The following is a 144,179-nucleotide window of genomic DNA, read 5'->3' as shown; positions in this document are numbered from 1 at the left end:
GATCTTATCTGGCATCAATGGGAGGAGAGGCCCTTGTTCCTGTAAAGGCTTGATACTCCAGTGTAGAGGAATTATAGGGAGGTGAGGCAGGAGTAGGTAGGTGGGTTGGGGAACACCCTCATAGAAACAGAATAAGGGGAGATGAGATAGGGGGTTGCAGAGGGGAAACCTGGAAAAGAGATACCATTTGAAACATAAATAAAATTTTAAAAAGGAAAAGAAAAAAGAAAAAAAAAAAAAAGAAAAGAAAAGAACCTGACACTCCATGATTAAAAACAAACAAAACTAACAAACAAACAACAAAAACACAACATCTATCTACAAACCCAGCCCCCAACCCAGAAATTATTAGAATAAAAACTCCCAGCATAAAGGGATCTGCAAACCTATAGGTGGAACAACAATATGAACTAACCAGTACCCCAGAGCTCTTGTCTCTAGCTGCATATGTATCAAAAGATGGCCTAGTCGGCCATCAGTGGAAAGAGAAGCCCATTGGTCATGCAAACTTTATATGCCTCAGTACAGGGGAACGCCAGGGACAAAAAGTGGGAGTGGGTGGGTAGGGGAGTGGGGGGGGAGGGTATGGGGGACTTTTGGGATAGCACTGGAAATGTAAATGAGGAAAATACCTAATAAAAAATATTAAAAAAAAAAAACTCCCAGCATGAAGGCTAACTCTACTCAAGAACATACAAGGAATAAATAATCCCAATCATCAAATAAAAGGAGGGGGAATACACAAACACACACACACACACACACACACACACACACACACACACACACCACTATTATAAGTAATATAAATCAATAAACACTGTGCATGGATATCTTTAGCATTAAAGGTCTTTTTTATTATTTTCTTAGATATTGTCTTTATTTACATTTCAAATGCTATCCCAAAAATTCCCTATACCCTCCCACCACCCTGCTTCCTTACCCACCCACTCCCATTTCTTGGCCCTGGCATTGCCCTGTACTGGGAAATGTAAAGTTGCAGGACCTAGGAGCCTCTCTTCCCAATGATAGCCAACTAGGCCATCTTCTGCTACATATGCAGCTAGAGATACAAGCTCTGGGGGATACTGGTTAGTTCATATTGTTGTTCCACCTATAGGGTTGCAGACCCCTTCAGCTCCTTCGGTTCTTTCTCTAGCTCCTCCACTGGGGCCTTATGTTCCATCCTATAGCTGACTGTGAGCATCCACTTCTGTCTAGACACTATTGCATATGCCAGCAAGATTTTGTTGAAGGGACCCTGATATAGCATTAAAGGTCTTACTCCCCCAATTTAAAGATATAAAATAACAAAATTTATAATAAAGTGTCCATCCTTCTCCTGCATCCAAGAAATATACTTAATATCAAGGATAGATATCATTTTAAGGTAAAGATGAAGAAAATTATCACAAGCAAATGGACCTAAGAAAAAAGCAAAGCCATTTTAGTATCTGACAAATAGAATTTAGATCAAACCTAATCAGAAAGGTACATTCACTAAAACAACATTATAATTGTTTAATTTAATTTAATATTTTAACTTATTTGCATCCCAATCACTGCCATGTCCTCTCCCAAAATCCTTTCCTCTCCTCTGTTCCTTTCTCCTCTGAGCAGATGGGGATCGTCCTGGGTATCCCCCTACATTGGCACATCAAATCTCTGCAAGGCTATGTTTCCTCCCCTACTGAGGCCAAGCAAGGCAGCCCAACTAGAAGAACCTATGCCAAGGACAGGCAGTAGCTTTTGTGATAGCCTCCTCTCCAGTAGTTCAGAACCCACATGAAAACCAACCTGTACATATGCTACATCTGAGCAGGGAGGCTTAGGTCCAGCCCATGGACATCATTATAAATTTTAACATTTATGCCACCATCACAAAAGGACCCATATTCCTAAAAGAATATTACTAGACTTTAACTCACATATTGATCCACACACACACTGATAAGAGTAAATATCAGCTGCCTCTATTTTGCTGACAGGTAATCTTGACAAAAACTAAACAGAGACATGCTGGGGGTGATGGATGCCGGGGCCTAGCAAACACAGAAGTGGATGATCACAGTCAGCTATTGGATGGGTCACACGGCCCCCAATGGAGGAGCTAGAGAAATTACCCAAGGAGCTAAAGGGAACTGCAACCCTATAGGTGGAACAACAATATGAACTAACCAGTACCCCGGAGCTCTTGTCTCTAGCTGCATATGTATCAAAAGATGGCCTAGTCGGCCATCACTGCAAAGAGAGACCCATTGGACTTGCAAACTTTATATGCCCCAGTACAGGGGAACGCCATGGCCAAAAAGGGGGAGTGGGTGGGTAGGGGATTGGGGGGGTGGGTATGGGGGACCTTTGGGATAGCATTGAAAATGTAAATGAGGAAAATACCTAAAAAAAAAAAAAACAAATAGCCCTAAAAATATAAACAGAGCATTACACCCAAACACAAAAGAATATACCTTCTTTACAACACCTCTAGGAAACTTCCTCCAAAGTGGACCAGGTACTAAGACACACATAAAAAATGAAAAATTAATAAATAAAATATAAAAAAATCTCAAGAGATAGAAGAAAATTGAAATAACACCTTAAATTCAATCTGACACATGAGGATTAAAACTGAATATTAACGACAGAAACAAGAGAAAACATAAAAACATGGAAACTGAATAACTTACTCCAGAATAAAAAAAGAGTCCAGACAGGAATTAGGAAAGAAATTAAAACCTTTCTGAGATTGAATAAATGAATACAGAAGACACTCAAACTTTGGTATATAATGAACACTGTTGTAAGAGTCAAACTTATACCAGTAAATGTTTACATTAAAAAAAGAAACTGTCCCCACCTAGGGATTCATCACTCCATATACAGTTACCAAACCCAGACACTGTTGTGGATGCCAAAAACTGCAGGCTGAAAGGAGTTTGATATGGCTGTCTCCTGAGAGGCTCTGCCAGAGCCTCACAAATACAGAGGCAGATGTTAGCAGCCAACCATTGGACTGAGCCCAGGGTCCCTAATAGAGGAGTTAGAGAAAGGGATTGAAGGAGTTGAAGGGGTTTGCAATCCCATAGGAGGAACAACAATATCAATCAACCAGACCCCCAGCAGAACTCCCAGGGACTAAGTCATCAACAAAAGAGTACACATGGCTCCAGCTGCATATGGATCAGAGGATAACCTTGTCATGCATCAATGGAAGGAGAGGTCCTTGGTCCTATTAAGGCTAGATAGATGCCCCAGTATAGGAGAATCGAATCGAGGGCAGGGAGGTGGTAGTGGGTGGGTGGGTGGAGGAACACCCTCATAGAAGCAGGGATGGAGGATGTGATTGGGTGTTTCCAGGAGGGAGGGAAACTGGGGAAGGGGATAACATTTGAAATGTAAATAAAATAAGAAAATATCAAATAAATAAATAAATAAATAAATAAATAAATAAATAAAAGTTGTCATTTCAGAAGAAGACATCCTGTTACAGATGATCGTGTACCACCATGTGGTTGCTATGAATGAAACTCAGGACTGCTGGAAGAAGTCAGGATGCCTCAATCCCACATTGGAAGGAGAAGAGAGCAATTATGAGAGGGAGAAACAAGAGAGGGACCTGAGTGGAAAAGGGGACAGGGAGGGTAAGAGGGGAACATGGTCAGGTATTGGATAGGGGAAAAGGACTGAAGCCCTGAGGGCCAGCAGAAAGAATGGAAACAGGTAATCTCAGGAGGTAGGAAGTGGGGATACCCTCCACAGTGTACCACAGACAAGGGAAGTGAGAGTCTCTCAGGACTCAAAGGGAAGGAACTTAGATGACAGACCCTACAGTAAGGATAGGTAACTTGTATAGTCTTCCTTCTGCAGAAAGACAGGGCATCAAGTATGCCATCCCACAGTCAAAAACTCTGACCCATAATTGTTCCTGTCTGAAAGAAATGCAGGGACAAAAATGGAGATGTTCCTGAGGAGAAGGAAGTCCAGTGACAGGCCCAAAGTGGAATTCAGCTCTAGGGGATGATCCAAGGCCTGACATTATTACTGAGGCTATGGAGTGCTCACAAAAAGGACCTAGCATGATTGCCTTCAAAACACCCAATAAGCAACTGAAAGAGTTAGATGTAGATATTTACATTCAACCAATGGACAGAAGCTGCAGATCTTTGCGGTTGAATTACGGAAAGGCTGAAAGAAGCTGAGAAAGAGGGTGACACTGTAGGAGCACCAGCAGTCTCAATTAACCCGAATTCCCAAGTTCTCTCAGACATTGAACCACCAACCAGGCAGCATATACCAGCTGCTGTGAAGCCCCCAACACATATTCAGCAGAGGACTTCCAGGTCAGGGTTAAGTCAGAAAAGATGCACCTAACCCTCATGATACTAGAGTATTCAGGGAATGGAGAGGTATGGCTTGGGTGGATGGAAGGCGGTGGCATCCTTGTGGTGACAGGGGATTGAGATATGCAATGTGGAATGGTCAGAGGAGGGAGAGAAAGAAAGATAAAATCTGGAGTGTTAAAAAAAAAAAGATTAAATAAAATTAAAACAGAAATTAAATAAACTAACGAAATGTTCAAAGTCCTTAGTCATCAGGAAAAAGCAAATCAAAACAACTATGAACCCATCAGAATGTCTATTATCAAATACTCAAGCAACAGCACATGCAGGTGAGAATGTGGAGTAATAGGAACACTTCATTGTTGATGTTAGTGAAAACTTGTACAATCACTTCACAAATCAAAGTGGAGATTTCTGAGAAAGCTGGGGATAATTCAATCTCAAGGTCCACATATACCACTTCTGGGAATATACTCAAAAGTTCCTCCAACATCCCACAAAGACACTTGCTGAACTCTATTCATAGCAGTTTTATTATTTTTTTCCATTTTTTATTAGGTATTTAACTCATTTACATTTCCAATGCTATACCAAAAGTCCCCCATATCCACCCACCTCCACTCCCCTGCCCACCCACTCCCCCTTTTTGGCCCTGGTGTTCCCCTGTACTGGGGCATATAAAGTTTGCAAGTCCAATGGGCCTCTCTTTCCAGTGATGGCCGACTAGGCCATCTTTTGATATATATGCAGCTAGAGTCAAGAGCTCCGGGGTACTGGTTAGTTCATAATGTTGTTCCACCTATAGGGTTGCAGATCCCTTTAGCTCCTTGGCTACTTTCTCTAGCTCCTCCATTGGGAGCCCTATGATCCATCCATTAGCTGACTGTGAGCATCCACTTCTGTGTTTGCTAGGCCCCGGCATAGTCTCACAAGAGACAGCTACATCTGGGTCCTTTCAATAAAATCTTGCTAGTGTATGCAATGGTGTCAGCGTTTGGATGCTGATTATGGGGTGGATCCCTGGATATGGCAGTCTCTACATGGTCCATCCTTTCATCTCAGCTCCAAACTTTGTCTCTGTAACTCCTTCCATGGGTGTTTTGTTCCCAATTCTAAGGAGGGGCATAGTGACCACACTTCAGTCTTCATTCTTCTTGAGTTTCAAGTGTTTAGCAAATTATATCTTATATCTTGGGTATCCTAGGTTTGGGGCTAATATCCACTTATCAGTGAATACATATTGTGTGAGTTTCTTTGTGAATGTGTTACCTCACTCAGGATGATGCCCTCCAGGTCCATCCATTTGGCTAGGAATTTCATAAATTCATTCTTTTTAATAGCTGAGTAGTACTCCATTGTGTAGATGTACCACATTTTCTGTATCCATTCCTCTGTTGAGGGGCATCTAGGTTCTTTCCAGCTTCTGGCTATTATAAATAAGGCTCCTATGAACATAGTGGAGCATGTGTCCTTCTTACCTGTTGGGGCTTCTTCTGGATATATGCCCAGGAGAGGTATTGCTGGATCCTCCGGTAGTACTATGTCCAGTTTTCTGAGGAACCGCCAGACTGATTTCCAGAGTGGTTGTACAAGCCTGCACTCCCACCAGCAATGGAGGAGTGTTCCTCTTTCTCCACATCCACGCCAGCATCTGCTGTCACCTGAATTTTTGATCTTAGCCATTCTGACTGGTGTGAGGTGGAATCTCAGGGTTGTTTTGATTTGCATTTCCCTGATGATTAAGGATGTTGAACATTTTTTCAAGTGCTTCTCTGCCATTCGGTATTCCTCAGGTGAGAATTCTTTGTTCAGTTCTGAGCCCAATTTTTTAATGTGGTTATTTGCTTTTCTGAAGTCCACCTTCTTGAGTTCTTTATATATGTTGGATATTAGTCCCCTATCTGATTTAGGAAAGGTAAAGATCCTTTCCCAATCTGTTGGTGGTCTTTTTGTCTTATTGACGGTGTCTTTTGCCTTGCAGAAACTTTGGAGTTTCATTAGGTCCCATTTGTCAATTCTCGATCTTACAGCACAAGCCATTGCTGTTCTGTTCAGGAATTTTTCCCCTGTGCCCATATCTTCAAGGCTTTTCCCCACTTTATCCTCTATAAGTTTCAGTGTCTCTGGTTTTATGTGAAGTTCCTTGATCCACTTAGATTTGACCTTAGTACAAGGAGATAAGTATGGATCGATTCGCATTCTTCTACACGATAACAACCAGTTGTGCCAGCACCAATTGTTGAAAATGCTGTCTTTCTTCCACTGGATGGTTTTAGCTCCCTTGTCGAAGATCAAGTGACCATAGGTGTGTGGGTTCATTTCTGGGTCTTCAATTCTATTCCATTGGTCTACTTGTCTGTCTCTATACCAGTACCATGCAGTTTTTATCACAATTGCTCTGTAGTAAAGCTTTAGGTCTGGCATGGTGATTCCGCCAGAAGTTCTTTTATCCTTGAGAAGACTTTTTGCTATCCTAGGTTTTTTGTTATTCCAGACAAATTTGCAAATTGCTCCTTCCAATTCGTTGAAGAATTGAGTTGGAATTTTGATGGGGATTGCATTGAATCTGTAGATTGCTTTTGGCAAGATAGCCATTTTTACAATGTTGATCCTGCCAATCCATGAGCATGGGAGATCTTTCCATCTTCTGAGATCTTCCTTAATTTCTTTCTTCAGAGATTTGAAGTTTTGATCATACAGATCTTTCACTTCCTTAGTTAGAGTCACGCCAAGATATTTTATATTATTTGTGACTATTGAGAAGGGTGTTGTTTCCCTAATTTCTTTTCAGCCTGTTTATTCTTTGTATAGAGAAAGGCCATTGACTTGTTTGAGTTTATTTTATATCCGGCTACTTCACCGAAGCTGTTTATCAGGTTTAGGAGTTCTCTGGTAGAATTTTTAGGGTCACTTATATATACTATCATATCATCTGCAAAAAGTGATATTTTGACTTCCTCTTTTCCAATTTGTATCCCCTTGATCTCCTTTTGTTGTCGAATTGCTCTGGCTAATACTTCAAGTACTATGTTGAAAAGGTAGGGAGAAAGTGGGCAGCCTTGTCTAGTCCCTGATTTTAGTGGGATTGCTTCCAGCTTCTCTCCATTTACTTTGATGTTGGCTACTGGTTTGCTGTAGATTGCTTTTATCATGTTTAGGTATGGGCCTTGAATTCCTGATCTTTCCAAAACTTTTATCATAAATGGGAGTTGGATCTTGTCAAATGATTTTTCTGCATCTAACGAGATGATCATGTGGTTTTTGTCTTTGAGTTTGTTTATATAATGGATTACATTGATGGATTTTCGTATATTAAACCATCCCTGCATCCCTGGAATAAAACCTACTTGGTCAGGATGGATGATTGCTTTAATGTGTTCTTGGATTCAGTTAGCGAGAATTTTATTGAGGATTTTTGCATCGATATTCATAAGAAAAATTGGTCTGAAGTTCTCTATCTTTGTTGGATCTTTCTGTGGTTTAGGTATCAGAGTAATAGTGGCTTCATGAAATGAGTTGGGTAGAGTACCTTCTACTTCTATTTTGTGAAATAGTTTGTGCAGAATTGGAATTAGATCTTCTTTGAAGGTCTGATAGAACTCTGCACTAAACCCATCTGGTCCTGGGCTTTTTTTGGTTGGGAGACTATTAATAACTGCTTCTATTTCTTTAGGTGATATGGGACTGTTTAGATGGTCAACTTGATCCTGATTCAACTTTGGTACCTGGTATCTGTCCAGAAATTTGTCCATTTCGTCCAGGTTTTCCAGTTTTGTTGAGTATAGCCTTTTGTAGAAGGATCTGATGGTGTTTTGGATTTCTTCAGGATCTGTTGTTATGTCTCCCTTTTCAGTTCTGATTTTGTTAATTAGGATTTTGTCCCTGTGCCCTTTAGTGAGTCTAGCTAAGGGTTTATCTATCTTGTTGATTTTCTCAAAGAACCAACTCCTCGTTTGGTTAATTCTTTGAATAGTTCTTCTTGTTTCCACTTGGTTGATTTCACCCCTGAGTTTGATTATTTCCTGCCGTCTACTCCTCTTGGGTGAATTTGCTTCCTTTTTTTCTAGGGCTTTTAGATGTGTTGTCAAGCTGCTAGTATGTGCTGTCTCCCGTTTCTTCTTGGAGGCACTCAGAGCTATGAGTTTCCCTCTTAGAAATGCTTTCATTGTGTCCCATAGGTTTGGGTACGTTGTGGCTTCATTTTCATTAAACTCTAAAAAGTCGTTAATTTCTTTCTTTATTCCTTCCTTGACCAAGGTATCATTGAGAAGAGTGTTATTCAGTTTCCACGTGAATGTTGCCTTTCCATTATTCATGTTGTTATTGAAGATCAGTCTTAGGCCATGGTGGTCTGATAGGATACATGGGACAATTTCAATATTTTTGTATCTATTGAGGCCTGTTTTGTGACCAATTATATGGTCAATTTTGGAGAAGGTCCCGTGAGGTGCTGAGAAGAAGGTATATCCTTTTGTTTTAGGATAAAATGTTCTGTAGATATCTGTCAGGTCCATTTGTTTCATAACTTCTGTTAGTTTCACTGTGTCCCTGTTTAGTTTCTGTTTCCACGATCTGTCCTTTGAAGAAAGTGGTGTGTTGAAGTCTCCCACTATTATTGTGTGAGGTGCAATGTATGCTTTGAGCTTTACTAAAGTGTCTCTAATGAATGTGGCTGCCCTTGCATTTGGTGCGTAGATATTCAGAATTGAGAGTTCCTCTTGGAGGATTTTACCTTTGATGAGTATGAAGTGTCCCTCCTTGTCTTTTTTGATAACTTTGGGTTGGAAGTCGATTTTATCCGATATTAAAATGGCTACTCCAGCTTGTTTCTTCAGTCCATTTGCTTGGAAAATTGTTTTCCAGCCTTTCACTCTGAGGTAGTGTCTGTCTTTTTCCCTGAGATGAGTTTCCTGTAAGCAGCAGAATGTTGGGTCCTGTTTGTGTAGCCAGTCTGTTAGTCTATGTCTTTTTATTGGGGAATTGAGTCCATTGATATTAAGAGATATTAAGGAAAAGTAATTGTTGCTTCCTGTTATTTTTGTTGTTAGAGTTGGCATTCTGTTCTTGTGGCTGTCTTCTTTTTGGTTTGTTGAATGATTACTTTCTTGGTTGTTCTAGGGCGTGATTTCTGTCCTTGTATTGCTTCTTTTCTGTTATTATCCTTTGAAGGGCTGGATTAGTGGAAAGATATTGTTTGAATTTGGTTTTGTCGTGGAATATTTTGGTTTCTCCATCTATGGTAATTGAGAGTTTGGCCGGGTATAGTAGCCTGGGATGGCATTTGTGTTCTCTTAGTGTCTGTATAACATCTGTCCAGGCTCTTCTGGCTTTCATAGTCTCTGGTGAAAAGTCTGGTGTAATTCTGATAGGCCTTCCTTTATATGTTACTTGACCTTTCTCCCTTACTGCTTTTAATATTCTATCTTTATTTAGTGCATTTGTTGTTCTGATTATTATGTGTCGGGAGGAATTTCTTTTCTGGTCCAGTCTATTTGGAGTTCTGTAGGCTTCTTGTATGATCATGGGCATCTCTTTTTTTATGTTTGGGAAGTTTTCTTCTATTATTTTGTTGAAGATATTAGCTGGCCCTTTAAGTTGAAAATCTTCATTCTCATCAATTCCTATTATCCGTAGGTTTGGTCTTCTCATTGTGTCCTGGATTACCTGGATGTTTTGAGTTAGGATCCTTTTCATTTTGTATTTTCTTTGACTGTTGTGTCGATGTTCTCTATGGAATCTTCTGCACCTGAGATTCTCTCTTCCATTTCTTGTATTCTGTTGCTGATGCTCGCATCTATGGTTCCAGATCTCTTTCCTAGGGTTTCTATCTCCAGCGTTGCCTCGCTTTGGGTTTTCTTTATTGTGTCTACTTCCCCTTTTAGTTCTAGTATGGTTTTGTTCATTTCCATCACCTGTTTGGATGTGTTTTCCTGTTTTTCTTTAATGATTTCTACCTGTTTGGCTGTGTTTTCCTGCTTTTCTTTAAGGGCCTGTAACTCTTTAGCAGTGCTCTCCTGTAATTCTTTAAGTGACTTATGAAAGTCCTTCTTGATGTCCTCTATCATCATCATGAGAAATGTTTTTAAATCTGGGTCTAGATTTTCGGTTGTGTTGGGGTGCCCAGGACTAGGTGGGGTGGGAGTGCTGCGTTCTGATGATGGTGAGTGGTCTTGATTTCTGTTAGTAGGATTCTTACGTTTGCCTTTCGCCATCTGGTAATCTCTGAAGCTAGCTGTTTTAGTTGTCACTGTTAAGAGCTTGTTCTTCAGGTGAATCTGTTAGCCTTTATGAGCAGACCTGGAGGGTAGCACTCTCCTTAGTTTCAGTGGGCAGAGTATTCTCTGCAGGCAAGCTCTCTTCTTGCAAGGCAGGTACCCAGATATCTGGTGTTCGAACCAGACTCCTGGCAGAAGTTGTGTTCCACTCACTAGAGGTCTTAGGATCACGTGTGGAATCCTGTGTGGGCCCTTGCGGGTGTCAGGCGACTCAGCTGGCAAGGTAGCCCGGGGCTCGAGTGGAGTGGAAGGGGTTTGTGCCCCAGATCAAGCCCGGGTAGCCTGCTTCCCTATGTACCGCAGTCTCAAGTTCTGCGCGATTGGCTTGGGGCAGGCGCTGTGTTCCACTCACCAGAGGTCTTAGGGTCCCGTGGGGAGTCCCGTGTGGGCCCTTGCGGGTGTTGGGCAAGACTCTGCTGGCAAGGTAGCCTGGGGCTCGGGGCTCGAGTCTCGAGTCGAGCGGAAGGGACTTCGCAGATTTATTTTTAATAGCCAGAACTAAAAAAAAAAAAAAAAAAAAAAAAAGAAAGAAAAAGAAAATGAAAGCAAAACAAAACAAACAAACAAAAAAAAAAACAATAAAAATGTCCCCAAACTGAGGAGTGGATAAAACAAACAAGCAAAAAAATCATACAAACAAACAAACAATAAGATGTGTTACATCTAAACAATGGAATAGTATTTAGCTATTAAAAACATAGACATATTTCTCTACATCCTCGCCAGCATCTGCTGTCACCTGAATTTTTGATCTTAGCCATTCTGACTGGTGTGAGGTGGAATCTCAGGGTTGTTTTGATTTGCATTTTCCTGATGATTAAGGATGTTGAATATTTTTTCAAGTGCTTCTCAGCCCTTCAGTATTCCTCAGCTGAGAAGTCTTTGTTTAGCTCTGCACCCCATTTTAATGGGGTTGTTTGAATTTCTGGAGTCCAGCTTCTTGAGCTCTTTGTATATATTGATTAGTCTCCTATCAGATTAAAGAGTATCTGGACGATATCATCCTGAGTGAGGTAACCCAATCACAAAAGAAGTCACTTGATATGCACTCACTGATAAGTGGATATTAGCCCAGAAGCATAGAATACCCAAGATACAATTTGCAAAACACAAGAAAATCAAGAAGAAAGAACACCAATATGTGGATACTTCATTCCTCCTTAGAATAGGGAATAAAATACCCATGGAAGGAGTTACAGAGAAAAAGTTTGGAGCTACGACGAAAGGATGGACCATCCAGAGACTACCCCACTGGGAGATCTATCCCATAATCAGCCACCAAACACAGACACTATTGCATATGACAGCAAGATTTTGCTGAAAGGACCCTGATATAGCTGTCTCTTGGTAGGCTATGCCAGTGCCTGGCAAATACAGAAGTGGATGCTCACAGTCATCTCTTGGATGGAACACAGGGCCCCCAATGGAGGACCTAGAGAAAGTACTAAGAAGCTGAAGGGGTCTGCAACCCTATAGGTGGAACAACAATATGAACTAACCAGTACCCCCCAGAGCTTGTGTCTCTAATTGCCAATGTAGCAGAAGATAGCTTAGTCATCCATCATTGGGAAGAGAGGCCCCTAGGTCTTGCGAACTTTATATGCCCCAGTGCAAGGGAACACCAGGGCCAAGAAGTGGGAGTGGGTGGGTAGGGAAGCAGGGCGGGGGGAGAGTATAGGGGACATTCGGGATAGCATTTGAAATGTAATTGAAGAAAATATCTAATAAAATTTGGAAAATAAAACCAAATACGTCATGAATTTTGCAGGCAAATTGATCACACTTGAGAATATCATCCTGAGTAACTTACCTTGGTCACAAAAACACATGCATGATATGGACTCACAAGTATATATTAACCATAAAATGGGGAAGCCATGTTACACTTCACAGACTCAAAAACCTAAAGAAGAAAGAAATCGCAAGATTGTATCTCACTCTGAATGGAGAATAAAATATACATAAGAGGCAAATGGAGGGAGGGAACTGAGGGGGAGGGTGATGGGGAGAGGGAATATGAGGTTGATGGCCAGGTAAGAGAAGGACAAGAGAGATGGCTATATGGCCACGAAAATGAATAGATACTTGCAAGTGACAGGGGTAAGAAGATGGTGGGCATCTAAAGAGCATGAGAGAGAACTGTGACAAAGGAGGCACCCAAGAATCAAAGAAGATGACTATAGCTGTGATGCACTACCTTGGGGATATGCAACCTGAAGAGGTTGCCACCTGTAGTCAGGCAATAACCCCAGTAGACTGATGGAGACACCAACCCACTTACAAAATTTTAAAGTCCAAATTTATTCTATCTATAAAAAAACGCAGGGATGGGGGATGGAGCAGAAACTAAGGGAATGGACAACCAATAACCAGTCCAACTTGTCACCATGCACAAGCATCAATCCCTAACACTACAAATGATACTATTTTTTTGCTTCCAGAGAGCAGTTTACCCTGAGAGGTTCTGTCCAGCACCTAACTCTGACAGATTTAGACACTCACAGACAAACAGTGGATAGAGCTTGGGGACTCTTTATAGAACAATAGGAAGTATTGCAGGCCCCAAATGGGATAGAAACTCCACAGGAAGACCAACAGAATCAACTCACCTGGACCCTTGGGGCTCTCAGAGCCCTATCCCACTGAACCACCAAACAAAGAACATACACATGCTGGATTTTAACCTCCCTGCACATATGTAGCAGATGTGCATCTTGGTCTTCATGTGAGGCACAAAAAAACTGCAATGGGGGCTAATTAAAAGTTGTTGCCTATATGTGAGATGTGTTCTAGATGGGCTTTGCTGGCTTCAATGGGAAATGAAGCCCCTAACATCGCACAGACTTGAAATGTCATGGTGTGTGTATATGGGAGGAGGGGGGAAAGGGCAGGAAAAGAAAGAAAGAAAGAAAGAAAGAAAGAAAGAAAGAAAGAAAGAAAGAAAGAAAGAAAGAAGAAAGAAGGAAGGAAGGAAGAGGGAGAAAGAGAGAAAGAAAGAAAGAGAAAAAGAAAAAGAGTCACAGGAGTAAGTTTAATTGTAAGGACAAGACACACATGGCAAAAACCTGTATTTCCATAGAGTCACGTTATTAACAACAGGTGAAGTAAACTCACACCTATCCACTACCCCTGAGTGGAGCACTAGAAACATTCCAAGAACAATTCTGTGTTTGAAGAAACAGAGGCTACAAGATTCACAACATGTTTTCTTGGGGCTTTCTCACAAGCATTCAGAAGCCTCACACTACTCCATTCTTGTGCTATGTTCTGGAAGTCGTGCATAAATGTTTCTATTGCAGGAGCTTGCATGACTTATCATGAAGTAAATATCCTCAGTTTACTTCACATTGTTCAAGAAAAACAAACTGATTCAGTCAGCATTGTAAAGTGAATCATATTCAAATTTATAATTGTTGATAGAGTAATAATGTTTGAAGACTAAATGTTTTTCTCAATCTTTTAGTTAAGTGCTTGTTCTAAAGGAGTAAGTAGGATGATATTTAAATGCAGAGAAAAAAATCTGTATAATCACATTCACCATTAACCGACTGAAACCCTGATACCTTGCATCGATGGATACTTCTGCTATTCACTCAATCTATCAATTCCTATATTACAAAATTTGTCAATACATATTTTAATATATTCTAAAATGTAATAACTATGTGTTGTGTTCAAATTCTGTAATAAAGTTTTAAAGACTGCTTTTCTATTCTTGGGAGTTAGCAAGCCTTAGGGGACAGAAGACCAGCAGAGCAAAACCATCTAAAATAAATGAACAAAACTCAACTCACAGAAACTGAAGCAAGAATCACAAGGCCTACATGAGTCTACAAGAAATCTTTGTATATATACTAGGGATATGTAAACGGGTGAGTTTCTGATTCTTTTGCCTTGTGTTGGGCTCTTTTATTTTGCTTTAGCTTAGCTTATCCAATGCTAATATAATGGTTTTAGCTTTATCTTACTGTATTTTATTTTGATACATTGTATTGTTATCTCTAAGAAGCCTGCTCTTTTCTAATGGGAGAATGAAAAGGACTGAACCCAGATGTCAGGAAATGGGTGTGTCTGTGTGTATGTGTGTGTGTGTGTGTGTGTGTGTGTGTGTGTGTGTATGTGTTTGTGTGTGTGTGGTGGAGAGGAGCTGAGAGGAGTAGAGGGAGGTAAATTATCAGAATGTATTATAATACAAAAGAATTTATAATTAATAAACGGAAGGAGAAAGAAAATATAATGATTCATTTGTAAAAAGGAAAAGTGCTAATATTTAAACCTCAAACTCTAAATAATAGCAAGAAAATAAAATAGATTAGTATTTTATATTTATCTTAATGGTTTTTATAGTGAAATTGTAGATGATACAATGAATTCTTTTAAAGAATGTATTTTATATTTAACTATGACTCTGAAATAAGCATCATTGTGATGGGAAAATAATATACAAATTTTCAATATTGTCTGACCTCCCTGTGGATGTAGCTTTTTAACTCTATTCAGTAAAGCACATTCCTTTTTAAAGTCTCCTGTGATTTTTGCATGTTGGTCTCTAAAGTTCACAGTGTTAATGAAATTGCATTTTTCGTGTATACCTTTGACAGGTAACAAAGAAATAGGTATTGAGAACATTTGGCGATGAATGTGGATTTCAAAATGTTTTGTAAAAAATTCCTCCTTTTTTTGAACAGTTATCATTACTGATATCTATCTATCTATCTATCTACCATATACCATATATTTTTGTGAAAATTAGATGTTTAATAAACATACCAATGGTTCAATGATTGTTAAAAGAAAACATTTTTAAAAGCAAAAGATTCACTTTCTTAGTTAGAGTCACACCAAGGTATTTTATATTATTTGTGAGTATTGTGAAGTGTGTTGTTTCCCTAATTTCTTTCTCAGCCTGTTTATCCTTTGTGTAGAGAAAGGTCACTAATTTGTTTCTTAGTTTTATATCCAGCTAGTGCACTGAAGCTGTTTATCAGGATTAGGAGTTCTCTGGTGGAATTTTTAGGATCACTTATATATACTATCATATCATCTGCAAATAGTGATATTTTGGCTTCTTCCTTTCTAATTTGTATCCCTTGATCTCCTTGTGTTGACGAATTTCTCTGAATAGGACTTCCAGTACTATATTGTATAGGTAGAGAGAAAGGGGGCAGCCTTGTCTAGTCCCTAATTTTTGTCTAGTCCCTGGTGGGATTGCTTCAAGTTTCTCTCCATTTAGTTTGATGTTGGCCACTGGTTTGCTGTATATTGCTTTTTATCATGTTTATGTATGTGCCTTGAATTCTGGATCTTTCAAAGACTTTTATCATGAAGGGGTGTTGGATCATGTCAAATGCTTTCTCAGCATCTAAGGAGATGATCAGCATCTAAGGACATGATTTTGTCATTTTGATGTGTTCTTGGATTCAGTTTGCAAGGATTTTATTGAGTATTTTTGCATCGATATTCATAAGGGAAATTGGTCTGAAGTTCTCTTTATTTGTTGGATCTTTGTGTGGCTTAGGAATCAGACTAATTGTGGCTTCATAGAATGAATTGGGTAGAGTACCTTCTGTTTCTATTTTGTGGAATACTTTGAGGAGAATTGGAATTAGGTCTTTTTTTGATGGTGTGATAGAACTAAACCCATCTGATCCTGGGCTTTTTTTTTTTTTTTTTTTTTTGGAAGACTACTAATGACTGCTTCTATTTCTTTGGGGAAAATTGGACTTATTTAGATAGTTAATCTGATCCTGATTTAACTTTGGTACCTGGTTTCTGTCTAGGAAATTGTCCATTTGATCCAGGTTTTGCAGTTTTGATGAGTATAGTCTTTTTCTGTAGGATCTGATGATGTTTTGGATTTTCTCAGGTTCTGTTGCTATGCCTCCTATTTCATTTCTGATTTTGTTAATTAGGATACTGTTCCTGTGCCCTCTAGTTTGTCTGGTTAAGGGTTTATGTATCTTGTTGACTTTCTCAAAGAACCACCTCCTGGTTTGTTTGATTCTTTGTATACTTCTTTTGTTTCTGCCTGGTTGATTTCAGCTATGAGTTTGATTATTTCCTGCCTTCTACTCCTCTTGGGTGAATTTGCTTCCTTTTGTTCTAGAGCTTTTAGGTGTGTTCTTAGGCTTTGCAGAAATAAAGCAAAATGGCTACTAATTAACAAAATCAAGGGAAGAAATCATGAAACATATGGCTTTCTAAATGTGTGTCAGTTTGTGTGTGTGTGTATTCATTATATAGTTGTGCTCAACATTCTCCAATCAGAAAATCATCAGGCTATGTCTATTAATGACCATTGAGAAGCTTGTATCCAGTAACTTCTTTCAACACATGCTTTGTAGAATTCCATCCACCCTGGCTTGACCTGTGCCTGAATGATAAAACAGGAGTCTTCCTCTGCTCTCGGTCAGGAAACCTGGGTATTTCTTCAAGCAGTTCCTACTACAATGCAAATCAAACTAACAGAGATACCTGATTCTCTTTCTAGGAAGAAAGAAAAGGTTTCAGATAAAATGTATCATCCCACTGAAATACCTGTGTGCAGTGGCTGATGTGGACCTAGTCAAGAAAAATGAAATCTGAAATGTTTTGTCCACCTTTCGGTAAGATGTACAGCTTGGACCTGTACAAGAGGATAGCTATAGATGCTTATAAAATATTTACAGTGATCAGCTTAAAATGAGCTACTAGCAAATTAATTTTACTATAGTGTGTTTTTATTGCATTTGAGCAGATCCATTAATGAAGCAAAGAAGGGTATCAAGAAAAATTTCTCACTGGAGATATTTACTAAAGACATCACAAGCTGGGACAGTGTATGTGAATACAATTCCAAAACTAATATTTGAAGTTCATGACTAGCAGAGATATAGGCAGTTTGTATAGTAATGGAAGATAGAGATATAAGAAGAGGGTGGAGGAGAGACATAGTAAGAATATACATATATGCAAAAGCTATATGTGTATGGCATGTACACATGTGTTTTTTATATTATAAGGAATATTTAGAAAGCAATATTAAGCTAGATTGATCCACATTCCAAAGCAACAAATGAGAATAATTATTTTTTGGTAAATGACTATAAATTACGTCAGTTAGTTGCAACAACATACATTTCCAAGCCAAGTATTATTAGAATTAAACTGCTTTACCCCCTGAGTTCTTATTGCTTATATATTAACTTTTGTGTTGCTCAACTATTATTTATTAGAAAATATTTCTGTGTAATCAAAATGATTGTTATTATATAAGATAACCATAAACAGAGCAATATATTATCAAGAATTAATTTGGTCTCCACATTCCCATGTTTCATAACATTGTATCACTCTACCTCTGTCCTCTGCTCTTTCAGTGTGTCTCTGTGCATCCTCACACCTGCTTTGGAAGGACAACTACATAATCATGGCTCTTTATCCGTGTAGTTATTTGAATGTTCTAGGCATAGGGTTGGTTATCTTTTTATGTAACTTCAGTTTAGAAATCATTTTTATTAACTTACCATTGGTGTGTGTGTTTGTGTTTGTATACAGTGCTTAGGATAAAATTCATGACCTAATACATACTACATAGTAGTTTTATCATTGAGTTACACACATAGCTATTAAATAATTGTCTATTTTTCTAATAGTTATATTATTGGTCCATTTTAACTATTGGGATTAGTGGAGATCAAAAATTTAATTGTTATATTGCATGCAGAGTATTGAAGAGCATTCCTACTGTAAATCAGAATATAATATAGAGGATCACCATCTCTCAGACTTTTATAAATGCTAATGGGTATAAAATGTACCTAGAGTCAATATTCTAACATGTCACTGTTGAAATTTTTCTAAGCAAAAAATGTATATAATGATCACCATGCAATTTGATTTTCATACTTTTTAGGTTAACAAAATAATAATTGGAGAGAATAGTGTACTATAAAACTAATTTCTAACCAGTGACATAAATTAGGAGAACACTCACTAGCTTGGTTGAATCATATGTGTCCTAAGGACAGAGAAGAGCAGAAGAGCAGGTAGTCCTCCAGGAAATGTTCTCTTGCCTCTGCTGCTTGATTTCAGCTATGGCAAATGTTCAGTATTGTACAAGAGCAATCTTCCTGATGTCTTACAACGCCATTGTGACTTAGATCCAATGCCTTTAAAGTAAACATTTTTTACTGATTTTCACCCATGACTCTCATGCTTTCATATTTATCCTGACATTATATTGAAAACATTTTATGTAGTTCAGAAATTTGGTAATAGATACTTTTTTTAGCTATTCTTCATGTGATGATATGTTTATTTCCCTTTGGTCCTTGAAGAGATGTTTTCAGAACATGTAAACATTCTTCTAATTTAAATAAATATCCTCCATTACTCTTGTTTCTATGTGTTCTCTAGTGATTATTCAGCAATGATCTTTCATTTATTTTTCTTTGATTTTATGTTTACAGTTTGGTCTTTTAGCTTTGAGGGTTCTTTGAATCATCCATGTATTTCATTCCACTTAAGATAAACCTGTATTTTTTCCTATTGAGGAATTAGGAAGATGTTTTTTCTATTCTTAAGAATTTCTTTTCCTCTCAATTTTCCTTTTTTTTTCCTCTCTTATTCTTAGGATTAAACAAAGATCCCTCAGACTTCTGTTTATATTTTAAAATACATAGATGTGGATGATTTTAGAATCATCTTTATTTGATAATTTTATATAAGTATAGAAATCCACTTCCAAATCACCTGCATGAATCCCAAGATATCCCCAAACCTCTCCCTACTTTTGAGCATATCTTCTCCTACTCTTGACTTCAAGTACAAATATATAAAATATTGATATTTTAATTTAATATTGTATAGATAACAATTGACTGCACTGTCTTCATGAGTCAGTGCCTATGCCATGGATGGAGGACAGCATTTTGCTACATGGCTTTAAGTAATCTGTTTTGAAATTCATACCTTGTTAATGATAGCAACACCTCTTTGTTTCAAATTTAGTTTATTAATATGCATTTTCCATATTTACAGGGTTTTTATTTTTATTTGAGGTTATAATTATTTTTTCTAGATTAAACATATTTTATGTATCATTGAACAATTATTAATAACCTATTTTTTCTCATATTAGGATCATGTGATCTACTATAAGGTTGATTTTCTTTCCTGAGAATTAGTTACATATCCCTGGTTCACCACAAGTCACGAAATATTTTAACATATACAAAACAATCCCAGTTGTCTTTTCATTTTCATTCTTTTAAAACTGTATTTTTAGAACTATTTTATTTAAAAAGACTCTATCTCTTGAAATTTGTCTGTCTTATAAACAACATAACCACCAGGAAGAAATGCATATATGTTAGCAATCATTAGTTAGATCTTAATATGTTTAAAATGCTCTGAGAACATAATATTTTACAGTAAAGTCAATTAAAATTCTATGTGAATTATTTATCTCATGTGGTTCTCTATAATACTTTGTTGTTTTTAAATTGTACAAAAGTTTTCAGATATTCAGCAAAATATTAGAAGTTTTCTTTAAATTTATCATGCTCACTCTGTGCGTGTGTGTGTGTGTGTGTGTGTGTGTGTGTGTGAGAGAGAGAGAGAGAGAGAGAGAGAGAGAGAGAGAGAGAGAGAGAGTTCATGAACTTCTGTGTTCATGTATGTGGTATTCAAATGTGTCCTTCTAGAATATATAATTTCTGAGCCTTAAGCTATATTTTCACCCAGAGGTCACTAACTCTACATTCTGAGCAAATGCACACATAGGTGCCTTACTTTTTATATTATAACCACAAGGACAGAGATGTTCTTATGCACTCTAAGGTTTTCTCATATTTGTTATTCTATAGATAACAAGATGTAAAATCATTTAGTGTAAGGTGTCCTTGCTCATAAAACTCAAATAACCTAGCATGTTGTGATAGGGTCTTGGATGAATCTTCAGCAAGGCCCTCTCTCTCTCATACACAAACACACACACACACACACACACACACACACACACACACACAAACACACAATTATGTTCATGCTAATAGGTTATGCCCAGCCATTATAAGACAACAACATCAACAATAACAACAACAACAACAACAAAACCTGTGTGAAAGAGTTTGCTAATGAAGTGGTTCCTTTGGTCTTCGTTCAAGGTTGTTTATGGATAGCAAGGGTGACTTGTGCTATGCTTTTTATTTATGGGATTGTTACCTAGATAGAATGCTTATTGCAGATAGCGGACACTATAGAAGCTATCTTCATAAAGACATTTCTGCACACTGTCATACACTTGGTAATGTATTAGAATTCCAGTATATCAATGGTATCTACTAAGAATCCTATCATTTGATTTCATGCTATTTTCTTCTCGCTGTCTTCCTAGGTCTCTGTAGCAGATTCTAAATGTAAAAGGCAGTAGAGAGTTAATAATACAAGCACCTTGCTTGTTCTTGGGAGTATTAAGTGATGTAGTAATTCTAAAATATTCATTTTGGGCTCCTAGTTCTATCATTATTATACATTTCAATACTATATATCTCTATACCATCTTACTATATACAAAGAGTGATATGGAGAGAGTACTCACTCGTTATTTTGTTTGTTTTGTTTCTAATTTTTCTTTTGTTTTTGTCTTTTCTTTTCTTTTTTTTAAATTGCAGCTGCCATTTATCCAGATTTTCCTAAAACTGTGCAAATGCTGTGCATGAAAGTAATTGTGTAAAATGATGAAAGTCTAGATGGGGAGGAAGCAAAGGGTTGTGCTCTATTTTAACCACCCTCCCTGCCTGTCTGCTGCTATCATGAAAGAAAGTCAGGATGCTGAGCTCCTGTACCCATGGCTACCCAGTCTTCCTTTATCATACACAAGGTGTTACAATTATATTTGAATACCAAGTGCCCACATAGTTAATTATGTGATAAATATATTAGACTGATAGTCTTCCAATGTTATCTCAAGGGAAGAAAACAAGATGTTTATTCTATATTTGAGTTCTCACTACAGATTATAGATTATAAGTAATGTTTAGGCAATAATTTGATAATCATGAGCTTCAAGTTATTTTATACAATTCTTTTCTGTACTTTTCATAGCCTTTATGTGTAACAGCAACAAACATCTATACAGTGGATGATATATTTGAGAAATTACTACCAATGATGACAACAACTGTAAGTTATTTTCAAGTTACTTTGAGTTAAAATTGAGTTTTGGTTTTTCGATCCACATATGTGCAAATGAGTATGCCTATAAATAATACAGATGAAATTGAATCATGATAAATTTACAAATCACATTTTACAATATTCTCCTTTTGGAACTAAAGGAATCTACGATATAATAATAGTTTTGAGAGGGACTTTTTTCTTGAACCTTTTTCTACATTTCCATACCAATGAAACTCATAACCCAATGGTATTGAGCTATACTTTTCCCATCATTAGACGATAAAGATGCATTGTAATAAAGTGAGATTAGTTGGTTGTATGCACATACCTGATTTAAAGTACGACACTCTTAGAGGCAACAAAACCTTTTCTTTCTTTCTTTCTTTCTTTCTTTCTTTCTTTCTTTCTTTCTTTCTTTCTTTCTTTCTTTCTTTCTTCCTTCCTTCCTTCCTTCCTTCCTTCCTTCCTCCCTTCCTATCTTTCTCTTCATTAACATTTTATTGCCATTCTTTTATGGTGTAAGATTCCTCTCTTCTCCCATTCCTTCTTTTTTTTCATTCTCTGTGTGTGGATGTGTAATTGTGCATAGTCTGGTTTGTTTTGCTGCTTCTTTTAATCATTGATAAATGTATCTGTATTTTCTGCTATATTATTTCTTTCTCCATACATAACTGTATATTTGGTCTTTCTGTTTTTAAATGTGTATATCTGTAATTCTATCTATCTATCTATCTATCTATCTATCTATCTATCTATCATCTATCTATCTATCTATCTATCTATCTATCTAATCTATCTATCATCTATCTATCTATCTATCTATCCATCTATCTATCATTCTCTCTGTGTATATTTCTCTGTAGGTGTGTTTATGCCCCTTCATATCACTTCCTGTGAGTTTGTATGATAACTCTCAGAGTGTAAGTCTATTTTCCTATCTCTGCCATTCTATCTTTCTCTGTCTATCTCACTCTTTCCTCTCTTTGTATATTTGGATGGGTAGAGTTTTGAGTATCTGCCTGAATAGATTTTTGTCTCCTAGTGTAATACTTAAGAACTGTATGGAACAATCCCTTGGTTTAAATCATGAATCATCAAGAAAGTACAATTAATGATAACTACAATTAGAGAATATTATCATTTTACTGGCTCCTGGAGGTTGCTAACTATTTCAAAAAAAATGTTCTACTTATATGATTGTTTCAAATGGATCCATAACTCGGTATGCAATTATTATGTTGTGGAACTTCTTTCCAGTTTGTGTCCTATTTTCCAAGTTAGACACATTTTTTTCTTCTCCAAAGACACACTCTCTCCAAATGAAAGCCAATGTTGTGTGTACTCCTAGCTATCCTCAAAGCCTTTCTCTTTTTTGCCTATTTTTCTCAAAGTTGCCGAAGTAACCATATCTTTCAAATCCTGTTTAGGTAGTCATCCTAATCATTGTGAATATATAACTCTCTGAGTACTAGGTTGTGTGCTTATGTCAAATCAACGTCCAATATTCCACTGACAGACTGGAGAGACCTATATGAGTCATTTTTTAATAATATTGGTCTTGGTTAGTGTTGATGGCTGAATATAATTTCTACTATGGATCAATAGACCAAGGTTCCCTTAGAGAGGAAAGGCAAGTACCTCAGGGTTTTCTCCTGAAATCATTCCTGAGGGTTGGAACCTGTGGTCAGAAGACATTCCATTGACACTGGTCTTAATAATTTCCCTCCTGGAGAGCTGGAAATTGTAAGTAAAGAAAACCACTAGATTCTTCAAGACTCTCCTGTCAGATTATTTTTGATGGTTGGTTCTTTTTGGCTCTCAGAACATTAAAGATAACCAACTATGGTTCTGTCCTGGCCATGAGGAAGCTCCAAGAGCACTCCAAGGTAAATAACAGAGAAATCCAAGGAAGGACTAGGTGAGTTCAGAGGTCTAACCCTGAAATCTCAATGTTTTCATTATTTAGTCTTAAATATAAATACACCAGAAAATAAAATAACTAAACATTATTTCATTTATTAAATTCATAATTAATAACTTTATTATAGCCCTCAAGCACATGAAAACATCTCATTATAAAAGAATGTGGCCTGACAAAGAAGTAACAGAAACTTTGTGTTGTCTATTTTAGAAACACAATTTTCCTAAAAAAAAAAAGAAACAAAACAAAACTCTAGATATTATGTTTATGTAGAAAATAACTGAAAAAATTTTGTTAGTCATTACAGAAAATCTTACTAGCAAAAGAAGTTTTTCATTTTTCCCAACACTCACGTGATAGCTCAAAGGCATTCATAACTCCAGTTTCAGGGCAACAAATTCCCCGGTCTGATCTGCTCAGGTATCAGGTTCAATAGGGTATAAAGACATACATCAGAGGAAAACTGTTACAAACAGAGACAAAACAAAACAAAAACAAAACATCTGAAATGAAAATGAAAACACATTAAAAGAACAATTCAGTGCCTTTAAGGAAACTGTGATCACAAGACTTTCTTCTTTTGCATGAATGTGAAGCTTTCTCATAAGCAGTAAGAAATTCTGCAACTTAAAAAAAAATATTGTTTTGGGTGGTGGGAGCACTTTTGACTCAGGATTTTAAAATTGGGCTGGTGAGATGGCTCAGCATGTTAAAGCACTAACTGCTCTTTCTAAGGTCCCAAGTTCAAATCCCAACAACCACATGAAGGCTCACAACCATCTGTGCAGCTACAGTGTACTCATATACATAAAATAAATAACTAAATCTTAAAAAAAAAAAAAACTGGAAAGGGGAAGGTGACAGCAGGAGGTTGGAGCAAACATCCCACAAAGTTTTGCAATGTAGCTGAGGACAATGACTGTACATTGCTTTCTTTCTTTCTTTTTTTAAAGTCATTCTAAGTATTCATGAAATATATGGTTACAGGAAGTCCCTCACCCTCCCAAAAGCCAACTCCAATTCTAAGAGGAGGATGGCCAAGTCCCTGCCCTGATTCTACACCGGGAAAGGTGAAAGCATTGCTTCTGCGTAAAATAATTAACGCAAAAATTTTAAATCTTCCACCTTAATACTTACTTCTTTTATTAAACATTTTATTGGGTATTTTCCTCATTTGCATTTCCAATGCTATCCCAAAAGTCCCCCATACCCTCCCCCCCACTCCCCTACCCACCCACTCCCACTTCTTGGCCCTGGCGTTCCCATGTAATGAGGCATATAAAGTTTGCACGACCAATGGGCCTCTCTTACCACTGATGGCCAGATAGGCCATCTACTGATACATATGCAGCTAGGGACACGAGCTCCAGGGGTTACTGCTTAGTTCATATTGTTGTTCCACCAATACGGTTTCAGATCCCTTTAGCACCTTGGATACTTTCTCTACCTCCTCCATTGGGGGCCCTGTGATCCATTCAATAGCTGACTGTGAGCATCAACTTCTGTGTTTGCTAGGAACCTGCATAGTCTCACAAGAGACAGCTCTATCTGGGTCCTTTCAGCAAAATCTTGCTAGTGTATGCAATGGTGTCAGCGTTTGGAAGCTGATTATGGGATGGATCCCCTGCATATGGCAGTCTCTAGATGGTCCATCCTTTCATCTCAGCTCAAAACTTTGACTTTGTAACTCCTTCCATGGGTGTTTTGTTCCCATTTCTAAGAAGGGGCAAAGTGTCCACACTTTGGTCTTTGTTCTTCTTGAGTTTCATATGCTTTGTATCTTGTACCTTGGGTATTCTAAGTTTCAGGGCTAATATCCACTTATCAGTGAGTACATATCACATGAGTTCTTTTGTGATTGGGTTACCTCACTCAGGCTGATGCCTTCCAGGTCAATCCATTTGCCTAGGAATTTCATAAATTCATTCTTTTTAATAGCTGAGTAGTACTCCATTGTATAAATGTACCTCATTTTCTGTATCCATTCCTTTGTTGAGGGACATCTGGGTTCTTTCCAGCTTCTAGCTATCATAAATAAGGCTGCTATGAACATAGTGGAGAATGTGTTCTTATTACCAGTTGGAATATCTTCTGGATATATGCCTAGGAGAGGTATTGCTGGATCTTCCTTTAGTACTATGTCTAATTTTATGAAGATTCACCAGACTGATTTCCAGAGTGGTTGTACAAGCTTGCAATCCCACCAGCAATGGAGGAGTGTTCCTCTTTCTCCACACCCTTGCCAGCATCTGCTGACACCTGAATTTTTGATCTTAGCCATTCTGACTGGTGTAAGATGGAATCTTAGGGATGTTTTGATTTGCATTTTCCTGATGATTAGGGATGTTGAACATTTTTCAGGTGCTTCTCAGCCATTTGGTATTCCTCAGGTGAGAATTCTTTGTTTAGCTCTGAGCCCCATTTTTTAATGGGGTTATTTGATTTTCTGGAGTCCACCTTCTTCAGTTCTTTATATATATATTAGATTATAATATATATATATACATATATATATATATACATATACATATATATATATATATATATATATATATATATATATATTAGATATTAGTCCCCTATCTGATTTAGAATAGGTAAAGATTCATCCCCAGGCTATTGGTGTCCTTTTTTTTTAATTTTTATTGATGGTGTCCCATGCCTTACAGAAGTTTTTGCAATTTTATGAGGTCCCATTTGTCAATTCTCGATCTTACAGCACAAGCCATTGCTGTTCTATTCAGGAATTTTTCCCCTGTACCCATATCTTCGAGGTGTTTCTCCACTTTCTCCTCTATAAGTTTCACTGTCACTGGTTTTATGTGGAATTCCTTGATCCACTTAGATTTGGCCCTAATACAAGGAGATAGGAATGGATCAATTCACATTCTTCTACATGTTAACCACCAGTTGTGCCACCATCATTTGTTGAAAATGCTGTCTTTTTTCCACTGGATGGTTTTAGTTCCCTTATCAAAGATCAAGTGACCATAGGTGTGCGGTGTGGGAAGCCACATGTGCCATTGCAGGGAGGCACTGGCTACCACTGGCCACCACCCATGAATTTGGGTAAACAACCAATGTGCGCATGTGCATAAGAGTTTTTTGCCGAGTCACTGCCTGGCCTGACGCATATTAATGAGGTACTGGTAGCATAACTAATCAGGTATGGACATGTCACTCCTAGGCCTATATAAGCAACACCATGTCTGGGCTCTGGGTCTTACTCTTCATGCTGAAACTAGCATAATAAAGCATTGCTGCAGAAGGATCCGGTTGTCTGCGTGTGTTCTTGCTGGTGAGAAGATAGTGCACGCAAGAAGTGGCGCCAAAAACTGGGAATGCCTTACCATCGCTGGCGCTGAGGAGACCCTCCGTTTGCGGTGTGGATTCAGAACTGCAGCCAGGTTAGTTTTTCAAGGTAAGCGCTGAGAGGCATGTTTGTTTCTGGCCTTTCTCCACAACTAGAATAGGCAGTGGACGCCTTCGTAATTGTTCTTGTGGCACTTATCCTTTTCCTTATAGTGAAAGCAGGACAGGGAGTGCTGGAGGAGGTTCAAGACAGCATGTCAGAAACAGAGCAGGATAAAAGATTAGGAGCTAAAAAAAAAAAAAAAAAAAAAAAAAGGGTATACCTAAGAAAAAAGGCCCTTCCACGGACCCTGGATCCGAGGAAGTGAGAGAACGGGGAAAGGATGCCCCAGGAGAGAAGTGAGAGGAGCGGGGGGAAAAGAGGCCCCCCAAAAGAAGAGCCTTTATCCTTTAAAGGAACTTGAGGCTCTGGGACTTGATGGTTCAGATTCAAGTGAAGAGCTTAGTCCCACTGATGAGGAAGATTTGGAGGAGGAAGCAGCTCGTTATGAGAAAGAGAGATATCATCCTGAATATTAGAGAGGAATTAGAGAGGAAGTCCAAAAGGAATTAGAGAGGAAGTCCAAAAGGAATGGAAGCAAGGGTCAGGTCTTTGTTCGGTCTTCAGGCCCTAGTGCCCCTCCACCTTATGTGGAAAATTTTCACTTAGATACTTTTATCCCTTGAGACAAGTGGCAAAAATTACAGGAGATGTTTCCTGTCTTTGAGGCAGTGGATGGAGGACGAGTTCACACATCTGTGGAGCACATACAAATCAAAGAACTTGCCGAGTCGGTTCGTAATTATGGAGTTAGTGCCAATTTTACTTTATCTCAAGTCGAAGGACTTGCTACTTTGGCCATGACTCCGGGAGACTAGCAAATGGTGGCAAAGGCTGTGCTCACTAATGTGGGACAGTATTTAGATCGGAACGCCTTCCTTATTGAATATGCAAATAAACAGGAAGTAGCTAACTTTGCTGCAGGAAATCCAGCATGGAATAGAGATATGCTGCTTGGTCAAGGTAGCTTTGCACAACAACAGACAGGATATCCAGTGCAGGTATTTGAGCAGGTGAATCAGATTGCCATAAGGGGATGGAAATCATTGCCCACTGGTGTTGATGGTGTTGCAGAACTCCAGAGAGGCAATGAGGCTCTGAATCAGGTAAAAGAGGAGTGCTCTCAATTGATTTGGGAGAGAGGGTCTGTTTGTGTTTCCTCATGATCATCGACAACAGCTGTGGGTCCCAGAATGGCTGACCAGAGCAATTCAAAACAAGCAGAGCTATGAGGACGTGGAAGTTCCTGTGGCTGGAGTTGCTCCTGCTAGTGAGAACTGAAGAGCTCTGTGCTCCTGAAACAATGCCGTTGACACATTCGGTTGTTTCCTCAATTCTTTACATCTAATGCTAGATTTTAAGCCTTAGTGGAACTCGACTAGAACCCATCATTGTTGGCAATTTTACCTCTTGGCTTACCTCTGCATTTTCTTACTTTAAGGAATGGGTGGGAGTGATTTTGTTTGGTGCTGCCATATGCTGTGGACTGGTGTTCATGCTCTGGTTGGTATGCAAATTCAGAACCCAACAAAAACGTGACAAGGTAATTATAATTCAGGCACTTTTAGCTATTGAAAACGGCACCTCCCCTGAAGTTTGGTTATCTATGCTCAAGAATTAGACGACATCTGAGTTCTCTGCTCTTGCACCCCACGGATTTATGGATCCATTGCACTGGGAGGAGAGAGATTCAACGATCATTGATCCTTGCACATCGCTGAGGTTTCCTCATTGCACACAATAGGGTGATCATGATTTCCCACTAATTCATTTTTTGGCTGGCCTCTTTTGTGGAGTTCACCCTAGGACATTTAGCAGTTACTGTCACACAGCACTGCAGTATCCGGAGACGGGCAATTTTCCTGGTGCACAGACCAACCTAAGACAAGGGGCCCAGTGACAATAGGGTTACCCTATGACAGGTAAGGCTGTGACATTAGAGGAATGACCTAAAACAGGAGCCGTGGCGGATGGACATAATTGCATAGGCCTAGTCCAGCATCATTTTATTAAAACAAAAAGGGGGAGATGTGGGAAGCCACATGTGCCACTGCAGGGTGGCGCTGGCTACCACTGGCCACCACCCATGAATTTGGGTAAACAACCAATGTGCGCATGTGCATAAGAGTTTTTTGCCGAGTCACTGCCTGGCCTGACGAATATTAATGAGGTACTGTTAGCATAACCAATCAGGTATGGACACATCACTCCTGGGCTATATAAGCAGCACCATTTCTGGGCTCTGGGTCTTACTCTTCATGCTGAAGCTAGCATGATAAAGCATTGCTGCAGAAGAATCCAGTTGTCCACGTGTGTTCTTGTTGGCAAGACAATAGAGTGCGACAGTGTGGGTTCATTTCTGGGTCTTCATTTCTATTCCACTGGTCTATTTGTCTGTCGCTATACCAGTACCATTCAGTTTTTTTCACAATTGCTCTGCAGTACAGCTTTAGGTCAGGCATGGTGATTCCACCAGAGGTTCTTTTATCCTTGAGAAGAGTTTTTGCTATCCTAGGTTTTTTTATTATTCCAGATGAATTTGCAGATTGCTCTTTCTAATTCGTTGAAGAATTGAGTTGGAATTTTAATGCGGATTGCATTGAATCTGTAGATTGCTTTTGGCAAGATAGCCATTTTTACTATATTGATCCTGCAAATCCATGAGCATGGGAGATCTTTCCATCTTCTGAGATCTTCTTTAATTTCTTCAGAGACTTGAAGTTCTTTTCATACAGATCTTTCACTTCCTTAGTTAGATCACGCCAAGGTATTTTATATTATTTTTGACTATTGAGAAGGGTGTTGTATCCCTAATTTCTTTCTCAGCCTGTTTATTATTTGTGTAGAGAAAGGCCATTGACTTGTTTGAGTTAATTTTATATCCAGCTACTTCACCGAAGCTGTTTATCAGGTTTAAGAGTTCTCTGGTGAAATACTTCTTAATTTTTGTTTTTAAACTCCGAATGCTCAGCCATGTGGTTCTCCTTTTTCTGTAACCTAATTGATGTATGATGGCTTTGGTCTCCCTCAGAGTGAGTTGAGTTGTTGAGGCAGCCAGGGCTGGCCTGTACACTGACTTGAGACCATTTTAATAAAAGTGAACACCTTAAAAAATGTTCTGTTTATTCCAAACTATGTAGATTACACTTTGTAATAAATATTATTAATGTAACCAAATCTCTGAGGCCACGTGATATATACAATTAACATGTCGCTATGACCAGCTATTCCCCAGTGAATTAGAGACTATATTCAGATTATTGGAGACTTCTTCTGAATCACTTGCTATTCGTTCTATTGAATTTTACTAAATTATTGCCAAGTAAATTATGATAATAAAATGATCATCAACATTTGTATAAGATTTGAAATTAAGAGATCATCAAGTGTGCTTGCAAGGGTGATCTTTCAAAAGCTAACAGAGAGGTGAAGTTCTGATGCCTAAAGTGACCTTCAGACAAGTGAAAGTAAAAATGTCTTTTAGAGATCAGAGAACATTGTCATTCAAAATTTTCTCATGTATCATGAAAATAATCTGTGGGAATATCTTGATTATTTGAAGGAAACTGAAACTGAACTACTTTTATTTCTCTTCAATATATTTTTTCAGGATTTTAATACACTAGCTAATAACCAGCCCAAACTCAACCCACACGTTTGACTTTATTTTCCTGTATACAAGACTGTATTGCTATTGAGTCTAGGCAGGTAATGAACCCTCAGTCCTTATTGTTTCAATCAAATGAACGCTGAAAATACAGGCATGTGCCAAAATCATCTGGTCTTTTTGCTGTTTATGAGTTGGGCACAGTAGCAGTACTCAGTCAGTGCAAAGACAAATGTGGAGTGGCAAGTCCTGAAATAAATTTATAGAGTGAAATGTGTCAACCTGATAATGTACTAATTCTAAAATTTGGAAGTTTTGGATGTCATGGATGTTTAAGAAATCCCAAGAACTTAATATTCTTGTTAGTTTCTCACAATCATTTTGAATGTGAATTTCAACCAACAGGCCATATGCTTATATGTATCTCTCATGTCCAGATTTTTCCTAAGTGACCCTTTGGAAGGATCTAGAGTCCTGTCATCTCAATGTTACTGTAAATCTTGCTCTGATTTTAGCACTGGCATTCTGTCTTTTTCAGAAGTAAAGGCAAATCAAGACTTTACTCATATTGGTGATTCATCAGAAATGGACAAAGCAAGGTTTCATATTTTCTAGAAAACCATATCCACAACACAGCACATACTCTCTAATTTTTCTTTAGAGAAGAAATAACTTAAAACAGGGGAGAGCCCATCAGGCACCTGGATTTAATTCCAATTTTTTATTTGTAATTCTAGCCTAGAGTCACTGTTTACTGGAACAGTCTAAAAATGGTGTTGTGAGAAATGAATTAATCTTACTGCTTGTGAGAAATCTTCACACACACACAAACAGGAAAAAAGTCATGTGACCGCATTTTCCTTAAAGACACTGAATTGTTCATTGAATGTGTTTTGGTGCCCTTGCTAGGTGTAGCATATAGGAGAGAGTTTACTTCAACTGCTGTTGTTCATATGCCTCTATGGAGAAACATGGTTTATCTCATCCAGCTTTGTGATTGCACTTTCCTCTGGCGACTCTTCTTAACCCTCAGAGTACAAATTATCTGATTTGATGAGAAAAGTTATCTATTGCAAACATCTTCATCCTGCCCCATTATTAGGCCACATTATGCCAGGTCCATGCCCCGAACTAGAGTATTAAAAAACTGTTGTGTGTCCAGAGGGCTCATGTGTTTTCTACAGCATACAAATTCAACCTGACCATTGTCAAAGAGAACAGCAATAGAAGGAAGCAGAGGCCATTCCACTTCACTGATTCCAAAAAGCCTGTCCTCATACTGGGAAAGGAAATGACTTTTATAAATGTGACCATAATAATGAGAGAAAACAAAGCTGGAAATAGAAGTGCTTGAGATGGCTAATAGAATTTCTTATGGAGTGCTAGCATCCAAGCATATGAATGTGTGTGTATGTGTGTGTGTGTGTGTGTGTGTACATATATATGTATACATAATATTAATATTCATATTAATCAATTTAAATATTTCACACATGCTATATATATATATACACTGTATATACAGTATGTGTGGGTGTATACATACATATATATATATATACTGCATATACTTCACTTAATATGAAGCTAGACACTAGACAAATAAAGTAAGTTTTTTTATGATATAAAAATTTTATTGATATCAAGACTATTTAATACTGTCAAAGTAGAACACAGCAAAAAACCTGCCATACAAAGTGCTCTGATGGGCCTAAATAAAGTGATGAATTGAAAAATTTCTCCTTGATTTTAGAGTTCTCAGCTTACAGATCCTCACTTTATCATAATATCCTGTAAGTCTCCTAATGCTTGGGGTGTACAGTCTACATTGTCCAGAGGGAGAATGAGACATAAGATAGAGCAGTGCATGCTAAGTCCCATTGGAAGGGTTGCTCACACTCTTTATGAATAGTTTAAATTAATATCATTTTATTATAGGCTACGAGTATCCACATGATATTATAATGACCAACCTTCAAAATACCTTCAGTAGATGGAACTCAAGAACTTTTACAGCTTTTTCCACCTTACCTGGTTGGTTTGTGAAAGACCTAAACTTGGATAACAGGGGCAATTCGTCTTAAAGCCCTGGGAGTCAGCTAGAAGCCAGCAGCAAAGTAAGTCCTACACCTTCCTTCAAATACTGTCTCAGTTCCCATTTCCATTTTTCATAAACTATCAATGCATTTTGTCACTTTATTGCTTAGGGGAGGTGCACTGTAGAAAAGAAACCTAAAACAAAATAATACCCTCCAGCTCCAGCTTGAGATCTCTATATTCTGATATCAAGACTGAGGTCGATTATAGGAAGAACATTCCATTTATTCCAGACAGCTAGGCAACATAAGCTGATTTGCCATGACACTATATGCATCAACGTGTATTTGCACACATCTTTTACCTCATTAGAATATTATTTCAAATAGTTTCATGATTAAAGCAGAAAAGGACCCAAGAACTGCATTTAAACTCTTGTATTGCAAGAGACACAGAAAAGTTAAAATCTTAGAGTTGAAAATGATCTATTTCATAGTAAAGTAGAAGTAACCATATTCAACTACATCAGTCTATTATCTAATTTCAGTTCACATGAAAAGCATATTTTTGTGTGTCTTCTACACCTGCATCTGTATTCCAAATAGACCTAATACTTAAGTTCGGGGGAGTTTGAAATCGATTTAACATTTTTTTTTTCAAAAACAGCATTATTTCCCCCATTACTCTTATGTACTCTCTTTATTGCTTTTAAGTTCTTGTTTTTCTATAAATATTGTTGTTGTGTGTTTATATATATATATATATATATATATGAATACATGTGAATACGAACACATACACACACACACTAAATCTCATATATCTTAGTCCATGTCATAATACTTGAGTATTTCAGACCTTACTATTTCATTTTAGACAAATAGCCAGTATGTTCTACACTGAGAAAGACTGTTTAATTTATATTTTTATATGACTCCTTTGTTTACTTTTAATATTTTTTTCAAGTAGCATATGTAAGAAATCATTATTGTTTGATTTTTTTAAAAGAAGTCTTAGAAGAGAAAAATAAACTTTGATCTCAACTTTGAACTTCCACTACTGGAACCATGGTCCAGAGTTTGACAAAATAGTCATGTATATATTCTTATGACAAGCACATACTGCTGATGAGAGAGATGTAACAATGGTTCTTTTAACAGCTCAACAAGAAAACTAAGAATGGGAAGAGCTTCACTATGATATTTGAAGACAATAGAAAACTTACTGATGTGAATAGAAGTGAGGGTAGCTATGAAAACAGATATGATTAGTGAAGCAACTAACCCTATATGTAGCTTAGGGAACTTGCTCAATTAGATATCAGTCATCTTATAATGCAGTGCAACTTAGCATCATCTTGTGAGAATTCCGACTGGATCATGTCTTAGAGAACACTAGATCATTTCTTAGAGACATCTCACAGATAAATAACAGTGCAAAGTACGGAGAAGAAGAATACATAGACACCATAGGTTGCCTAACCCATTACAACAGGGATATTATGCAACTGAAATGTGTTTTTATAAAAGAGCCATGTAAATTAAACTATTCCATTTAATGGTCTCATCTCCTCCTTAGATGCAAAGGAAAGAAGTCAAAAGAAAAAAGACCTTTTTTTGACATCCTGCACTGTGTCCTACCAGGACAAACTGCACTGTACCAAAAGTTAATAGAGGAAAACTCTTTGGTAAAGAGCTGGGTTCCATTTGTCATGAGGGAAAATGGCCCACAGTAATTCGGGTAGGTCTCACATGGTTCATTTCTGGCTCTCCTAAGGACAATCTGATAAAAAAATAAGTGTTGCCCAATCTTTTAGGGTTAACATTACATTGGGATGTGTACTAGAAAAGATTGAGGCACAAAACCAGTTCGAGCTCCTCCTTGTCAATGCCAGACCTTGCACTGCACCTGTGCACAAAATGGCCTGGTTCTCATGAGCACATAGTGCTCTGTGCTGCATAAGGAGTGATAGGAATTTCCCTTTCTTCCTTCCAGGACATCCTATAACTCATTAGAGAGAAAGGCCCCACAACAGAGGGCATATTCATGATATTTCCTAATGAAACATCGTGCAAAGCCTTAAAGGACAAATTTGATTCTGGGGAAGAGGCAGATATAAAAAAGCACTCGGTGCAAGAAGCGGCCCGAATCTTAAAGGTAGGGAAAATCCTTGCATCATCTACCTTCAGGATTCCCCTGAGTATACATGAGTAGTTTCTTCATCATGCATTCCCTCAGTGGTAGCAGATAAATAGAGAAATCTGGTAGGCTCAAAGGTTCCTCGGCTATTCACAACATAAGGAATAGGAACTCAAACAAAGATCCAGTCAGAATGAGCAGTAATATCACTAAGTATCCTTCATTGGATTTTTTATGGCCATGTAGAGGGTCACTTCAAGCATGCATACAAGCATCACCTGATATGCATGCCTAGTCAGATGCATTTGACTACCAGTGTTCTTCATTCTCTGTCTCTGTCTCCTTTTTCTGAGAGACAAGTTTCTCTTCCTCAGTATAGAGGATGTGACTCCTTCACGGTTTTCTTTGCCACATGTACCAAGTAGGAACTCACTATCTGTTTGCCTCTATCTTATGAAATATTGGTACCCAAATGCAGGGCTTTATAGCTGTGAAGCAAGTATTCTTCATCACACTGCCGTACATTCAGCAGCAAAAAAATTATATTTTTATTTTATTATTAAAATTAAAATTCAACTACATCATTTCACTCCTTCCATTCCCTTTGTTTCCCTTCAATCCCCGTCTTCTCTTCTGCTAAGACACATGGACCGTTTTCAATTACTGTTATTACTATATAGATAAAAGTGAGTTCTTAAATATGTTCAAACAACCTAAGGAGTCCATTATCTTTGGTAGTATATGGACTATTTCTGAGCTAACCAACTGTGATTAGCTTACAAATTAGGGGGTTCCCTTAGAGAAACACTAATTTTCTCACTCTTTGTAGTATTTATGTGCATGTATTTAATCTAGAAGTTTGTCTTCACAAGATTTACTGATTCCCACTTAGTGTTACTAACGTGGATGATGCTTTGTTCAGAAATTGTTTTGACAAGCATATTATATTCTTGGACTATCAAAAGTGAAGCCTCTGCCACATTTCTAGGACACCCAGTCTCAAAGCACTTTTCCTGATTCTCTGATGTACAATCTTTCTCACGCTTTTAACCAATGTTTGGAACCCAAGGTTCAGGAGTTAGTTTGTAATATGTATGCAGTGGGGCTTGGAGCCACCAGATGTTTTGTTTTCTATACTTTAAATAGCTGTAGTTGTCTGTGGTAGTCTCTATCCACTGCCGAGAGAAGCTTCTTTGATGTATGGGTAAGGGCTACATTATCTGTAAATATTACCTTAAATATATACGACAAAATTTGGAATCATGCTTGTTTAGTGGAATGCTGATAGGACCTTCTTGAAGAGCCATGACCTCATGTGATCCCATGCTTCCAATAATTTATATGATTTATTGTATATAAATAAATACAACTTATATACAATAGATAATAATTTAGTATGGTTGCCTTTGTTGTACGTATCATAATTGAATATTTCTATCATTTAAAAATGGTATTTGATCTGAGGTATTGATCTCTTAGGTGTACTAGTTTGCTCAGCTGTCTAATAGAGGCACATTGATATAAGAAGAGATTTTTCTGCAATTCAAGCACATCTGAAAATCTGCCCTTAGGTTTCCGGTTTTGATGGAAAAAACTTACTGGGCTTACATATCAGTCAACATTCTACTTTGGAGAAAGTTTGGGAGCTGGGAAGAAGGTTGGAACTAAACTAAATTTATAGTTGACTATGTTTTGAGTAATCTCCATAATTTATTTTTCTGCAAAATATTTCTCACTATATATAAGGAATTTCTTCAAACTATTGAAGGAAGTCTGCTGACTTCTCAATTATACAACCAGTGGCTTGCTGTACCTGCAAAGGTTAATGACAAAGAGAAATTAGCAGCAGTGCAGAGGTAATGGTTGGCAAATTGCATCAACAAAATAGAAGTAATGTTTGCTTACACACATTAGAGACTATATATCACAGAAGTATTCAGTAAAAATACTGACTGACAGAAAAAGGTTGCAATTGTTCACAAACATGTAAGGCATTTTTAAACAGAAGTGTGACTTGGGGAGTCACAGCGGACCATGCTTATGATTATCAGCTTGGTACTCCAGTTAAACCTGTCATTCTCTCCCGAATCTGGGGACACATTTCAAGAAATATTTGGAGCATACACTCTTACTTCCATTATATTCATGAAGGTCCACACATAGCATATAATTACTCTGTCTTCATCATATTTTCAAATTGAGTAAACTTGTTTTAAAATAACTGTCTCTTTGTTCATTCTTACAGAAAAACTCCCAGGACCTAATGCTGTTCTTCTGAGGCAACTTTTTAAAATATTATATAAAATTGCAAGAAATTCTTCTGTTAATCAAATGCCATCTTACAGTCTATCTGTTGGGGTAGCGCCATATATCTTATGCCTTCCTAGATACCACAATAAAATACTGTAAAATGATATTGCTGAAAAGAAATTTAGACATGAACCTTAAGCCTTTGAGAAGCATTTTCACAGAGACAGGAATATAGGATTATCCTGAGATTCTGGGTTATTTTGTTGTTGATCAGGATGGTTTTGGTTTTGGTTTAGTTTAATTTTGTAAAAAAAAAAAAAAAAAAAAAAAAAAGTACACTTTCCAATGAGGCTCTTCTGGAGAGGAAAATCATTGGTGCATTTTACCTAAGTAAAATATAAATGAGTATTTGAGCTCAATGACTCAGTCTCTTGTCAGTTGTGATTTAGAATAATTATCCTTAGATATAAAAATGTTGTGAAATGATAAAAAAAATCCTTGATAATGGGTTCATCAATCAAGACTGAATTCTGATGTAATCAGTGTAGAATGTGTGAAATTCTACTTGTTTTCACAATGGTTTCCTCAACAAAACAAAGGCAATGTAATTTTAATTGTTTTTTTTTATCAGATATGGTCATTATAACTCCTGATTAGTGTGATTAAATATACCCTTGCTATCATGATGTTGGTTATGACTGGTTTAGAGAAATTATAGGGTACACTTTTGTATTGGAGCTGCCTTTCAAATACTACAGTAAAATATTGAAACTTCTACAGTATTGGGATCAAATGATTATTTTGATTCCCAGTATTTGAGTTTCTGATTAATTATGAACTGACCAACTGCCCTGAAAGGAATATATTGTAGGGCAGCCTAACTGAGAAAGAATATTCCTCGTATTGTATAGGATCAAATATCAGAAGGAAAAATAGGGTTCCAAAGAACCTGCCATTGGAGATCTAGTTTCCTCCAAATAGGCATTATTTCAAATACCTCCCAACACAATAAACCTGAGGATCAAGCATTACCATTATCTGCACTGAGCTGTCAGAATGTTACTGTTCAGATGAGTTTGCCTATCTCTTGCTTTTAAGTCAGTCCATGGGAAATTTCAGGAGGACTGTGCCCACATTCAGACATCATCTTCCCTCCTTAGTTGAGCCTTTCTATAAGCATCCTACAAATGTGCACAGGCAAGAATACATCAAAGACAACCAAAATTACTCACGTGGACACTATGTGTCACATACTGGCAATCACAAGGTGAAAACTGCAAATGATTCCTCTTATATAGTATTGCACTGTGATGATCGCACTTGAACATCTGATCTCTCAATAACCTCTTAAATTTCTAAAAAAAAAAAAAAAAAAAAAATCCTACTCCTATATTTTATTACAACTAACCCTTCCTCAGAAATTTGAACTACATATTTTAAGCCACCAAGACTCATAAGTAAAATGTGATTTTCAACCATGGAAAATGACAGAGACCCTCTGTGTTTGTCCCATTTTGTCACAGATTTCCTTGGTAACATTTATGATTGAAAACTGTCCAAGAAATTTTGGAAGAGACATGGTTTCAGTTTGTTATGAAACATCACCATTTCATCCACAAGGAGCAAAGACCTCATGTTCCCAGAATCCATCTAACACCAGGAACATAAAAGAAACAGAACATGGACTCAGCAGCTGCCCCAGTGGAAGGACATGCACCCTTGGCCACTATGCACTGCTGATAAATCCAGCTGCTCCTCTTCTCTATGAGGTCATCACAGGTGTGTATAGATGTTCTACTACCATAACTTAAATATTGAGTCATTTATCACTGAAACTATGAATTATGACAAACAGCAATGAAGAAATTACTAAACGATGTGAAGGGAAACTTCACCTGTGGGTCATAGATAATTCCCCATTGTAAGAAATTGCCTCCAAAATTTGGTATCTCTTTCCACTGGTCCTGAACTTATGTAAGAGGTAAATCTCAGAAATGATATTAAGTAATTAACTAAGGATATGTCACTTACTTTGATATATTGAGTATTAATTTGCATGTATATAGTACATAAAACAGTAATTCAATACCAAATTGGGTTTTCGCTATGTAAAAGCTCTGGCTGTCCTTAAACTTCCTTTGTGCATCAGGCTGCCCTCAAACTCACAGAGATACTCTTGGCTCAGATTCTAAGATCTGGGTATAAAGACACATGCCAACATGCCTTTATAATTCTAATAATAGCCTTAGAAAGACTTATAGTCTCATATAACTCTTATAACAGAGAATAATATTCCTATATGGCACACATAGACACTATGATCTCAGATTTGAGTTCTCAGTTTGGGGTTGGGGGAATCAAAGATTTTAAAAGAAGTTTAGTCATGCAAGTTTTGTTGTGAGGTGCAGACACTGATGTTAACAGTTGCCTATGGTTGTTCAGACAAAAAGCCACACAGGTGTACTTAAATCATGGTGCTATTTTATTGCTTGACTCTAATACCTATATGCATAGCCTTCAAGGCAAACACAGAATTTACTTTGTATACCAGAAGTATGGGTCATACACAGCTAGATATCCAATGCCTTATAAAGCAATGTCATTATTATAAATGTTGTGATACTGATTAGTTATTTTCTATGTATTTGTGGTGATATTTTTGGTGATGCATAAGGCATTCATGATATAAAGTGTGAAGGGCATGCAAGGGCTAAATGGATTCATTTACAACAAATAATGATTTTCATTCTTTAGTAGATACAGAGAAACAAGAAGGCGATATATATACAACTCACCAAGCACCTTCTCAAACTCCACCAGTACCAATAAAAAAACCCAACTATTTTCTAAATTTCCACCCGTTGTTTGCTTGGACAGAATGCTACCTGCTCCAGTATTTGTGAGTTTCATTTTGGGTTTCTACAGCTGTCTTATTTCACATAATTTCTGTGAACCTTTGTTCTAATTAAATTATTTCATCAAACTGATGAATATATAGATAAACTATTCAGAATAGTAAGATACTTTTAAAATAGAAATGAATCCAACTGAGGTTTGAGTCTTCTAATTTAAAGAAAAATGAAAGAAAGAGAAAAGAAATAGCATCCCCATGTTTTGCACCGATTTCAGCAAAAACCCAAATTCATCAGCTTGTTTGACAAAATGGATCGTTGGAAGTGACCCGCGGATTCTCCAGGTATCAATTATTTCAGCTGTGTTTTGACTCCATAGTACTCTAGAGTCTCCGTTAATATCATTGCCTCTGAGATTACTCAATCTTATAATTAAAAATATTAATAGAATTTTATTTGATGTTATCAATTAATTAGATATACACTTGTTCTTTTCTATATATTGATCTTTTTATACTACTGGACTATGTAAATTTGCCACCTAATATGGCTTAGTCTATTTTAAATATGCTATGAGATTTCCACTGGAAACACTCTGTCTTAGTCAGGGTTTCTATTCCTGCACAAACATCATGACCAAGAAGCAAGTTGGGGAGGAAAGGGTTTATTCGGCTTACACTTCCATACTGCTGTTCATCACCAAGGAAGTCAGGACTGGAACTCAAGCAGGTCAGAAAGCAGGAGCCGATGCAGAGGCCATGGAGAGATGTTCTTTACTGGCTTGCCTCCTCTGGCTTGCTAAGCCTGCTCTCTTATAGAACCAAGACTACCAGCCCAGAGATGGTCCCACCCACAAGGGGCCTTTCCCCCTTGATCACTAACTGAGTAAATGCCTTTCAGTTGGATCTCATGGAGGCATTTCCTCAAATGAAGTTCCTTTCTCTGTGATAACTCCAGCTGTGTCAAGTTGACACAAAACTAGCCAGTACAATTGACCCCTTGTCAACTTGACACACAAACACATCACTAGTAAGCCTCAGCCCTTACATTCTTATTCATCCCCAAGATCTAAATAACTTTAGAAGTCCCACAGTCTTTACATATTCTTAAAATTTCAATTTCTTTAAAATATCCATCTCTTTTAAAATCCAAAGTCTTTTTACAATTAAAAGTCTCTTAACTGTGGGCTCCACTAAAACAGTTTCTTCCTTCAAGAGGGAAAATATCAGGGCACAGCCACAATCAAAAGCAAAAGTCAATCGCCAACCGTCCAATGTCTGGGATCCAACTTACGATCTTCTGGGCTCCTCCAAGGGCTTGGGTCACTTCTCCAGCCATGCCCTTTGTAGCACACGTGTCATCCTCTAGGCTCCAGATGCCTGTACTCCACTGCTGCTGCTGCTGCTCTTGGTGGTCATCTCATGGTACTGGCATCTCCAAAACACTGCATGACCCCTTCAGTCCTGGGCCATCAATTGCAACTGAGGCTGGACTTTCACCAATGGCCTTCCATGGCCTCTCATAGTGCCAAGCCTCAGCTGCTCTGCTCAACTCCTTCATGCCTTCAAAACCAGTACCACCTGAATGACCCTTACACATTACCAAGTCCAGCCACAGCACAAGGTACAACTTTGGCTATATCTGGAACACAGCCACTGTGCTCTCAGAAAACACTTCCCAGAAGATGTCACCTCAATGATGCTGGTCTCTTCTTAATCACCGCTAATTTCTTAGCTCCAGCTAACCAGCATCAATAGTCCCAGTAATGCAAAGTTTTTGCTTTAGTAGTTCTGGTATCTTGTTAATCACAGCTGATTCTTCAGCCCCAGCTAACCAGAACTACAGAATCTTCACAATCAAAACAGGAATGGCCCTGAAAAGAGTCTTTAATTTTCCCTCTGAAATTTCACACACCAGAGCTCCATCTTCTGCAGTGTTCTCAACATTATCTTCCAAGCTCCTACACAACATCTGACAGAGCTCTTAACAACGGATGGATCTTCAAGCCCAAAGTTCCAAAGTCCTTCCACAGTCCTCCCCAAAACATGGTCAGTTTGTCACAGGAATACCCCACTCCACTGGTACCAATTTGTCTTAGTCAGGGTTTCTATTCCTGCACAAACATCATGACCAAGAAGCAAGTTGGGGAGGAAAGGGTTTATTCGGCTTACACTTCCATACTGCTGTTCATCACCAAGGAAGTCAGGACTGGAACTCAAGCAGGTCAGAAAGCAGGAGCCGATGCAGAGGCCATGGAGAGATGTTCTTTACTGGCTTGCCTCCTCTGGCTTGCTAAGCCTGCTCTCTTATAGAACCAAGACTACCAGCCCAGAGATGGTCCCACCCACAAGGGGCCTTTCCCCCTTGATCACTAACTGAGTAAATGCCTTTCAGTTGGATCTCATGGAGGCATTTCCTCAAATGAAGTTCCTTTCTCTGTGATAACTCCAGCTGTGTCAAGTTGACACAAAACTAGCCAGTACACACTCATTTACTGTACAGCATCTATTTTATCCCTATGAGTGTGCCAGGATTTGTGCTGCATGTGAACAAGTTTAGACATGTAAGAATTACTGTCCATTCCTTGGGTATTTTAGAGCAGAATTTTCTGTTATCAATAACTCTAATCATGTAATATATTGAAGAGAGAAAATACGGAGTAAATCTGTGTATGGTCATCTTTTTTACAGAATGAAACCATGGAAGAATAATTGAAATTTGCTTGGGTTCTTACATGAGACAGCATCTTTAGATATAGATAGTGGAAAATAAGAAGTCACAGATGTAGGAAATAAAATTCTCAGAAGTAGGCCGGGTGTGGTGGCACATGCCTTTAATCCCAGCACTTGGGAGGCAGAGACAGGAAGATTTCTGAGTTCGAGGTCAGCCTTGTCTACAAAATGAGTTCCAGGACAGCCACGCTATACAGAGAAACCCTGTCTCAAAAAACAAAACAAAACAAAAACAAACAAACAAACAAAAAGTCTCAGAAGAATAGGGGAAAAAAAGTTTCTCATAAATAACAACAGTTCAAAATAGCTAGTCCACCACATAACGTAAAATAAGTTATGAGAGAGTTAGATGTTGCTGTCTGTCCAGTACAAACATGAACTTCTTTTCCTTCTGTCCAAAAAAATAGAGCAGCACTTTAACTTTTGCCAGATATTGCCATCCTAACCTCACGTCAAATAATGATTTAGCCTAACCTACTTCTAAATAGTCTACTGTCCTTAACTTACCAGGGAGCAGCAGTAACTCTAGAACAAATATCATTGTTTTACTTTTATTTGAGCCATGATCTGAGTTTGTCTTTCAGTAAAGTGTGGAACTATGACCCCAGACATCAAGAGAAAAGATAAGGCTCTGAGAGTAGGCATGTTATATAACAATAGACAAAGGTACTGAATGCTCCCTCCTTGGCCCTCCTGTTTGCCAAGTGTGTCTGTCTCTCATTGCCAGAAACCTGGGACTACATAATAGAGAATAAAGAGAAGATCAGTAACTGAAGGTGGACATGTGTAGTGAGAGCATTTTAAAAATAGATGAAACTCTGGGGATATTCCATTCTCCTGATTTGTTGTCCTTGGTACAACATGAAAGTTAATTGTGGTATTTCATGAACAAAGACACTTTTCTGTCCTTCAAAAAAGCTGCTGCCTACAATTAGTTTAAATACTTGAAATTTACACATTTTAAGGAATGGATGTGAAACTGTGAGACCTTCTCACATGTAAAACAGGGTGCTCAAGTATGAACATTCATCACTATTTCAGGTGGTCCTGTACACAGACATGTATAAGTATATTGTAACTTAACTCCCTGTGAACTGAAAGTACCAATTCACAAAATTATACAATCAGAATGAGATATTTTCTGGCCCTGCCGTTTTTTATTTTTATTTCTTTATTTTTATTAGATATGTTCTTCATTTCCATTTCAAATGCTATCCTGAAAGTCCCCTATGCCTTCTCCCTGCTCTGCTCTCCAATCTACCCACTCCAGTTTCCTGGCACTAACATTCCCCTGGACTGGCCCTGCCATTTTTTGACGGTTGCTTATTTTCAGGAAGAACACTTGGGTTTTTATTTCTTTGTTTTGTTGTTTTTTTATAGTTACTGTTTTTTTTTTACTGTTATTATTTTTATTATCCATTTATTTATTTATTTGTTTGTTTGTTTATTTATTTATTTATTTATTTAGTCATTTTACATCTTGGATGCTGCCCTCAACCTCTTTACCCTTCACAGAGTCTCTTGCCTTCTCCTCTGAGCAGGTTAGGGTTCCCTGGGTTGTGCTCACACCCTGGCACATCAACTCTCTTCAGCTTAGCGCATAACATATCATTTCATTCTGAGGCCAGTTGGTGAAGGGTTTCCACAGATGGTCAAGAGCTTTAGGGATAGCCCACTCCACATGTTGTGGCACCCACATTTAGACTGAGCTGCATATTTCCTACAAATAGTGCATAATGCAGCTTATATGCTTTTTGGTTGGTAGTCAGTCCTTGGTAGCTCCCAATGGTCCAGATTAGTTGACCTTGTTGGTCTTCCTGTGTTGTCCCTATCTCCTTCAGGGCCCTGAATCCTTTCCCCAACTCTTATTGAAATAAGAGGCCCTGAGCTCCATCCAATATTTGACTGTGGGACTCTATCTGTTGTAGTCAGGTGCAGGGTGAAGCCTCTCAGAGAGCACTTATGATGGGCTCCTATCAGGATGTCCCCCATAGAATCTGGCCTCTTTTGAGACAGACAGAGCTTCATGCTGTGAAGCAGTGTGAAGGTAGTAGTAGTGTGGACTGGAAGCCAGGAAAGGCAATTAAAACTGACAGTAGGGCTATTTCATTAATACTGCAGCCAGAATTCTGCTACTTTGATTCTAGACTTATGAAGAACACATGAGTTCCTGCCTATAGTTTTCACTTCTGAGCCAAGATTCTGGGACATATTGGGAATCTACTAAGGAAGTAGAGTATCAACCAGTAGTTCTTAGCTTTCCTAGTCCTATGAAACTAATGTAGCTCATCATGCTGTGGCCACACCAAACCAGGACATATTTTGTTATTTCATGAATGAAATTTTGCTACTATTATGAATTATAATATGTAATGTATGGAATATCTGATATGCAGAATATATGACATGTGAAAGCCAAAATGATTGTGACACACAAGTTGAGAATCACTGGTCTAAACTGCCATTTTTAAACAAAAATGTTTCTCAACTACTTTCTACAATGTACTTTGACCATTAATTTTCTTGTGTGTGTTTGTGTGTGTGTTTTTTTTTTTCATTAAAACGGATTGTATTAGAAGTATAGATGGAAGCTTGTTTTCTTTAGATTTATATGAAAATTGACTTAGTGTCCTTGATGAAGAATTTCTGATTGGAAAATTTTGTGCTATGCAAAGGTGATGATAGAGTAAACACTTGGGGAACTGCACAAAGGTAAAAGCATTGATTTGAAGGTACAGAGGTTTGATTTTCTGGCTTTCTTTCTCTCTTTCTTTCTTTTTTTCTTTCTTTCTTTCTTTCTTTATTTATTTACTTATTTATTTATTTTTGGTTTTTTGGTTTTGGTTGGTTAGTTGGTTGGTGTTTGTTTGTTAGTTTGGTTAGTTGGTTTTTCAAGACAGGGTTTCTCTGTGTAGCCCTGGCTGTCCTGGAACTCTGTAGACCAGGCTGGCCTCAACTCAAAAATCTGCCTGCCTCTGCCTCCCAAGAGCTGAGATTAAAGGCGTGAGCCACCACCACCCAGCTCAAGGTCCATAGCTTTGTAATTACAGGATTAAAAACTGGAATGATCTCCCATGCCAAGAGATTTTCTCAGACATGAATAGTCACATTATAAACTGCAAAAGGGTTGTAACGTGTGTAATCCCACCACTTCAGAATCCTCTACATTATAACTATCATGGTTTGGAAGACAGTCTATGCTACTCAGTTGGTGCCGGTCAGCCTAGAGTACTGGCTTGAGTTCCTGTGTGAGACAAATTAAAATATTATGTATGTATAATACCTCTGGGTTAATTACATCCTAATGGTATTGTAAATATTGCACATGTTAAATATATGCCAGTGATTAGAACATAAGGATATTACTAAGTTTGTCTTTCTCAACAATAACTACCTAGAGAATTCTGGGTCAGGTATAGTTTTGACTTCTTCGAGTCATTTTCCTGTACTATACTCCATAGAATGATCTCTTAAGTAACTGGAACTTTGAGCTCGCATTTCTACCCAGGATTCCTGCAACTCTGCCTTACCTATAGCAGAAGCTTTCATAACTACATTGCACAGGGACACTAGTGTGCTTTCGGGTCCTTGCGTTCCAGAGTGTCACAAGATTGTTACATGGATTCATACTACATTAGATACTAAATATGTCCCCTTGGTGACTGGAAACCTGGTTCACTGTTTAACAGTAATATGTTTCTATACACAAAACACACATGACTTGCAACATTCTTCATTCATTTTATTTCCAGGGAACCTGACACCTCGCTCTGGATTCTGTGTGTAGCAATTATGTTGTGTAGTACACCGAAATCCATATGTAATTTTTTTTTAATTTCCCATAATTTTATAAGGAGAATTGATTTGCAGAAAATATTTTATGCAGTACTTTAGCTATATATTCTTACTTCTTTTGAATTCTGATTATCTCTGTGCTGGTCTACAAAACATTTACCCCACCTTTCTTTATATTCAGAGTTTTGTAAGTTACATTACATATAAGACAATCAACAGTCAAATTCTTCTTTTTCTATGTTTAGCATCCTACTCAAGATGCCACAAGCAAACTACCTGCTGCTCAAGGAGCTGGTCTGAGTGGTTTTAAAAATTAAAACCTCTACCAGGAATCACCTAGACTCCTACATCTTATCTGTCCGCATTTCCCCACATGTGTTGTGGGACCCAACTTGTAGTAACTCGTTATTTGGGAGTGACCACTCAAAAAAGATAAGGGGATCTGATTTTTCCCTTTGGGAACAAAGTCCTCATGGTGATCCAGGAATTGGGAACACCTCTGAATTTTACTGCTGTTAAAGGACACTGTAGGACTGCATTCCACTGGAGTGGGAGATGCATTGATTTAGTTCTGGAAGGATTGGGAAGGGAGATTGTTTATGTAGTTTCAAGTAAGGGAATAATTTTTTTGTTCTTTCATTCTTTTCTTTTCCTTTGCTTCCTTTCAAATATTGATTTTAGATATTGATGTTTTAGCCTATAATATGTTGTGTGTATAATGTTATTCCAGGAAGACTACAGTGCAGTTGAAAAAAATCCTGATTACCCTGTGTTTTGTTTGTTTGTTTTCCATTATATCCATATTTTGGAGCATATAATGGTTATGCTTCATAGTGGTGAAACTATTATAATTATGAAATATCACCCCAACTGCATTGCTGGTAATATCACATTGTATAAAATTATACATATAATTTTATATATACATGTATATATTGTATATATATATACATATATAATTTAAATATGTTATATAATGAATAATGTTAAAATGTAGTGTATGTTATATAATATACTTTCTGTTATTTTAGCGTTAACTCTTACTTATAGAAAATGGAATAGGTTATATTTGCATAATTTCAGGGACAGTCTTATGTACCTCAGGTTTTCTGTAGCTCTTAATTGTACTGTAAGGGCATATGCGTTAATATTTTTCATTACTTTAATTATTTACTTTATATCCTGATAGCTTTACCCTCCTCTAAGTCCCATCCTCACAACCTTCTCCACCCTCTATTTAATTTTAATTTAAAACTTTTCTCAATTTTTAATTTATTTTTAAATCTTGGTTGGAAGTTACCAGAGGGGAGGGTCTATATGGAAGAACTGGAAAATGAATATTACTGGGTTACATGATGAGAAATTTACAGAGAAACAACAAAGAACATACATTTTGGAAAGGAGAAAATACCGACAAAAAAAAAAAAGACAGCAACAAAAGAGAAAAGAAAACAATGGTATATTTTAACGAGTAGTTTCCATAAATAAGGTTCACAGGATGGAAGTCTTGGTGGTGTTTCTCACAATGGAGTAGCATAGGTCATGGAATAGCTTGTTCAATTTAGAAACTGTCTTGATTTGCTACTATTGTTAAAATGAAATATTGATGAAAAGCCACTTATGGAGGAAAGGTTACACTTCATGATATATTTCTAGTTACCAGTTAACTGCTGAGAAATGTCAAGGCCCAAACTGAAGCAGGGCAGGAACCTGGAACCTGGAGGCAAGAACTGAAGCAGAACCTGAATAGGAGTGCTGCCTCCTGGACATTACCTCATCTTTCTTTGTCTGAAAAATAGCTCAAAAGTGTGACCATCATAGAGATCTGGAGCATACAAATTCCATTGTTAATCAAGACAGTATCCAATAGACTTCCCTACACAACAGGTCAGTCTGGTGGAAGCATTTTCTCAACAACTATTTCTCTTCTCACCAACTTCTTCTCTTAGTCATTTTTCTATTGCTTTAATAAAACACCAGGACTAAGGTAACTCATAGAAATAAATGTTTATTTGGGACTTAGAGCTGTAGAGAGATTACAGTCCTTCAAAGTCATGACAGAGGAGCATGGCTGCAGGAAGAGGAGCATGGCTCTCATCTTAGGCAACAAACATGAAGCACAGAGAGTACACTGCAAATGACACCTGGCTTCAGTAAACATAAATTCTAACCAATGGCATACTTCCTCCAGGAAACCAAGCCACTTAAAACACTTAAAAGGTGTCACAAAAATGGTATCGTATATTGTGATGCCTGGAATAAGACCAGCATCCCATGCAAACTGTCACAGTGAAACTCCACCTCCTCCTCACATCATGGCAAATAATCACCAATTCAAGAAACCCTTTGAAGTCATTAATTTGATCCACACATGGTTATTTTGGCAGCATATCAGCTCTGATATCTTACCTTGCTTTAGTAGTTCCTCCATTTTTTTTGCAATATGTATGAAATTTTAACCAGGTTAAGTTAATTGCAAAGAACTTAGAGTCTCCATTTCACAGAGGATTCGTTTCACAAGTTCATATTTGCTCGTAGTAACTGCTATTTTCCTCAACATTTATATTTCAATTTTTTATTGATTTCAATTTTGTAAACTCTGTAAAATGACAGAGGATCTTGTTTTTGCCTTGTTGTTACAGATGTCAATTATCCAAATCATGATTGACAACTATGTAGATATATTTGGCAAAGATGACAATATCATTTGCAATGATAATCAAAAGAGGTCAGATGACATAAAGTCTTCAGCAAATACTGCTGGTAAGTCACTTATTATGAAAAAAAGCCATAGATAGCCTCACTGGGAAATGTGAATACTGAAGAATTAAAGATTTTATCTGCTGCTCCTCAGGAGAAAGGTTCTACACCTTAAGAGAAAATTTAATTAGTCATTAACTGGATAGAAGGTTGATATCATTCCCTGATTTCATAAATTTGTAAATATCAGAGCACCACTGGTGCATATCATATTAGAGTACAGGAAAAGTTTTTTTTTAAACAATACTTAAATTATATAGGAATATATGTAATACATAGGTATGCCCATAGAAACAGACATATACATACTCACATACATATATTTGATATATGTATGATAGAGAGACTCCTTATTTAACCTGTGTAAGAATTCCAGAATATTACCTGCTGTATTTCTCACCTTTCTTCCCATGGTCTATAAGTCTTGAGGGATAACTTAGATATGAAATTACTTTTTAAAAGATCACTTAGAAACAATTATTTGTTTTAAAATTCCATTAAACATACTACAAGATTTAACCATGTACCAATATACTTTATTATCCTTGAACAACAAAAAAAAGATATTTGTTTAATTTTATTTGAGAAATAATCTTGTCAAATGCTTAGCTGATCCACTACAACAAATATATGTGAAAAATCATAAAGAGGATAAAACATACCTGATTTAACAGGTAACAGCATTCAAACTCAGATACATTGTTAACTCAAGTAAATCTTTGTGCAGAGTTCTGAATATATGCTGACAAACTAGTCTTATTTAAAGTGGGGTGAATCTATCATTTGAGACTGTCTAATGGTGACATTTTTATGTTTCATTTAGCAGGGGACAACTAAACAACTGCAACATATAACTTCCCACAACAGAAACTTCTTCATGACTAAAGAAGGTATCAGTCATTCTATTTCAATGTTCCCTTCTACCTCCCACTTAACCATAGCAGAAAGGATTATTACAAGGAACAACTTCAGTTTTATATTTAGCCATATTATTTGTTACAAATAGTTTCATTCACTATATTTATTTTTACATTGTGTATTACATACTCTTATCTATTATAATAAATGGTATAAAATTATGTTATTGCTTAGACTCCATTGTGCCTGACTCATGATTCCCCAATGACTTTGGAAAATGGTATTTTCAGTATTCTCCTCTACATCTGTTACTCAGGTACTTGTGTTCATGTGACAGATCCACTAGAATAGCTTTATTAATTTTTTCTTCCAAAGTATAATCAAAATGACATTCTAAGTACTGGTCAATAAATGAAAGTTGGGGATTTATCTGAACAAATTCTTCCAGATTCTCACCATAAAACAGTCCTCATGGTTAAGAATCAACTATTTAGTAGTACAATATAAATCCAACTCTCTACTGTGCATTGTATTAACATTTTTAAAAATAAATTATACTCCTATTTCTGTGAAAAGGAATTATAGAAAATTATTTACGTTAGGAAAAGTAGCTCATTAATTGAGGATTCAATATACCATCATATAGCAGTTCTGATGTCAGTAGTTTGTCGGGACTAAAGTCTCTCACATAGTTGAGAAGCAGAGGACAATGAATGTTCATATTCAGTAAGCTTCTTTTTATACATTCCAGGAACCATGAAATTAGTAGTACAACCCAGTTATATTGTTAGTTTGTCCACACTAGTTGCTTAAGCATTGACAGAAACTAACAACATTAAATAGTTCAGAGATAATTCTAAATAAAATTCCAAACAATCAAAAATAATCATCAAACAAGATTAGTTAGAGGTGAATCACATTTTTAAGAATATATGAATGTTCAAAGTCCTTAGTGATCAGAGGAATGCAAATCACAATGACCCCAAGATTCCACCTTCCACCAATCAGAATGGCTAAGATCAAAAACTCAGGTGACAACAAATGTTGTTGAGAATGTGGAGAAAGAAGAACACTCATCTGTAGCTGGTGGGATTTCAAACTGGTACAACCACTCTGGAAATCAACCTGGAGATTCCTCAGAAAATTGGAAATAGATCTACCTGAATATCCAGTAACACCACTCTTGGGAATATACCCAAAGGATGCCCAACCATGCCACAGACACACATGTTCCACTATGGTGGCTTTGTGATAGCCAGATGCTGGAAACAGCCCAGATATCCCACAACAGAAGAAGGAATGGATACAGAAAATGTGGTTCATTTATATAATGGACTACTCGGCTATTAAGAATGAGGACATGCTGAGTTTTGCAGGGAAATAGATGGAACTAGAAAATATCATTCTGAGGGAGGTAACTCAGGCCCAAAAAGACATGAATGGTATATATTCACTAATAAGTGAATATTAGCTGAAAAAATAAAGTACAAAATACCCAAGATACAGTCCACAGAACTCAAAACGGTCAACAAGCTGAAGGTCCCATGTGAGAATGCCTCAGTTCCTCTTGGGAGAGAGAAGAAAGCAATCACGAATGGGAAGGGAGAGACAAACCTGGGAGGGAAAGTGGACAGGGGAGATAGTGGGGGGAAAAAGAAAAGCTGATCTGGGTTTTGTAGTTTGGAATTAACAGATATTCCTAGCGTGTTGTTCAGTAGTGAACAAAAGATACCTGTGTCAAAAAGAGATAGGAAAAGGGCAAATATTAGACTCTGTCCTCTAACATAAATAAGCTCAAAACTCTAATTATATTGACAGTTGCACATGCATCTCATATACTCAGAAACCCACATAGGTACAGAGTGTATTTATTATAGTACCTCTCTTCATGAACTGAGACCTTGATCTCAAAGTCAAATATTCTTTGTTCATCGTTTGTCTCCCTAGAAAGGGTCTGTGGTTCAAATTTGTGATGTGGAAGTCACAGAGAAAACCTCCAGTAAAGAAATTCATAGCTACCACTTATTTATACGACCCACCTAATCTCCCATTAACATAAATTCTAAATGTTTATTACTATTGTTATTTTAAATTTTATTGAAAATTGAATTATAGCATTGTGAGCTCTCTTTCCTCACTTCAGTCCACTGCACACGCCCCATTCTCAAACTTGTTGCTTTAATATTGTTATATGTTTGCTTATTTGTTTATGTTGTGGCTATAAAAATATGACAACAACTTGAGTTCACCTTTCTCTGTTTATGGTTTCCAAGGAAAACAGTCTGTATTGGACAAACCATTAGAGTATTACTTATAGAAATGGCTAATATTCTGCCTGTTATCTTTAGTTGCCTATAATTTTTGGCATATTAATTATGACCACTGCATTAACATTGCATTGATATTGCCATTATTATGGGTTTGCATCCATTTTTCTGAGATTTCACAACAACCTTTCAGGTATGCCAGCTCTTAGTCTTAGTAACCCCACTTCTGAAAAGTTCCCTGAGGTATAGACACTGCTGCTATGATGTGCATGTATTCGTTGGTGCAGCATTTTCCACAATCCACTGATCTCTTCATTGTGTCCAGTTTTTGCTTTCTCTGATGGTCCCGATTTCCTGTACAAAGAGCTTCTTTGATGAGAGTTGATGGCTTACCTTGTTTGTGGGTATAGGAATAATATTTAGGGGCTGGAGAGATGGCTCAGCGGTTATGAGTACTGACTGCTCTTCCGAAGGACCTGAGATCAATTCCCAACAAACACATGGTGTCTCAAAAACATCCATAATGAGATTGGATGCCCTCTTCTGGAGTGTCTAAAGAGAGATACACTATACTTATATATAATAATAAATAAGTCTTTTAAATAATTTATTTAGAATACTGCTGTAAGGAATTGAGCTGATCTAGTAAATTAATGTGATAAATTTTCAGGTCCATGGCCTCATAAACTTCTGACTAGATTTCTAACACCAACCATGATGTCAATCCTGTTGAGAGAAATCCTTACAATTTTTAAAGTATTTCAAATTATTTCCCCAAAATGGTACACCTTGGCATTCTCTCAGGGTTGAGGGGTTGCATGTCTCTTGCCAAATAAATCTTACGTGAATGTCTCTGAATTTAACTGATTCAAGCAGGGTATGACTTAGAAACCTCTTCTTCACAAAGAATAAACAGGCTGAGAAAGAAATTTGGGAAACAACACCCTTCTCAATAGTCACAAATAATATAAAATATATTGGCATGACTCTAACTAAGGAAGTGAAAGATCTGTATGATAAAAATTTCAAGTCTCTGAAGAAAGAAATGAAAGAAGATCGCAGAAGATGGAAAGATCTCCCATGCTCATGGATTGGCAGGATCAAATTTGTAAAAATGGCTATCTTGCCAAAAGCAATCTACAGATTCAATGCAATCCCCATCAAAATTCCAACTCAATTCTTCAACGAATTAGAAGGAGCAATTTGCAAATTCATCTGGAATAACAAAAAACCTAGCATAGCAAAAACTCTTCTCAAGGATAAAAGAACCTCTGGTGGAATCACCATGCCTGACCTAAAGCTTTACTACAGAGCAATTGTGATAAAAACTGCATGGTACTGGTATAGAGACAGACAAGTAGACCAATGGAATAGAATTGAAGACCCAGAAATGAACCAACACACCTATGGTCACTTGATCTTCGACAAGGGAGCTAAAACCATCCAGTGGAAGAAAGACAGCATTTTCAACAATTGGTGCTGGCACAACTGGTTGTTATCATGTAGAAGAATGCGAATTGATCCATACTTATCTTCTTGTACTAAGGTCAAATCTAAATGGATCAAGGAACTTCACATAAAACCAGAGACACTGAAACTTATAGAGGAGAAAGTGGGGAAAAGCCTTGAAGATATGGGCACAGGGGAAAAATTTCTGAACAGAACAGCAATGGCTTGTGCTGTAAGATCGAGAATTGACAAATGGGACCTAATGAAACTCCAAAGTTTCTGCAAGACAAAAGACACCGTCAATAAGACAAAAAGATTGCCAACAGATTGGGAAAGGATCTTTACCTATCCTAAATCAGATAGGGGACTAATATCCAACATATATACAAAACTCAAGAAGGTGGACTTCAGAAAATCAAATAACCCCATTAAAAAATGGGGCTCAGAACTGAACAAAGAATTCTCACCTGAGGAATACCGAATGGCAGAGAAGCAACTGAAAAAATGTTCAATATCCTTAATCATCAGGGAAATGCAAATCAAAACAACCCTGAGATTCCACCTCACACCAGTCAGAATGGCTAAGATCAAAAATTCAGGTGACAGAAGATGCTGGCATGGATGTGGAGAAAGATGAACACTCCTCCATTGTTGGTGGGATTGCAGGCTTGTACAACCACTCTGGAAATCAGTCTGGCAGTTCCTCAGAAAATTGGACATAGTACTACCGGAGGATCCAGCAATACCTCTCCTGGGCATATATCCAGAAGATGCCCCAACTGGTAAGAAGGACACATGCTTCACTATGTTCATAGCAGCCTTATTTATAATAGCCAGAAGCTGGAAAGAACCCAGATGCCCCTCAACAGAGGAATGGATACAGAAATTGTGGTACATCTACACAATGGAGTACTACTCAGCTATTAAAAAGAATGAATTTATGAAATTCCTAGCCAAATGGATGGACCTGGAGGGCATCATCCTGAGTGAGGTAACACATTCACAAAGGAAGTCACACAATATGTACTCACTGATAAGTGGATATTAGCCCAAAACCTAGGATACCCAAGATATAAGATACAATTTGCTAAACACATGAAACTCAAGAAGAATGAAGACTGAAGTGTGGACACTATGCCACTCCTTAGAAGTGGGAACAAAACACCCATGGAAGGAGTTACAGAGACAAAGTTTGGAGCTGAGATGAAAGGATGGACCATGTAGAGACTGCCATATCCAGGGATCCACTCCATAATCAGCATCCAAACGCTGACACCATTGCATACACTAGCAAGATTTTATAGAAAGGACCCAGATGTAGCTGTCTCTTGTGAGACTATGCCGGGGCCTAGAAAACACAGAAGTGGATGCTCACAGTCAGCTAATTGATGGATCACAGGGCTCCCAATGGAGGAGCTAGAGAAAGTACCTAAGGAGCTAAAGGGATCTGCACCCTATAGTTGGAACAACATTATGAACTAACCAGTACTCCGGAGCTCTTGACTCTAGCTGCATATGTATCAAAAGATGGCCTAGTCGTCCATCACTGGAAAGAGAGGCCCATTGGACCCACAAACTATATATGCCCCAGTACAGGGGAACGCCAGGGCCAAAAAGGGGGAGTGGGTGGGTAGGGGTGTGTGGGTGGGTGGGTATGGGGGACTTTTGGTATAGCATTGGAAATGTAAATGAGCTAAATAACTAATAAAAAATGGAAAAAAAAAGATACCTCTTCTTCAAAGTTGAGTTTCTAACATAAAACAGTAGGCAAGTTGACATGTAAGGGAAACAATTATACTTGTACCACCTGCAACACCTATGAAGTATGACACTAACCAGTACAGTAAGATATCATAATAGATGTAATAAGTTACACTTCCATGTCAGTTGTATGCAAGAGGTCTTTGATTAGACTTAAATTTATTTTCTTTACCTCACCATTGAACATAGATCTGGGTCTTTCATTTGATTTCTCAGAAAAAAAAATTGTTATTTTGAGAGCCTCCTAAAGTTCAACAATTTATGCCTTGTTATTTGTCTCTGGGATTATTCTCTTGTAGGTCCCTTGACTTGTCCAAGTCACACATTTTTACTCTGACAAATTCATTTTCCTAATATAATATTAAACAAGTGAAATGTAAATATAATATAAAATTCCTTCCTTTTGTCTACTTTCATTTTCTACTTTCCATGTCTTCAATTTGCCTTAATCAACTATAGTCTGAAATGTGAAGAGTTGAAATTTATAGTAATAAAAAAGTACATATCTATTAAATGCCATACTCTACTGAGTTACATAAAGAATGTGTTTACCAGTTACTGCACTATTTTTACAAGGAAGATTATCATTCCATCACCCAGCATTTAGTTACAGTATCTGTTGCCCATCATCTAGTTTCCTGTGAACTATTGTGGTTACATGGCTGACTGTGCTCATCTTTGATTACACTCAAGGAACTCTTGTTCCTTCCATACAGGACTTATAAATTACTAGGCATAACATTACAACTGAAAGAGCCCAGAGGGATACAAATTGGAGATGAAGAAGTCAAAGTATCTTTTATTGAAGATTAGTGAATATAACTTAACCTAAAAATTCCACAAGAAAACTCATATAACTTGTAAACACAACAAGTACAAGCATATAAAATTAACACAAAAAATGAATATTCCTTCTGTGGAAAAATTACAAACTTACTGAGAAGTAAATCAGGAAAACACCACCATTCACATTAACCTTAAATTATAAAATATCTTCAGCATAACTCTAACCAAGAAGTGAAAAACTTATGTGATTAAAAAACCTTAAAGAAATTGGAAGATATTTGATAATGAAAAAATTCTCACATGCCCATTAATCAGTAATATTAATAGAGTAATAAATGACTGTCCTAAAATAGTATTTTGATTCTATCCTTTTCAACCTGATAATTTTTTTTTACATTTTATATCACATTTTATGTAGGCTTTAGAAAATGGCAGATGTCTATTGGGAGTCAGAAAAATGCTCTTTGAGTCACTCATTATTGGCTGAACCATGGATAACTTGGGCAAGTGAATTGATGGTAAGGCTTCTTCCTGGACCTCATAACCTCAACCTGACATGTAATTCAGGCACAGGAAGCCTCAAACTGATAAAATTTAAAACAGTTCTGATGTTATTAGGAGAAATAATATTACAGAAGTGACTTTTTTAACCCCCATTCCTCTCAATCTTCTGCCATGTTCTTTTAGCCTCACCCATAAACATGACTGCCAAATCATTAGGTGAACAAGACAGCACCAGTGAACATGAAAAACAAAATGGGGCCTGAAACATACACAAAGAAATATAGGCAACTGTATCCTAAACAATTGTATTCAAGTGTATCTAAAACAAATGTGTTTCTTGGATGCAGGAGAATGATTGAGCCCATTTTCTTATCCAAACTGTTAGTCTGTGTATTTTATTTGTGTAAGTGACACAGTTATTGTTTAGAGTTATAAAGAACAGTACAAGCGGGTCTCTGTTATTTTGTTTTTGCCATATACTTTTCCCTCTCCTATGATGAATGAGTAGAAGGTTCTGAAGAAGCCATCTTGGTTCCAGGACTCTGCGGAGGACAGTATGCACAGGTGATAGTGTGAACTACAGAAGCTAGCAGCTTCTGGGACATTCGAGAGCTGCAGAGCTTCTGGGGCAGCACTGTTTTCTGGCTCCAGACATCCGGCCACCTTCCTGGCCAGAGGACAGGTGTCCACCCAGACTGGGAGGCCTTTGCCTCAGGATCCACGGGAGCCATCTTAATTCCAGGACTCCGAGGAAAGTAGTCTACACAGGTGAGAGTGTGGACTACTGAAACAATGGCTTCTGTGACAGGCCAAAGCAACATAGCTTTTGGAAAGATCCTGTTTTGGGCCTTCATCTTCAGCCAGGAGGAGGTCCAAACGCCAGATAACTGTGTACCTTCCCTGAAAGAGGAGAGCTTGCCTGCAGAGAGTACTCTGACCACTGAAACACAGAGGAGAGAGCTAGTCTCCCACGTCTGCTGATAGAGGGTAACAAATCACCAGAGGAACAATCTCTAAACAGAGACAACTATAACAACTAACGCCAGAGATTACCAGATGGCAAAAGGTAAACGTAAGAATCTTACTAACAGAAACCAGGACCACTCACCATCATGAGAACCCGCACTCCCACTTTACCCAGTCCAGGGCACCCCAACACACCAGAAAAGCTACACCTGGATTTAAAAGCATATCTCATGATGATGGTAGAGGACATCAAGAAAGACTTAAATAACTCACTTAAAGAAATACAGGAGTACACTGCTAAATAGGTAGAAGACACTAAAGAGGAAGCACAAAAATCCCTTAAAGAATTGCAGGAAAACACAACCAAACGGGTGATGGAATTGAATAAAACCATCCAAGACCTAAAAATGAAAGTAGACACAATAAAGAAAACCCAAAGTGAGGCAACGCTAGAGATAGAAACCCTAGGAAAGAAATCTGGAACCATAGATGCCAGCATCAGCAACAGAATACAAGAGATGGAAGAGAATCTCAGGTGCAGAAGATTCCATAGAGAACATAGGCACAACAATCAAAGAAAATATAAAATGCAAAAAGATCTTAACTCAAAACATCCAGGAAATCCAGGACACAATGAGAACACCAAAACTATGAATAATAGGAGTGGATGACAATGAAGATTTTCAACTCAAAGGACCAGCAAATATCTTCAACAAAATTATAGAAGAAAACTTCCCAAATCTAAAGAAAGAGATGCCCATGAACATACAAGAAGCCTACAGAACTCCAAATAGAGTGGACCAGAAAAGAAATTCCTCCTGACACATAATAATCAGAACAACAAATGCACTAAATAAAGATAGAATACTAAAAGCAGTAAGGGAAAAAGGTCAAGTAACATATAAAGGCAAGCCTATCAGAATTACACCAGATTTTTCACTAGAGACTATGAAAGCCAGAAGAGCATGGACAGATGTTATACAGACACTAAGAGAACACAAATTCCAGGTCAGGCTACTATACCCAGCCAAACTCTCAATTACCAAAGAAGGAGAAACCAAAGTATTCCATGACAAAAACAAATTCACACATTATCTTTCCATGAATCCAGCCCTTCAAAGGATAATAACAGAAAAAAACCAATACAAGGATGGAAACCACGCCCTAGAAAATGGAAGAAGATAATCCCTCAACAAACCTAAAAGAAGACAACCACAAGAACAGAATGCCAACTTTAACAACAAAAATAACAGGAAGCAACACTTACTTTTCCTTAATATCTCTTAACATCAGTGGACTCAACTCCCCAATAAAAAGATATAGACTAACAAACTGGCTACACGAACAAGACCCAACATTTTGCTGCCTACAGGAAACTCATCTCAGAGAAAAAGATAGACACTACCTCAAAATGAAAGGCTGGAAAACAATTTTCCAAGCAAATGGTATGAAGAAACAAGCTGGAGTAGCCATCCTAATATCTGATAAGATTGACTTCCAACCCAAAGTCATCAAAAAAGACAAGGAGGGGCACTTCATTCTCATCAAAGTTAAAATCCTCCAAGAGGAACTCTCAATTCTGAATATCTATGCTCCAAATACAAGGGCAGCCACATTCATTAAAGAAACTTTAGTAAAGCTCAAAGCACACATTGCACCTCACACAATAATAGTGGAAGACTTCAACACAACACTTTCACCAATGGACAGATCATGGAAACAGAAACTAAACAGGGACACAGTGAAACTAACAGAAGTGATGAAACAAATGGACTTAACAGATATCTACAGAACATTTTATCCGAAAACAAAAGGATATACCTTCTCAGCACCTCATGGTACCTTCTCCAAAATTGATCACATAATTGGTCACAAAACAATCCTCAACATATACAAAAATATTGAAATTTTCCCATGCATCCTATCAGATCACCATGGACTAAGGCTGATCTTCAATAACAAAATAAATAATAGAAAGCCAACATTCACTTGGAAACCGAACAACACTCTTCTCAATGATATCTTGGTCAAGCAAGGAATAAAGAAAGAAATTAAGGACTTTTTAGAGTATAATGAAAATGAAGCCACAACATACCCAAACTTATGGGACACAATGAAAGCATTTCTAAGAGGAAAACTCATAGCTCTGAGTGCCTCCAAAAGGAAACTAGAGAGAGCACACATTAGCAGCTTGACAACACACCTAAAAGCTCTAGAACAAAAGGAAGCAAATTCACCCTAGAGGAGTAGAAGGCAGGAAATAATCAAACTGAGGGGTGAAATCAACCAAGTGGAAACAAGAAGAACTATTCAAAGAATCAACCAATCTAGGAGCTGGTTCTTTGAGAAAATCAACAAGATAGATAAACCCTTAGCCAGACACACTAGATGGCACAGGGAAAACATCCTAATTAACAAAATCAGAAATGAACAGGGAAATATAACAACAGATCCTGAAGAAATCCATAACACCATCAAATCCTTCTACAAAAGGCTATACTCAGCAAAACTGGAAAACCTGGATGAAATGAACAAGTTCCTAGACAGATACCAGGTACCAAAGTTAAATCAAGATCAGGTTAATAATCTAAACAGTCCTATAACCCCTAAAGAAATAGAAGGAGTCATTAATAGTCTCCCAACCAAAAAAAAGCCCAGGACCAGATGGGTTTAGTACAGAGTTCTATCAGACCTTCAAAGAAGATCTAATCCCAGTTCTGCACAAACTATTCCACAAAATAGAAACAGAAGGTACTGTACCCAACTCATTCTATGAAGCCACAATTACTCTGATAGCTAAACCACAAAAAGACCCAACAAAGATAGAGAACTTCAGACCAATTTCTCTTACAAATATCGATGCAAAGATCCTCAATAAACTTCTTGGTAACCGAATCCAAGAACACATCAAAACAATCATCAATTCTGACCAAGTAGGTTTCATCCCAGAGATGCAGGGATGGTTCAATAAACAGAAATCCATCAACGTAATCCAGTATATAAACAAACTCAAAGACAAAAACCACAGGATCATCTCGTTAGATGCTGAGAAAGCATTTGACAAAATCCAACACCCATTCATGATAAAAGTCTTGGAAAGATCAGGAATTCAAGGCCCATACCTAAACATGATAAAAGTAATCTACAGCAAACGAGTAGCCAACATCAAAGTAAATGGTGAGAAGCTGGAAGCAATCCCACTAAAATCAGGGACTAGACAAATCTCTCCACTTTCTCCCTACCTATTCAAAATCTTGAAGTCCTAGCCAGAGCAATTAGACAACAAAAGGAGATCAAGGGGATACAAATTGGAAAGGAAGAAGCCAAACTATTACTTTTTGCAGATGATATGATAGTATATATAAGTGACCCTAAAAATTCCACCAGAGAACTCCTAAAACTGATAAACAGCTTCAATAAAGTAGCTGGATATAAAATTAACTCAAACAAGTCAATGGCCTTTCTGTACACAAAGGATAAACAGGCTGAGAAAGAAATCAGGGAAACAACACCCTTCTCAATAGTCAAAAATAATATAAAATACCTTGGCATGACTCTAACTAAGGAAGTGAAAGATCTCTATGATAAGAACTTCAAGTCTCTGAAGAAAGAAGTTAAAGAAGATCTCAGAAGATGGAAAGATCTCCCATGCTCATGGATTGGCAGGATCAATATAGTAGAAATGGCTATCTTACCAAAAGCAATCTACAGATTCAATGCAATCCCCATCAAAATTTCAACTCAATTCGTCAACGAATTAGAAGGAGCAATTTGCAAATTCATTTGGAATAACAAAAAACCTAGGATAGCAAAAACTCTTCTCAAGGATAAAAGAACCTCTGGTGTAATCACCATGCCTGACCTAAAGCTGTACTACAGAACAATTGTGATAAAAACTGCATGGTACTGGTATAGTGACAGACAAGTAGACCAATAGAACAGAATTGAAGACCCAGAGATGAACCCACACACCTATGGCCACTTGATCTTTGACAAGGGAGCTAAAATCTTCCAGTGGAAAAAAAGACAGCATTTTCAGCAAATGGTGCTGGCACAACTGGCGGTTATCATGTAGAAGAATGCACATTGATCCATTTCTATCTCCTTGTACTAAGGTCAAATCTAAGTGGATTAAGGAACTCCACATAAAACCAGAGACACTGAAACTTACAGAGGAGAAAGTAGGGAAAAGCCTCGAAGATAAAGAAGATAAAGCCCTTTAAAAGATAATAAATAAAAAAACACCAGCAAGAGGATAGAAATTTCACCATAGAAAAAGCAAGACAGTAATCCTTCAACAAACCTAAAAAAAGATAGCCACAAGAACAGAATCCCAACTCTAACAACAAACGTAACAGGAAGCAACAATTACTTTTCCTTAATATCTTTTAATATCAATCGACTCAATTTCCCAATGAAAAGACATAGACTAACAGACTGGCTACATAAATAGGACCCAACAGTTTGCTGCATACAAGAAACCCACATCAGGGAAAAAGACAGTTACTACCACAGAGTAGAAGGATGGAAAACAAGTTTCCAAGCAAATTGTCCAAAGAAACAAGCTGGTGAAGCTATTATAATATCGAATTAATTTGACATACAAACCAAAGTTATCAAAAAAAGACAAGGAGGGGCAGCACTTCATATTCATCAAGGTAAAATCTTCCACTATTAACTTTCAATTCTGAATATCAGCGCTCCAAAAGCAAAGGCATCCACATTCATTAAAGAAACTATAGTAAAGCACAAAATACTCATTGGACCTCACACAATAATAATGGGAGATTTCAACACCCCACTCTCATCAATGGACAGATCTGGGAAACAGAAACTAAACAGAGATACATTGAAACTAGCAGAAGTCCTATCAGCAAAATCTTGCTAGTGTATGCAATCATGTCAGCATTTGGATGCTGATTATGGGGTGGATCTCTGGATATGGCAGTCACTAGATGGTCCATCCTTTTGTCTCAGCTCCAAACTTTGTCTCTGTAACTCCTTCCATGGGTGTTTCATTCCCAATTCTAAGAAGGGGCAAAGAGTCCACACTTGGGTCTTCCTTCTTGATTTTCATGTGTTTTGCAAATTGTAACTTATATCTCGGGTATTCTGGGTTTCTGTGCTAATATCCACTTATCAGTGAGTACATATCATTTGAGTTCTTTTGTGATTGGGTTACCTCACTCAGGATAATGCCCTCCAGGTCCAACCATTTGCCTAGGAATTTCATAAATTCATTCTTTTTAATAGTTGAGCAGTACTCCATTGTGTAAATGTACCACATTTTTTGTATCCATTCCTCTGTTGAGGGGCATCTGGGTTCTTTCCAGCTTCTGGCTATTATAAATAAGGCTGCTATGAACATAGTGGAGCATGTTTCTTTCTTACTAGTTGGAACATCTTCTGGATATATGCCCAGGAGGGGTATTGTGAAATCCTCCGGTAGTACCATGTCCAATTTTCTGAGAACCTGCCAGATTGATTTCCAGAGTGGTTGTACAAGCTTACAATCCCACCAATAGTGGAGTCTCTAACAAGACTATGCCGGGGCCTAGCAAACACATAAGTGTATGCTCACAGTCAGTTATTGGATGGATCACAGGGCCCCCAATGGAGGAGCTAGAGAAAATACCCAAGGAGCTAAAGGGAACTGCAACCCTATAAATGGAACAACATTATGAACTAACCAGAACCCCGGAGCTCTTGACTCTAGCTGCATATGTATCAAAAGATGGCCTAGTCGGCCATCACTGGAAAGAGAGGCCCATTGGACTTGGAAACTTTATATGCCCCAGTACAGGGGAATGCCTGGGCCAAAAAGTGGGAATGGGTGGGTAGGGGAGTTGGGGGGGGTGTATGGGGGACTTTGGGGATAGCATGGGAAATGTAAATGAGGAAAATACCTAATAAAAAAGAAAAAAGGAAAAAAAGAATCTAGTAGAAGTTATGAAAAAATGGATTTAACATATATCTACAGAACATTTTATCCTAAAACAAAAAGGTATACCTTCTTCTCAGCACCTCATGGCAAATTCTCCAAAACTGACTATATAATTTGTCACAAAACATGCCTCAACATATACAAAAATACTGAAATTATCTCATGCATACTATCATATCACCACAGACTAAGGTTTATCTTCAATAACAAAATAAATAACGGAAGCTCAACATTCAAGTGGAAGATGAACAACACTCTACTCAATGATACCTTTATCAATGAAGAAATAAAGAAACTAAAGACTTTTTAGAGTTCAATAAAAATGAAGCCACAACATACTCATACTTATAGGACAGCAAAAGAATTCCAAAGAGGAAAACTCATAGCTCTGAGTGGCCCAAATAGAAACTAGAGAGACCATACACTAGCTGCTTGACAACACATCTAAAGGTTCTAGAACAAAAGGAAACAAATTCACTCAGGAGTAGATGGCAGGAAGTCATCAAACTCAGGGCTGAAATCAACCAAGTAAAAACAAAAAGAACTATTCAAAGAATCAACCAAGCCATGAGCTGGTTCTCTCAGAAAATCAACACAATAGATAAACCCATGACCAGACTAACTAGAGGGCACAGGGACAGTATCGTAATTATCAAAAATCAGACATGAAAAGGGAGCCATAACAACAGATCTTGAGGAAATACAAACTATCATCAGATCTTACTACAAAGGCTATACTCAACAAAACTGGAAAACCCTTATGAAATGGAAAATTTCATCAACAATTTCTAGGCAGATACAAGGTACCAAAGTTAAATCAGGATCAGATTAACGATCTTAACAGTCCCATTTCCCCTAAAGAAATAGAAGCAGTAATTAATAGTCTTCCAACTGGGAATCCATCCCATAATCAGGCTCCAAATGCTGATATCATTGCATATACTAGCAAGAATTTGCTGAAAGGACCCTGATATAGCTGTCTCTTGTGAGACTATGCCAGGGCCTAGCAAACACAGAAGTGGATGCTCACAGTAAGCTATTAGATGGATCACAGGGCCCTCAATGCAGCAGGTAGAGAAAGTACCCAAGGAGCTGGGGGAATCTGCAACCCTATAGGTGGAACAACAATATGTACTAACCAGTACCCCCCGGAGCTCGTGACTCTAGCTGCATATGTATCAGAAGATGGCCTAGTTGGCCATCAGTGGTAAGAGAGGACCATTGGTTGTGCAAACTCTATATGCCTCAGTACAGGGGAACACCAGGACCAAGAAGTGGGAGTGGGTGGGTAGGGGAGTGGGTGGGGGAGGGTGTGGGGGATTTTTGGGATAGCATTGGAAATGTAAATGAAATGAATACGTAATTAAAAAAATAGTTTCCAACCAAAAAATAAAGCCCAGGACCAGATGGGTTTAGTGCAGGGTTCTATCAAAACTTCAAAGAATACCTAATTCCAATTATCCTCAAACTCCTCCACAAAATAGAAACAAAAGATACTCTACCCAATTCATTCTATGAAGCCACAATTAGTCTAAAGCCTAAACCACACAAAGTCCCAACAAAGAAAGAGAACTTCAGACCAATTTCCCTTATGAATATTGATGCAATAATACTCAATAAAATTCTAGCAAACTAAATCAAAGAACACATCAAAAAGATCATCCATCATGATCAAGTAGGTTTCATCCCAGGGATGCAGGAATCGTTTAATATACAGAAATCGATCAACGTAATCTACTATAAAAACAAACTCAAAATCAAAAACCACATAATCATCTCGTTAGATGCTGAGAAAGCATTTAGCAAAATCCAACACCCCTTTATGATAAAAGTCTTGGAAATATCAGGAATTCAAGGCTGATACCTAAACATAATAAAAGCAATATAGAGCAAACCAGTAGTCAACATAATACTAAATAGAGAGAAACTTGAAGCAATTCCAAAATCAGGGACTAGACAAGATACTTTCTCCCTACCTATTCAATATAGTACTTGAAGACCTAGGCAGATCAATTAGACAACAAAAGGTCATTAACGGGATACAAATTGGAAAGGAGGAAGTCAGAATATCACTAATTGCAGATGATATGATAATATATATATATATATATATATATATATATATATATATATATATATATATATATATAAAACTGTCCCTAAAATTCCACCAGAGAGCTCCTGAACCTGATAAACAGCTTCAGTGCAGTAACTGGGTATAAAATTAACTCAAACAAATCAGTGGCTTTTCTATACACAAAAGGTAAACAGGCTGAAAAGAAATTATGGAAACAACACCTTTCACAATAGTCACAAATAATATAAAATACCTTGGTGTGATTCTAATAAGGAAATGAAAGATCTGTATGATAAGAACTTCTAGTCTATGAAGAAAGAAATCAAAGAAAATCTCAAAAGATGGAAAGATGCTCATGGATTGGCAGGTTCAATATTTTAAAAATGGCTATCTTGCCGAAAGGAATATATAGATTCAATGCAATCCCCTTCAAAATTCCATCTCAATTCTTCAACAAGTTAGAAAGAGCAATTTACAAATCCATCTGGAATAACAAAAAACCTAGGATAGGAAAAACTATTCTCAACATTAATACAACCTCTGGGAGAATCACCATGCCTGACCTCAAGCTGTCAGGGCAATTGTGGTAAAACTGAATGGTACTTGTACAGCGACAGATAGGTAAATCAATGGACTAGAAATGAAGACCCAGAAATGAACCCACACACCTATGGTCACTTGATCATTGACAAGGGAGCTAAAATCATCCAGTGGAAAAAAAGACAGCATGTTCAACAAATGGTGCTGGCACAACTGGCGGTTACCATGTCAAAGAATTCGAATTGATCTCCTTATACAAATCTCAAGTCTAAATGGATCAAAGACCTCCACATAAAACCAGAGACACTGAAATTTATAGAGGAGAAAGTGGTGAAAAGCCTCGAAGATATGGGCACAGGGTAAAAATTCCTGAACAGAACAGTAATGGCTTGTACTGTAAGATCAAGAATCTACAAATGGGACCTCATAAAATTACAAAGCTTCTGTAAGGCAAAAGACTCTGTCAATAAAACAAAAAGACCAACAACGTATGGGGAAAGGATCTTTACCAATCCTAAATCAGATAGGGGGCTAATGTCCAATATATATAAAGAACTGAAGAAGGTATACTCCAGAAAATATAGAGCTAAACAAAGAATTCACAACTGAAGAATACCGAATGTCTGATATGCACCTGAAAAAATGTTATGCATCCTTAATCATCATGAAAATACAAATAAAAACATCTCTGAAATTCCACCTTACAGCAGTCAGAATGGCTAAGATCAAAAATTCTGGTGATAGCATATCCTGACAAGGATGTGTGGAAAGAGAAACACTCCTCCATCGTTTCTGGGATTGCAAGCTGGTACAACCACTCTGGAAATCAGTCTGCCAGTTCCTCAGAAAATTGGGCATAGTACCACTGGAAAATCCAGCAATACCTATCCTGGGCATATATCCAGAAGATGTTCCAAATTGTAATAAGGACACATGCTCCACTATGTTCATAACAGCCCTATTTATAATAGCCTGAAGCTTGAAAGAACCCAGATGTCCCTCAACAGAAGAATGGATACAGAAAATGTACATTTACACAATGGAGTACTACTCAGCTACTAAAAACAATGAATTTATGAAATTCTTAGGCAAATGGATGAATCTGGAGGATAGTTTTAAGGAAACTTAAAACACCTGATACAATTTGCAAAACACATGAAACTCAAGAAGGAAGACCAAAGTGTGGATACTTCATTCCTTCTTAGATTGGGGAACAAAATACATTTGGAAGGAGTTACAGAGACAATGTTCAGAGCTTACATGGAAGGGAGGACCATCCAGAGATTGTCTCACCTGGAGATCCATCCCATATACAACCACCACCCTAGACAGTATTGCATATGCCAGAAAGCTTTTGCTGACAGGACCCTGATATATCTCTCTCTTGTGAGGCTATGCCAGTGCCTGGGTAATACAGAAGTGGATGCTCACAGTCATCTGTTGGATGGAACACAGGGACCCTAATGAAGGAGCTAGAGAAAGTACCCAAGGAGCTAAAGGGGTCTGCATCCCTATAGGAGGAACAGCAATATGAACTAACCTGTACCCCTGTCCCCCGTCCAGAGCTGTGTCTCTAATTGCGTATGTAGCAGAAATGGCCTAGTGGGCCAACAATGGGAGGAGAGGCACTTAGTCTTGTGAGGATCATAGGCCCCAGTACAGGGTGCCAGGGACAAGAAACAGGTGTGGGTGGGTTAGGGAGTAGGGCAGGATCAGGGTCAGGGAGGCGTGTATAATGGACTTTGGGGTTACTGTTTGAAATGTAAATGAAGAAAACATCTAATAAAAAAGTATACATTTGAAAACATAATACCACACTAGTTAGGTAGTACTATCACAATGAAAAGCTGTTCTTAGTGTATCATTTAAATAAAATGTAAACATTATGCAATGAAAAAAAATAAGCATAGTATCCTGTAGGTATATGCATAATTAAATATACACAACCTCTGTTCAACAAATATTTATAACAAATAATTATTAAAACATAAAGGAAGAAATCAACACATTCTCATTTATGCATCCAGGCATGATAGGATTACCTCAAGTAAATTAGTTAAGTGCAACATTAAGAAATGATAAATAACACTGAAAATTTATTAGAATATGTAATACAATGCAAATCAAATTATAAATTTATTAAAGGTGATAAACCTAGACAGTGCAACATTCAAGCAAAATATAACTATTTTAAATGGCTATTTAAAAAACTCATTTTCTCTTCACATCATTGATGACAATGTCTTTGATATTGCACATAAGTCAATCGTGGCAATTGGTATAGGAGAATATTTCTCTATAGGATATTGATGCCCATGTAATTCATATCCAGAATGAAATGATTCAGTCTTCCTAGAGCTCACGTTTAATTTCTTCAATGGAACTTTCCGTAATATGAATTCATAAAATCCTGATGAAAGTTATAACAAAAGTGTATGAAGTGCCTTTCATACATAACATATAAGAGCATGAGTTTCTATATGTAATAGCTGACTTGACATTTTAAAATTTTGTTTCTTTTACAATATTTATATTTTAATATAAGACCTCATATACAAATTCAAACCCTAAAACAATTTCTGCAACTTCATGTTTGCCTTACTAGGTTTTTATTGTATGAACCATCAGAAACACTTGGAGAATGAGGCTTTATTTCGGCTGACTTTTGCAGTCCAGCATAAAGGAAAGTTGGTGCAAAAACTCAAAAGCAAGAAACTGGAGGCAGTAACTGAAGAAGTGTCTATAAAAGAGTCCGGCTATAACTGAAGAAGTGTCTATGAAAGAGTCCTGCTAATTGGGCATACACCTGATTTCTGGTTCAACCTATATTTTATAAATCTCAAGACCAACTGCCTGAGGTTAGAACCATTATACTTATTTGTGCTTTCCTATATTAATTATCATCCAAAATAAATGTCATGCTGAGTTGTCTATAGGATAACCAGATGAAGGCATTTTGCTAGTTGAAATTCTGCCAGACCAGACACATATAAGTTTGGGTCATTTTGACAAACAAACAAAACAGCAAAACTTATCCTGTGCCAATTTGACACACCGATATCTTTTCGTAAATCCATGCGAATACTCTTTTTTTTCATCCCCAATTTTCATACTATCTTAATATCACAATATAGACATTATAATACTTATTTCCACAGACTTTGTGATCAGTGCTTTTATAGTCTATGTTTAAAAAATCCAATTTTTCCTTTATATATCCAAAGTGTCTCAATGGTAAACTCATACAAAAAAATATAGTTTCTTCTTTAAAAGGTAGAGAAATGCCATAGTTATAATCATCATAAACCCAAAATCCAACAGTGTAATGGCTTAATATGTAACATTTGCAACTCTGGATCTCCTGGTCTCCAGAATGCCAGGCAACTGTACTTCTCATGCTTTGCCCTCCAGAGCATCAGTTCATCTTCCAAGTGTAGGAAGTTCTATCCACAGCTTCTGTCATTCCTTGTAGTCACATTCTGATCACTGTGTATCAAATATGCTAGGATTCCCACTGCTTTTCAGTCTGTCCTCACTACAATCTTCCATTGGCCTTTCTTCAGATATTCCCTCTTGGTAAGACATGTGTTTCCTATAATTCTTTGTCTAGGTTGGAAACATGTGTGCCTTTCTCTAAGTCTACAAATAGAGCATTTTAGGAACTGTCTTTTTAAAATACGTGAGACACAAAGTTGACCTTATCTAAAATATTGTCTCAAAATTTGCAAAATATCTTTAAACATTATCATCATTCCATTATTGCATTCTATATGTTGAACAGAAATAAAGATGGCATAGTTGTTTTTTCCTTGTTTTAAGAGAAAACACTTTCTACCTTTTTATAGGTGAATTCCTTATTAGCTCTGAGGTTATAAAATATGGGTTTTGAGCACTCTTGGGGGCCGAACAGAGGTGTTTAAAGAACAATTGGATATACAGTTTTAGAACTAGAATGAGAAATGCTGAATTCCTATAATGTGAGCTCTTCTGCAACGTTATAGCTATGAGGACAGCTGAAATCACCAGCAAGCCATAGAAGAAAAAAGAGCCTAGAACCAATCACCCAATCACACAAACCTAATATAGACAGTGTCTTCAGAAACCACTGTGTCAGTTTAATAGAAGAAAAAGGAAAAAATACAAAACTAAAAACAAGCAAACAAAACAAAAAACAAAAAAATGAGTCCTCATACACACTGAAGGTAAAGAAAGCATTCAGGTGTTGAAAGTATAATAGCATCTAAAGATTCTAAAAGGTCAACCCTAGTAAAGACCTGGAAATGTCTGTGAGATATAGAGATGCAACAGCAACTGACAGCTTAATTAAATATAATCTTCCAATAACACTGTTGTAAGCCAACATTAAATCTTGATACAAAGAGTGGGAGTAGAGGAAACAAAAATGGAAATCATAAAATGTTAAAAAGTTTGCATACTGATTCAAATATGTTCATTGTAGTTGATGTGAATCCCCAGGCAGCTGGGGTGTGAAGGCATTATAGATCAAAGCCATCAGTGTGTGAAGTCCAGTATTTTAAAATCCATCTTTGCTCTTTTTAAGTTTCTTATTTCATAAACCAAGTAATAAATATGTACATTGTCTATGTCAATTCTTGAAAGTGAATTTGTGAATTAAAGTTTAATTATTGCCATGTAAATTATTTCCCCATAATATTTCCTCATAATCTTTATCCATCTTATGTAAACAACATTAAATCTTTGCTTGAGATATCAATGTCACTAACACCTAATTCTACTCATAACATTTTAACATCATGCCTCATAGATTTTGTGATAATTACATTAAGTGTAATAAAACAACATAATAAGAATAAATGGCTGCAGCAATGTAGAGAAATGCCACTCCATAATTTATGGACCTTATTTCAAAGCTTAGAAAGTAGTTTATATTAAATAAAAATGCTTCTGACAAAAATAATGTATAAATTTATCAAAATGCTTAGTCAAATATGATGTGTAAAAGGAAGTGTTTTATCTCATGGTACTAGCAGAGGTCTAGTACACAACAATAATGATGAATAAACTTAAAACCTAGCCTTTATTTAAGAATATATGCTGATGCTAATAACATTTTATTGTTGTGGTGGAATAATTGAGTCACCAGCAGCAGCAGGCACATAATTTTGAGTCTATATCTTTCTTCCCAGAGTAAATTTCTTTTTATTTTTTTCTGAGTTATTTTTAATTAAATATTTTCTTTATTTATATTTAAAATGTTATCCCCTTTCCTAGTTTCCCCTCCAAAAATCCCCTATCCTCTTTCCCTCCCCATTCCAACCACTCCTGCTTCCTGGCTCAGGCATTCCCCTATACTGGGACATAGAACTTTCACAGGATCAAGGGCCTCTCTTCCGATGATGACCAACTAGGCCATCCACTTCTACATATGCAGCTGGAGCCACAAGTCTCTCTGTGTGTTTTCTTTGGTGATTTAGTTCCAGGGACCTCTGGAGTTACTGGTTAGTTCATATTGTTGTTCTTCCTAGGGGGATGCAAACCCCTTAAGCTCCTTGGGTACTTTTTCTAGCTCCTTCATTGGGGACTTTGTGCTCCATCTAATGGATGACTGTGGGCATCCACTTCTGTATTAGTCAGGCACTGGCAGAGCCTCTCAGGAGACAGCTATATCAGTCTCCCGTCAGCAAGCTCTTGTTGGCATCTGCAATAGTGTCTGGGTTTGGTGGTTGTTTATGGGATGGATCCCCAGGTGGGACAGTCTCTGGATGGTCATGCCTTCAGTCTCTGCTCTGAACTTTGTCTCTGTAACTACTTCCATTGGTATTTTGTTCCCCCTTCTCAGGAGGTTCAAATTGTCCACACTTTGGACTTCCTTCTTGAGTTTCATGTGTTTCGAAAATTATATCTAGGATATTCTGAGCTTCTGGACTAATCAGTTTGGTGGTTCCTTAGAAAGTTGGACATAGTTCTATGGGAAGGTCAAGCATTACCACTCCTGGGCATATACCCAGAAGATGCTCAAACTTATGATAAGGACACATGCTACACTATGTTTATAACAGCCTTATTTATTTTTTTTCCATTTTTTATTAGGTATTTAGCACATTTACATTTCCAATGCTATACCAAAAGTCCCCCATTCCCACCCACCCCCACTCCCCTACCCACCCACTCCCCCTTTTTGGCCCTGGCGTTCCCCTGTACTGGGGCATATAAAGTTTGCGTGTCCAATGGGCCTCTCTTTCCAGTGATGGCCGACTAGGCCATCTTTTGATACATATGCAGCTAGAGTCAAGAGCCCCGGGGTACTGGTTAGTTCATAATGTTGTTCCACCTATAGGGTTGCAGATCCCTTTAGCTCCTTGGGTTCTTTCTCTAGCTCCTCCATTGGGAGCCCTGAGATCCATCCATTAGCTGACTGTGAGCATCCACTTCTGTGTTTGCTAGGCCCCGGCATAGTCTCACAAGAGACAGCTACATCTGGGTCCTTTCGATAAAATCTTGCTAGTGTATGCAATGGTGTCAGCGTTTAGATGCTGATTATGAGGTGGATCCCTGGATATGGCAGTCTCTACATGGTCCATCCTTTCATCTCCAACATATATAAAGAACTCAAGAAGGTGGACTTCAGATAATCGAATAACCCCATTAAAAAATGGGGCTCAGAACTGAACAAAGAATTCTCACCTGAGGAATACCGAATGGCAGAGAAGCACCTGAAAAAATGTTCAACATCCTTAATCATCAGGGAAATGCAAATCAAAACAACCGTGAGATTCCACCTCACACCAGTCAGAATGGCTAAGATGAAAAATTCAGGTGACAGCAGATGCTGGCGTGGATGTGGAGAAAGAGGAACACTCCTCCATTGTTGGTGGGATTGCAGGCTTGTACAACCACTCTGGAAATCAGTCTGGCAGTTCCTCAGAAAATTGGACATAGTACTACCGGAGGATCCAGCAATACCTCTCCTGGGCATATATCCAGAAGATGTTCCAACTGGTAAGAAGGACACATGCTCCACTATGTTCATAGCAGCCTTATTTATAATAGCCAGAAGCTGGAAAGAACCCAGATGCCCCTCAACAGAGGAATGGATACAGAAAATGTGGTACATCTACACAATGGAGTACTACTCAGCTATTAAAAAGAATGAATTTATGAAATTCCTAGCCAAATGGATGGACCTGGAGGGCATCATCCTGAGTGAGGTAACACATTCACAAAGGAAGTCACACAATATGTACTCACTGATAAGTGGATATTAGCCCCAAACCTAGGATTTCCAAGATATAAGATACAATTTGCTAAACACATGAAACTCAAGAAGAATGAAGACTGAAGTGTGGACACTATGCCCCTCCTTAGAATTGGGAACAAAACACCCATGGAAGGAGTTACAGAAACAGCCTTATTTATAATTGCAAGATGCTGGAAAGAACACAGATGTCCCTCAACAGAGGAATGGATACAGAAAATGTGGTACATTTACACAATGGAGTACTACTCGGCCATTAAAAACAATGAATTCATGAAATTCTTAGACAAATGGATGTATCTGAGGATATTATCCTAAGTGAGTTAACCCAATCACAAAAGAACATACATGATTTGCACTCACTGATAAGTAGATATTAGTCCAGAATATATTTTCTTAATGCTTAGGAATATTTTGATTGTCATTCATTTTGTAGATTTTTTGAAACATGGGGTTATTTATGTTCAAATGTCTGACTTTCCAATTCTATTTTTGTATATGGATTTTTGCCTTTCCTGTGTACTTAGGCAAATTACCTGGAGCAAAACAGTCCAAACAGTGCACTGGACTCATGAAGATACATGCCATAAAGTTCCTTTCATCTTGTTCTGCATACTTCATGGGATAAGTCTTGCCCTAAGTATGCTTCATGCCTGCTGGAATGACCAAAATCCCATTCCAGGAACCAGCCACACATCAAGGACAGCAAGAAGAGTGTTCACTTCACTCTGTAAAGTGAATTGATTTGAGCCACTAGAATTCAAGGTGGCCTGTATTTCTTTGAATTTTTTCAAAACTCTTCTCCTAGAAATGCACCCCCTTTTGTCAAGGTAGTTCATAAGCGCAGTTATACTAACATCCCCATGGTTTGTTGCTTTTTCCCATTGGCTAATGGAATATAAGATATCTTTACTGAGCTTCTTCATCCTGATTGAATTTCTCAAAAGTGGGAAATCATGAATCAGAAAAATCAAGAGATTTTTGACCTTTGTGCCTTCATGATATGCAAAAAAATGTATGAGCTAGGATATGCAACCTTGATATTATCTGAGATGTAGAGTTGTCTCAGCATTCATATTACTTGTGTCTACAGTGTTTAATCTTAGGCTTTCTGGCTAGCTGTAGACTTAGGAAATGGTTGTATCATCATAGATGCCCCGAAGTCTATTTTCTCTTCTGTGAAAGTTTTAAAGGAGGATGTGGCATCTTGAGAGGAAGTATTCATGGTCACCTTGCCCAGAGATTGCAGGAGCACTGCTGAGGGTTAAGCCCGGAAGGGCACATGTTGGCCAATGAAAGAAGCACTCAGGTTTGAAGTGAAAAGTAGGGAGAGAATTGCCCTCTTTGCATTGCAGAGCAGCAGAACAAGAAGGGATAAGGAAATTCAGAGTTGCTGAATGTAGTAAGATAAGGAAAAGTGGTGGGAATTGGAGAATGTGGTTAAACAGATCATAACATGTGTGTGTGTGTGTGTGTGTGTGTGTGTGTGTGTGTGTGTGTGTGTGTGTGTGTGAGTGAGTTCGTCCAGATGCAGATATTGAGCCTGGTAGAGTAGCCAGTCTATAAAAGTTTTAGTTGAAATTTCAGGTTAAGATTTTTCAAGTCTACAATGGTCAGTCACAAGTTAAGGTATGAGTATTTGAAATTTCTCCAGCACACTTTGCCACTTTTGCTGCTTTGTGTGTATAGGTATGGAAAACTACTTGGCCTCAGAAATTATTAATAAGAAAATAAACAGATCACATGATGGTGGGTGGGAAGTGGGGAGGGTTGTTGGGGTGTGACTGGAAAATACAGTGTGAATGCATATGCCTTAAAACTGTCTCCTGTTATATTTCAGTTTTACAAGAACTTAAAAAACAAACAAACAGAAAGCAAATCAAGAAAAAAATGACTATCAGTTATAGGGCTCTCTAGTCAGACAAATTTCACTATACATCTGAGGTATGTGTGTGAGAAAACTTCTGCCTAGAAAATAGCTCTTCATTATTTTTACATGTATGCTGAAGACATACGACAGTTAATTTTCTTCTTGTCATAGATTCTGTTCCACTTCCTGTAATTGCTTCCCTTGTGTTTTGTTGATCACTCGGAGTTAGAATCATCTAGCACTCATACCAGTCATTCTATTCCTTCTGGAATGTATTTTTCCCTTTAGAATAATGCATTGTTCTAAATGTCCTTACACAGTTGGTAATTTGACAAGATGTTGGTAGTAAATTCTTAATTCTATCATAAAATACATAATCTAAAATATAATGTTTCTTATCAGCTCTTAAAATTTATCAGTGATTGATGAGCATTTTAAAAATGAAAGCTTTATTTCTTATCTAACTAAATTCACCAATCCTCTGTGAGAAGTTTCTCAGTAATACTGGTACCACACCCTCTTACTCAGTTAAAAAAAATCACACCGATAGTTCTTTCCCTGCCCCAATATTCTATGCAAAATTTAGTAATCCCTCAGTGTGATAATCTCATTAGTGTCCCACACCTGATTCCATCATTTTCTTTCCATGGGTGTAATATAACATGTCAGTGTCATTTCCCAGTGAGTACACAGACACCCACCGACTACCAATGCTGCCCATTTTTTCTACTAAATTTAAAACATAAGTTTATTGCATTCCTCTATCACCTCCTCCTTTTTACTCTACTTAAAAGATAAAGCCCTGTGGTGTAACAGACCAGGATTATACGAATGATATGCATTACCCTAGGTAGGGATAATGTTATCTGTTTCACTGATGGAAAACCAAGTATGTACACCACCCAAGTCTAAACTGGGGAGCAGGGGGTTGTATTAAGAGTACAGGTGATGGAAAATGAAATGACTGTATTACCCCAGCCCACCAGAGCATGAGTGAGAGTTACAAAACCAGGGTACCTGAAGCACACTGCATAGCCTTTTGGCAGCTCAGCAGGTTGGTGGTTGTCCTTTCTTGGTGGTCTGAGTCTGTTCTAGTCACGTTGGCCAGTCTCTGTTTATTCTATGCTGTATTGCTCCACCACCCCCCCACACACACACAAGGCTTTGTTGTTGTTGTTGTCGTCAGATTTTATGATCTGAGACCCTCTCTGCAACTAAGCTGGCCTATGAGTGGCTCTGAGCAGTCTTTACTGCTTACTCTGGGGAAGGGAGGGACCTTGTGAATCTGCTCATTTACACTCATTTCTAGAAGGTGTTCATTTCTTATCTTAAAAGAAAGTTGATGATGACATTTAACCTCCTATTGTTTCACCTCCTTGTAAAACTCTGGTTCTAAAATATTCTGTTGTTTCACTTTCTCTTTAGAGCATCTTTCTTTCTTTTTTATTTAATTTAATTTGTTATTATTTTTGTTAGATATTTTCTTTATTTACATTTCAAATATTATCCCCTTTTGTCATTTCCCCTCGAAATCCTCCTTATCACATCTGTTTTGTTTTGTTTTTACTTTGTCCTTGAATCAGCTCTAAGTTTGATTATTTCTTGTCAACTAGTCATTTTTGGCTGTGAATTCTTCTTTTTGTTCTAGAGTTTTCAGACGTGCTGTTAAGGTAATCATATGTGTATATATATGTGTTATATATATATATATATATATATATATATATATATATATATAAAATTTTAAAGTATTCTTTCCTTTTGAAGTTCAGTCATAAATCAACTTCTGGTCCAACCTTCCACAGTTCTTCATTCCGTTCCTCCTCCTCCTGTCCCCAGGAGGAGGTCCCCCGCCCCATGCTAGGCCTCCCAAATCCCTGGAGCCTAATGTCTCTCAAGGGTTGGGACATCTACTCCCACTGAGATCACATCAGGCAGCTTTTGCTGTATATGTGTCAGGGCCCTGGACCAGCTCAGGTATGCTGCCTTGTTGGTGGCTTAGGGTCTGAGAGATCTCAGGGATCAGGGTTAGAGTTGAGACTGCTGGTCTTCCTATAGGGTCGCCCTCCTCCTCAGGTTCTTCCTGACTTTCCCTAATTCAACCAAAAGGGTCCCCGACTTCTGTCCAATGATTGGGTGAAAGTGGCTGCTTCTGTCTTAGTCAGCTGCTTGTTGGGCTCTCAGGGGACAATCATCTAGACTCCTGTCTGTAAGCATACCATAACATCAGTAATAGTGTCAGGTCTTGGGTCATCCCCTTGAGATGGATCCCAAATAGTGCCAGTCACTGGACCTCCTTTCCCTCAGTCTCTTCTCCATTTTTGTCCCTGCATTTCTTTTAGACCAGAACAATTTAGGGTCAGAGTTTTTGACTAGGATGACAACCCATCCCTCCACTTGATGACCTTTCTACTGGAGATGGACTATACAAGTTCCCTCTCCCCACTGTTGGTCATTTCATCGAAGGTCCCTCCGAGTCCTGAGAGTCTCTCACTTCCCAGATCTCTGGTACTTTCTGGAGAGTCTCCCCACTTCCTCCCCCCCGCCCCCAGGGTTGCATATTTCCATTCACTCTGCTGGCCCTCAGGGCTTCTCTCCCATCTCCCCACCACAATACCTAATTATGCTCCACTTTTCTCCTCTTCCTCCCCTCTCCCATCCATGTACCTCTCTCTACCTCCAAGGACTGCTTTCCTGTCCCTCCCAAATGCGATTGAAGCATCCTCACTTTGGCCCTTCTGCTTGTTAATCACCTTGAGTTGTGCAGCTTATACACTGGGTATTCTGTACTGTTTTGGCTAATATCTACTTATTAGTGAGTACATACCATGAGTGTCTTTTAGACTGAGTTACCTGATTCAGAATGATATTTTCTAGGCCCATCTATTTACCTACAAAATTCACGATGTCCTTGTTCTTAATAGCTGAATGGTATCCCACTGTACATTTTTTGTTTGTTTGTTTGTTTTTAGAGACAGGGTTTCTCTGTATAGCCCTGGCTGTCCTGGAACTCACTTTGTAGACTAGGCTGGCATCGAACTCAGAAATACTCCTGCCTCTGCCTCCCAAGTGCTAGGATTAAAGGCGTGCGCCACCAGACCTAGCTTTCCATTGTACTTTTTAATAGGATGCAGGCATACTTGCCTAGAAATAGCACTGCTGTCAGATGACTTGGCCTTTCCACTTCAATTAGCAATTAATAAAATTCTCCCATACATGCTAACAGCCCAATCTCTAAAAGATTATATCTGTGTTTATGTTAGGACCTTCTATTGCTTTCTTCTGCTCATGAGATTTAAAGGCTAGGCATCAATCTGGGCATGAGGTGGAGCACATACATGTAAATTATATATCACTGTAGAATCTAAGCGACCCCATCCACTACAGGTTACATTTTGCTTTCATTTGTCTACTTGGCTAATACTCGATTAGCTTTAACTTACGAAATTACTGCCTACTTCCCCCTGATGATTAACTTGTAACAGGGCGCTGGTTGTTAAGAGTACTTTCACTATAGAAAAGCATCTTGGGTGCCAGTATTGCCCAGCATGTATTAAATGTTAAATCTGTGCTACAGCTCACTGGCTCTCTTCTAAAATGAATCCTTGGACCTTCCAATTTTGTACTCTAATTATCACTACAGAACAGTGATAATCATATTAATGAAAAAAAGTAAAAAAAAAATACATATAGGAAAGTAAGTAAATAAAATTATTAGTACAAAATTTTTGCCCCAACATGTCATTTTTATAGTTTAAATTATTATAATTTGTGTGCATGTGTGTGTGTGTGTGTATTCACACATGTGCATGCCTGTGTGTAGTATGTGTGTGTTCATACCTGCTTAGGACAGCGAGAGAGTTTGATTTCTTGGAACTGGGATTACTCATGGTTATGATGTACTGTGTGTGTGTTGCCTGGGATTGAACACTGCTTCTCTGTAATAGCAGCAAAAGTCTTACCTGTCTCTCAAGCCCCACATCCAAAGTTTTGTATGCACTTGGTGTTGGAAGAATTAATGGCATAAACGAACAGTTGATATAAACAAAAGCACAGCAATAAAACTTCAGATTTAGTGTAACTTCAGATAAATAAACATGTTGTATTGAAAATATTGAAGGTGGTAAGTTTGCATTGAATGACAAAAGGTCAATGTATTTTCAAAGCATTTCTAAGCAATATATAAACCTTTAGTGACCGTTTCAGTGAGTCTTATAGAACATGTGTGTAACTTATAACAGTGCAACCTTTGAGATCAGTAAAAATCCAGAAATTTAAGCTCTTCATGCTTTTCTTGATGTTTGTTTCATTTTGTTTTATTTTTCAACTAGGCTTTTTCTCACCCCTCAAAATAACTAGTAGGAGTGATTATATTTTGCATCATAAGCACAAACAGGGAGAGAGAGAGAGAGAGAGAGAGAGAGAGAGAGAGAGTTTTCAAGATTTAGTGTTTATTTTGTTTCTGATCATTTGTTGTAGTTAAAATTGTCTAAAATTGTCATGTTAAGGATATGGCCCACAGATTCAGCAAGATTGGCATGTGTGTAGATCAGGCAGGATCACTCAAGATGCTGTTCTGTGCTTGGTGCTATCATGAACATTCTATATCACCAGATTGTCTACCACACCATTGCTAGTGACAGTAAAACGCTGAAAAACCATCTAGCCTGTTTTACCCTGCATGAAATATGGATTTGATTGAAAATAAATTTCTGCACCAGGGATTGAGGCTGACAGTTCCTTTTCCTATATCATGGAATCTATCCCACTTTTATAGAATTCTTTAAAATGATTGCATAATCATAAAGAATTTTTGTTCACTATGAAAACATTTGTTTGCTTAAATATTTGTTTGCTTGTTTGCTTGTCTGCAATTTATGACACACAGAGATCAAATGCAACCAGTGTACACTATTTTTTATACCTTTGCACACCTAAGAAAATATCCTTATGAACATAAGAGCTAGTAAATACAGCTGGAAATTTGTAACAGAGACTATCCTTGGCGTTTAAAGATCTGAATGACATTCTGTCTGTCCTTGTAGAAAGAGAATAAACTCCTAATAGACTGTGGATCTATATAGGAGTTCTGACCTATGCTTCCACTTACAGTGTGTTTTAGTAAAATGCGTTGAGAGAAGTGGAAGGCTATTTTTCCCTTCCTGTGACGTTTTGGCAATTCTATATAGCCATAATAGATGCAATTCTTTCCCATTAACACACTGATCTGTCAAATTACCATGATTTATAAAATTAGAGGCTTTTAACTTGATATTATGTCTGTAGCTCTTTCTCTCACTTTGAGCCTAATTTCCATGCCATGTTTTGTTTTAACTTTACAAAATGAATGTTGACTTCTTGTCTGTGCAAGGAGTAATGTGTACATACATCTTACCGTGATTAATTTCAGCCATAATTTTGTCACAAAGAGACTAAATATATAACCCCAAAGTTCCAATAGTTCTGGGGAAATGCTGACTTTTTATTTAAGTCTTCAGGTGACAAACTTTGATGGATGGTCTGACAAGGTCCCTTAGCTTAGCCTTGCTTTGCCAGGCAAATGACTGTGGCACCAGCCTGCCCATTTAGTTATCAACATCTAACAGCCTAAAGCAGCAGTATGAAAGTCATTTGTTTGCACTTCTGACAAGAGCACTCCATTGTGCAGCTTATTCAACTAAGCAAAATTTTATAAAAAGTTGTTAAAAGCCTTTTGTCACCAATAAAATGTTCTTTTCCTGTTACCAAAAACCTAATAATGAGAGAATATCTTGAACATGGTATCTGTTGAAATCTGAGCAAGTAGCTAGCTAAATACTGCTCAAGTAATTAGTGTTGATTTCTTTTGTTGTTGTTATACTGCTATCAAATCCTTCTTAAGTAACATTTTTCCTTGATCACAGAAATTGCTCATTTAAAGAATTATTGCTCTCTCTCTTATCATGCATTGAAAGCTGTCATCCCATACTGCTGTCAGGGGATGCATATTCCACAAGGAAGGTATCTAATTTTAGCAGTCATAGCTAAAAATGATGTTACTGTTAGTTGTCAGGGAAGTGATCATTAAAGAGTCTATTTTCTCTTTGATGCAAGCAATTGAGATCAACTTTTCAAGGCACTTAGAGTTGCTGTGAATATTCCCCCAATTTTCACCTCATTTTTGTGACTCTCTTATCAATGTCACCTGCTATGAGTATAGTTCATATAAAAATATTTTCTTGTGCACTTTTCCCAGGTATATTATTATTTAAGTCAATTATGTTTTAAAGGCATTTATAACAATTTATAATTTGAAAAATATTGTGGTTGATAGGATATCCAATTTTCCTCTTCTTTTACCTTAGAAGTTTATGTATTCTATAAAGACTCTCCAAGACATAAAAAAAAAAACTATAAGCTTTTCATATTCTTAATACCTATGGAATGTAAGTTTTTACTTCATTTCTGTGAGGGATAAATGGAAAACATTTTTTCTGGTATCTCCAGAAGTTATTCATCAACATTCTTAATATGAGTTTAGTGTAAAAAAGAAGACTTTTACATTGTTATTCATTTATACTCATATGTTTTAATCATGACATCACAATAAATTATATATATGTGTGTTAACAGTGGTCTAAAGCAAGTAGATATGTGTTTGCCTCTCTCCAGAAAAATTCACAGGATGGATTCTCTATAAATTGTCATGGGACTTTCTGTGACTCATGGTCAGTTGTCATATACTGAAAACTCAATTCCTGTTTTTGACACATACATCTAAAAACCTTTGGAAAGTTTAAAGACTGCTGTGGCAAGAAGCTAAGTAGGTAAAGGCACATGAGAGAACATGTAAAATAACAAAATATCAAATTTCAAATATCAAAATGATTTTAATAATAAAAATCAGATGACTCGTTAGAAAGTATATTGTTCTTTAACCTGCTTGAGACACTACATAGGAAGGAAGGTTGATGATAGTCTATCTATTACAAATAAACCAAGCTTAGAGGTGGGTTGCCACAGTTGGTAGTAAACTTTCTTACCATAATAGCAATTAAACAAAATATAAAATATAAATAAAAACAAACAAACTAACAAAAATCCCAGATCCTATGGAAGAGGAGGAAGGAAATAGCCAAAAGCAAGTTGAAATATAGAGTTTCAGGAAGCTAAGAAACTTCAACTCAGAGAAGTTAACTAGTAAGAAAGAGAGCTCACATGCATGCACATGCATGCACGTGCATGCACACACGGATGCTTACACACACACACACACACACACACACACACACACACACACACATACACATTGGGAGAAAATCTTGGCCAATTACTCTTTGGACAAAAGATTAGTATCTAGATTATTCTCCTTTACCTTTTAAGTCAGAATCTCTCACTGAGCCTGAAGTTCCTAAATTCAACACAAATTTATAGCTGCCCACTGAGCTTCAGGGAGCTGTCTGTCTTTGGCCTGGTTTCTTATGTGTTCTACAGATATTAACATAAGTTGTTGTTCTTATAAATTGGAAGATTTACTCTCTCAGCCATAGCCTTACCTCAGGAGATGGGGTTCTACTTATTAAATTGAGAAAACCCATGAGAAGATCATGGTAGTTGTGTGGAAGGATCAGATTGGTGATAACAGATAGAGGCTTTGAAAGCTTTCTTGGGCCAAAAGGATGTTTTCTTTGTGCTCCATTTCTGGAATGTAATAGCCTCTGAAGTAATGGTTAGTTTAGGGTTTTGAATTACATATTTACAGTTGTAATGCCAACACGTTAAAGATTGCTTCATAAAGGAAAAAAATCATTAACTAAAAACCTCACAAAAGCAATCTTACAGACTATTTCCTTAGACTAACAATCAAAATCTCTTTAATAAGTATAGTCACTATTTCAAGAAATAGATTTGGATTTTTTTTCTCTGATTTGGGCAGTGTAGAAAGAATTTACTTCAGGTAACAAAAAAGCAACAAACAAAACAAAACAAACAATAAACAAAGAAACCGAAAAGGATTATGGTCCTGACTAAAGGTTACCTAGCTTTGATGTCTCTCTCTCTCTCTCTCTCTCTCTCTCTCTGTGTGTGTGTGTGTGTGTGTGTGTGTGTATGTTTGAGAGAGAGAGAGATACAGAGACAGGGGGACAGAGAGACAGGGAGAGATAAAGACAGAGACAGAGAGACAAAGAGAGACAGTAGAAACAGAGAGATGAGAAACAGAAAGACAGAGAGAGATAAAAGAGATCTAAATTAATTTTAATTTTATTAAGTAATTTTGGTATTTTAATGTGTGAGGTACTGTCATTATATAAGCTGGTTCAGTATTCATCAACCATCACAATTATATATGATTATTTCTATGGACGTCTGCAAAGAGAAACCTAAGAAATGAATTTTGAAACTATGGAGGACGTTTTTCATAGAACACAAGGAACAAAAGAGCACATTTACAAGCTTGCTTTACAGGCTTCATCATTAATCACAAAAGATTTATAAAGACACTTCAAAAGTCCAACCACCAAGGAGTAACTTAGGACCACTTAAAGATGAACTAGAGTAAAAGATATTCACAGCTCAGCAATGTTTTGTTTTAAAGGTTTATTGGAACATAAATATAAAACAAACCACTAAATTTTCAGGGGCAGTGTGGTTTCTCAGTTTTAACAATTACAGTGTCAATGTATTTAGAGAAATATTTACAAGCAAATTAAGACATATTTAAAACAATGGCATAAGTGAATTTGAAAGGATACCTGAGTGGTAAAAGCATTGGCTGCTCTTCTAGAGGGTCAGGATTTGATTTCCAGCAATCACATGGGAGCTCACAACAGATTGTAACTCCAGTTCCAGTGGACCAGATAGCCTCTTCTGCCCTCTGGAGCATGGAATACACAGGGTGAATAAACATATGTGGTGGAAAAACATTTATATACATAAAAATGTTTTTAAAGTCATATTATTACCTATAAAACAAATTATAAACACAAAGAATATTAAATTCAGAATAATTTATGTGCTTAAGATATAAGGTGTAAATATCATTCATATATCTTAATAAGAACTTCAATTTAAACATAGTTAGATATATAAGTAGTGTATAAAACACATAAAATTATGAGTATATAACCATATGTAATTATATATATGAAGAAAATTAAGAAAATATATTAGATTTAAAGAAACTATATAACTAATAATTTAGTCATTATGGTTACAATAAAATCAAGAAATACATCTTTAATATTGTCTTCTTTAATAGCTTGAATAAATTGGAACCTCAATCTAATAAATAACTTAAGTATTTCATTAAACTAACCATGAGTAAATATATTGGGAGATGGCTATCTTATAGAAATGATGGGGTAGAAGATGTAGCTTATAAGTAGAGCACTCGTCTATCATGTATATAATCCTGAACTTGACCACAAGTAGTTCCTCCTCCCCCAAGCACAAGATAATACTATACTTGAATCTTCTCAGATCCAACTCATTGACAGACATATTCACTTCTCCTTTTCCTCTGCTCATTTAATATCACACTAAAGTAGTTTTAGTTTATGTAATACAACTTTTGAGATTTTATGCCTAAGAGCTACCTCCTCTTACTAGCTATAAATTAAACTACCCTCGTTTTCCTATCTGCCTTAAAGACTAAGGAGATATAAACCATCCTGTACCATTGAATGCTTAAGAGCAGACAGCAGACCTTTTGGGTCTTACAGGAGAACCAAACCACCCCTTGAATTATACAGTATTACTGCAAAACTCAAGAGATTATGCGGGATTAATTTCATAGTAAACAATAACATATCCATTCAATAAGAGCCTAGTGACAGTTATGGCACAGGAATAAATAAGTTAAAATAAAGACTGTTAAATGCAAAATTCTGGAAGTAAATAATTCTGAACTTTAATATCTCCTGACATTCTGGGAATAGGGCTGGAGTGTCACAGCATTCAGCTCTGCCTACTCTGCAATCCTTTTACTTATCATGGTCACTGTGGATAAGGTACATACCCATCAGCCACTCAACAGCTACCTTTGTTACCAGGCGGAGCTTCTCACTGTGACTGACTCTGATTGGATAGCTCTCATGCTGTATTGTGTCACACAGGTGACAGTGGTGATTCTGGGAATTTGAATGTGACATCTATAAGCCATGAAGTGACCCTACAAATGAAAACGTTGAAGTTATCCATTCAATGAAAAAAAAATAAGAAAAATGTACCTAACAAATTTGCATGCTGGGCTCGCTAAGATCTGTTGTAAAACTTTAATCTTCCTGCCTGGGAAATTATGAGAAAAGAAAGAGGAACTTGTAATTATTTTCCTGCCTTTCCTCAAAATGTCATGAAACTTTTGTGATGGCACAGTGAATGGCAAGTGGTTAATATGTGGAGAGACATTTAATCCATGCTCATGTGTACAGAATAGGGAAAAGCACCAGATACACATGCATGCCCATAGTTTCATTTATTTTCCATGGGAGAGTGTGAACACGGTATTCAGCTACCTCAAATTATACAGCCATGTTTCCTGCATGTGGGGAATCCCTGGGTGAGCACATCCAAAGTGGAATGGATAAGCTTTGCCTTGGGAATATCACCTTCGTGGTGATTGTAGTATCTCCCCTGTCAGATAACTGTACGTTGAGTTTCAGAGGATTATTCTTAAAATATAAACCCTGAGAATTGTTGAGAGTACAAAGGTCTCTACCCTCACAGAAAGCACTAGGGAAACCAGGAATGTTACACAAATAGGGTTGTCTCTTTAACAAGAAATATATAATCTGTCTTTCACCTAGAAGACTGGAAATGAGGGGAGCTTATAGAATTTTGACACCTGTGCTATCTGTAGGGTTAAATAATACCTAGTTTGCCTGGGCTCATACAATCTATAGAATCAATCTTTATGGAAGAGGCCACATGTAATTTGCAAGTAATTTCAAAATAGTCAATTCCTTAAGCTTTATCATGTACACAGGATTAAGGTAATTGTAACCATGAAACTTTTTTCCAAATTTGTACTGTTTGTAAGTAGACCAAAAATAAATTTTCTTGTGTCAGACTCTTGACATTTAAATTAACACTGGCTAATAAGTCTTATTGGGCAGGGTTTCATCTTGTGCCATATGAATTATTACTCTGCAGGTCCTGGTGCTTTCAGAGACCTTACATAGAGGATTACATGGAATGACTGGTATTAAAAAAAAACTAGAAATCTATGTATATATATACATATATGTGAACGTTTTACCATATATAGTATAAAATATATAATATATGAAATACAATATATTATATATAATATAATATGATGTATAATATATCATAAACATATGACAAAGTATATAATATGTAAAATATGATACATATTATATGGTATAAGATAATAATACATAATATAAAATGTATAATATAATATATGATATACAATATAATGCGTAATTCATGCTATTATATACTAAAAGTTACACTAAAAGATATTAATTATGCTCATCACAATACCTTATAGCATTAAATTGTAGAAGAATACAATTGTTAGATCAGAAATAATAAAGAAAATTACCTTTTTACTTTAGAGTATTTTAATATATTGAAGTATTATTTCTATTGTTTTCCTTTATTATTGTGACATGTATACAACCATACAAATACAACATACTGAATTCTCTTAGTATTGCTCATTTGTTTATTACTGACCATTTCATATTGGGTAACCAATTAGATAACTCATCCCTGCAGAAAACTGCGTCTCACTCTCTACATTCATAAATTGTCTGCAGCTATTCATCTAGAGTTGTGAGCCCATGAGATTTTTCCCATTAGTGTTAGCATGCCAACTGGTGTTGTCATAGGTCAGGTATTGTCAACTATGTTGTTGAGACTGCATGGAAACAAGAGAGCTTAGAGGATGGGGAACAATTGAAAGATAGAGCTAGATAATAAAATACATAAGAGGATATTAAGATGATTAAGGAATATATATATATATATATATATATGTATATATTAATCATTTTTGGTTTTGTTTTTATTTTGAGATTGTAATTTAATTATAGCATTTTTCCCTGTCATTCCTCCCTCAAAAACTTCCTATATACCCCTTCCCCCATCCTTTAAATTCATAACCTCTTTTTTTGTGGATTGTTAATACATGTATATGTGTATATATATATATATATATATATATATGTGTGTGTGTGTGTGTGTGTGTGTGTGTGTGTGTGTGTATAAATGACATGACATATATATTTATATGACATATATATTCCCAAGTATAGCCTGTTAAGTCCATATAGTGTTACTTTTACGTGTGTGTTTGGGATGATCATTTGTCATGGGACTATTGATTGCTGCGCTTGTGACTGAGAAAGACCTATTTTCCCACTTCCGATTTCCTTGGGTGCCTGTATTTTTCTGTGTACAATTGAAGCCTTATGAAACATTAATCTTAAAAGTTTATCAACATTTTCAGTTGACAAATGAGTCATTGCACCACGTGAAATATTATTGCCATAACAATAGGAATATATCCCATGATCTGATATTCTTCTAATCAATACTAAAGCTAGTATCAGTATGAAGAATAGTGTTACTTTGTGGATTGATCTGTCTTAATGTAACTAGAAACAGGTTGGTATCAACAGTCTTATACAAAAACTACTTGAAGCTTTTCTTGAGGTCAGGTTCATCTTGAGGTCATTATTCTTTTATACACTGTCACTTCTCACTCCTGTCTCATTCTTATATCCAACTAATCCCCAAAAATCTGACTTCAGTTCGTGTATTGATGCTCTTACTGTCCTGTATGTTTTCCTCCTTTTTGTTTATGTTTTCTTCAGTTTTCAGTGTTGTAAATATTTGATGTGAACCCAAGCTTATTCTAAAAAACACCGTGAAAGTTCTCTATTGTCTTTTACAAGTGGTAAATACAACTACAAATTAAATGGTTGGAATATTATTCAAAGAATATGATTATTCAATTTTTAGAAATTCTAGCATCAATTGCTGGGAGATGACCAAAAACCTTTACTGTAGTTAGCATACTAATCTGGTCACTATTTACAATGAATTTTGATGGCTCAATCATTAATTCTGATTGTTCAATCAAATAGGGATAATGAGGGTAATTAGGACTTTTCAGGAAGCCATGTTTGCCTCCACCTAGATGACTGCAGTTTCCACTAAGACCCTCCCTGCACCTGCTCTGGGAAATTATGTAAACAAACACCCTTGCTTGTGCTTACGTTTATGTATTTGCATCTTCAGTTGACTAATAGATCACAGTAATCTTTAACCAAAAAGTGAAAAGTGAGGATAATTTTGTATTTCTTTGTATTAGGTTCTATTTGAAGAACGGTAGAGGTATTAGGATGAATGGACAATGCTGTCACCCACACATGATATGGCTATTTCTGCCTTGAACAGTCGGCAGCTGTAATTATCCACAGGGAACCAAAGAGCACTAAGCTCATTAACTCTTTATGATAGATTGCAGGTATAGGAGAGGCTCACAAGGTCCTGCCTTTCTTCAAGAATTTGTAGGCATTTAACAGAAACTAGAATAGCAGGCTCAAGAAACTATGCCCTGGATATCACATATCAGAAAACAGCTTTGTAGAAAAACTTCACCTTTTCTACCTTTATGCAGTTTGCTGGGATTAAACTCAGGTAGCCAGGCCTTGTATGGTGAAGACTTTTGCCTGAAGAAGCATCTCTTTTGTTATAATATTCTAGTATTAATTCCTATAATTTCATAACCCTTAAAATGGGAAAATGTCTTCAAAATTATAAATAAGTTCATTTTAATTTTATATAACAAATGATTATGCAAAACTGAAGAAAAATATTTAACAGAAAGTAGTTCTCCTCTCTGATGGTAGGCGATCTAATTCTTCTACCACAGCAGCCCATGGAGATCATACTCCTACCTAGATGACCAAAAGATTAGAACATAGCACATAGAATGCTGTAAAGATTATATGAATATACAGAGCAAGTCATATTTAAACTCTCAACTTTGGAAATATTGTTTTATAATTTGACTAGGGGCACGTGTTAAAATAAGGTACTAAAGTTTTCTTTTCTCTTTTTAAATTAAATTTATATTCTCTTACATAACCAGATTAAAACCAGAGGAAGAAATCTTTGCAGTTATTAGAAATATCAGAGTTAATGTTCTTTGTAATTTACATTTATATTCCAGTCATTGCCTCCTCCCAGTACCCTCCACAGCTCCTGACTTCATTCCCCTCCCCCTTGCATTCAAGAAGGTTTATCTCCACCTCTGGGCAAGCCCATTCCCTGGAGCCTCAAATCTCTATAGGATAAGACACATCTTCTCCCACTGAGGCCAGAACAGGCAGTCTTCTACTATATATGTGATTGGGAGTCTGGGAGTATCTCAATATGCTCTCTTGTTGGGGGCTAGGTCTCTGAGATTCCCAAGGGTTCAAGTTAGTTGAGACTATTGGTCTTCCTATGGGGTCATTCTCCTTCAATCCTTCCACAAATTCAACCATAGGGGTCCCCAACTACAGTCCAATGGTTGAATGAAAGTATCTGCATCTGTCTCGGTCAGCTGGCTGGTAGGAAGGAAACCAACCTAGCCTCCTGTCTGTAAACACAACATAGCATCAGCAACAGTGTCAGGCCTTGGTGTCTCATATTGAGATGGATCCCAAGTTGGGTCTGTCATTGGCAGCCTTTTCTTCAATCTCTTCACTTTTCTCCCTTTAGTTCTTTTAGACAGGAACAATTCTGGATCAGAAATTTTGACTGTGGCTTGGTAACCCTGTTTCTCCACTGTAGGGCCTGTTTATCTACTGTTGGTGGACTCTTCAAATTCCCTCTGCTTGCTGTTGGCCATTTTGGCTAAGGAGACCCCCATCCAGTACTGAGAGTCTCTCACCTCCCAGGTCTCTGGGACTTTATAGAAGGCCCCTGCACATCCAACCACTAGAAACTGCATGCTTCCACTCATTTTCCTGGCCCTCTGGGCTTCTCTCCTGTCACCCCCATTCCTGATCTTATTCTCCTTTTCCCTTCCTCCTCCCTGCTCCCACCAAGGTCCTTCCCTACATTTGCCATCTGTGATTATTTTGTTTTCCTTCCCAAGCGGGATTGAAACATCCTTATTTGGGCCTTCCTGCTTAGTAAATTTCTTATGATTTGTGGGTTGTATCCTGGCTATTTTGTAATTTTTGGTTAATATCCACTCATCAATGTGTACATACCATGCATGTCATGGGTCATTCAGGATAATATTTTCTAGTTCCTCCAATTGCCTGTAAAATTCATGATGTTCTCATTTTCAGTAGCTGAATAGTAGTATTTCATTGTGTCTCACAACAAACCCAAAACACAGAATCACACACATATAATAACATCTCCAACAACAAAAATAACAGGAACTAACAATGATTGGACTTTATATCTCTCAATATCAATGGGCTCAATTCCCCAATAAAAAGACACAGGCTATAAGACTGGATAAATAAACAGGATCTAGTATTTTGAAGCATATAGGAAACACACTTCTGTGACAAAGACAGATACTACCTCAGAGTAAAGGGCTATAAAAAAGTTTTCCTAGCAAATGGTCCCAAGAAATGGGCTGGAGTAGCCATTCTATTATCAAATGAAATATGCATTCAACTAAAATTATCAAAGAAATTGGGGAAGGACATTTTATATTCATCAAAGGCAAAATCTACAAAGAAGTCTCAATTTTGAGACTTGTATGCCCCAAATGCAAGGGTACCCACATTCATAAAATTCATACTAGAACTCAAAACGAACATTGAACCCCACACATTAATACTGGTGGTCTTAAATACCCCACTTTCACCAATGAACAAGTCCTATAAAAGAAACGAAACAGAGACATAGTGAAACTGACAAAAGTTGTTAACCAAATGGATATTATAGATATCTATAGAACACTTTACCCCAAAACAAGAGAATATACCTTCTTCTACACACCTTATGGAACCTTCTCCAAAACAAAAAATGAGCCTCAGCAGATACAAGAAGATTGAAATAATCCTATACATTCTATCAGATAACCATGGACTAACATTATCTAATTAAATTATTTTATAATTTGCTAAGTAACACTAAATAGCCATGTTTATCACATTTAAAAATGCTCTCCTAGACCAGCTTAGTTAAATTACATATCAATAAAATAGGTTATTACTATGCACCTCTATTTTAAACAATACAAAGCAGAGTCAGAGTCACTTCAAGTTATTGTCTAAGTTATTTGCTGATTTTTCTTAATTTTTTGATATGAAATGATGTTCATCTGTTAGAAATCAACCCTGGTTCCAAATTTTTGTCTTTTCTGATGTGGTAATAATTTTTTATATGCTACTTTGCAATGTCAGGTAGTGAGAGTAATTATAGCACTCACCCTGCCCTATGATCAGAAAACAACTAATTCCACAGTGTCTTGAAGAGGTTATCTGTGATTTTAGCTAGCTCAGGGTCATACAGTACATTTTAAAATTACGTTGTTAATACTAAGTATATATCTTTTGGAATCATTAAATAGTACTGTTGCATATTTTATAATTGATTTAATAGTATCTTTAGCTACTTTTAATTCATAAATATCTCTAAGTATCTCTCATGAAATAATGGTTTTGAAAACTTTGATTATGTTAATAGTTTATGTAATCCCATCTCATTTGAATGAAAGGTCAAATATAGTTTATTCTCAATATCTTTTATAAGAATTGCAGTCATTAATATTTAATCTTTAGGCTTGGTGACACATGCAATTGAAAAAAATACTTGAACGATATAAGCAGGTGTAGCCAATTCAAATCCAGCCTCAATTTTATCAAACCTAAACTGCATGTGACTCTGCAAAATACCATGCTTGTCTCCTCAAATATAAAATATAAAGGACAATAAACTTAAAATGCAAAAGCAACAAGAATTTGAAAATAATCTGAAAGTATATATGAGATAGTAAACATTTCACCTACGGAAATAAACAATGTAAAATTTGTGACACTTAAGCAAAACTTTTATAACTTTTAATACTCTTTAACCAGATTAATCCATTTCTGTTCTATTACATGTGACAGAGAGCCAATTTCTTTAGCACAAGGAAAATATCAGCTTTTATCCTCACACACGAAAGGCTCTGAGACAGAATATACAAATGTTCAATCAACACCACCCTCAGAGAAGAAGCTGAAAAAAGACGAAAGAATCGTGTCCGGGATGTATCAAAAAGGAAGCCAGAATAGGAGAGGCGGGGATTCCTGAAGAGTAGGCATGGTTCTGTATTTAAAGTGTGAGTGGAGACTTTTCAGTACTTTTTACAGTAGATGAAGGCCTCAAGGGATGAAAGATCTGATCTCAACTCTGTAGGAGATACAGTCCCATCCTCACAGCCTTGACTAGCTGTTCTCTGGGAGACATGTCAGCACACAAAGAAAAAATAGGTGCTGCTATACTGTTATTGAAATCAGAATATCAGGAGTTCAGCATGGTACTTTCAGCTACTTCAACAAAAGGGAAGAAAAGGTTAAGGGATGAAGTGGAGAGATTCTTCTATCAAGTGAAAGATTGAAAAGGGAAACACACTAGGCAAAAAGGTTTTATGTTCTTAAAAGCAGATGAAAAACAAAGTATGTTATTTTGCTTGAGATTTCTGCACCAGTTTGGTTCCTCTCATTTGGAGGTTTTTGAACACTGTGGCTCTGAAAAATGTATGCCCTGCCTCAGCAGGTTACAATGAGTTGGTGCTATTGGAAGCCAGGTTTAGTACATTTAACATGACTAATAAACCTTTCGAATTGTAGCATAGTATCTATATTCAGAAAATTTGTGATACTTTTCTTCCTTTAAACAACCAAGGGAGAAGTAAATTATGTTACACTGTTTTAGTAGCCTGTGTGATGTAACACATGACACATTCAAACATAAAGGATGTTCTAATGACAATTGAGACAACAGGAAGACAATGTTATAATAAGTAGCATGTTTTCCAGCTTATAAGTGTTGAGGAAAGGCTTTGCTTGGTAGTTAGGAGAAGGAATTAGATTTTCAATGAACATATTGAGTGTCTGTTTACAGAAAATTTAACAGAAATGTCTCATTAGTAAACATGCCTTTATATGATATAAGGAAAAAGTGGTGCTACTTTCGAAGGTAACTACAGGATGTGATTTCAAGCATAATTGCTATTCAGAAGGTAAAATTCTGAGCTTTTGAGATATTCTTTTCCTCTTCATTGGTTCAACTATAATTTTGACCTCAAGACCAAAGTCAGTCCAGATCATGCTACAGCACAATTATCAGAAGCATTATTTCCTTATAGACACATACTGGGTATAAATGTCTAACTGTACAAGAATTGTGCTGCCAAAGCATGGGGACTCAATGCCTTATAATTCAAACAAGCCAGTCTTAGGAAAGAGTCATTACTTGCTGACTCATCTGCTGTGCCCAAACATAGTTTTGTTTTGTGGTGGAAACCAAGATTCTACCTTATGTATTACTCTACTGTGGACTATGTCTCTTGCAACTAATTTTAGACAAGAAAAATATGTATATTTTTACTTACCTAACTATATTGGAAATTTTATTTTGTATTAGTCTCTAGTAACTGATAATAGATGCACAAGAAAACTGAGATATGTCAAAATATCTGTTTACAATAAAACCCTAGAAATATGACTTTTCTTCATTTCAGTAATTTGTGATACAGGTTCTTTGCTGGATTATTTTTCTTATAATATGCAACAGTGTAACAGTCTACTGTAGGAAGTGATGACATGCTTTGCTCCTCCCCGTGTTCATTTATGACATAAATCTCATGTCACATGTCACACTATACGTTATTTAGAACATGGTTTGTTGTAATATGAAAACTTTTATGAGGAAACAGAAAAATGGTAGATTCCCAAGTGAGGCCTTCCAATCATACCACAGAAGTATTATAGCATCTATCTGTTTGGAGTCCCACATTAAAGTCTGTGAAAACTATTTCCTTGATATTGTTCACAGTGAGTATGTGTAGGTAAAAGTATATATCTCTTATTTTTAGAATAAAATACTATAGGATGGCATCAACTTTTCCCAATAGTAGAGGAACCGTAACATTTTTCTCTCATTCAGGGTAAACCTACAAGATAAAGCAAGCTACATGGTCCTGCTTTTGAGAGTTTGAAGATCACCCCCAACCCCATCCATCTTGTCTCCTCCCTGGTCATACACACTCTAATAATACTTCCTCCCAACCCTTGTTTTTTATCACTTGGGAGGTAACTAATTTCATCTGTGTAAGCAGCACATCAACTTTTATTTTGCCACAATAGACTTCCTCATTTGTTTCATTCCTCATTGAAAGTAGCTCTTTCCCACCACATCTGCCCCATCAGAGCACCTATTGTACCATCTTCAGAGCCTCCACCCTTAACCTGCAGGTACTTATTTTCTTTTTTGTTGTTGTTATTTCTTTGCCCAGTTAAACACTAACTTCCATATCAAGAAAGCTGTAACCTATGAAATTAATATGCACAAATAATTTTATTATCTGTACTAAGAACACATTATGAGTTGATATGTAATAGGTAAGAATTTGCTTATTCAATTTATAACAAATAACTTTGTAAATAAAATTATATTGTAAATTTAATGTCAATGGACAGTAGATAATAATTTATTAATATTGTTTGTTTATTATTTTTTTTGAATTTTAAAAAATACTACAATCCAGAGATGAGGAGACAATTGCTTCTAAGTATACAATATTAACTGTTGTACATTCCTTAACACCTACTTAGATTTCCTGTGACATATAATTCTTAAGCAAATATATATATTGTTCAATAATAAATAAAGTGCATATCTCATAATAAAGATAGTAATAGTCATTAAAATGGAGGTCCATTGCATTTTCATCAACATCAAATTTCCAAATTAGGCCATCAGAATGGTAATCTTGTCAGGTTGTTTGGTTGCTTGCTTGCTTGGTTCTCTTTTAGTATATTAGAAACAATGTCTTATTCAACAGCAATATCTAAGCTCAAATTCTATAACCGTCAGTAAACTCTGGCATGTCCAGTTAAAAGAGTTTTTGTTTTTTTCTTGCCTTATGTAAATTAAGTGTGATCAACATATAGACAGCTACCAGCTTGTATATTTGACATTAACCCTAATTCAGAAATAAAATATTCTAAGGAAAGTAAGGTAAATAGCTTCTGAAACTACTGATTTGTTTATTTTCATTGTGATTTTTTTGATTTTTTGTTGTTCATGCAGCAAGTGTAGTTCCCTGATCAAGACCAGTACAAAACTAAAAATTCCAATATAGATGGAAGATGTGCTCTCTAGGTCCCATCCTTTAAAAAGGACCTGTGATAGTTGATAGCTGTTGTTGAAGGTAGGGTCAGTCTTCAGATGTTGTCTTCTGCTCCAGTATGTAGCTTCATAATTATGAAATATGAGAAGCGTTATATGTATCTGAAACCAGTTATAAAGTTGTACTTGATATGGTGTGATATTTTTTCCTCACCAATTTTTTAAATTATAAAATGTGTGGGAGACTTAAAGAATCTAATGGGTAAGTCCTCATCTGTTTCTTATTTGATGGAGAGAAAAATGTCTTGCTTTTGTTGATAAATGCCACCCTTTAATGAATTAATTGCTTTAAACATGTTAACTAAATTATTTTGTTGAAAAAAAAGTCAGTTCTGCAAATAGCTATCTTTAATGCTTCATGACCTGTGGTTGTTATATGATAAATTATGTCCCATCCAAACATCACATTGACAGTCATTTATTCTCCAGGTTACAAATGGTATGTTATACAACAACATTAATTTTGATCAGAGAAACTTTCAGTTTGTGCTTCCCTACAAGTGAATGATTTATAAAACCTGTTCTTTTTATTTTTATTAATTGCATTTGTCTGTGGGTGGTTTACTCATGTAAACAATATGTACCTCTTATGTCCTTAACACCTCTTTAATGCCACAACCACTACCCCACAAATCTTTCTCACATGTTAGTGTCTATTCCTGCTGTAAGCCACTGAGCTTACCAAGTGCTATCAGTGTGTCCAAGTATCACTTGGAGCCTGGTAGGCTCAGCAGTGGACATGGAACTAAAGACTTTGAGAGGAAGTATCTCCTAAGTGCCAGAAGCAAATTAAGAACATCTTAAAAAGACAAATAAGAAACAATAATTTCTTAAAGGTACTGTGTATCTATATTAGTAACATAATTTTCTTACATACTAATGCTTGAGAAGATCAGTCACATCCATTGAGCTGTATAAAGATGTCTTCCTCCTGACTTAAGATCATCAAGAACCCAGGCCATGATTCTCATAAGAGTTTACTGAGAATCAGTCCACATTCAGGATTTTGAAAGAAACACATTACACAAATGTATTGTGTCAACATATCAAATAGGAAGCAACAGTGTATGCCTTTTCTGTGATGATCTAAATATTTATATTTAAAATAATTGGAGTTTTACACGTCTACTTATGTTAAGGGACTTCGTGAAACTAACAGGAAAAGAAATAATTCAAGTAAAACTCAGTATACACTTGGGACAGTGTTGTTGATAGATTGGCTTACATGTAAAGCAGCTAGAAATGCAAGTTGTGTTTAAAATGTTTCCTAAATAATAACTTTCAGTTAGTTACCTCACTTGTAAGGACTAGAGAGAGCCCCAGTACTTAAAAAGCGCTACATCATCAGGTGGAAAGTTAGCAGACGTGCAGATGTTATCCTGTTCTTAAAACACTCATCTGAAATTTGTGAATATTGGGGGGGAAAAGTATGCAGGTGAAGAGCACTTCTTTTTCCAAATATGTTGAAAGACTCTTTATTGTTTAAAAAATGCTTATGTGTTTCTTCATTCAAAGTGAAAACCTACTTAGAATGACACAATTTGAAATTCTACCATAGTTATTTCATCAGTAACAACTTTTTTCTTGATTTAATAATTAAGGAAACTTCTTGTACTTCTTACTAAGACTAAATAAGGTAAGGTCACTTGATATCTTGTAACAATGAAGTAGCAGTGAATAATACTGAAATCCCTTTAAGCATTGTCAATACCACTGCACCAGGCATGATCTCAAGTAGTCAGTGCTATTCTCAGAGTGTAGCAGCAACATTGTCAATGATCTTTGATCACTAAAGTTATTACATTGATTCTTCTACAGCTAATAAGTAAGGACATTGGAGTTGTTCGGAATTGGATTAAAAAGAAAGAAAGCAGTACTATAGTTTTTCCATTTTATAGGAGGAAGCTTCTTTTAACTAGTACCCTTCCATTTAGTAATTTTAAAATGAGACTTGGGATGAGCACAAATAACATGAGAGAATCAAGGAGTTTGCTTGTACATAGGGTCTATACACATGACTCCTCAGAGATAAATAACTTGAGGCTCCATGAGATATTTTGGCTTATGTAACATCCTAGCAGAAAGACAATACAGTATTAGAAATGTGATAAAAGTAGGGGAAGAAATTTTAGTTTTCTAAAGGGGAAAATCACACCCATGGAAGAGTTGGTGAGTTGATTTCCTCAAAATAGACACTGGATTACTAAGATCTAGAGTAGTCTCAGTCTGCAGTGATTAATGCTTGTTTTTCAGATAGAAGAACAAGAATGCTTTGACAACTTATGTCCTGCTTTTAGGCAAGTGAGTGAAGGGCAGGGACCTTGGAGCAACTGTTACTTCCATTGTCTTCAGTTGAAAAGTAATCTTCATGTCAAATGGTGTACCCTGTACTGGTGTGTCATACCAAACACACTACAAATACTTTGCCAGCAATGATGAGCAAATTTAAAGAGAAATAGACTTTAAGTGTGGCATCAAATGAAATGGAAAAAAGCTGAGCACACTCTGAGCTTTTCAATTCTGAAATAACTGAAAAATCTCCTGATTCTTTTGTTGTACTTATTTTCCTAACAGCCATGTAAAATGACTTTTTCTTTCAATAAAAATAGAGATATTTGTACATACTTACATTCTGAGTGATTGTGACATAATAAAAATAATTTTATTATGCTATTTTTGCTGAGGTTTGGTCTTGTTGTCTATCATAATGCTAAGTGCAAGCCCCCAAGACTTGGAGACTGCACATAGACCCAAGGGACTCTGTTACCCTGCACCCATGTTATTTCTGATTGGTAAATAAAGATGCAATAAAGAGTAGCTAGGCAAAAGAGATATAGATGGAGTTTAGGATTTCCAGTGTTGGGGTAAGAGGAGAACCATAAGGAGGGAGAGAAAAAAAGTGAGGGACAGAGAAAAGCCACTATGGCAGAGGAGTCATGAAAATGTGGCCACAATGGTTGACGAATTATAGTTAAGAGAAGCCCTGATGAAATACAGTAAGTAATAGCATGAGTTTATCAATAGAAAACTAGATTCTAATAAAATGGAAGATACACATCTGCCCAGATCTTATGCTGTATAAGGCTTACTGTTAATTATAAAAAGTTGTATACATTTTATCCAGGGAAGAAATGACCAAAGACATAGTAGAAACCCTAGATAAATGATAAAGATACTTGTAAACACCTGCATACTGAGTGACTGCAGCATAATAAAAATGCTTTAATTATGCTATTTTATATCACAAAATCATTTAGACTAAAAACAATGACTTGTGGTTTTGTTTATTTTCTTTATTTTTGAGGGTCTCACATATCTCGGACTGGCCTAAAACTAAGTTTACGGTTTATAACTCTCGATTTGCCTGCCTACACCTCCCAAAAGTTGTGATTCCCAGTACAAACAAGCATACCTGGATTAACAATTCAGTTTTAAGTGCAGCTTTTAATATTTATGAAATGTTTTGCAAACATCGTACTAGCCATTCAGCCTGTGCAGAATAGAGTGTGCTTAAGGGCGGCTGCATCTAAAACTACGTCAATAAAAGCACAATTGAAAGCTCAGTTAGATTACAGATTGAGAGATTGAAACTGAGAAAAATATAAAACCTGTTAACTAGAGGAAAATGTGGAGCTGTAGAAGGCAGGAATTTCCGGACTAGTGAGACTGTTCAGTGGTTTAGAATGTGTAGAGAACAATGAGTCCCCATTTGGTGATGCAATACCAAGTGCAATACCCTGGAATCATATACATATTAGCAACACTAAATACACACCCACATGCATACACATACACACACTTGTGCACACACACATGCACACACATACATAAGGATGCACACACAGACTCACATGCACACACACAAATATGCTCACGTGCATGCACACACATACTAAACCACCACATGCACATGCACACTCACGCACACACACACACACACACACACACACACACATACAAAGTAACAGGTTATGGATTTCAAAATTTAAGGGGGAGTGAGAAAGGCTTACATGGAAGTGATTGGAGATAGGAGTGGAAGAAATGATATGGTTATACTTTACCTTTGAATTTTTATTTATTTTATTTATATAAAATATATCAAAAATTTAAAGCCTATATTGTGTTTCCAGAGAATATCTTGATAAAACCTCTTACAAATACCTGTAACTTCAAGAGCTATGACAATGTCTCCTGGCTGCTATAGGTGCCTGAACTCATGTGAACATACCCTCACACACACATACATGTAAGTAAAAACAAAACAACTTAAGAAAAGGTGCATCCTGTGTTTTAAAAGAAGCTATTTTATAAAGATATATTTAATTTTCAGATTATTTGAGAACAGTAAAATTTGACCAGATTAAAGTACAGACTGATGTTGGAGTTTAAGGTCTTAGAGGTTGTGCCAGGGAAAGGGGAAGGGCCCACTAAGACAGATATCAGCAGTAGTAATTATGTTTAGTTTGATGTTGTAATTCTATGGCTTGAAGAGTTTGGTGGGCATTTTTGTTTGTCTGGCAGTTTTCCCAGGAACTAAATTCAGTTCAGTGGTTTGCTAAAGGACAGCGGCCGCTTTTTACCATGGATCACTCCATGAGCTATGTTTAGAGTTTATTGTGTCTTACACTGACATGCTGGCCAGCTTTCATTCCATTTGAATATCAGATCTGCTACTTTAAAAATGAATACATTGAAAAGTATGAATAACTCCATCTGCTTTTTTGAGTGTGTATAAACTCAAGTTACTCCACAAATGAACTTCAGAGCACAGGAATACACCTAGGAATTACAGTAAATTTAAACAACATCATTTATGAAGTTACTTCCCACACATGTTCAAATATTTAAAATATTGGAAAGGTTTTCAGGTAATTGAAATTAATACACACACTGAATAGACAGATCCATACATATCACAAATATAAGAATTGTAAAACTAGATGTGTAACCAGTCAAAAATAATTTATATGTGCAATCTTTATATTTAGTGGTAGATAACCTTAAATTAATTTCCACAACTTCATAGGGCTTTATACCTTCAGATTAATAATGTTAATATTAATAAATGTTACATATTATTAAATAAAATAATAATATATTTCATATTTGTGTGTTATATAAAATATATAAATATATATTTCCTCTTCTTGTAGTTATTTTACATTTTTCCAATATTGTTTTGAGTCTCAAGTGAAAGAGAGGACTGGAAACCTGCTATTGAATAGCGATGTGAAGTGTAAATGTACCATAACTCTAACCCTCAGTGTGATGGTTTGTATATGCTTGTCCTAGAAAGTGGCACTGTTGAAAGTTTTGGCCTTATTAGAGTAGGTGTGTCCTCGTGTGTGGAGGATTTAATACCCTTGTCCTTGCTGCCTGGGAGCCAGTAATCTGCTAGCCAACTTCAGATGAAGATGTAGAACTCTCAGCTCTGTCTGCACCATGCCAGCTTGAACACTGTGCCATGCTCTGCCTTGATGATAATGGACTGAAACTCTGAAATTGTAAGCCAGCCCTAATTAAATATTGTCCCTAAAAGAACAGCAATGGCCTGTGTTGTAACATCAAGAATTGACAAATGGGACCTTATAAAATTGCTAAGCTTCTGTAGGGCAAATGATAATGTCAATAAAACAAAAAGGCCACCAACAGATTGGGAAAGAATTTTTACCAATCCTAAATCTGATAGGGGACCAATATCCAATATATACAAAGAGCTCAAGAAGCTGAATTCCAGAAATTCAAATAACCCCATTAAAAAATGGGATACAGAGCTAAACAAAGAATTCTCAACCGAGGAATACCGAAGGGCTGAGGAGCACTTGAAAAAATGTTCAACATCCTTAATCATCAGGGAAATGCAAATCAAAACAACCCTGAGATTCCACCTCACACCAGTCAGAATAGCTAAGATCAAAAATTCAGGTGACAGCAGATGCTGGCGAGGATGTGGAGAAAGAGGAATACTCCTCCATTGCTGGTGAGATTGCAAGCTTGTACAACCACTCTGGAAATCAGTCTGGCGTTTCTTCAGAAAACTGGACATAGTACTACCAGAAGATCCAGCTATATCTCTTCTGGGCATATATCCAGAAAATGTTCCAACTGGTAAGAAGGACACAAGCTCCACTATGTTCATAACAGCCCTGTTTATAGTAGCTAGAAGCTGGAAAGAACCCAGATGCCCCTCAACAGACTAATGGATACAGAAAATGTAGTAGATTTACACAATGCAGTACTGCTCAGTTATTAAAAACAATGAATTTATGAAATTCTTAGGCAAATGGAGGGATTTGGGAAATATCATCCTGAGTGAGGAAACCAAAGCATAAAAGAACACACATGATATGCCCTCACTGATACGTGGATATTAGCCCAGAAGTTTGGAATACCCAAGATACAATTTGCAAAGCACATGAAACTCAAGAAGAAGGAAAACCAATGTGTGGATATTTCATTCCTCCCTAGAATAAGGAATAAAATACCCATTGAAGGAGCTACAGAGACAAAGTTTGGAGCTAAGATGAAAGGATGGACCATCCAGAGACTACCCCACCTGGGGGTCTATCCCATAATCAGCCACCAAACACAGACACTATTGCATATGCCAGCAAGATTTTGCTGAAAGGACCCTGATTTAGCTGTCTCTTGTGAAGCTATGCCAGTGCCTGGCAAATACAGAAGTGGATGCTCACAGTCATCTATAGAGTGGAACACAGGGCCCCCAATGGAGGAGCTAGAGAAAGTACCCAAGGAGCTGAATGGGTCTGCAACCCTATAGCTGGAACAACAATATGAACTAACCAGCACCCCCAGAGCTCGTGTCTCTAGCTGCATATATATCAGAAGATGGCCTAGTCGACCATCATTAGGAAGAGAGGCCCATTGGTCTTGCAAACTTTATATCCTCCAGTAAAAGGTACCAGGGCCAAGAAGTGGAAGTGAGTGGTAGGAGAGCAGGGCGTGGGGAGGGTGTAGGGGACTTTTGGGATAGCATTTGAAATGTAAATGAAGAAAATATCTAATAAAAATAATAAGAAAAAATAACAAAAAAGTATTGTCCTTATAAGTTTTGCCTTGGTTGTGGTGGCTGTACAGCAGTAAATCCCTATCTAAGACATTCAGTAATCACGGATGCATCCTGGAGCCCAGATGTAGCCCTGGTTCTGCTGAGTAGAGATGATGTGCACTTGTGTGGTTTTTTTATTCACTAAGATGCACAGGTGCACATGGAGACGGTAGTTGAGCAAATAAGGAAGATGGAAACAAAGCTACTTAGTAGGCCCGGGCCAATGTGGTTTAAGGAATGTGTCTTAGATTCCATATTTCAGATTTTTTGTATGTTATGAAAAGACTTTATATATTATTGCAAATGTGAATTTACTGCTCTGTCAAACAACAACCCACTGTTTTCTGTTTTTTTGGCAAGCTAATATAATTTTAGACATTGACCAACTAATTATACATTCTGTCCTCTTAATGTCTCTGAAACCTGGGGTCCGCAGAGATGGGTAAAAGTTAATAGTGCTTGTTCTGCTTCCACAGGTCCCTTGGTTGATTCCCAAAATGTAGTTTCGATGGCAACTATAGCTCTGGAGGCTCAATGCCCTCTTCTGGCCACCAAAGGCACGTGTGCGCGCGCGCGCGCGCACACACACACACACACACACACACACACACACACACACACACACATACACACACACACACACACAATATTTTTAAAGTTGGCAAAATTTTCAAGTCTTTACTGCAGCCTCTTTTCTATGAGTAAACCCATTGCTTCTACCTTATACGTTCAATTTGAAAGTTTAAAGTAGATTTATTTAATTAAAGGCTTATATTATTGGAAAATAGTAACAGATGCTAGCTATAGATTTTTTTTCCACTGTGATATAGTTGGGAATGGGGTGATGTAGAGCTGGTTCAGAGTTTGAGAGTCCTAGATGCTCTTCCAGAGGACCCAGGTTCAATTCCCAGCACTCATATAGCAAGTGACAAACACCTGTCACTGCAGTATCAGGGTACCCAAAAACTTTCTCTGTCCTCTTCAAGCACGGAACACAAATAAAACACATACATACATACAGACAAACATGCATGCCCAAAAATTACTACATATTTATTTAGATAAATGAAAACACAAAATACGTTACATATGTCTTGCAGAAAACTGAGAAAAATAAAGATTAAAACTCAAAATTTTGACTATTTCAACTGAAATTAAAAGAAAAGTTAAGAGTTAGAAAAATATAATTGTGTAGAATTGAAAACAACTGAAAGAGAAAAGGAAACTTACAACCCGAGAATAAGAAACCATAGAAAAAACTCAAGGAAGATTTATGAAGGGATAATATATAATGATGAATATCAAATAATTGAAAAATTGGTTTTTTAGTTAAGATACCATGACCTCTTAGTAAAACAACATCAGGACAGTTATACTTTCTCATGCTGACATCAGAGACTGGTAAGAGTTTATTTCCATCCGTAAATAATAATAATGAAAATATTTATGTAATGACAGAAAAAATGAAATGAATTAAATTTATTCTGCAGCTATGAGAAATATTAGTAATTGTACATATTGCCAAAGAATACCTTCCCTATGCATGTAAATATTTAATACCTTATCAAAATGAAAGACATGAAAGACAAATTTTTGTAACATTTGAACACAATGCATTAAAGAGTAATGTATTCAGGCTATGGTGGCAAAATCTTCACCACATTTATTATTTTCTTTATTTACTGTTCAAATGTTATCCCCTTTCCTTGTTTTACCCTCCGAAAAACCCTATCACCTCCCCCTCCCCCTGCTTACCAACCCACCTACTCACACTTCCCTGTCCTGGCATTCCTCTACACTGGGGCATCTAGACTTCACAGGACCAAGGGCATCTCCTACAATGCCATTCTCTGCTACAAATGTGGCTGAAGCCATGGGTCCTTCCATGGGTACTCTTTGGTAGATGGTTTAGTACCTGGGAGCTCTGGGGGTTATGATTGATTCATCTTGTTGTGAAAGAGCTTTGAGCACATGGGCACAGAAAAAATTTTCCTGAATAGAACACAATGGCTTATGGTCTAAAATCAAGAATTGACAAATGGGACCTCATAAAATTGCAAAGCTTCTGTAAGGCAAAAGACACTGTCAATAGGTCAAAAAAGGCAACCAACAGATTGGGAAGTGATCTTTAACAATCTGACATCCAATAAAGGACTAATATCCTATATATATATATATATATATATACAGAGAATTTTCAATTGAGGAATACCTAATGGCTGAGAGCCACTTAAAAGAATGTTCAACATCCTTAGTCATCAGGGAAATGCAAATCAAAACAAACCTGAGATTTCACCTCACACCAGTCAGAATGGCTAAGATCAAAAACTCAGGTGACAAAAAATGCTGGTAAGGATGGAGAGAAAGAGGAACACTCCTCCGTTGCTGGTGAGATTGCAAGCTGTTAAAACCAATCTGGAAATCAATTTGACAGTTTCTCAGAAAATTAGACATAGTACTAACTGAGGCCCCAGCAATATCACTCCTGTGTATATACCCAGAAAATGTTCCAACGTGTAATAAGGACACATGATCCACTATTTTCATAGCAGCCTCATTTATAACAGCCAGAAGCTGGAAAGAATCCAGATGTCCCTCAACAGAGTAATGGATACAGAAAATGTGGTACTCAGTTATTAAAACAATGAATTTATGAAATTCTTAGGCAAATGGATGGATGTGGAAAATATCACCCTGAGTGAGGTAACCAAAACATAAAAGAACACACATGTTATGCCCTTACTGATACGTGGATATTAGCCCAGAAGCTCGGAATACCCAAGATATAATTTGCAAAACACAAGAAACTCAAGAAGAAGGAAGAACAAAGTGTGGATACTTTGATCTTTCTTAGAAGGGGGAACAAAATTCCAATGGAAGGAGTTACAGAGACAAAGTGTGGAGCAGAGAATGAAGGAATGACCCTCTAGAGGGAGCCTCCCCTGGGCATCCATCCCATATACAATCACCAAACCCAGACATTATTGTGGATGCCAACAAGTATTTGCTGACAGGAGCCTTATATAGCTGTCTCCTGAGATTCTCTGCCAATGTCTGACAAATATAGAAGTGGATGCTCACAGCCATCCATTGGACTGAGCAGAGGGTCCCCAATGAAGGAGCCAGAGAAAGGGCCCAAAGAGCTGAAGGGGTTTGCAGCCCCATAGGAGGAACAACAATATGAATCTACCAGTACCCCCAGACCTTCCATGGACTAAACCACTAACCAAAGAATACACATGGTGGGACTCATGGCTCCAGATGCATATGTAGCAGAGGATGGCCTAGTTGAATATCAATGGGACTAGAGGCTCTTGGTCCTGTGAAGGCTCTATGCCCCAGTGTAGGGGAATACCAGGGCCAGGAACCTGGAGTGGGTGGCTTGATGATCAGGGGGCGATGGCAGGGCATAGGGTTTTTAGTTGTTGTTGTTGTTTGTTTTGTTTGTTTCTTTGTTTGTTTGAGAAGAAACCAGGAAATGGTACATTTGACATATCAATAAAAATATATAATAAAAATAAATCAAATAAATAAAATATATCAGATAAACACACACACACACACACACACACACACACACAAGAAATTTAAAAGTAATAAAGCATATACAATCTAAAAACAAATGGGATACAGAGATGAACAAAAATTCTCAACTGAGGAGTACTGAATGGCTGAGGAGCACCAAAAAACAAACAAACAAACAAACCAAAACAAACAAAACAAACAAACAAACAAACAAAAAAACCTGTTCAACATCCTTAATCTTCAGGGAAATGCAAATCAAAACAACCCTGAGATTCCACCTCACACCAGTCAGAATGGCTAAGATCAAAACCTCAGGTGACAGAAGATGCTGGCATGGATGTGGAGAAAGAGAAACATTCCTCCACTGCTGGTTGGATTGCAAGCTGAAATTGTATAAGCACAAAATACACAGACTATTTTGTTGATTAACATAATGTTAACATAACTAAGTTAACAAACGAAAGGTATTATTGAAATGAAATATATTTAAATTTTTCTTGAAATGTTCTTTATGAATTCACATCACCAGCCTCTCTTCCTTCCTCATATATCTCTTCTGTGTCTTCCCTGAGTCCCTGTCAAATTCATGATTTCTTATTTACTATTTTTGCACACACATAAACACATACACATAGACACAAACACACACACACACACACTTACTAAGTCTAAATATTACTTCAACTTTGTGTATCAAATCTCCTAGATGTCCTCAAAAAAAAAAATGATGGTATTTCTTTCATCTATATCAAGAAGGGAAACGATTTTTAAGAAGTTTTGAAATGTCTGGATGTAGTGAAGTTGGCTTTTCATCATCCTGGAAAGACAGTGATCAGACAAACAGTAAATTGAGAAGAGACAAGGATTGTGAAAAATTTAAGTGAGAGGAGCTCTAATGAGGAGCCATGCTATGGTACTACATCTACCATCTCCTCTCTTGCCCTAGAGTTGCTCTGATGATTTCTTAGCATCAAAGTTTCATTCTTCACTCAGAGATGTGCTGTGCTAAAACAAAGTAGGCTTTTTTGAAACAAAGTAGCACATCATGATAATTAGAACCAAGAGATGATATTCAGCTTTTGTGTGTGTGTGTGTGGACTGAATAATTTTCCTTAGGGGAAAAACTAAAACACTAATCAGTCATTAGTGAAATGTAACTAGTTTCAAACTGAGGACTACTGTCAATCATGTTCCACACAAATCCCCAAGTCCAACCTGTTTTCAAACATTAACCTCCAATAATGGAAACTACCTTTCAGTAAGTTATATTGGTTGTAATATTCACCCTTCTTATTGTTGTGGTCGCTTATCTATCTGACAAGAAACATTTTGAGGGGGAAGGGCTACTTTGGCTCATATGTTGAAAGGATGCTGTTTGTTGCAGTACAGAAAGAGTGTCAGGAGCTTGAGACGCCTGGTCACATTGTATTTGAGGCGAGGAAGCAGAGAGCAGTCAGGAAATGAAGTGGGATAGCAATCAAGGCAAGACCCCAATGACCCAATTTCTTCAGGAAGGTTTTCTCTCTTAAAGGTTTTAGCACCTTCTCAAGATTAGGCCAGGGAACAAACTTTCAAATACCTGAAACTTAGGAAGATATGTTAGGGCCACTTCGTATTCAAGCCTCAAGGTGGGTCTGTGGGTTAAATCCTAATAAATATATTGTCTGTGTCTGCATCAATATGACCAATTCATGTTTAAGATTCTATTTTTCTGTGCATGCTATTGTGATGCCAGAGATATAAGGCAGGTGTAATATCCACAGCACAACTGTGCCAGGGAAATAGGATTGAGAGGCTGAGAAAATACAAGACAGGATGCCAGATCTCTTAGTAACAGAGAAAGGCTGTTGGGAACAAGCAGGGAGGGAAAGCAACCCATATGTCCTGTGGTGACACCTTGGACTGGCACTCGATTTCTTTATACTTGTTCTTACTTACTCTCCTTACCATAGAGACTGTAAGCCATAGCATCATTAGTTTAGTTTAACATGTCTTTATATGAGGAGCATCCTCAAAAATTAAAGGAATGTGGGTTAACTAGCAGACAACACCAGCTTGCTGAATTCCCAGGACACATTTGAGATTTTACTCCTCTTTCAGGCAGTATCACATATTTTTGTTTGTTTCAGGCTTTTTTTCCTTTGTTTAATTGGTTTGACTTTTTACACTATGTGAGCATTGGGAAGGAAGGGGTGTTTCAAGGCTATGGCACTTAGTGCCCCAGTTTTCTGAAAGATCATGCAACAATGATTTTTCTCTCCTCATTGTTATGCTCTGCATTAAACATTGTGGCTTACTTTGATAGTACATAAGTAGTTCTGAAATTCAGGAGCATCCTTGACACTCTCATTTCTATAGACACCACCTGTTTCCCAGAATCAAATCTCTAAATAATTGGATCTTGGGATAGTTAATTTAATGTTTTAACTAAGATAGAGGGTGGCACTCAAATATTTGATTAGTGATGGTGTTGTGAAATGTTTTTGTGACATTAGCATTTATATCAATGAGCTCTCAGTGAAGTAGATTGTCCTCAGCAACTGTTGGTGGCGCTCACATATACAGCCTTGATGATAATGAAGACTCAATTGCATGAATCATATGAGACTGTCAGACCTCTAGCTTCATGAGGACAGCCTCAGGTGAATCATTAGCCTGCTAGCCAATTTTGAATAGTGGCAACACATTCCTCATTTCAAGATGATATGAATGGATTTCTGAGAATAACAAACTAAGTAATTTGGGCTTACTGTCAGTTTGGGGGGAGACTGGTAGTATTGTTAATAGGCTGGACTGTTGTTTTTAAGGTTGCAGAGTGTGTTGGGGGGGAGTAACTGACCAATATTAAAACCCACTCCATGACATGAAGCCTATCCCTGATATTGCTCAGGTGGACAAAAGTTTGAGACCGGAAAGGCCAGGAATATAGGAGAAAATTAAGTACTACTACTCTGGAGCATGCTTGCAGTCAACATGGGTCTGTGCCAGATGAGGTCCCAGCACTCAGAGGAAAAGTGGACAAAAGCCCACATCCTTAATCTAGAAGATATCTCCAGTTGATAATCACTCACAAATGAAAAATTAATTTCCTTCATCAGTGTCTCTCTGGGGATGATGCAAATCACTCTTAAGTGTATGCTGCATGCCCAGCAGGCAGAACATGGGCCAAACAGCAAATGAATTCAAGGGCATCTGTAGAAGTTCTTTATTGCATAATGTTTAGTTGGGACATTTATTTATTTACTCGTTGGTTTGTTTGCTCTTTACTCTTTAATTCATTTTCATTTATGTATTTATTTATCTATTTTTACCTTGCAGATCCTTTGCCTATATGTTATGGCTGTGGTTTTGAGTTTCTATGGGATTATTGTGTGCATGAATGTACACCTGTATGTATCCCATTTCTTATGCTTTTTCTTTGGCTCTTTTTCCACTGTTGTTTGTTGTTTGAATTTGTTTTAGCTTATCTTAGTTTAGTATTATTATTATATATAAGTCTGCTTATTTTCTAGGGCAGAGAGAAAGGGAATAGATTGAGATGGAAGAGAGTGCAGGAGAATCTAAAAGGAATTGAGGAAGAAACTAAATATACTATATGAAAAAATATTTTCAATAAAAGAAGAATGAAAAAACAATACTCACTTTTTTCTATCTTTCTATCTCTCTGTCTCTCTCTCTGTCTCTCTCTCTGTGTCTTTCTCTGCCATTGATATGCACACATACACGTGCAGTTGTACACACATACATATATATTATTTTCTGGATAACACTGAAAATTATAAATTCATATATCCACATCTGTATGTTAGTCACTCCCTATATACATATGGAAAGACACATAGATACAGACACACTGACACACACATATGGAAAGATATGTATATATATATATATATATATATATATATATACAGAGAGAGAGAGAAGAGAGGGAGGGAGAGAGAGAGAGAGAGAGAGGGAGGGAGAGAGAGAACATTGCTACCACCTTCTCTCTCTCCTAGTTCCACCCTCCCTCTATTTCCATTTCTGAAAAGTGCTGGCCTCTAAGAGACAAAAAGAAAACATGTAAAAACAAGATACAATAAGACAAGGGAAAAGCCCTCATATCAATGCTGGAGTAGGCAACGATGTTAGAAGTTTCACATAAACAATACCAGCCATAATGTATTCATGCATAGAGGACATGGTCTAGACCAATGCAACCCCTATGTTTGTCATTTCAACATCTGAGTTTATGTGTGCCTTGCTTAGTTGATTGAGTGGGCCATGTTCTCATGTTATACTCCATACCCCTGGACTATTACAACTTTTCCTCCTATGCTTCCACAGGATTCTTTGAGCTCTGAAAGGAGGAACCTGACGGAGACCTCCAGTTTAGACACTCTCTCTACCTAACATCAGGCTGTGGCTCTTTGTACCCATTTCTATCCACTGCTAGAGGAAATATTCCTTGACTGATCTTTGAGTAGAGTAGAATATCATTAGGAGTTAATTTTATATCCAGCTACTTCATTGAAGCTGTTTATCAGGCTTAGGAGTTCTCTGGTGGAATTTTTAGGGTCACTTATATATACTATCATATCATCTGCAAAAGGTGATATTTTGACTTCTTCCTTTCCAATTTGTATCCCCTTGATCTCCTCTTGTTGTCTAATTGCTCTGGCTAGGACTTCAAGTACAATGTTGAATAGGTAGGGCGAGAGTGGACATATGTACTCACTGATAAGTGGATATTAGCCCAGAAACTTAGGATACCCAAGATATAAGATACAATTTGCTAAACGCATGAAATTCAAGAAGAACAAAGACCCAAGTGTGGACACTTTGCCCCTTCTTAGAAATGGGAACAAAACACCCATGGAAGGAGTTACAGAGACAAAATTTGGAGCTGTGACGAAAGGATGGACCATCTAGTGATTGCTATATGCAGGGATCCATCCCATAATGAGCTTCCAAACGCTGACACCATTGCATACACTAGCAAGATTTTGCTTAAAGGACCCATATATAGCTGTCTCTTGTGAGACTATGCCGGGGCCTAGCAAACACAGAAGTGGATGATCACAGTCAGCTATTGGATGGATCACAGGGCCCCCAATGGAGGAGCTAGAGAAATTACCCAAGGAGCTAAAGGGAACTGCATCCCTATAGGTGAAACAACAATATGAACTAACCAGTACCCCAGAGCTCTTGTCTCTAGCTGCATATGTATCAAAAGATGGCCTAGTCGGCCATCACTGCAAAGAGAGGCCCATTGGACTTGCAAACTTTATATGCCTCAGTACAAGGGAACCCCAGGGCCAAAAAGGGGGAGTGGGTGGGTAGGAGATGGGGGGGTGGGTATGGGGGACTTTTGGGATAGCATTGAAAACGTAAACGAGGAAAATACCTAATAAAAAATAAATTAAAAGAAAAGAATATCATTAGGAACTATTTTATTTCATTTCAATATGTTTGTTTGTTTGTTTGTTTGTTTGTTTGTTCTTTCCTAGGTCTTTGAACTATCTTGTCTCTGGTATCCGGCCATCCAGGCCAGTATAAGGAATGGGAGCACATTTGGAGTGGATCACAAGTTTAACATGTCATTGACTGGCAAATCCCTTAAGATCTGAGAGAACTGTTTTAAGTTTTAATGTATTATGTTTTTTGACAGTGATGCCTAAAAACCAAACAAAAACAAAAACAAAAAACGAACAAACAAAAACAGAATACAAAATAAAAAAAAATCAATTTGTTGGGGGAAAAATTTCAGTATTTGTTATTTATTTGCTAATTTTTCCCTGTTTGTTTTGTTTTAAGGCTACAGAGGTTAAGAATCTGATACAAAGAGTAAGGAAAGATAATGTGGCTGACCACATTGCTTCCTTACTCATGAAACAGAGAGAAGCCACGCTCAGAGATTTACTTCCTTCAGCAAGTCCCCACCATCTACATGATGACCTTCCCAAACAGTGTCACTACCTGGAAACCAAGTGACTTAACACAGAATATTTTACATTTCAAACTCAAATACTAGTAGTACATTTGCTAAGGACATCACAAGAATAACTTTTGAAGAACCACTGTTCATACAACAAGACCTGTTGACCCAACTAGCCAATGATAATCATGTTCATTGTTCTCAGCTATAACCTGTAGTTGTATTAAATGGAAAGGAGGATGCTAGCAACAACGAAACAGGACACCATTGAATACAAACACAAATTTTACTGTGGTAGGATTTGATCGTCAACAGCAGCAGTTCTCAAATCCAATCACTTCTAAAATCAATGAAGCCAATGGAAACAACTTTTAGCCAAGTTTGCAATTTGCAAGGATGAACTGGATCCAAGGTTAGGAGGAAAAGTCAGTGACGGATTGCAATTTGTATCTCTCTTCATGAAATCACAGAGGAATATAAAGCACAGTCCTCCAGAACAAGAAAGGTCCAGAAAAAATGTGAAATGTTCTGAAGAGGCAGAGACGTTGAAAGCAGAAACTTTCCAAGAACACTGACATCTGGGTCTCACATTAAAATATTATTATAAAAGGAAAATGAATGGAGAGTGAGAAGTTTGCTCATTTTTCACCTAAAATGCTTACAAATACTAAACTTTTATGTGATGTTCATTTAACTGGCATTCATCTTTCCTTCATTAAGAAGTACTATGCCTGGAAAAAAAAATGCTGAAATGTGGGGTTTTTTGTTTTTTTTTAAGTTATGCCACCAGATAACTTGAGATATATGGCTAAATTTAATTTGCTGTCACACTTTAAACAATATTTTAGTTCATTTAAAATCAGAAGTGACTGTGGCTCTTTACCTTTACCTCAACTAGAAGTCATTAAGTTATCACTAAATTATTCCCATGCATTGTAATAACTGAAAATTTTCTAATCCTGTAAGCTATTCATTGTTTTTGTTGTTGTGGATGATGATGTTTGTTTTTTAATATGGATAGATACACAAAGCTGCTTTGACAGCTCATATCATCTGTCATAGCAAGTGCCAGCATGTTTCTCAGTGTTGACAATACACCAGAAGAAAATATGTTGTGTATCATGTCTTTATGACCTGATACTGTAGAAGTCTTCCACCTCTGCAAACTCTTTGCTAAACTAGATCTGACTGAATAAAATGTGTCTTGGTAACTCCTTCCTGTTTCAGCTAGTCAGCCTCTTCCACTGCCCAAAACAAAATTTGAGGATGTGTAGACACATTGGTAAATGCTCTATTTGGAAGTCATGGGAGATAGTGTTGGTGTTGAGTTTCAAACCTTACTGAGTCAGATAACTGGTGAGTCAGAATTGCGTTTTAAAAATAAAATATTTATTTCATTAAGTGGTCAAGTTTGTGTGTGTGTGGTATATGTACAGCTGTATTCTAATGTGAAACTCTGTGGAGGATGTAAGACCTCTAGCTTTTTTGATTCTTTGCATTGTTTTTTTTTTCTTTTTTATTAATTAATTTATTTTTTACACTCCATATTTTATTCCATTCCCCAACCACACTCCAACTGTTCTACATCCCATACCTCCTCCCCACTGCACCCTCGTCTCCACGTAGATGTCCCCATGCCACCACCCCACCTAACCTCTAAAATCCCTGGGGCCTCTAGTCTTTGTGGGTTATTTACATCATCTCTGAATGAACACAGACCCTAAAGTCTTCTTCTGTATGTGTATTGGGCATTTCATATCAGCTGATTTATGCTGCCTGTTTGCTGGTCCAGTGCTTGAAAGATCTCGGTGGTCCAGATTAATTGAAATTGCTGGTCTTCCTACAGGATCACCCTACTCCTCAGCTTCTTTCAGCCTTCCCTAATTCAACAATAGGGGTTAGCTGCTTCTGTCCATTGGTTGGGTGCAAATATCTGCATCTGACTTTTTTGGCTGTTTGTTGGGTCTTCTGGAGTGCTGTCATGCCAGGTCCCTTTGTGTGGGTGTTCCATAGCCTCAGTAATAGTGTCAGGACTTGGGACCTCCCATTGAACTGGATCCCACTTTTGGCCTGTCATTGGACCCTTCTTTTCCTCAGGCTCCTCTCCATTTCCATCCCTGCAATCCCTTTATTTATTTTTCTTTCTTTAATTAGATATTTTCCTTATTTACATTTCACATGTTATCATCTTTCCTGGTTTCCCCTCTGAAAAATCTCCTATCCCATCCTCCATTCAATTTCTCACCAACCCACCAACTCCCACTTCCCTGTCCTGACATTCCCCTATATTGTAGCATTGAGCCTTCTCAGGACCAAGGGCCTCTCCTCCCACTGATGTCCAAAAAGGCCATCATCTGCTGCATATGCAGCTGGAGTCATGGGTCCCACCATGTGTACTCTTTCTTTGATGATTTAGTCACTAGGAGCTCTGGGGATACTGGTTGGTTCTTATTGTGGCTCCTGTTTTGGGGCTGCAAGCTCCTTTAGCTCCTTGGGTCCTTTTGCTAGCTCCTCCATTGCGGACCTTGTACTCAGTCCAATAGTTGGCTGAGAGCATTCACCTCTACATTTGTCAGGCACTGACAGAACCTCTCAAAAGACAGCAATATCAGGGTCAGAGTTGTGACTGTGAGATGGCAACCCTATCCCTCACTTCATGTTCTGTCTTCCTACTGGAGGTGGGCTCTATAAGTTCCCTCTACCTACTGTCCATCATTTTATCTAAGGTCCCTCCTTTTGAATCCTGAGATTCTCTCACCTCCTAGATCCCTGGTACATTCCGGAGGTTCCCCCCAACTTCCTATCTTCCGAGGTTGTCTGTTTCCATAAGTTCTGCTGGCCCTCAGGGCTTTAGTCCTTTTCCCTCACCCAATACCATATCAGGTGCTCTTGCCAACTCTTATTTATTCTCCTGGAGTTGATTGGCAGCCAGGAAGTCCACTTCAATCTCCAGAGTTTGAGGCTTACAGATGGAAGTGACAGTACCCTAATTGTTACATAAGTGGTAGAGATTTAAAACAGGTCTGCATGCTAATGGAACAAGTGCTCTTATGCAATAAAGCAAGTTCTCATGACCCTGAGTAGCTTCTTTTTTGATAATGTTGTCACATCTCTGTCTATGTTGTTAAGGAGTATGTTTTCTGAGAGTGACAAATATAAAAATCAACAAATACAGAATCATGCCAACCACGACATATTTTTAAAATCTGTGCCAGATCCAGCTATCCAATCAAATTATAATTAAGACATGAAAAACAAAGAATACATTTTAAACTCTTTATTTAAACTTTTAAGAATGCAATCAGTCTTTTTTTTTTTTTTTTCAGATAATCTGATTTAGCAATCTCGGAGGAAATTTGCTTGGAATCTCATGTCTTTGACTTTTCTAAACATTTGATTATGCTACTGAAGAGTTTGACAAATTATATGTGAGTGTATACTATGTGTGCCTGTGAATGTATATGCATGTGTGTGTGCAGGCATGTGTGTGTGTGTGTGTGTGTGTGTGTGTGTGTGTAGATAGACAGTGAAGTGTTATCTGAGTGAATGCATTGGGCTTTCTCTTAGGGTTTTGCTGCTGTGAGTGGACACCATGACTATTGCAACTCTTATAAGAACAACATTTACTGGACTGATTTATAGGTTCAGAGGCTTAGTCCATTATTGTCACAGCAAGAGCATGGCAGCATCCGAGAATACATGGTGCAGGCAGAGGTGAGAGTTCAACATCTTCATCTGAAGCCTTCTAGTGGAAGACTGACTTCCAAGCAGATAGGATAAGGGTGTAAAGTCCATGTTCACAGAGATATACCTACTCCAACAAGGCCACATACCCTAATAGTGCCACTCCTTGTGCCAACCATATACTGGCTTCTACAGATGATTGAATTGCCTCAGTGTCAAACACTTCTGAATATGCCCAGGAGAGGTATTGTGGGATCCTCCAGTGGTACTATGTCCAATTTTCTGAGGAACCACCAGACTGATTTTCAGAGTGGTTGTACAAGCTTGCAATCCCACCAACAATGGAGGAGTGTTCCTCTTTCTCCACATCCTCGCCAGCATCTGCTGTCACTTGAATTTTTGATCTTAGCCATTCTGACTGGGTTGTTTTGATTTGAATTTCCCTGATGAGTAAGGATGCTGACCATTTTTTTCAGGTGCTTCTTAGCATTCAGTATTCCTCAGGTGAGAATTCTTTGTTTAGCTCTGAGTCCCATTTTTTAATGGGGTTATTTGATTTTCTGGAGTCCACTTTCTTGAGTTCTTTACATATATTGGATATTAGTCCTCTGATTTAGGATTGGAAAAGCTCATTTCCCAATATGTGGGTGGCTTTTTTGTCTTATTGACAGTGTCTTTTGTCTTACAAAAGCTTTATAATTTTATGAGGACCCATTTGTTGATTCTCAATCTTACAGCACAAGCCATTGCTGTTCTATTCAGGAATTTTTCCCCTGTACTCATATCTTCAAGGCTTTCCCTACTTTCTCCTCTATAAGTTTCAGTGTCTCTGGTTTTATGTGGAGTTCCTTGATCCACTTAGATTTGACCTTAGTACAAGGAGATAGGAATGGATCAATTTGCATTCTTCTACATGATAACCACCAGTTGTGCCAGCACCATTTGTTGAAAATGCTGTCTTTTTTCCACTGGATGATTGTAGCTCCCTTTTCAAAGATCAAGTGACCATAGGTATATGGGTTCATTTCTGGGTCTTCAATTTGATTCCATTGGTCTACTTGTCTGTTGCTATACCAGTACCATGCAGTTTTTATCCCAATTGCTCTGTAGTACACCTTTAGGTCAGGCATGGTGATTCCACCAGAGGTTCTTTTATCTTTGAGAAAAATTTTTGCTATCCTAGGTTTTTTGTTATTCCAGATGAATCTGCCAATTGCCCCTTCTTTTTTTTTTTATTTTTTTTTCCATTTTTTATTAGGTATTTAACTCATTTACATTTCCAATGCTATACCAAAAGTCCCCCATATCCACCCACCCCCACTCCCCTGCCCACCCACTCCCCCTTTTTGGCCCTGGTGTTCCCCTGTACTGGGGCATATAAAGTTTGCAAGTCCAATGGGCCTCTCTTTCCAGTGATGGCCGACTAGGCCATCTTTTGATATATATGCAGCTAGAGTCAAGAGCTCCGGGGTACTGGTTAGTTCATAATGTTGTTTCTAATTCAATGAAGAATTGAGTTGGAATTTTGATGGGGATTGCATTGAATCTGGAGATTGCTTTTGGCAAAATAGCCATTTTTACTATATTGATCCTGCCAATCCATGAGCATGGGAGATCTTTCTATCTTCTGAGATCTTCTTTAATTTCTTTCTTCAGAGACTTGAAGTTCTTATCATATAGATCTTTCACTTCCTTAGTTAGAGTCACACCAAGGTATTTTATATTATTTGTGACTACTGTGAAGAGTGTTGTTTCCCTAATTTCTTTCTCAGCTTGTTTATCTATAGGCTTTTTGTATGTTATTGGGAATCTCTTTCTTTAGGTTTGGGAAGTTTTCTTCTATAATTTGGTGAAGATATTTGCTGGCTCTTTAAGTTGAAAATCTTCATTCTCATCTACTCCTATTATCCGTAGGTTTGGTCTTCTCATTGAGTTCTGGATTTCCTTAATGTTTTGACTTAGGATCTTTTTGCATTTTGCATTTTCTTTGCTTGTTGTGCCCATGTTCTCTATGGAATCTTCGGCACCTGTGATTCTCTCTTCCATCTCTTGTATTCTGTTGCTGATGCTTGCATCTATGGTTCCAGATTTGTTTCCTAGGGTTTCTATCTCCAGTGTTGCCTCACTTTGGGTTTTCTTTATTGTGTCTACTTCCCTTTTTAGGTCTTGTATGGTTTTGTTCAATTCCATCACCTGTTTGGTTGTGATTTCCTGTTTTTCTTTAAGGACTTCTACCTCTTTGTTTGTGTTTTCCTGTTTTTCTTTAAGGACTTGTACCTATTTAGCAGTGTTCTCCTGAATTTCTTTAAGTGGTTATTAAAGTCCTTCTTGATGTCCTCTACCATCATCATTAGATATCCTTTTAAATCCAGGTCTAGCTTTTCAGGTGTGTTGGGGTATCCAGGACTGGCTGAGGCAGGAGTGCTGGTTTCTGATGATGGTGAGTGGTCTTGGTTTCTGTTTGTAAGATTGTAATGTTTGCCTTTAGCCATATGGTAATCTCTGGAGTTAATTGTTATAGTTGTCTCTGTTTAGAGATTGTTCCTCCAGTGATTCTGTTACCCTCTATCAGCAGATCTGGGGGACTAGATCTCTCCTGAGTTTCAGTGGTCAGAGTACTCTCTGCAGGCAAGCTCTCCTCTTGCAGGGAAGGTGCAAGATATCTTCAGTTAGGACCTGCCTCCTGGCAGAAGATGAAGGCCTGAAACAGGGCCTGTCCCAGAAGCTGTGTAGTTTCTGCCTGTCCCAGAAGCTGTGTAGCTTCTGTAGTTGACACTCTCACCTTCACAGTCTAGTGTCTGAGAGATCCAGGACCAGAGATGTCTCCCCCAGGTGCTCTGGCAAAGCCCTCCCAGGCAGGAGGGACGCTTCTCCTCTGGCAGGGAAGGTACCCAGATGTCTGGAGCCCAAAATGGGTCTGCCCTAGAAGCTGTGTGGCTTCTGCCTGTCCCAGAAGCTGTTAGCTTCTGTAGTCCATACTCTCACATGCACAGACTAGTCTTTGAGGGATCCAGGAACTAAAATGTCTCCCCCACGTGCTCCGGCAAAGTCTCAGTGGGCATGTTCTTATAGAGGGAAAGGAAGTTAAATCTGTAGTTTGGCCATGGGGCTGCATAACTTTCCCAAGGGTATCAGAGTTGGGGGTTGTTTGGTTCCTTCGAGACAGGGTTTCTCTGTGTATCCCTGTCCGTCCTGGAACTTACTCTGTAGACCAGGCTAGCTTCGAACTCAGAGATCCACCTGCCTCTGCCTCCCAAGTTCTGGGATTACAGCTATGCACCACCACTGCCTGGCTTCGAGGTGGGGGTTGTAAAGGACTTGTGTTGTTAAGTGTAGTGGTAAATGTAATATGACAGTAAATATGTTTTGAACACAAATAAGCAAATGTAAAGCAACTTAAAATGAAGATCCTCTACAGACTATAAAACTAGTAGAAGAGTTTGTGGGGAATTATTTTAGCCAATCTTTTAACCAGCAACTTATTGATAAATCTCAAGAAAAAATTTAAATAGAGACCTGTATAAAAGCATACAAAAAAGTAAAACCTTCCTGTGATCTGAGATATTTCCCATAAAAACCTTGTATTTTCTGTCATTAAAAACAATCAGGTGAGCCAGGCAGTGGTAGCATACACCATTAATACCATCACTCATGGAGGCAAAAGCAAAGTGTCTGGGAGTTTGGCAAGCCTGGTATACAGGACAGACAGGTAAGTATTAAGAAAGGATGAGATATATTTGATAAATTATTAACAAGTTATAGGAGATAAAACAAAAAATATCTGCCTATTAAACAGATCATTCTCTTGAATATGTCCCCTAGAAATAATTGAATGTGCTTGAACCTCAGGGCAAAGAAAGAGAACTGAAACTATTTCATCTACTAAATTTCTCTGTACTATCTAGAAACCATGGAATGTCTTTTAATATTTGACATGAAAATACTTGCTGCAGCATATCTATTAGTATATAATTGTATTCAACCCCTCATTTCCGTAGGCGCCATAACTCTACTTTCCTTTCATTTTATGCATAATAATTCTATTAAGGGGACAGTAACTAATTTATGGCACTGTCTCTGAGTATTCTGAAGTTCTTATGACTCATAACTATGCCTTGGAAAGAAGTCTAGTTCGACGAAAACAAGACAGAAGTGATGACAGACCAGAATATCTACATCTACTGTATGGGTCAAGAAATTACATACAAAAGTGTAACTGATTGCAATATTGGCAAGAGCTCCAGCTGCATACCTGATATTCCTATAGCCCCATCTATCTTGATGGATTCCTTTGTCATCATAAGATCTATCATACTGACTCATCTTCCTTTCAAACTTTGTTTTAAATTAATGCAATGGGAATAAAACATGAAATTATTTAACATGCAGATAACTTCCTGTATTTACAAGTGATTTCTCTTAATGCTGTTTATAGAAATTTTATTGACAAAAGTATACTTTATTCTCATGAAAAACCAAGTCTTTAAAACAAGTGTTTCTTAAATTTTTTAATGCTGTGACTCTTTAATACAAAAGTTTCTCTTATTTTGACCCCACCACTATAAAACTAGTTACATTGCAACTTCATAACTGCAATTTAGCAACTGGTATGATTCATAATTTAAATATCTGCATATTCAGATGGCCTTAGGCAATTTTTGTGAAAAGAGTGTTTGACTTCCAAAGAGGTCAGGATTCACATGTTAAAAACCACTGTATTTAAAGAAGTATTTTAAAGAAAACAATGTAGTAGAAAAGAAGACAGTTTCATCTCCTAGGAGATTTGGGGGGGCAATTAGTTTGATAAATTAAGTGCATGTTTAAATTTCTTAGCATGCCCACCTGGTAATGTACAGTGAAAGCTGCCCACCATTTTAGATTGAACTACAACCTAGAGACAAGTTTGAGTATAGACTTCATTAAATTCATAACTATTGACAGGGACATATCTTCTACTACTACTACAGGCAGGAGCAGAAGAGAAATTTACCATAACTGTCTTTATTCACTTGTCAATGAAGGGATTCCTAAGATATGTCCTGAATGTAATAAGTATGGTGTAAATCTGTATGCGTTACTTCAACTGATGTCTCCTCAAGATAGATGCCTTCTTTCCAGGCGGCACATACTATTCTTGTTTCTTAGCTAACATATTTCACTGAAGCTACATACTGAGCTAGAAAGATAGCTCAGCAAGTAAAAAATGTTATTGTGCAAACCTAAGGACCACTGGCTTAGGAGAAAAAAAAAAAACACTTTACAAAACTGTTTCCTGCTCTCCAGAGGCAAACTGTGAGACACATGAAAACACACAGATACATGTACAGGAACAGACCCAATAAAACAACAACAACACCACCAACAACAACAACAATAATCATGATTAAATATAGGCATCATAAAGATATAAACAAAGAGAATATGAGAAATGGCATAAATGATAAAATATGTTTCTTGCCCTATGGTTTGTTTAAAAAGGTGATTATCATAGCTCATTATAACTAGTTATATAATTTAGTATTTCAGTTCACAAGAGGACTGAGTCCATGTAATGAATAAATTTTAGTGATGGAACATCTTAGTATCTTGTTGCCAAAGTATTTATAAAGATAAAATAAATTTCCAAGCTATATGTCAATTGTGTATAACAAATTTTATTTAATCGTTCTTTTTTCCAGTGAAGGAAATTATGAAAGCCAATAAATATGTGATGTTGAATTATCAGAGGAATTATTAAGAGTCCAGGGTAAAATAGAAAAAAAAAAAAAAAAAGAATGCTTCATAGCACATCAAAAAAGTCTTTGCAGTTATGTCTAAGAAATAGTCTCCCCCTGGAAAATGTTGAATACCACATCCAGAAGTGTAGTCTCCCCTCCCCCAGCCTGAAACCTGCTTGCTCAGGGGTGGAGCTTCCTGCTCAATCTTTCTGCCACGCCTACTGCTGTAACCTGCCGCTTTGCTGTTCCGAAGTCATCACATGATCACCCTGCTACTGGACTCCAAGATTATTTGGCGGGAATTGGGTCCCTCCCCCTTCCTTTATAACTGAGTGCCGAAATAGTAAAAATTGAACCTTAAGCAGAGAGCTTTGTCTTGGTTCCTTCCTTATCTCTCGCAGCCCAGCCCCTCTTCTCTTCCAGGTTTCCAAAATGCCTTTCCAGGCTAGAACCCAGGTTGTGATCTACTAGCCAGACACAACACAGAAGTGTAAGAAATTTTTAGTGATTGTCTCAGTTGGGCTTTACTTCTGTAAACAGGCTCCATGACCAACACATGTCTTACAAAGAACAACATATAATTGGGGCTGGCTTACAAGTTCAGAGTTTCAGTTCATTATCAAGGCAGGAGCATGGCAACATCCAGGCAGGCATGGTGCAGACAGAGCTGAGAGTTCTACATTTTCATCTAAAGACTGCTAGAAGATACTGGCTTCCAGGCAGCTAGGATAAGGGTCTTATAGCCCAGGCCTACAGTGGCACATCTATTCCAACAGGACTGTATCTTCTAATAGTGCCACTTCCTGAGCCAAGAATATACAAATCATCACAGTGGTTACTGATTCAAGATAGGCTTTTTATGAGTGAAGTGTGTCCTGGCAGGACCAGTAAAAATTCAGAAAACAAAGCCAGTCTACTGAAGTCATACTTCAACATCTATTTGTATTATTCATCATCCCCAACTCTTTTACTGTTACACAGAGATTAACTGATATACAGCTCTAATCTTGTATTATTTGTGGTCAACGGGCAAAGGAGTAACTCAGAGAAAATATGGCCAGCCATAGATCTTACAAAGCTATTCAGAAGTGTTCCTCAACAGTATGAACTAACCAGTACCCCCAGAGCTTGTGTATCTAGCTGCATATATGGCAGAAGATGGCCTAGTCGGCCATCATTGGGAAGAGAGGCCCCTTGATCTTACAAACTTTATATGTCCCAGTACAGGGGAACACCAGGGCCAAGAAGAAGGAGTGGGTGGGTTGGGGAGCAGAGCCGGGGGAGGGTATAGGGGACTTTTGGGATAACATTTGAAATGTAAATGAAGAAAATATCAAATAAAAATTGTAAAAAAAAAAAGAAGTGTTCCTATTACCAATATGATACACAACAGAAAAGAATCTAGATCATGGCAAGCTATTGGATAGAAAAATGTCTCCAGGAATTTCACAAATTCTACAATCTTGGAGACATAACTCAGAGTTGATGGTAATTGTATTCAGGCAAGGTTTGCTTTAGATAAGACTCACAGATTAGCACTCTGAAAACCTAAATGGTCTAAATGGGAGATAATTCTCTTGTCACTGATAGAACATGTGATGATCTGATTCCCGGGTACTGAATTGCAGTATACAATATTCCAAGAGGAGACATTTTATTTGTTTTCATTTCCATTTGGAATGAATACTGAAGCCCCTGAGGAATTTAGGCAATTCTTCATGTATTCAAATTAAATTTAAGTGTAACACGTGAAAGAAAAGTATATAAAACAGAGTGATAAAATTTACAATGTTAGCATTGTGCCATTATGCCATTCAAAACAAAAAGAAACAAACTACCAACAACTTGGGAGAATGATGAGAAACCTAAAGAGACATTTTAAAAACTGACAGTTCATTATCCAGCTGCCTCTCCTCCACCTCTATCAGACTCCTGAACCATACAGAAAAGCTTCCCTTCCTCAACCCATCTTCCCTGCTCTCTGAGCTCTCTGGGGTAAGCCAAGTTGCCCGAAGCAGCCTGCTATTCCGGGGGGTGGGGGGGACCTCCATTCTCACTATCTCTCCCTTCTCCTCCATTTGACCTGAGACTCTTGATCCATACAGGTCAGCTTCCTCTTTTCCAGCCATATTCCATGACCTCTGAGCCCTCTGGGCTAAACCAAACTGCCCTGAACAGCTTTCAATCACAGGTGCACATGCTATTTTCCTGTCACCTCTCAGACCATCTTCATATGACATCAGGTTCTTGAACCATATAGAACTACAGGTCCAGAAACATATAGCACAAGGATATTCATTAGAGACCTGCCACCACAGGAACATCGAGGTTCATCCATCCTTCCAATACCTTCTACAATAACACCATCCAGGTACCAAAATGATCCAGATTGCTAAAGACCTTCTAAAGAACACAATCAAGAAGGAATAGGACTTTATCACACCTCCAAAGTACAGCTACCCCTCTACAGCAAGCCCTGGATATTCTATCACAACTAAAACACAAGAAAATGACCTCAAATCCAATTGCATAAAGATGATGGAGGCCTTTAAAGAAGAAACAAATAAACACCTTAAAAATACAGGGAAATCCAATTAAGCAGGTGAAAGAAAGAAATAAAATTGTGTAAGAACTGAAAGTAGAAATAGAAGCAATTAAGGAAACACAAACTGAAGAAATTCTAGATATGGAAAACCTAGGGAAGAGAACAGGTACAAAAGATGCAAGCAATACAAACTTAATATAGGAGAAGAAAGAGAAAATCTCAGGCATAGAAGATACAAAAGAAGAAATTGATACATCAGTCAAAGAAAATATTCAATCTAAAAATTTTCGAATTTTTTGACACAAATCATCCAGGAAATCTAGAGATATCATGAAAAGACTTAATCTAAGGAAAGTGGGAATAGAAGAAGCTGAAGAGTTCTACCTTCAAGGCCCAGAAAATAGTCTCAACAAAATTATAGAAGAAAAATTTCGCAACCTAAAGAAAGATATGACTATACACATACTAGAAGATTATGTAACACCAATTAGACTTGAACAGAAAAAGAAATCCTCCATCACATAATAATCAAAACACAAAATCTACTGAACAGAGAAGGAATATTAAAAGTGGCATGGTAAAAAGGCCAAACTACTTAAAATGTCAGATCTATCAGAATTACACCCAACTTCTCAACAGAGACCCTAAAAGCTAGAAAAATATGGACAGATAGATATCCTACAACCTCTTAAAAAAATCACAGATGCCAATATAAACTACTCTATAGCCAGCAAAACTGTCAATCACAATGTGTCACATGTAATTTTAAAATCCTTGCTTCTTCCTTTCCCAATACCAAGACCTATACATCAGGTTTAGCTGCGAAATTCACTGCTACAGATTCCCTCTCTCAACTTGTCAGTTCCTCTCCTCTTAGCTCCAGCAAAAGCCAGTGCCTTTCTGCCTTTTCCAGGACCTTCCACCCTGCTCCAGACCCTCCCTGCTAGCTTCACCAAGTTGCCAACTTCCATTTTCCCAGGAGCTGCATTACCAGCCCCATCCAAGACCTTTGAATCCTTGGGAAAAAAAAACACATATTCATCCTTATTATTTTAGAATTTGCCTATTATCACAGTTGCTGGGCAATAAATTCCCTGCCCTAATTTTATCAGCTCTCAGCTAGCTCCTGCCGACCTCCTGAGAAGTTATAAGTCCTAGGTGATCTGAGTCTGTACGTGATTGTTGCTTTCTTCTCCTTCCAATGTTTGACACTCACACACACAGAAAAAAAAAAATCTCTTATTGTGTCCCCCTTTTCCTCCTTGGACCCAGAAGTTCAACGTTCACTGAGAAGTTGGTTTCCAACTTGTTCACTGACCAAATCAAGAAGCAATTTGAGAACCAGATTTTAATACCAGCTCCCTTCCTCCTACAACCATAGATGTAGAAAACAAAAATATTTCAAGACAAGTCCAAATTCAAACAATATCTATCCACAAGCAGAGCCCTACAGAAAATACTAGAAGGAAATATCCAAACCAAGAAGGAAAACTACTTCTAAAAATACAGGAAATAAGTAATTCCATACCAGCAAAAACAAGTAAGAGGGGAACATGATCTAATACTGGGTGGGGGAAAAGGACTGAAGCCCTAAGGGCCAGCAGAAAAAAAATGGAAACAGGCAACCTCAGGAGATAGGAAGTTGGGGGGAACCCTCCAGAATGTACCAGAGACCTGGGAAGTGAGACACTCTCAGGACTCAAACAGAGGGATCTTAGATAAAATGCTACACAGTAGGGAGAAAGAACTTAAAGAGACCACCTCCAGCAGAAAGACAGGGCATCAAGTGTGGGATGGGGTTGCCATCCCACAGTCAAAACTCTGACCCATAACTGTTCTTGTCTGAAAGAACTTCATGCATGGAAATGGAGAGGAACTTTAGGAAAAGAAGGTCCAGAGACAGGCACAACGTTGAATCCAGCTCAAGGGGAGGTCCCGTGGACACAAATTCAGAAACTCTTAATGAAATGGACAATTTTCTATACAGGTATTATTTCCAATGTTATGTCAAGATCAGATAAACTATTTAAATGGGCCTATAACCCCTAAAGAAATAGAAGTCATTAAAGTTCTCTCAACAAAAAAAGGCAGGGACAGATGGTTTTAGTGCATAATTCTACCAGACTTTAAAACAAGAGCTAATTCCAATACTCCTCAAACTATCCTACAAATTCCAAACTTAAAAACACTGCAAAACTCATTCTATAAGGCCACAGTCACCCTGATACCTAAGCCATACAAGGACTCAACATAAAAAAAAAATTAAAAAACACTCAATAAAATGCTCACAGATATAATCCAGGGACAAAACAAAAATACCATTGATAAGACCAAGTAGGCTTCATCCTAGGGATGCATGGATGGTTCAATATACAGAAACTCCATCAGCATAATCTACCATTTAAGCAAACTGAAAGAAAACAGATCACATGATTATCTCAACAGATGCTAAAAAAGCCTTTGATAAACTACAACACCCTTTCATGATATAGGTAATAGAGCAATCTAGAATACAGGACACATATCTAAATATAATCAAAGCAATATACAACAAGACAATAGCCAACATCAAACTAAATGGATAGAAACATAAACCATTTCCACTAAAATCAAGGACAAAACAAGGCTGTCTATTCTCTATCTATTTAATACAGTACTTGAAGTTCTAGCGAGAACAATAAGAAAACTAAAGAAGATCAAGGGATACAAAGTAAAATTGAATAAGTCAAAACATTGCTATTTGCAAATGATATGATTATATACATAAGTGACCCAAAAAATTCTATCAAAGAATTCTTACAGCTGATTAAAGATCTTCACCAAAGTAACTGGATAAAAAAATTAACTCAAAAAAATCAACAGCCCACCTTTATACAATGTTAGAAATTAGGTAAACAACACCATTCACAATAGCCAAGAATAATATAAAATAACTTGATATAACTCTAATGAAGCAAGTGAAGGATCTGAATGAAAAGAATTTCTAGTCTTTGAAGAAAGAAATTGAAGAAAATCCCAGAACATAGAAAAATAACCCATGCTCATTGATAGGTAGGATTAACAGAGTCAAAATAGCCATCTTTCCAAAAGCTACCTACAGATTCAAAACCATTCCATCAAAATTCTAACAGTATTTAATAGACCTTGAAACAGCAATTCTCAACTTCATATGGAAAAATAAAAGGATAGCCATAACAATCCTGAACAATAAAAGAACACTGGGGGGAATCACCATCCCTGACACCAAGCTGATACAGAGCAATAGTGATATAAAAAGTTCATGCCGGCCATCAAGGAAGCGAGGAGGGCGGCTGGGCGCGGTGTGTGTCAGGTGGTTCCACCGTGTCGAAGGTGTCCTTTAAAATCACGTTTTAAAAAAAAGACCTGCGGCTGCCATACAAAGTTCTCAGTGTTCCTGAAAGTACGCCGTTCACAGCAGGCTAAAGTTTGCAGCAGAAGAATTTAAAGTTCCTGCAGCTACAAGCACGATTATTACTAATGATGGAATAGGAATGAATCCTGCACGGACTGCTGGGAACGTTTTCCTGAAGCACGGCTCAGAACTGAGAATCCTTCCTAGAGACCGAGTTGGAAGCTGCTAATATATGCTTGTTGAAACACACATCCTTTCAGAATAAATACTGGTATTTGTTGTTGCTGTACAGTTGAAATCAGGCATTCACAATACAATGAAAGCACCAAGAATCAACAGAACAAGGAAAGAGGGCGCTTGTCCCTTCCTGTTCATTTTTTTCATGGAAAGAGGGAATGCCTTTGAGTGGAGGGTACGACACCACAGGTCACACTGTGGTGACTGCTGCCTCACCGGGAGAAGAGAGTACCTCTGAGACAAATGGACTGTGCTTTAAAACAAAAACAGCAAAATGGGAGGATGAGTGCTAACTCTTTTCAGGAGCATTTGGAAATTCAAATTCACAGAATTGGATGTAGTATTTAGTTTTGAAATTTAAAAGGATAATTGATCATAGAGGTATTTGACTTGACAGCATCTCCTAGTTAGATTTTTAAATTATATAATTTGTGATGAACTTGATAGGTACTTGAATGAACAGTTAAATTTATATAAAGCCAAACATTAAATTATAGGATCTAACCATTATGAGTATAAGTTGCTATTATTCGTCAAATAGTTTCAATAGTGGAGATCTTGTGAATCCAGTATGTCATGGTGGGAACTGACAGTACCACAGAAGCACCCTTAGCTATATTATGAATTCCTTGATAAATAATAAAGCTTTAGGACAGAAATCCTTAAACCAGTCTTTTTGAGGATTCTGTTTTTTAGCAGTATCCAAAAGTATTGTTGCAGAGATGATCTGAAGCATTGGTGGGTGTCCTTAATGAAGAGGGAACTTTAAAGAAGCTGTTAATATAGTCACAGTGGATAAGGAACCAGGGATGCAAAGATAGCCAGGCCCTTCCCAGAAGAGCAGAGGAAGTGAGGAGGAACAGGAGGCTGGCAGTGCCCAAAGGCAGAGGTCAGAGAACGAAGCCGCAGCAGGGGTGGGAAAGTGTGAAAGGGAGAAGAGTACTGGGTACAGGGTCAAAAGGCAATGCACAGGCATCAAAACTCACCGTAGCAATCTACAAGGACTTACATAAGATTTCAGGGCTGGCACCCTGTGCCCGGTACTCTTCTTCTTCAGAATGAAGGAGATTACCAACTCCCCAGAGTCATCCTCTAACCTTACGCAGACACCCAGATGTGAGCCAGTTCCCTCCCACCATGACTATTTGCCTTTACACAGAAAGTCCATGTCTGCCACATGTTTCAGGATGAATTAAATGCTGACAGTGACTGAGTGAGAGCCAGGCAGCTCTGCTTTAGTGGGTTAGCTCTTTGGAGGTAAGGGGTCTGTCACATGCTCCTTAGAGTTAGAGATACCAGTTCTCAATAAATATTTACTGAATTCATAAATAATGTCTTCAGGACCAGTTTTTATCTTGTGTCTCATAGTCCCTATTACAGGGCCTTACTTGATTTGGAGGTGGGGCACTTGTAAGAGAATTAGGGATTGGCATCTGAAGGGCTGTCTTAATAGATGAAGGAATTGTCATTGTCCACAGGTTTGTGGAGCACATTCTGGGGTTCAGAATTATGTAGCAATACACACCTCATGTTTGCTGGGTTTTTATGTTTATGTCTAGTGCCCAGAGACCATATATAATCATATTGAATGTGTTTTGTGTGGTTCTTTATATATATATATATATATATATATATATATATATATATATATATATATATATATATATTGCTTTTGATGTTTTCGTTTTGTTTTATTCTGTTTGCTTTGTTTTTCTGTCAGTAAGGAAATACTTAGACACAGGTATTATATAATATAGCATTCTTTAGTAAAAAAATATGATTTGTTTGACCTTGTTTTTGTTTTTTTTGTTGTTGTTGTTGTTGTTGTTGTTTTCTCTTCATCATCCGGATGTTTATTTTGCCTTTTTCGCTGTAGCAAATGTTTTTTGTTTTTTTAAAATATTTTTATTATATATTTTCCTCAATTACATTTCCAATGCTATCCCAAAAGTCCCCCATACCCTCCCCCCACTTCCCTACCTGCCCATTCCCATTTTTTTTAAATAAATATAATCCAGGAAGTTCATGTGTGATAACACATCTATCAAAGTTTGTTCCTTTCTATTGCCCAGTTTTCTTCAACTGTGTGTAGGTGCTTATGTGTGTGTGTCTGTGGTTTGTGATTGTTTTCAATAATAAGCAATAAAGAATGTGACAGTATCATCAACATAAAACAACATCACAGTGTACACTTCCACATGTGTATATGTGTATGGTTTGTTGATTAAATATCTGTTGTTAGGCATTATCCAATAATTTAAATGGGTATTGAGAGTAGAAAAGTTAGTATATCTCAAAGTATACTTTCTTTGACTTGATTTCTTCATATTTTTGTCCACATAGACAAAATATGCTTATTTTAAAACCAAACTCCTGTTTTCTAAATCTTTTATCCCTTGGAATCATTAATTTTCTGATAATGTACTTGTGTGTAGCCTCTCCTCAACTCTCCCAGGCCTTCTCCTGAATACAGAAACACCTTAATATTTCATAAACTACATAAGAGATAGCATAAGGTCTGCTGTTTAAAACTAGCCCACTTATGTAGTGAGAACTCATATACAGTATAAATGAGAATATTGTTCTTGTTTGGATATTGGGTAGAATTACGTATGGAGAAAAGAAAAGCTAGGATCAATTACAAAGAATTAATGATGCACAAAATCTAAAAATTTATATCTATAAACACAGGAGATTAAGGATATCTGCCATCTATCTATTATAGACTTATCCATTTAACATCTATATATCAATATAATTTATCATATATCATTCACAAATATATATGCCATTACTCTATCAATAATCTATCATCTATCTATACCTATCATCAACCTATATCAATTTATTATTATTTATCTATTTACTATCCATCTATTATAACATTTCTGAAATGTTATAATAGATGGAAAATATAAATCCATAAATATTATTGTTAATAAATTAAGCATTTCATTTGGATACATTTCCAAATGTTATGAGTTTATAATTTATGAACTTCTTTTCATTGTTTCTATGAGTGTTACTAACAACCTAATTCTTGAAAAGGAATCAGTGAATTAATTTGCAATAAGTAATTATTTTCAGTACACCCATCTATTGAAAGAAATTGAAATAAAATAAAATTCATTGATGGCACAATATCTAGTATGTTTTTACATATTCAATTTATAACCCAAAGTATTACCTCATTGCTTCAAGGTACAAAGAGAATGTTTTTTAAAAAACAAAACAAAACAAAACAAAACAAATAAAAAACAAAACAAAACAGACAATCATATGTGCCATCTAGCAGCTCCAGAAGAATACTAAATGTAAATTATCTCTTTTATTTATTTAATAATGTAAAACGATTAAGAATAAAAGTTACGATTCTTGAAGAAGTAATAAAATAAAATCAGTTAAGAGGGTGTGAGGAGATAGCTTAATATGTAAGAGCTCAGAATGGTGACAAACACCATTCATATAACTTCAGCAATAGGGCCGAAACAAATAGATCCTGCGGCATTCTAGCTAGTCAGTTTATCACCAAAGGTGAGCTTCAGGTCCAGCAAGGGACCTGTTGTACAAAAAAGAAGGGATGGGAACTAATAGAGGAAGACAATGAGCCCCAAAGTTACCTAGGGGAGAGCTGGGCCTTTTCCATATATACCTGTACACAAACACCACACACACACACACCTGTATACACACGCATGCATGTACACTTGTATATTCACACATACTCACACACTTCCATCCTCCCAAACACATAACTGCATGCATACATACACACACACACACACACACACACACACACACACACACACACAAAGCTTTAGAAAAACACACTAAAATTGGTGAAACTATACACTATTTTAAAATTAAAAAATAGCACTAGGATCATTTAAACAAAGTTCTGGTACTTTTATAAGCTTTTTTTTTTTTTTTTCAAATTGAAACTAGTGTCTACACAGAGCTTTTTAGTTCCATTATGTTTCTCTCTAGAATAAAAAAGGAAACACTTTGTAATATTTAGCTAGTTTTAAAACATCATAGAGCAAGTCTGAGACAATGAGGTCACAATCCATTTTTAAAACATTTACTGAACTTTTAAGGTCAGCAGCATGCCCTGAATATTAAGATGATTGTTACAACATTTTTAAATTATCTTGATATGTTTTAAGTGAAATGATTTAACCTCTAGTAATGAAATTAGGAAAATAATGGGCACCTACTTTCTTATACAGTTTTACTGTACATCCCCCTTGAAAAGACATCCGTACATATTCATAGGATATGTTTATATTTCTGATGTGTTATTAGTAGAATTCATGTTTGTATATAACAGATATAGGGGCCCACATTATTTAATATTTTATTGTTTGCTTGATTGGTTGATTGATTTATAGTGTGTGTGTGTGTGTGTGTGTGTGTGTGTGTGTTTTGTGTGTGTGTGTGTGTTCACGCATATGCATGCTACTACCATGTGCATGTAGGTCAAGCAACAACGTGCTGAAATCTGATTTCTTCTTCCACTTGTGGGTAGTTCTGATCAATCAAGCTTAGGTGATCAGCCTTGGCTTCAAGTTGCTTTACTCGCTGAGTCATCTCACCAGCCCTGTATTTAATCTTTTTCTCTATTATATTATGAATGGAGTGAGAGTTGGGCTGTTTTTTATTTGTCAGCTTAACCCACTGAAGTCATAAATTAGGACACTGTCTAGCATATTGGTGCCAGCTTCAGTACTTGCTGACTGGCTCCAGTAAATGAATGGATGCTTATGAAAGTCATTTGCCATAAATTTTCTCAACAGAACAAGCTAATGCAAAAAATTATTCATCACACTGATAAATTTAACATTCAGTCTTTTATCAGATAAGTCTTTGGGACCCAAAAGGCAGGGCATATTTGGATTTAGGAAGAAAAGCTATCTTTTGTCTTTCTTAGGGATAAGGGAAAAGTCTTTTTATCAACACACGACATTTCCATCTGCTTATGCCTCCTTGTTTAGTTCAACTCACATTCTGTAGAGCCTTCAGTTGCTCCTATAGAGTAGAAGCTTTGCCAGGGGCCAATGAGTAATCTAGTAACACCACCGGGGTCTGACAGGAAGGAGAGAATCAATACGCCACAACTGAACCTACTAATCTGTCCATCTTTTTATTCATGACATCGTTTATTTTTGTTGCAATCTCGGTCACGATGAATTTTGTAACAGTGCTTACTAGATGATACTCTGCTGTGTTCTCTTTTAGAGTGGTAGAATAGTCAATCTTGCAGTTGACTTTTTCTCTGTTTTGGAATTTTATTTTTAACTGTTGATTTCACCACTGAGGTCAGCATATGTGAAGATACTTTTCTTCTTAAGATTGCTGGATTGTTTTTAAGCCTCTTGGATCTCTCAAATCATATCTAGCTTATTTTCCAAGAACATCCTTCAACATTGGCACTAAAATATAGCAACCTCATACCTTCCTTGAAAGGTCTCTTCCTCCATTCATGATATTAGCTGCAGCTTTGTCTTGGATGTTGGAGCTACCAAAATACTTTGAATTCAGTCTTTAGGGAATAACTCAGTTATCAATTGATTGTTGTGATGGCTTCACCAACAGCTCTCTAACACATCATTATGAGTAGTAAATTCTGTAATTGAAAACTTTTTTGAAATTATTTTATGTGTATGAGCTTTTTGCCTGTGTCTGCACATTGTGCTTGCCTGCCTGTGAAGAACAGGAGGGGGTACTGAAGCACAGCTCTTAGTTGCCTGTGAGGACTGGGGCTGAATCAAGAACTCTCAAAAGAGCAATTCGTACTCTTAACCACTGTGCCATCTCTCCAGTCCTGCATTTAATTAAGATAACTGAGAGCACTTTGGTGGCTTAGATGTGATATATCAGTGAAACTATTGCAACATTTGTATTAGCTGGTGTCAGAATCCTGTAATCAAATCTATTTTGGCCAGGCAGTAGTTCCAGGACAGCCAAGCTGTGAAACCCTGTCACAACCAAAACCAAATAAAGCAAAACCATAAAAACCTACGACTTTGTATAATAATATAAAAACCAAAAAAATTAAAACTTGATAAAATAAAAACAGAAGTATTTTGGCTAAAAATTAAAAAAAAAAATTATATGAGACAGTTTGTTTGTTTTCTTTTCCTCTTCCTGATTTTTCTTTTCCTGCTAAACCTTATACTTGTGAGGTTGGTGAACACACTTACTTTACAGGCCAAGGCTACATGCTAGAGCCAGATGGAATCAAACCAGTTGGAGTGTCCACAGCAAAACTTGGGCTATGGCAATTGTATTTACAGAAATCAGAATGTTCAGACCACTATTAGAAAGAGTATATAATAGCAATTGCCAAGATCATTTCAGTTTTAGTTGCAAGGCTATAATCTATTTGCAATCTATACCAGATTAAAGTCTAAGACCAGTTGTCATGTTAAGTTTCTATGCTTCCTTGACTTCTGTGGGAACATTCAGAGAAACACAGAGTGGCCTGACTGCTTCATTGTTTGTAAGAGTGTTTTGTATTTTCTGGAACTGGAAGGCACACTGTCCCTGAGAAGCCATACTCCAACCTGGAAACTCTATATAACATGCCCCTCAAGGTAGCTAGGCCAAGCCAACTACTGAACCTTGGTCCATTTAATATTGGTTAGTTAATTAGAGAAATTTTAGTTCCTTGATAAGTTCCATTTCATGTGTCTTTCTGGATGAAGTTTTGGTTGTTCCCACTTTACTGTATTAAGAACCTTGGATGAACAGAGTATGCATATGATGTGTCTTTTTCTGCAGGTTCCTTTTGGGCAGTTCATGTAGAAAAGAGAGGGAGGACATTTGCTGAATGATATAATCTTCATGTGTTCACAGTCTTCAATGTTGCTGCTACATTGATACAGCAAGCTGCATATAAGGATTAATTTTATGTCATCTTCACTCTTATTATAACTTCATAGTCTGTGATATTTTCAATCATACAGATATAAAATAACTTATAGAATCTTACTCTTTTTGTCTCTATTAGCCTAATCTACTATCTCCTAGCATGTAAAGTCAGCTATGTATTCAGATTTGGATTTTTCATTAAACTTTATTCAGTTCTGGGGTTTTCACTATGGGTTTATTTTCTCACAATTTGTAAATGTAGTTGATAAAAATTGTGTTGTGCATACACATTAATATATTTTGTCTAACCTTGTAGTAAGTGCAGTGGCTGTTAGTTACCTTGATGGATATATATGACATTTTAACACTGCAGAAAAATAAATGTCAATTTCTATTTTGTGGTCACTTTTTAGAAAACATATAGTATAATAAGATACCGGATAATATACATATATATGTATATGCATACACAGAGACACATCATACCTCATATACACAGACACAGACATGCACAGACACACACACATACATAGAGACACACAGACAAACATACACACAGACACACACAGACACACAAGACACACATAGACACACACAAACAAACAAACACACACAGACACACGCAGACATACACACACACACATTCACATGTAAAATATTCTGTATATAAATTCCATGAGTTGCCTGTCATCTTCCTTAAGTCCTTACATGAGTTGTTTGCATAGTACCCCTGTATTATATCTGTTTTTAATATCAACTTTATATTTGATCATATCTTTATGTTTGTGAATGTGGGTGCAGTGCCAGCAGATGATAGAGGAATGTATCTCATCGCCTGGACCCGGAAATACACTGACTGGGTTATGAGTCAACACTTATAGGTGATGGAAAGAGAATTTCCATCCTCTTCAAAACATTATGTGCTCTTAAGGTCTCCAGCACCATGCTTTAGTTCTTACTCTCTGAACTGGCTTCATTCTCCAGATTTATTTTACAACAGGGTCTCATCTTGGCCTCCTCTTATTGCTCTCTAAGTGAACAAAATTTTTAATTTGCATATTGCTCATCTACTTGACAACCAGGAAGGCATTTGTTATGACTCTATTTAAATTTCATACAAATAAATGTGTATTTAGTGTGTATATATGAATGTGTATATAAATATGTATCTATTTACTTCTCTATCCATCTGGAATATATTAAATATATGAATATGTTCCAACTCCAAGTGGTTATATAAAGATAAATTTTAAATGTTTCCCTTGTGTTGCAGTATTCACTTACGTATTACTGTGATTTTCACGAATTTATATGGGAGTTCATAAATGCATGCATATTAGAAGAAGACAAATATATTTTATTTTACTATACTTTATTTATTCATTTGAATGGAGTATTAATTAACTCTGAGACTTTCATACACTGTATTTTGGTGATATTCACCCAGTGTTCAATTCCTCCTCATTTCTTCCCAAATCCGCCACCACCTCCCAAGTACTTCCCCCCCCACCTGTCTCTCTCTCTCTTACACACACACACACACACACCAATTAAGTTGCATTTGTGCTGTCCCTATACATTCATGTTTAGAGAAATATACTGTAACATAATCAATCTTCAAGGGACCATATACTAAATAAAAATCTCCCTCTCTCGGAATCTATTAATTGTTTGTTTACTAAGCTTTACAGATAACTGTATAAGTGACACCACTTACTGGAAAGAAGGATAACATTAATTCAGACCATCACCACTTGTGTAAGATCTAGAATTGTTACTTGTGCACACATAAATGCAGGATTCAGGGGCAGAGAGGGGCAATTGAAGACACTTCTTGGCCTCCAGCCTAGCAAAAATTGGAGATATATATATATATATATATATATATATATATATATGTGTGTGTGTGTGTGTGTGTGTGTGTGTGTGTGTGTGTGTATGTGTGTGTGTGTGTGTGTGTGTGTGTGTTTGTGTGTGTGTGTCTGTGTCTGTGTGTGTCTGTGTCTGTGTGTATGTCTGTGTGTGTGTTCATATGCATGCATGTATATGTATGTATATTGCACATTGTTCCACAGTGCACATGGGGAGGTATGAGGAAAATTTAGGATGCTGACCCTTGCCTTCCACATAGTTTATTTTAATCCAAGGTTTGTTTGGTTTCTAGGGATTAAAATTTAGTCCTCTTTCTGGTTGGTATATGATATGCTTTTACACCTGGAGTCATCTTGCTAGACCTTTATACTTTTTTATTCTAAAAGTTTTACTTTATATGTTTAGAAAGGCTAATTAACTGTTGTCTCTATATACCTGAGATATTCTAATAATCTTTTTTCTTTCAATCATGTTTGCATTCTTTTCTATTAAAACAGATGGAAAAACAAAAATTTTCCAATGAGGCCACATGGAAAAGTGGATGGGTAAGTTCCAGTGTTCCACCAAGTTCATAGTTTTAAAAGTATATCAAGAGGTATATGTAGTTAAGATGTACTGGTCCCAGTATGATCCCTCCCATTACCACCACCACCACCACCACCACCACCACCACCACCACCACCATTATCATCATCAACAACAACAACAATAACATCTCAGTTTTATTCTCTTCTATAGAGGACAAGTTGCCAGAACTCATAAAACTACTTTTCTAAAGATAAGTTCCCCCACAGGCTATCACTTGGCTTTAGTTTTTCTTTCTCCCAGATTGATATTCATAAGTAAATTTCAATTTCTCAGGGTTTGTCATCTCAATAGTCTGGCAGTTATAGGAGGGCCATTAGTGTCTGCTTTATATCTTCACTCCTGCCAGGATGGTTATGATGCCTCTGGAAAGCAGGAGAGTCATGTAATAGATTCTCCTCTGAAGCCTGCTCATGAATAACATCCCAGAGATACCTTGTTCTCAACTTTGAAATAGCCTTTTCTGACAGCTAACATTCAGAGACAGAAAATGTTAAATCTGTGTCACTTTATGCCACTAGATCTGCAGGAATTTCTTGCAGCTGCTCTGGAAAAATCACCAAGGATACCATCATTCCAGAGAAGTAAGTTCCACTGCCCCTGATCGTGCCTGTGGGCTGGGTTTTATGGGAAAGGGAATAAGAGTCTCTAAGTTTACCTGCTGTATGGAGATGTGGCTATAGGTGAGAGGCTGGCTAGAATATGTCTGTAGGCTCCAAGAGACTCAATGATACCAGTAAAAACGTAAATTTTGAAAGTAATTTTCAATATATTTTGATCATATTATTCTTCTTGCTTAAATCCTTCCAGATCCTGCCCACTTCCTACCCATCCAACTTTAAGTACTTTCTTTTAAAAAAACAACAGAACACCCTCATAGGAAGAAAAGAAATGAACAAAACTTCCCCCAAATTAACATCAAACTGTAACCAAATAAGAGCAAAATTTTAAGAAGAACCTGTGGAGATTTTAATATATTGGCCAACTACTCATGAATGTGACTGTCCTGGAGTGGTCAATATGCCCAATGTCACTCCAGTGGGAAAAAGTGAATTTCTCTCTCCTAGCAAGTATAGATGACAGTTTAGTTATTAACTTTTACACTATAACCTAGATTTTCATACATTCATGAAGTAATTCATTATTTGGTAAACATAACAAAATAAAATCTATAAAGTCAAAACAAGAGTTATCACAACAATGTTGGACAAGACAAATCAACAGAACGAAAAGAGATCCAGAGAAGAAACAAGAATCAGAGAACCACCAGCTCCCATACTCAGGAATGCCATCAAAACACTAGACTTTAAACCATAATATAAGTCTACAGAACCTGGTGTAGTACCTTGCAGGTCCTGCGCGTGCTGCCTCAATCTCTGTGAGTTCTTATGAGCTTTACTAATGTTGATTTAGAAGTTCATGTATTCTGAGTGACTTCCATTCCATCTGAGTCGATATTGGGGCTCTATTTCAGAGGGAGTTTGGAAACGCAATCATTCTTTAGTACCCTGAGGTTACTGCGAGGTTACCACACAGCTATTTTTGTTTCATATGCATGTGTAATGTAAAAACAAAACAGAACAGAACAAAACAAAACAAAACAAAACAAAACAAAACAAAACAAAACAGAACAAACAAAACAAAACAGGGATTTTCTCTTCCCCAAGCTGCCAGAACAGGAGTAGGCATAAGCAGATCACCCTTCCCCTCTCTCCAATATTGCTTCCTGGAAGGCAGGCACCAGCATAGCTGTTGGAAGTTTGGTGCTGAAGGCTAAAAAGGGTAGGCAATTTTCTGAAGAAAGTAATGCAATTTGATTTGAGTGATCTGTTAAAATTTTAGAAACATGTTACTAATTATTGATATCTAACTGAAAAGTTCTCAAAACTGCAAGAAAGTCTTATAGAGGATAGTTCATAGCGAATTTCATTCCTTGCTTTTTAGTCTTCTGGTATTGGAAATATTACTATATGGCATGCATTTCTTTGGATCAAATATCTATACTATGTAGTTATTATGTGTCTTTCATGATCGTTGTACATGTGGAATTTGGGGTTGTGACTCGTGTGTGCGTGTGTGTGTATGTGCATGTGTATGTATTTGTACATATGTGTATATTTCTATATGTATGTGTCTATAAAGGTATATGTATATGTGCATGTATATTTGTATGTATGTGTGTGTTTATATATATTATGTATTATGTTATATTATGTATTAATATGATATGTATATATAACTACATATTTGTATTTTGTATATATATGTATATATTTGTATTTTGTATATGTATGTATGCATATATGTATATATGCATGCATATGTATGTATACTTGTCTGTATGTGTGCATGTGTGTACATTTGTGTGTATATTTGTATTGTATGAATTTATATATTATGAATTTGCATATATGATTATGTACATTTTATTATGTGCATATGTAAATATGAATGTGTGCATATTTATGTTTATGTGTGTATGTGTTCATTCATGTGCATATGTGTGTATATAATTATATGTGGTTATTGATATTTAAGTTTTATCTATGCATATATGTCTGCATGTGTAGCTTGTTTATTTGTAATGTGTATATGTATGTACATATGGATATGTGTGTAAGTAAGTTTATGCTCATATGTGTTTATGTGTATAGTAGTTGCATTTTCTGATTACTTTTAAGATTCCTCCAAATTATTTTTACAGAAATCTATTTTATTCTAACGCTGTTAAAGCTTGCTTTTCACATCACATAAAATAAGAATATATGCTAATTTTCTTCTTTATGTATTTACTTGTTAAAAATTTACTGTGGCAGTGACCTTGTAACCTCATAAGGGAAGTGTAGGCAGTGACAAGCTTTCATTACTTTCGCCTTGGCCTTCATTGGCAAGGCTTTATTTCTCATCATCAATGGGTGGATGCTTCTGTAAATAGAAAAGAACTGTCATTAGAAGCAATTCTTTAGGATGCAAGCATAGCTGAAGAACTAATAATTCAGTTCTCTTCTGTGGCATACTCTGTGCTTCTTGGCTCAGAGTACTCTCCGGGATTAGCCTAGGGAGGCTGAGAATGCTGCTCGTGGAGTCAAGGACACTCCACAGGGACTGCCACAGCCTTGGAAAGTATCTCTCTACCTAGATTCTAAGACCATCAGTGAAAATCTAGAAGCAAATGATATCCCATTAAAATTTTCATGGCCATTGCACTAAATAAGTAAAGTTTAAGCACTAAAAATACATATATTCATGTCATGCAGTTTTATATTCAAAAGCATTCATCATTCATAGCCTAAAATTACACACACACACATGCACACACACCACACACTTAGTTGCAAGCCACTATCAAATTTTCATGTAATGATTTTGCTTGTGTCAGTTATTATGGAAATTTTTATTCTGTATATCAGATTTTAGAACCTTAAAACGAAAGAAACACTAGAGTATTCCGTATCTATAGTTGTTGATAGATGAATCAAAATAGTCAGTTTCATGTGTCAGACTGAGGAGAAAGAAGTATTAATAGATTGATAAATACCTGGGCCATGAATAGCTCCTATGTACACCATTAGATGAGGCATAAATAAAATAAGTATCTGCCTGTGGAATAGGAGAAGGTTGAACAATTTCTATAATCACAAATCAGTTCGCATGAGAAAATCCCACAGCTTACCATCTGGATAACAATTTTATTTTCCTTCCATGGTAATCGCAAATGAAATTTGAAAATCCACAGAGTTCTGCAATGTTCTATAAGGTGGGAGATAGGGGTATCCACGTGGACACAAGGTGGGATCGGGAGGAGGTGTAGGATATGGAGAAGTCAAAGGGTGGGGTGGAGGATGGAATATGTAAAATAAAATTAAAAATAAGATACAATAAATAAAAATTAAAAAATAATTCAATAAAGAAAATCCATAGAGTTCTGCAATGTCCTCTAAGTCTGATTGTTAATGTTAATATAATAAAGCAAGGATCTGATCCGCATAGTTGTTGACATCCAGTTCTCCCCTGTTCTACTGATTGAGCAAGAAGAATAAAGTAAGCAGTGAGTATATTTTATGGTCCTTATAGTCTGAACAAACCCATTCCTAAGGTTTATCCTCTTGTGCTATAATACCTGTGAGAGATAATTGATTGTGGGGGTTGGAGGAGGGGTGAGTTTAAAGACAATGAAGGATCCACTAGGATTCAAAAAGCTCTAGTGTTTTTCTTGTCTCTCAAGATCATATGTGAGGATTTTACAATGACCTATTTCCTTCTAGAGTTTTAAATAGTTTTCTTAGTGGATAGAAAATACCAAGTATAGCTCATGAGGTCAGGAAGAAATTGCTAAACAAATTCTGTTTCCCTTTGGTGCCTTAACAAGCCTTGGTTATAAACTTAGTTTTTTCCACAGGCTCCTCTCAGTACTCATCAAAAAGTGGGGAGAATTCAGAATTAGATTGGTTATTGAATTTCTTCAGTGTCGTTATTAGACAAAGGAGGAGACATTTCTAAAGGAGAGTCCTGTAAGGGAGCAGAATAAGAGAACAGCCACTGCCATAGATAGTATAGTTTTAAATTTTGATTTTGCCTGCACACGGAAAACCTCCTTGTTAGCCTCTTTTTGTCAATTCTAAGGTTTGATCGTCCAGTTTATATTCACCTAAGAAACTAGCCAGCTCTTCACCATGGTTACTATCCTACTTACCTTCCTTAACTATATTAATAACAGATCAAATCAATCCCTAAGTGATGAAAAATCAGAGAAGCATCTTTTGCCCTTTTAATTGTTGACTCTTCAATATTCTTTCAGATTCTGTCCTGTACTTCTTCATCTAAAGTCCCTTCTGGACATCAGATTATACCTGTGTCCTTCCTTTCTTTAAAACTAAGGAAGGACACAAAAGCTTGACACAAGGCAAAGTCTCTCCTGGTTTCTGACCCATTATTCATATTCACTTCCTTCTGTTAGAGTCTCCACTCTTTTATCTCATAGGCAACTTCAGGTCCCATTTCAGGGGCCACTTATTTACAGCTTTAATGGATAGCAGGAACAAGAAGGGGAGAAGGAGCTAAAAATGAGGCAAAGTCTCATGCCATGGCCAACTTTATTAAAAACATCAATTTATATTGTAAGAATTAAGAAGAATCACATGAGTAAAATATATAATCTCAATTACAAGCCTAATGTAGGAAAATCATATTTCTCTATGAATAAGAACAACTGAAGTAAATTTACTCCTGTCTACTACACCTGGAAGGAGGACAGAAACACACTCCAAGAGCAATTCTGTGTTGTGAAGTAACTCAGGTCACAAGTATCTTGACTTCTTGAAGGTTTCTCATATGTACTCAGAATCCTACTTAAGTGGTTCCACTCTTAGACTTGGTGTTCTAACACCCTAGCACCAACAAATGAGCAAACATCAACAAAATGTGTGTGTGTACATATAATACCTACTTCAGAATGTTTTTATATTATTATAATGTATATATTTTATGTATACTGCCAATGAAAGGACTGATAGGCTGGTATGTTATACAGCAAACTAATGCATCTGGTATTTTGAGATTCTTGGGCTGTCTTAGAGTGAATTAATGACAAGTGTAAAACTTTGCCTCTCCAGGGCCCCCTTTATAACACTGACCCTGGATGACATGACTCCAGACATGTTTCTACATGACTGCCTTTTAGAGAGATAGGCTGTGCTTGGTAGATGAATTGTCCTTTTCTAAAGCAATAATCTGCTCTTGAATGTGCAGTTAGTTAATATCAGTATGTGTTAGAGTACTAAGGTCTAGAAAAACATCCCACTGAAATCAAATAAAATTTCCCTGATTTATGTGCCAGACAGTTAAATAAGACTCACAGTGATTTTAGCAGCTTTACTGGTGCTCAGATTTACAGACAATTGCATTTCTACAGCAGAGTCTCCTGACAATAAAATTTAGTGATGGAGTCGGAAACATTGTTAGCTCTGAGAAGGATACTGTTAAGAAGAAAAGAAATTGAAATCTGTTATGGCAGCAACAAAGTGGCATGAAATTCACTGTGTGTAAAGTGAACTTAGACATCCAGGGAGACAGACAAAGAGGGAAAGTAAATGTTTAGGATGGTATTATTCTTGCAGAAAGAGAGGGTGAAAAGGACCTAGGGATATCATTGTAATTAATAGACTGAAATTAAAAGTTCAGGATCTGGCAGGTATAATGAATAAAAGTCCCAGGACATATATACATATTTAAAGGTAATTAAAAGTCAAATAGGTAATAGAATTTATTCACATAGTATCCCATTACTAATCAATTTTGTACTTGATACAAAAATACATTGTACTGCTGCCTTTCTTTTGCCTCCCTGCAGAACTAGGACCTTTGCAAGAAAGTGTTAAATACTGTTCAGAAATCCATAGGATGAGCAGGGCAGTACTGTCTAGATCATAAGTCACTAATAGCTGTTGGTAGAAGAACTGTGAGTTCAAGCTTAAGTAAGTTTGAAGTAAAAATTCTGTTGTGGTGGTGGATATTGTTGTTGTTTTATGATGCAGGTATGTGTGCATCCATATACATTCTTACACAGTATGCACAAATGTTCAGGTGGCAAATACAGAAGTGCATGCTCACAGTCATCTATTGGATGGAACACAGTGTCTCCAATGAAGGAGCTAGAGAATGAACCCAAGATACTGAAAGGGTCTGCAACCCTATAGGAGGAACAACAATATGAACTAAACAGTACCCCAAGAGCTCATGTCTCTAGCTACTTATGTAACAAAGAATGGCCTAGCCGGCAATCAATATGTGGAGAGGCCCTTGGTCCTACAAAGACTATATGTCCCTGTATAGGAAAATGCCAGAGTCAGGAAGCAGGAGTGGGTGGATTGGGGA

General features: G+C 37.1%; 1 non-coding gene and 2 pseudogenes across 1 annotated transcript; 2 read left to right on the top strand and 1 right to left on the bottom strand.

Moving 5' to 3' along the window:
• Positions 1 to 33,948: 33,948 nt before the first annotated feature.
• Positions 33,949 to 42,688, top strand: Gm32416 (annotated as a pseudogene).
• A 635-nt stretch (positions 42,689 to 43,323) lies between these two features.
• On the top strand, positions 43,324 to 128,030 carry Gm32340 (annotated as a pseudogene).
• Gm25796 lies at positions 86,001 to 86,165 on the bottom strand. Its single transcript, XR_003954836.1, has one exon. It is a non-coding gene; the product is annotated as a U1 spliceosomal RNA (small nuclear RNA).
• Positions 128,031 to 144,179: the final 16,149 nt, after the last annotated feature.

The sequence above is a fragment of the Mus musculus genome, chromosome 3 (genome assembly GCF_000001635.26).
Source record: "Mus musculus strain C57BL/6J chromosome 3, GRCm38.p6 C57BL/6J".
NCBI classification, from domain to species: Eukaryota; Metazoa; Chordata; class Mammalia; order Rodentia; family Muridae; genus Mus; species Mus musculus.
Note: the sequence above shows the minus strand (reverse complement) of the source record. Positions and strands in the feature narration are given on the sequence as shown.